Raw genomic sequence first — 138,924 nt, 5'->3', positions numbered from 1 at the left:
GCTGAGGGTGCAGCTGTTGTACTCAGACCGAACGTTCTCAGTTTTTGCATTGATGTAACTTATTTTTCTTTTACTCATAATATAAAGTAATTTCTATCTGTAATTTTCACCATATTTCTTTACCTCTCTTCTTGAGAATAATGATTTTAAGGGGCTAGAGAGATGGCTCAACCTACAAAACCTGACAACCTGAGTTCAATCCCCAGGACCCTGGTCATGAAAGTGCAGAACTGACTCCTGAAAGTTGTCCTAGGACCTTCACAAGCTCATTCCAGCACATGCACACATGATAAATTAACAAACTATTTTATTTACTTATTTGTTTTTTGAGACAAGATCTAACTGTTTAGTCCTGACTGGCCCGGAACTTGTTCTGTAGACCAGACTGTCCTCAAACTCAGAGATTCACCTGCTTCTACCTCCCAAGTGTTAGAATTAAAGCTGTGCACCACCATGTCTGGCTAATAAAACATTTTAGAGAATAATAATTTTAAGCTGGGCCGTGGTAGTGCACATCTTTAATCCCAGAATTCGGGGGACAGAGGCAGGCAGATTTTTGTAAGTTCAAGACCAGCCTGGTCTACAGAGTGGGTTCCAGGAGAGCACTGAGAACCAGAGCAGCACACATAACCCTGCTGTGACAAAAGACAGACTATGGAAGACTAGAAATGATTTTAGGACAGGTATGCTGACACACACCTTCAATCTCAGGACTCTGTGAAGCAGAGGCAGACGGGTGTCTTTGTGTTCCAAAATAGCCATGGTGATATGTAACTTAATTTTTAAAAGCGTATTATTAATGATGCTTCTTTTTTTTTCTTTTTTTTGGAGCTGGGGACCAAACCCAGGGCCTTGAGCTTGCTAGGCAAGCGCTCTACAGCTGAGCTAAATCCCCAACCCCATGATGGTTCTTTTTTTTTTTTTGGTTCTTTTTTTTCAGAGCTGGGGACAGAACCCAGGGGCCATGATGCCATGATGGTTCTTTTTTATTGGATATTTTATATTTACATTTCAAATGTTATCCCCTTCCCCCTACCCAACCACCCACCCCTTCCTGCCTCCCTGCCCTGAAATGCAAATCAAAACAACCCTGAGATTCCACCTCACACCAGTCAGAATGGCTAAGATCAAAAACTCAGGTGACAGCAGATTCTGGCGAAGATGTGGAGAAAGAGGAACACTCCTCCATTGTTGGTGGGGTTGCAAGCTGGTACAACCACCAAAAAGTGTTCAGCTATGTAAGCAAGCCAAGCTCTGCCCCCTCTTTTTATACTCCCTCCAAACATCACGTGTCCTCTATGGGTCTTGCCTCACTGTGTGTCCTGCCTCCATATGTGAGTCTGCCTCAGTTGACATCACTGTCAATCAATCAGAGTCTATGGAAGCAGCAAAAAACTGCAGCACACCACAAAAAGGGGTTATTTTGGTGTGTTTCTCTCTATGGAGTCCAGACAAATGGAGCTCAACTGTACAATGTAAGACAGACCAATACATGTATGTCATTAATGAGGAATCCTTCATCACGTGTTCTTTCACGTGCTTGCTTTAGCAGAACCTCCTTTCACCTATGTGCCTGCTTCAGCTCAACACTGCTTCACATGTTTGCCCCAACAAAACACCATCCAACCAACTTTCCAAAGAGCCCTTAAGTTTCCACTTCAGCTGTATAGTGAGACACTGACTTTAAAAAAAGGAAAACATTACAAGGGACAAAAACTCAGATGGAAAGGGAGGGCAAGTCATGTAACATGTATGCGTGAACATGTATGCGTAAACATGTATGAAACTGTACCTTTATCTTCAGTTTGTTTGTTAGTTCATTTATATTTTTGAGACAGAATTTCATTTATCTCAGAGGCTGAGTGTTTTGCCTGCTTGTATGTTTGCATGTTATATGCATGCATAAGAGGCCAGAAGAGGGCCCAAGATCACCTGGAATTGGAGTTACAGATGTTATGAACCACCATGTGTAGGCTGGGAATTGAACCTGAATCCTCTGGAAGTGGTTAAGCCATCTTTCCAGCCCTAACTTTGACCTCTTGATCCTTTTACCCCCACCTTCCAAGTGCTGGAGTTACAGATGTGTGCTGGGGTTACAGATGTATGCTGGGGTTACAGATGTATGCTGGGGTTACAAATGTGTGCTGGGGTTACAGATGTATGCTGGGGTTATAGATGTATGCTGGGGTTACAGATGTATGCTGGGGTTACAGACGTATGCTGGGGTTAAAAATGTGTGCTGGGGTTACAAATGTGTGCTGGGGTTACAGATGTGTGCTGGGGTTACAGACGTATGCTGGGGTTACAAATGTGTGCTGGGGTTACAGATGTGTGCTGGGGTTACAGATGTACGCCATCATGCCCAGATCTTCGTCTTTAGTGTTCGGCTAGATAGCGTGTATCAGGCATGTCTTAGCAAGGGTTCCTATTGTTATGACAAAACATCATGACCAAAAAGCAAGTTGGAGAGGAAAGGGTTTATTGGGGTCACACTTCCACATTGTATTCAATCAATGAAGGAAACCAGGACAGGAATCCAAACATCAGGAACCCTGAGGCAGGAGCTGATGCAGAGGCCATGGAAGAGTGCTGCTAACTGGTTTGATCCCCATAGCTTTCTAGCTTGCTTTCTTATAGAACTTAGAGCCACCAACTCAGGGATGGTACTAACCATCATGGACTGGGCCCTCCCTCATTGATCACTGATTAAGAAAATGCCTTACAATGAAATCTCATGGAGGCATTTTCTCAACTGAGGTCCCCCTCTTTTCAGGCAACTCTAGTTTTTATGTCAAGTTGATATAAGACTAGCCAGCACAAAGCAAGAGACAGAAATATATTATTAATACAAAGTTTAACTCTAAGAATGAGAGACTATCAATGGAAATTACATGGAGGAAGAAAGGACAGAGGGAAGAAGAAGGTGATAGATAGAAATACTTTAATTTCATCATTACTTTCAGAAGGAGTTAACAGGTTGGAGAAGAAATAGTGAGTTAAGACAAACCAGAAGCTGGAGGCTGGGGAGAAGGCTCAGTGGTTAAGGGCATTGGTTACTCTACTGGTTGCCCTGTGTTTAGTTCACAGCTCCCATACAGCAGCTCATAACTCCAGTTCCAGAGGACCCAGCGCTGTTTTCTGACCAGGCAAGTATGTGGTGCACAGACATACGTGCAGGCAAACATATGCACACATAAAATAAAAATAAATTTAAAAGTTTAAAAGATAGTTACCAGATGTGACGGTATACATCTATAATCCCAGCACTTGGAGGCTGAGACGGAAGATCAGGCATTTAAGGCTATCTTTGACCACACATTGAAATCAAGGAGGCTCAATTACATGACACCCTGTCGTAAAGGTTTTAAGGGTGTTGAAGAGATGACTCAGTGGTTAAGAGCGTGTGCTACTCTGCTCCTGCAGAGCACCCTGAGCTCACTGTCCAGCACCTATATGGATGTTCACAAAGCCCCTGCAACCCTAGCTCTAGAGGATCTGATACCCTCTCTGGCCTCCAAGTGTGGCCACTCCCACTTGTGATGCACCCACAGACAAACAGGCACCCACACATAAGCAATATTGAAGGGACTGAACTAGCCAGAGTCAGGCTGACCCCTTGACAGGCTGCAAACTGGTAGTTTGGGAGACTAGGCCTAAGTTTCTGTTTTCTAGAACTGGAAATGTCCAAAACGAGTCAATTCCTCACGGGCAGCCAATCAGAAGCTATCAGGAGCTGCCCCACCACCTACCCTGTATAGTTAATCAGCAAAAGCCCCCAAAGTCTTCCAGAGCTTTAACCAATCACAAAGGCACCCATACTCCTAGAGATAGAGCCAACGAGTCAAGGGAAAGAAAGTCACCCACTCCTATCCCAACAGGCTTGACACTGACCCTGAAAAGTCCACACCTCTGCCTTCCATCATGATGGATGGTAACCCCCTGCATGCTCGCTCTCTACAGACTAAACGCCCTTTGCTGTTGCATACTGTCTGAGACTGGGGTATCATTCTTCGAGAATCACGGACCCTTACCACGTTCCTCCTTAAGTCCTACCTGCTGTGTTCTACAGACACACCTAAAGCAAGTGTGTACTTCTGCCTGCATCCCGAGCTTCAATTCCTACTGTTTTACTTCTCATTGTCAACATCTACAGCATGTACGTTTCACTCTATAGCCTCCCATTCTATGACATTTCTTTCTTTCTTTTTCTTTTTCTTTTTTTTTTGCAAGTAACGCTTCTAAATATCATTTGTGGTTCCTGTTTTGATCCTCTGCTTGGATCTATAATTAGCATGTTTTTAAAGCAAGTCTTCAACTTGAACAGCAAAAACCACTACAATGATAACAGAACACCCCGTCTTAACTTTGCTTCAGCTCCTATGTGCTAACTGTGCCCAGACACTTCAAATTATCTCATTTAGCCCTCAAAACAACCCTATGTCTTCAAACGCCTATTATCCTTATTTTATAGTTCCTTATTCCTTAAACACAGTAATTTTTGCTTTCTTCTAGCTTCTACATCTAAAATTGTATATTCCCTCTGCACCCAGCATTAAATTGTACCCTCAAGACTGTTACACTAAAGATGACTGTTTAAACTTAGCACAAACCAAAGACCCCACCACCCTGAGAGGACAGTGGGAGTTAAAAAATAATAGCCACATTTTGTTCCACCATGCTCCAGAGTCCCCCAGAGTGCACCCTGAAAATCTAACTTTGAGAATTTCTCATTACTTCTCCATGAAAGGAGAGGTTGAGAAGGAAGTTTGTCTCAGGGAACAGGGTATTTCTTTACTTGGACAGAAAGTATAAACAAAAGAAAGACCACACCATGATCTGTAAGCACTCAAGGCCATATAAGAAACAAGATGGTTTATCAGAAATTATAATTCTGAAGAGAAAAAAATGGAATGAATATTACTCTTGAAATTATTGGCTCAGGCTAGGGATGTGGCTCAGTGGGTAGAAGGCTTGCCCAATATGCAAAGTCCTGAGTTAGATCCCACTACCAAGTAAACAGACTGTGTAGTACACACCCATCTCTCTCTCTCTCTCTCTCTCTCTCTTTTTCTTTTTTCTTTTTTTCGGAGCTGGGGACCGAACCCAGGGCCTTGCGCTTGCTAGGCAAGTGCTCTACCACTGAGCTAAATCCCCAACCCCTACACACCCATCTCTAAGACCAGTGCTTGGGAGTTCAAAGCAGGAAGATCAGAAATTCAAGGTCACAATTGGATACATAGGGAGTTCACTGCTAAGCTGGGATACATAAGACCTTATTTCAAAGGGGTGGGGTTGGGCAGTAATATGGCTCACTGGGTAAAGGCTCTTGCTGCCAAACCTAATAACCTGAGTTTGATCCTAAGTCATGTGGTAGGAGAGAACCAACTCTTGTAGGTCGTCCTCTGACTTTATTGGTAGTTTGGATCATCCACAAGTCTTGAAGTCAGTGATATTCTCCCAGCTGAGGTCTTGATGATGAAAAGACCAAATTTACATGTGGGTGAGCACAGCCATAATCACGTGTGTATTTCCGTGTTGCTTCTAGCATAATCAATGATTGAGTAATTACCTTCCACTTTTCCTTTCCATTACAGCACTAGTTATGGTAAAGTTCCCGATCTCACCATTGTCAGTGGGTATGTAGGTGGTAGTTAAATTTATCGTTTGTTCATTCCATAGCGTGGGGAGCACTAGAATTATGATAGACTAGAGGAGGAACAGGCATCACCCAGAAATGGCGGTCTCTAAGGGCAGCTAATGATTCTGATGGTGAGAAAGCATCTGGTCAGGTGGTGAAGAACAGCTGATTCAGGAGACCCAAGCCTTCAATTCAAATCTAGGCCCTCCCATGTTAACCTGAATATCCTTGGGAGGGTTGAAGGAGACGGCACTAACTTAGGCTTTCAATTTTTCTGGGTCTGCCATTATGTGCCCAAGAAAAACAACTGGAGAGGTGCCCACTAGTCGTGTATTCATGCTCCAGTGAATGGACCCACATCCATGCACGTAGAGACAACATTAATTTGAACACAGTAGGATATTAAAAGAGGACATGAGGTTGAAAAGGAGACATGGGGGAGGGAGAGATAAGGGTGGAGTTGGAGGAGGAAATTTTGGTGTTATGGCCATGATATATTATATTCATATGACAGCCTCAAAAATGATGTTTTAAAGAAAAGAAAGGAGCTGGAGAGAAGGCTCTGTGGTTAAGAGCACTTCTTGATACCACAGAGGGCCCAGAATCAGTTCCCACCACCCACATGGGAGCTCGCAATCACCAGTAAATCTAGGGATCTGGTACCCTTTTCTTGGCAGCATGGACATAAGGCATGTATGTCATGCACAGACACATTTGGAGGCAACACCCATACACATTAAAAACAAACAAAAAAATACTTCAAGGGCTGTGGTGTAGCATCCTTGCCTAGCATGCAGGAAGTCTGAGTTCTATTACCTACAACACCACAGAAATAGGCATGGTAATACACACCTGTAATCCCAGCATGGGATAGGCGGAGGCAGGAGGATATGGAGTTCAAAGTCATCCTTGGCTGCAGAGCAAGTTCAAGGCTTGTCTAATGTACAAGAGAAATATAGACAGACAGACAGACAGACAGACAGACAGACAGACACACACAGGCAAAGAGAGAGTGATAGAGAAAGTTTACTTAAAGGTCTATTTTCCATCCCAAGTACTGAGACTGATTTATCATTGACTCCCACGAGGAGGTCAAGAGTTCAGAGCACATATTGAATATGCTATCGTTCTGCCTCGATATCCAGGGGTATCCTTGAATTACTAACCCCCTTCATGGAGACAAATGAATACCAAGCACCCCTAGCCTCTGAGCATGCTATCCACCCAAGAACTCTCAAGTGGGAGACTCCCATCTTTATACAGAATTTATGCCTTTGACCTGCTTTCTCCCCACAAGCCTTAACTAAATACATGGCAGGAGTACAGCTGTGGGTTCTCTGGAACCTTTGGTACATTGTCCATCAGGTAGGAGATTGGGTCAGGGGTGCTGTGGAACTAAAGAGCCCCAGCCTCCAACCCTACTGGTCAGCTATCACTCATCAGCCTCAGGTATGAATTTACTGTTCATGAAACACAGCAAAGTTAGCATGTGAAATGAGGAAAAGGAGAGGTACAATCCAACGGGATCCCCGCGGCAGCACAGAATGACGAATGCCTTGGATGGTGGCCTTGGCATTAACAGGGTCCATGTTGTATTTCAGAGCTGGTGTTCTCAGCTGATTGGGTCTGTTTTCGTTCTGTTTTAAAAAGTGACAGTGGGGGTGGAGGTGGTAAGGGAACAATCAAACAGACTAAAAAAGAAGCCGTTTGATTCCCGCTTGCGCAGCGGCTGGAACCCCCTCCAGTGGTAAGGCATCCTATCTCAAGGAAGAGAAATGCATTTTGTTACTTGACAATAAACTGGATCTGCTGTTAGTAGGCATCTCTCCCCACACCCCAGGCACCTCCTGGGATAGGGAGAAGCTGATCAACACTGATGGGGAAACATTTAGGAACTTTCATAAATTCGTGTTTCCTATGCAGAACGTCGGCAATCCGGAGATGTAATGACGATAGCAGAATCTGAGTTTAGGAATTCCTTTGAAAGCGAGCCAGGCTTGTCAGTGCCGCTCAGAGCATATGGCTCAGGCAGGGATGATATTAAGAGCCCAGGGAGGCACAGCTCAATCACTCCGTTGTTGTGCCCCTCCTTGCTTCTTTGCTACCTCATCAGATGCTCTCCAGGCCATCGACAGGAAGTCTGTAAATGCCAAGGAGAAGAGGACCTGGTGTGTTATAATAGCTGGCAACACTAATTTATCCCCTCTCTCCCTCTCCTTTGAAAACAAACATCTTGGCAAGGTACCTGAGACTCTGGAATGGGCCGCCAAAACTCAGCAGGATTCCAGATGGCTAAGATTCCGGCCCCTGATGTCTCCCCTCCCTCCTCTCTGAGATATTTTCATTTCTGTTCTCGTTGGAGATAAATATTTTTATGTGAACCAGCCTCAATAGAGGTCATTATCGAGAAACCTGAGGATGAAGTTGCTCAACTGTAGATACCAGTGAATTTCTGCCACACCAGCCTCCTGCTCCTCTCTCTCTCTCTCTCTCTCTCTCTCTCTCTCTCTCTGCATCCTCCTCCCTCCTGCTCTCCCGCAGAGGTGTCCTGTGCAGACCTGACCTACTAATGCTCTCTCTTTCTCCCCCCATGTATTTGGCTGCTCCCAAAGAGGTGCTGAAGCATCATCAGGGCGACCTATGAGTACCTACCATCTCCCCAAACCCTTCTCTGGGCTCTGGAGCACCATATTGTCTTCTGTCACACAGACCCTGCAAGGACACTTGATATAAGCGCTGGCTCTGCCTCTTAAGAGCTCTGTGACCTTGGACAAGCTAATTAACCTTTCTAAGCCTCAGTCCCTCAAAACTCAGTTCCCTCAGTTCCTGTGTGAAAGCTAAGCTCCAACAGTCATCTTTGTCTCTTAGCTGCTTTTCTGTTACTGTGATAAAACACCCAGAAGATAAAGCACTGTGATAAAATACTACAAGAAGCTAAAGGGATGGGGGGTTCTCTGGCTCCCAGTTACCCAGCACAGTCCATGGTGACAGGGGGATTATGACAGCTTGCACTGTTTCAGGCAGCTGGTCATGAAGTGCCCACAACCAGGAAGCAGAGAAGACGAACGCTGGCGCTCAGCTCACTGTCTTCTTTTTACACAGTCCAGGGTCCTAACCCGGAACAAGGTGCCGAATTAAGATAATCCCTCACAAGCAAGCCCAGGGGCTCAGGTCTTGTGATTCTAGATCTCATCGAGTTGACGGCTGGGACTAATCTTCAGAGTAGGCTTCCTTTGAGAACAGCACAGATTAACACATGCTTGTGTTCAGTGTGGCGCCTCTGTGTGGTAGGTGTCCTGTCAGCACTGGAGGCAGGGGCTCTACCTTCATTCGGTTGCTGTGACAAAACATCCTGAGGAAAAGCAGTTTAGGGGCGAAAGAGTTGATTTGGGTCACAGCTTCAGGTTACAGGCCATCGCTGCGGGGAAGTCAAGCCGGGAACTTAAAGAATCACATCCACTGTGGAGGGACGTGGGTACTTGCCTGTTTACTCTCTCTAGCCCAGCTTCCTCTACTCTTATACAGCCTAAGGTCCAGCCATGAAGTGGTGCCATCTACGCGAAAGGCATAGCTTCCTACCTATCAACAATCAAGACAACTCCCCCCAGCCCTTAATTTCATCAAAGGTCAATTTCCCATCTGGAAAACACATAGAAATAATTACCTCTTAAGAGATAGTTTCAGGTCATACCTAGAGATGGGTCAGAGGTTAAGGGCACTTGCTGCTGTTTTAAAGGATCCAGGTTCAATTCCCAGCACCTACAGCTCCAGTTCCAGCGGATCCAATGCCCACTTCTGGCCTTCTCCGGCATCAGGCGCATATGTAGAACACAGACAAATACATTTGCAAAAATACTTTATACCAATAAAATAAACAAGTGAAAAGAGATTTTTAGGGAGCCAGCAAGATGGCAGTAAGTATGTAAGGGTGCTTTGCCACCTGAATTCCATCCCAAGACTACATGGCAAAAGGATAGAACCAACTTCCATAAGCTGTCCTTTGACCTCCACACTTGTGCCATGGTGTGTGCATACACATAGATAGATAGATAGATAGATAGATAGATAGATAGATAGATAGATAGATAGATAGATAGATGGGATTTTTAGGAATTGATAGTTGAAGAAAAAACAGAGAGATGGCAAGTTCTTGAGTAGTGGAGATAATTCAGTTCCTAAAGACCTTGTCATATGCCTCAGTCATTGTTATATATATGGCTGTGAAGAGATACCGTGACCCTGTCAACTCTTACAAAAGAAAGAATTTAATTGGGGCTTGTTTATAGTTTCAAAGGTTTGGTCCATTATCACGACAGGGAGCATGGTGGCAGGCAGGTAGGCATAGTGCTGAAGAGTTAATGGCTTCATCTTGATCCGGAGGCAGAGAGAGAGAGAGAGACATCGGGTGGGGGCTGTGTCTGGTGGTCTTTTGAAACCTCAAAACCCTCAGTGACACACTACCTCCAGCCAGGCCACACCTCCTAATAATTATAATCTTTTTAAATAGTGCCACTTCCTGGTGACTAAGCATTCAAGTCTTTGAGCCCACAGGACCCTTCTTAGTCAAACCACTGCACCATGCAAGCATGAGGACCTGAGTTCAATACTCAGAACGCGTCGGAAAAAGCTAGGAGTAATGCTGCACATCTGTAACACCAAACTGGGAACGTGGATGCAAGCAGATGCCAGGGGCTCCCTGCCCAGCCAGCTTAGCTTAACTGCAGGCTCCAGGCCTGGGAGAGACTGTCTCAATAAACAAGGTGGATGCTATCTTAATAGGAATCACTCCTGAGGTCATCTCTGTCCTCCACAGGCACAGACACATGCAAGTGTATACGCCTCCCCAGAGAGAGAGACAGAGAAAGAGAGAGACATAGAGACATAGAGACAGAGATAGGGAGACAGAGACAGAGTGACAGAGACAGAGAGAGGGAGAGACAGAGCAACAGAGACAGAGAGAGGGAGAGGCAGAAACAGAGACAGACAGAGACAGAGAGACAGAGCAACAGAGACAGAGAGAGGGAGAGGCAGAGACAGAGTCAAGTTCTGACTTGAAAATGTATGCAAGGGATAGGGGATTTAGCTCAGTGGTAGAGCGCTTGCCTAGCAAGCGCAAGGCCCTGGGTTCGGTCCCCAGCTCCGAGAAAAAAAGAAAAAAAAAAAGAGCTAATCTTTTTCTCAAAGCTGGGCACACTGATGCACAGTACCTGAAAGGCAGAGGCAGATGAATCTCTGGGCATTCAAGGACAACTAGGTCTACACGACAAGTTCCAGGACAGCTAGGGCTACATGGAGAGACACTTTCTCTCATAATATCAGAAATAAAGAAATAAATGAATAATAAAAATTTTAAAATGGAGAATCGCTTTGAGGAAGACACTTGACCTTGGCCTCAGACTTCCTACAAACACCTACATGACTCATGCACATGTACCTGCACACACATGCACACAACACACACACACACACACACACACACACACACACACACACACACACGAACTAAAACAGTGGAGTGAGTAAACAGAAATAAATCATTACCACATTGCTGATAAAATTGGTGTATAGCAACCGGTTCGGTCTGGAAGCTACTGGCTAGTATAAAACAGAAGCCTGTCCCCGCCCACGGCATACATATGTCATCGACTACAGAACTTTTGAGGATATTGTAGGACCATGGCCACAGAAGTCTCTGAAATGAACTCACTTGTTAACTAAACCCAAAGTCAGGCCTCATCTTCAAACTGAGAGTTTGTTCTTTTATTTCCTATCCAAAATAATTGCTGTGTATACTTAATGTAGTCTACTTCCAGCAGTAATCTATGACAGGAGAATATTGGGAGTTAGGGACAGAGAGATGGTTCAGTGGTTGAGAGCACTGGCTGCTGTTTCAGAGGACCTAAACTCGATTCCCAGCATCCACACAGTAGCTCCCCACCATCGATAACTCCAGTTCCAGGGGACCCAATGCACTCTTCTGGCCTCCAAGGGCACCAAGCATATGGTACACATACATGCAGGCAAAACACACATACTCCTAAAATTAAAAAAAAATTTAAAAAATTACTTCCTAACAACTTTCACAAATATTCAGAGGCATGCTTGGTGGCAGAGTGTGCCCCTAGCACTGTGAGAAATGCTGGGTCCCATCCTTACAGCTGCAAAGAGCGAAGTAAAACCCAAACCAGAACTGTTATCAGCTGCAGTCACTGAGTACCCAAAAGGCCTCATAAATCTACTCCTATTTAAATAAAAGTTTGTGTCCTTTGACCATCACTGGCCAAAACAACACCACACCTCAGATGCCGGTAACTATCGTTCTAGTCTCAGCCTCAATGTATGAGACTTTTAAGATTCTGTGTATAATCAGATAATGCATTATTTGTATGCTCAATTTATTTCACAGAACACAATATCCAGGTTTTTCCAATCTATCAGAAATGATAGATTTCTTTCTTTTTTAAAGCTAAATAATATTCCATATTTATGTGCGTGCCTCTGTGTATGTATATACCGGTGTGTTGTCTGTGTGTTTGTGTGTGCCTGTGTGTGTGTCTGTGTGTGTGTGCTTGTGTGTGTCTGTGTGTACCTGTGTGCTTGTGTGTGTGTGTGTCTGTGTGCCTGTGTGTGCTTGTGTGTGTCTGTGTGCCTGTATGTGTCTGTGTGTGCCTGTGTGATTGTGTGTGCCTGTGTGTGTGTCTGTGTGTGTGTGCCTGTGTGTCTGTGTGTGCCTGTGTGTGTGTGTGTCTGTATGTGCACCGTGATTTCCTTGCTCATTCACCTTTTGGTAGATGTTTCAGTTGACTCCTTATCTTGGCTATTAATAACGGTGCTGCAGTGAGCACAGTGGGAAGTGCACACATCCCTTCAGGATCCTGACTTCATTTCTTTTGGAGATAGTCTTAGTAATGAGACTGCCAGATCATATGGTGGTTCTATTTTTAATTTTTTGAGGAACATCCTTACTTGTTTCCATAATGGCTGAGCTAATTTACATTCCCATTAACAGCACAGCTCACTTTTTCAAGAGTCCCAAGATGTAAAAGGACATCTAAGAAAGGACAGCACTGGCCCCACAGATACCCAGAGAGAGCAGTTACTGTCATTCTCTAAACTCCCCAAGAGACACTGGGGAGCAGGAGACCAACCTAGAAAGATGGAGACTGTCCTCTATGTCCTGGCCTCACTGGGATGCTCGTTGTGCAACTATCCACAAACCATGTAAGTCCCAAGAGCCTTCGAATCAATCAAGGGAAATTTCCCACTTAATTTGAGGGTCTTCTATTGGAAAATCTACTTACATTTAACCCTTTTACTTCAATTCTCTGTCTTAGTCCATGTTCTCTGCCAGAGAAAATGGAGTGAAATTTTTGTGCCAGTGTTGTCATGAGAGGAGCCAGCCCCAAGGAGGCAAGAACAGGAGAAAGCCGAGAGTGAAGCAAGGAAGGGAGAATCCAAGTCAAGGGGACCCGGCTGTGCAGACGCTTGCTCTGAGTTGAGGGATTCCCAGAGGGTATCCCCTCCAGTCTCCCGAAGTTCTAAAAGGAAGTTGGTTAAGGCTCAACCAGGCATGGTGAGTACAGGACTTCAATCCGCCAGGAGGCAGAAGCAGGTCTCCTCTCTGAGTTCAAGGTCATCCTAGTCTACATAGTGAGTTCCAGGCCAACCAGGGCTACAGAGTGAGACCCACATCTAAAAGAAAAAAAACAAACAAACAAACACCACTAACAACCAAGCGAGAGCTGAGCAGGTAAAGGTACTAACCGCCCCCTAACCTCCAAGTTTGATCCTTACATGGGAGGATCCCTAATAGAAGGAGCTCCTGTAAGTTGCTCACTTATATGTCTGCTCACACCAAGACAAGGGCTTCCCTTTCTCCCTGAGAGGTTTTTGAGCAGTCATGTGAACCGTAGAGAGAAGCAAAACAGCCAAAGTCAGAGAGGAATGTCCAGTCTCCATGTGCAGGAAGGAGTGTTGAAATGATACCTTATCTGGTGGTGTAGGAGATGCAGAAACTCATGGGAAATTGTAATAGTATACACACACACACACACACAGACACACACACAGACACACACACAGACACACACATACACATACACACACATAGACACATATACACACACAGACACACACACAGACACACACACACACAGACACACACACATACACACAGGCATACACACACAGACACACACACACACAGACACACACACAGACACACACACACATACACACAGGCATACACACACAGACACACACACAGACACACACACACAGACACACACACACAGACACACATACACACAGGCACACACACACACAGACACACAGACACACACAGGCACACACACACAGACACACAGACACACACACATACACACACACACATACACACAGGCACACATACACACACACAGACACACACACACAGACACACACACATACAGACAGACACACACACAGAGACACACACACACAGACACACACATACACACAGGCACACACACACAGACACACACACACATACACACAGGCACACACACAGACACACACACACATACACACACACACACACACACAAAACTAACTCAGGCATTCCCTCTCTCCTCCTAGTATCTGTGATCCTTCCACAGAGAATTCCACCCACCTGTGAGAGTATGGGAACTAACTTCTATAAGTTGTCTTTGTTTTTGTTTTTCAAGGCAGGGTTTCTCTGTGTAGTCCTGGTTGCCCTGAAATATGCTCTGTAAACCAGGCTGACCTCAAACTCAGAGATCTGCCTGCATCTGCCTCCTGAATGCTGGGTTCGAAGGCATGCACTGTAAGTTGTCTTTTGAGTGCCGCACTTGTGAACCTACACACACACTAAAGAAATGTAATAAAATAGTTTTTTAAAAAAACTCAGAAAGAAAAAAACTCATAAGCCTAAGAAAATCCCCCAAAACTGACCAGGTACAAAAGCCTCCTCACTCCCCAAGGTTAAGGGAGCAGTACGTTGGGGAAGCAGTAAGGACTGCTAAGGATGAGACCAGCCGAGCTGCCTGGAGGACACTTAGATCAGCTGAGCAGCACAGCAGAGGCCTTTGGTGATGTGGCTAGTGCAAGGGACCCCTCTCCCTCACTCCTGTAAGTAACCCAGATAAACTCATCGGTTTACCAAGTTGAACTTCGGTGACTTTATTACTTCAGTCTGTCATTAGTTCCTATGTGGCATGAGAAGATGTTTGTACATGTCTTCCTACTGTCACACAACAGCCCATAGCCAGGCAGGCATCACCCACAATCACTTCTGATTACTCCTGCATATGAAGTGTCTTCCAGGTAAGCAATATGGAGCTCTCTACCCCAGCAAGGTCCTTTAGAGAAGAGGCAGGGAGCTGGAAACCCACATCCTAGTAAGTTCCTCGGGGGGTTGACAGTCAAGTTCATGCAGCACTCTGGAGAAGAGTGAGTGCCCTTCATCACTGAGCCCTCTCTCTACCCCGGCCCCAGAAACAGTCTATCTTACCAGCCAGGGGAGGAATGGCCATTTTTGTGTGGGTTCTGGGGATCAAATGCAGGTCCTCATGCTCGCAAGGCAAGTGTTCCATCAACAGAGCCATCTCCCCAGCCCTTGTCGGGCTCACAGGTCAGTGGAATTCTCTGTGGAAGAGAGAGGGGATGCCCGAGTCTCTTGGGAGGAAGGCTACTACAGTTTCCCATGAGTTTCTACATCTTCTTCACGCTTGGCTGGGAGTTACCTTCCTGCCCGGGGAGACGACATTTTTGACTGGCTTCGGCTGGTTTCATTCTCTCTGCTGCACTCATGATTGGTTGAAAAGGGAAGACCTTGTCTTGGTGTGAGCAGATGTTACTGAAAAGGCTCATAACTTATGCCAGATCTTTTGTAAGGCTGATGGACTTGTTAAAATTTCAAGGATGTGGAGAGTTTGGGATATTACAAGCCTGGAACCAAATCATTTCTGACTTTCTTTGGTACTTTTAATAACCATTTATTGGCCCCCTATATGTGGCCTAATATTCTGTGGTCATTAGGTGAATCCTTTAAAAGGTACAAATAGAACCTCAGCTTCCGTCATCAGATTCCGTCAAATCTCCCTCTACCTTAGCCTGTCTATCTGAGTCCCTACCAACATTTCTCAAAAGTGCCTTGATTTATGACTTTCTCTGTTTGCTACTATGAAAAAAAATCACCAAATTGTTACTCTGTTGGATAATGGAATTTGGGGTCACCCTAGTCTGTTCATGGACCAATAGCACCGATATTTGTCTCTAGAATAAACTACGTCTTTCTCCCTTTGAGGTGAGAGTTTTGTTTTTGCATTGATGTTGGCAAGGTGGGACTTAAGAGGGATACAATTAGGAGTGTGAGGGACAGCAGGAAGGCAGAGATACCAAACCAAGGATAGTGGGTAGTAGCTGGAAACATGAGTGAATAAACTTCAAGCAAACGTAAGCAGTCCGGTTACACTGAGCGCCCAATTCATTCCTGTCAAAGATAGAAAAATAGACACGAGAGACTTAGAGACATTTAGAGAAACAAAGAAAACAACAAAGTAATAAAGCTTGAAATCCGATGAGCTACGTCAGTTAGGATTTTCCTGATGGGTCTGGAGAGCCAGACAACTCAGAGGTTAAGCACACTTCCTGTTCTAGCAGACTAGCAGAAGACCCAAGTTTATAGTTCAGCACTCACCATTAGGCTGCCTGTAACTCCAGCTGTATAGGATCTGACAACCTCTTCTAGCCTTCACTAGCACTGCACTCACATAACACACAGGAAGCATACACTCAAGGATGGATGAAAACCAGAGAGAGAGAGAGAGACAGAGAGAGACAGAGACAGAGAGAGACAGAGAGACAGAGAGAGACAGAGAGACAGAGAGAGACAGAGAGACAGAGAGACACACACACAGAGAGAGGCAGAGAGAGAAAACTTCACCACTTCAATGGGAAATAGGAGGGACAGATCCCCCGTAACCACAGTTACCCACACTTATAAGCCATTTGATGTAGGTGCTGGCAATCGAATGCCTGTCCTCTAGAAGATCAAAGTGTTCTATGCTCTAACTACTGAGCCGTGTCTGCAGCTCCTCAGTCATTTCTTACAAAGCCTAGGACCACTTAGAAACAAACTCAGTGCTGGGAAGGGTGGCTAACAGCAGCCTGTGTCTCTCCAACCAGCAACCTCTAAATTGTTAGACTAGAAGGAAAACTCAGGAGCCATTACGCCCCTCGGCAGAACCTCAGGAGAAAACACTGACCAGCCCTGAAAAGGAGGCGCTGTCCTGACAGAGGCGCTGGGCTGGCTCCAGTTCTTTTAGCCTAAGAGTCCTGTCTTGGTGGAATTTCCAGAATGTGTAGAAGGAAGTTATATCCAAATTGGTGGATGATGGCTTCAAGATGAATAATATCTCAGCTATATTTGAACTCTTCTTAAACATAGAAAAAAAAAACTGCTACAAGAAATAGCATTTAATCCGAGCGCTCCTCTCTGCCAAGTGAGGCCATTTAAGGATCTGCTAAATGTTAAACCCGCTGAGCTGACTTGCCCTATTGGTACAGAACAAAGCAGACAGGAGGGAGACACCACAGAACAGGCCTGACTGGAACACAGGAAAATCATCTTAAGTGAGGGGCTGTGTTGGGTGAGACTTGGACCACATTAAGGTTACATGTGGGTTACTACCCGAAGACTTGTTCGTTGAGTTATTTGCTTGGTAGAGCTTATTGCATAATTAAAGTTAATTAAATGAGGGGTTGGGGATTTAGCTCAGTGGTAGAGTGCTTGCCTAGCAAGCGCAAGGCCCTGGGTTCGGTCCTCAGCTCCGAAAGAAAAAAAAAAAACAAAAACAAAAAAACAAACAAAAAAGTTAATTAAATGAAAGTTCTCTTTGAGGGTGAGATATGGAGTGGAAAACCAGGAAATCTTGTGCATCTTCACATTACTTTTCGATGGGATGTCCATTTTTTTTAAATTCACTGTGTGTGTCTGTGTCCACGGATGTGTCACCATGTCAGAAGACATCTTCTCTCCTCCTACCACGTGGGTTCTTCGAATTGAAACGAGGTCATCAGGCTTGACAACCAAGTACATTCACCCACTGAGTCATCTCACCAGCCCATATTTTTGGCTTTTTTTTTTAGATAGAGTATCATGTAGCCCAGGCTGGCCTTGAACTTGCTGTGCAGACAAGAATAACCCTGAATTTCTAATCCTCCTGGATCCACATGCCAAGTCTGGCATTTTAGATGTGTACCAGCATGCTCAACAAAATTGGATATTTTTCAATTTAGAGGGTTGAGGATTTGGCCCAGTGGTAGAATGCTTGCCTAGCAAGCGCAAGGCCCTGGGTTCGGTTCCCAGCTCCGAATTAAAAAAAAAAAAAGGGAAAGGAATAAGGAATTCAATTTAGAAAATATTAGCTACCCAGAAAGAAACACGCTTCTCCAAATCTGGTGTGTTTCAGATGCGTAAAGTAAACGGCACTCTCCTCCAAGCCTCAAAAGGGGCATCCGAAAGCTTGGGGTGGATACCTCCTCAGTGGTGAGCTGTTGTTGTAAGAGGAAGCGCCTAGGAGTGGAGACATACAATATATACTTGTATAAAAACACAAAATAAATAATTTCTTTTTTTAAAGAAGAGGACACTCTTTGGCTTCATCTTCTTCCCATTCTAGTCCATTTGGTAAAAACTATCCCTTCAAGGGGGCGGAGAGACGGTCTTGTGGTTAAGAGCGCTGGCTGCTCTTCCAGAAGACCTGGTTTGATTCCCAGCATCCACATAGCAGCTCACAGTGGTCTGTGACTCTGGTTCTAGGGGATCCAAAGCCTTCCCCCTGGCCCTCACTGGCCCTCTACGCTTATGGTGCACAGTCAGTCAGTCATGCAGGCGGAACACTCATGCACATAAAATAAAAACAAAGGTTCCAAAAATTCTTTAAAATATCTTCAAAAGGGCTGGAGAGATGGCTCAGCGGTTAAGAGCACTGACTGCTCTTCCAGAGGTCCTGAGTTCAATTCCCAGCAACCACATGGTGGCTCACAACCATCTGTAATGAGATCTGATGCCCTCTTCTGGTGTGTCTGAAGAGAGTGACAGTGTACTCATATACATTAAATAAATAAATAAATAAATAAATAAATAAATAAATAAATCTTTTAAAAAAATCTTCAAAAGTGCTTCTATGGCATGGGGTCATGTAGTGAGCAGGGTGAGGTGAACAGGTCCTGATTCTGGAATTCCTACGGACTTGTAACTTATAAATGAGGAGGAGAGGCTGCATTCAGACCACCCTGAAAGCGCCAGATCCTGTTTGATCTCTGAGGTCAATCATGGCCATCCCTGATTAGTATATGAATGGAAGAAATGGCTAGGAAAAGCTGAGAACCTGAGGGATGACTCAGGATGGCCTGGAACTCCCAGTAACACTCTCCTGTTGTGATACATCAATGCCGGAATTAGAGACATTATCCACCTTGCCCATGTGTCTGTGTGCATTCACATGAGGGTGTATATACAAAGAGTCATTTTGTTTGTAATCATGTGTGTGCACATGCGTGTGTGGGTATGTAAAAGTCTGTAGATGTGCCTTCTCCCCTGGATCTGGAGTTGCAGGCTGTTTTGATCCTCTCTTTGTGGGTGCTGGGAACCCAACTCAGGTCCTCTGCACGAGTAGTGTAGTGTGTCCTCTTAACTTTTGAGCCATTTCTCCAGCACAAGGGAATACATCTGTGTGTCTGTGTGCATATGTGCATGTGTGCATGTGTGCCTGTGTGCGTGTGTGCGTGTGTGCATGTGGAGGTCAGAGGACAGCTTCAGGTGTCACTCTTCCGGTTTGTTCCATTTTATTTTTTGTGACAGGGACTCTTACTGACCATACAGACTAAGCTGGCTGGCCCTCGAGCCCCAGGGGTGCTCTTGTCTCCACCTCCCCATCAGTGGGATCACACCCAACATTTTTATGTGAGTTCTGAAGATGAAACTCAGGTCCTCACTTTGCTGGCTGATACATCTTGCCAACCGTGAGTTTTAATACATAAATTTCAAAAAGGTAACCTTTACCTTATAGAGCCCAAGCAGTCCATTCCAGATAACAGTCTTTTGTTGAAGGAAGTCAGGACAGGAACTCAAAAATCAGGGAAGGAACCTGGAGGCAGGAGCCGATGCAGAAGCCATGGAGGGCACTGCTTACTGGTTTGTTCCCCATGGATTTCTCAGCCTGCTTTCTTGGAGCACCTAGCACCACCAGCCCAGGGATGGCACCATGTACAAAGGACTAGACCATCCCTCACCAGTCACTGACTCAGTCACTAACTAAGAAAATGCCTTGCAGGTTTGCTGTTGTAGGTGCCACTGTTGGTGGGCTGTTTCCTGGAAGTGTAAACCTGATTAACCTTTCCTCCCCAACTTGCTTTTGGTCATGGTGTTTCATCATAGCAATAGGGACCCTAACTAAGACATTGGGGATTTAGCTCAGTGGTAGAGCGCTTGCCTAGGAAGTGCAAGGCCCTGGGTTCGGTCCCCAGCTCCGGAAAAAAAAAAAGAACCAAAAAAAAAAAAAAAAAAAAGACAATGCTCAGGACTTCTTTGGCTCTACAAGGTAACCAGATCTTATAGAGGCATTTTCTTGATTGAGGCTCCTCTTAGAAGACCCCAACCCGTGTCAAGTTGACATAAAACTATCCAGCACAAGCAAGAAGAACAGAGATTGACTTGAAGACATCACACTTGCTGATTTCAAATAGATCACAAAACAGGGATCGACAGACACCTCTCCCAGTCAAGTGCCTGCCACACAAGCATGAGGGCTTGAATTTAGATCCCCAGAACCTGCACAAAAAGCCAGGCATGGTTTGTAACCCCTGGACAGGGAAAATGGATTCCTGGGGCTCTCTGACCAAACAGTCAGGCCAAATAGTGAGCAAATGGTTCACTGAGAGACCCTGTCTAGAAAGATAATGAGGAAAATGTCTTGGTTAGGGTTTTACTGCTGCAAACAGACATCATGGCCAAGGCATCTCTTATAAAGACAACATTTAATTGGGGCTACTAACAGGTTCAGAGATTCAGTCCACTATCATCAAGGTGGGAGCATGGTACAGGATGAGCTGAGAGTTCTACATCTTGTTCTGAAGGCAAACAGAAGACTGACTTCCAGGTAGCTAGGACTAGGGTATTAAAGCCCATGCCTATAGTGACACACAAACTCCAACAGGGCCACACCTCCCAACAGTGCTACTCCCTGGGCCAAGCATATTCAAACCATCACAGAGACTAATTGAGGGAGACAATTCTGTGGACTTCTGACCTGCACATGTATGCACTTTGCACATACTCATACCCTTGTACACACATGTACATATACACATACACTATGCATTCTCACACACAGTAATAAAAAGCAGCAAGGTATTAGCATAAAAACAGACAAGTGGACTGACAGAACAGAATAGAGAGCCCACAGACAAACCTCTCACACATCTCAGGCCAACTGAACTCCAACCTGAATATCAAAAGAGACACACTGAAGAAAAGTAATTTGTTCAGTAGCTGCCATTGGGGAACAGACCCATGCAGTAAAGGATGCAACTGGACCCTTAGTTTACAATAGTACAAAAATACAAAACCCAACTCCAAAAAATGGGAAGCTTACTTTAAGACCTGAAACCTTCAACCACTAGAAGTCAGTGTACATGAAAGGCTTCTTGTCATAGGTGTGGGTGACAGTTTTGATAGGGGAACACATCAATGAGGACAGCACCCAGCCCGGGGATGTAAGGCACTAACGGGGCACTTGAGAGGTCCTGGGTTCAATCCCCAGCATTGCAAAGGAAGAAGGAAGAAAGAAAATGGGAATGAGGGTAACAGAACAGAAAGGCACCCTTTGATGAAAAGATGACTTCAGGTCATATATATAACAAAGGATTAAGCCCCAAAATATATTAGAAACTAAAAATTTCAGTAACAACAACAACAATAAAACTCACTGGGAACTGGAAAGTATGACCCTCAGATCCCTCCCCTATAAATGTTGACTATAAAATCATCTGCCTCCCGGGTACCTCCCAGTGAACTGAAAGGAAGTTTTAAAAGGGGGGGGGGGCAGTCTTCTGTAGCTGGTGTCCCTCAAATTAAAACATTCCCTGTAGGGGTTGGTGATTTAGCTCAGTGGTAGAGCGCTTGCCTAGCAAGTGCAAAACCCTGGATTCGGTCCCCAGCTCCGAAAAAAAAAAAACAAAAACAAAAAAAACATTCCCTGTAAGGTTCAAGAGGTGAGCAGAATTTACAAAGTCTCAGAAAGCTCCTGAAATTTACAAGATTCAAAGATCTGGTGTCATGTCCACACACACACACACACACACACACACACACACACACACACCCAGAACCCCCTCCCAATTACACCAGTAGTCACAACTGTTGAGACACCAGCTGCTGCCTGCAAGTTCTGTAGGGAGCTCCAGTGGTGAGCGCTGCTGGGAGGACGGGCTTCTCCATGGCACAGCTGCCTCCAAGTGACATCTCCTACCTCCTGCCACTCTTCGAACCCCTCATACTTACTGGAGCATGAGTTGAGTTTACATCTTGATCCACAATCACAGGCTAGCCTTCAAGTCCTCAAAGCTCACCCCAGTGACACACCTCTCCCAACCAAGCAATGCCTCCTAATTCTTCTCAAATAGCTCCATCAAGTGGGAGACAGGGCGTAGCTTGGACAGCCTCTGCTTAAATCACTGTTCATAACGCTTGTTCTCCAATAACTTGAATGCAGCTCTCCATTACCACTGATTCTTTCTCTTCTCCCCACTCCTTTTAAGGCCAGATACGGCAAACTGTATTGATAGCATTTGAGAGAGTATGGCTCCCTTCTGCCCATACAACATCAGTGGATGCAGAGATGCTGCTCTGGGCAACAGCATGGCAATCACACCACAGTTTCCCAGAGAGGCCATCCACAGTCTTCTGGGTGATGGCATGGACTGTGGTCATGAGTCCCTCAGCAATGACAAAATTGTCATGGATGACATTAACCAGGGGGTTAAGCAGTTGGTGGGCAGGAGGCATGGCTGACAATCTCGAGTTGTCATAGGTATCGTGGTTCATGCCCATTACAAACGTACATCACCAGAAGAGGCAGAGGAGGTAACAATCCTTTTGACTCCATCCTGCAAGTGGGCCCTGCCTTCTCCAAGGTGGTGAAGTTACTAGCAGACTCCAAAGCAGACTCAGCACCAGCACCGCCCCATCTGATGTTGATGGGATCTTATTCTTGGAAGATGGAGATCCCATTGATGACAAGCTTCCTACTCTCGGTTTTCACTGTGGATCAGGAGAATGTGAGCTTCTGAAGCTAAAGCCTGTTAATCAGTCTTCTTGTCGCTCTAACAGAACACCTGACACAAGTAAATTAAAGAAGGAAAGGCTTACTGTGGTTCACGGTTTGAAGGAACACAATCCATTATGGTGGAGAAGGCATGAGGGCAGGTGGGTAGTTGTGTTGCAAACACAGAGAAGATTCAGAGGGAGTGAGCTAGCTCAGCAGGCAAGCTGCTGTGGTACAAGCCTGGCAACTGAACTCAGTCCCCAGAACCCACATAAAACAGAGGACAGAGTTGATTCCACAGATTTGTCCTCTGATCTTTGCACACACGTGCCATGGCATGTGCATGTGCACACACATGCACAGACACACAGTCACACAGACACATACACACACACAGACACACACAGAGACACACACATAGTCACACAGACACACACACACACACAGTCACACAGACACACACACAGACACATACACACATACAGACACACACACAGAGACCCACATATAGACACACACACACAGTCACACACACACAGACACACACACACAGTCACACAGACACACACACACAGTTACACAGACACACAGACACACACACAGACACATACACACATACAGACACACACACAGAGACCCACATATAGACACACATACGCACAGACACACACACAGTCACACACACACACAGACACACAGACACACACACACAGACACACAGACAGACACACACACAGAGAGATACAGACACACACACACAGACACACACACAGACACATAGACATATACACAGACACACACACAGAGACATACACACACAGAGACACACACACAAACACACACGGACACACACAGACACACACACGCACACAGAGACACACACAGACACACACACAGAGAGATACAGACACACACACAGAGACACACACACAGACATACACACACAGACACATACACACACAGATACAGACACACACACAGAGACACACACGGACACACACACAGACATACACACACAGACACACACGGACACACACGGACACACACACACATAGACACACACACACAGACACACACACACAGTCACACAGACACACACACAGACACACGCACACACAGTCACACAGACACACACACACACACACACACACACACGAATAGAATGATTTAAAACAGACAGATGGGAGGAGGAAGGAATGAGGACGGAGACATGAAGGTGGAAGGGTAGCAGGCATAAATGGACTCTTCCCGTGTGTAAATGGTTCAAGAATATGCAAGACAAAGAGGACTGAAACAAGCTTCCATGTTTAAGAACACTTGCTGGGGGCTGGAGAGATGCTCAGGGGTTAAGAGCACTGACTGCTCTTCCAGAGGTCCTGAGTTCAATTCCCAGCAACCACATGGTGGCTCACAACCATCTGTAATGGGATCTGATGCCCTCTTCTGGTGCATCTGAAGACAGCGCAGTGCACTCATACACATAAAATAAATAATTCTAAAAAAATACCAAAGACAAAACACTCGCTGCTCTTGCAGAACACCCAAATTCCCTTACCAGGTTCACATGGCAGAGCACATGGCCGGTAACTGCAGCTCCTGGGGATCATGCGCTCTCTGCTGGCCCCCTCGGACACTGGCACCCATGTGCAAAAATCTACACACACCACATAATTTAAAATAAGTACTTTTTAATGTGCAAAACTAATCTTTAGTGATAGAACTGAGGAAAGGGGTGTCTGATGGCTAGAAAGGGGACAGAGGTGTTTCATGTCTTGATTTTGGAGAAAAGTCAACAGATACCCAAAGGATTTGCTTACTGCCCTGTGTGTGAAGTATAACTCCATAAATAAACAGTGAGTGGGTGGGAAGATCCTCCTGCTGCTGCTGCTGCTGCTGGTCCTCCACCTGAGAAAGTACCCAGCCCACTGTGGAAAGAACCCAGGAACTCTGACCCCTCTGCCCAAGTGAAGCTAATCGGACCCACGTGTCCCTTATAAGATGGTTTCTGAGCTGGTGTGCAGCTCAGGGATAGAGCACCCAGCACCTGAGGACCTGGGTGGGGGGGATACTAGAGGGTGGGGCTGCCAACAGGCGGTACAAGGGTGGGTGGGGTCCTCAGAACTGAACTTTGTCTTTGCTGACTTCCCTTTAGAACATCCTCCTTACTATAGTCACACTGATCTTTCTAAATTTAAAACTGTCACCAGCAGTGCGTGATGGCACACACCTTCAATCCCAGTACTTGGGAGCCTGACATAGGCAGATCTCTGTTGAGTTTGTAACCAGCCTGGTCTACATAGTGAGTTTCAGGCCACCTGAGTCTATATAAGACCCTATCTCAAAACAAAACAAACAAACAAACAAATCCCCCCCCAAAAAAAAAACAAAATACCTGTCGTACCTATATAGCTTGACCTTTCCTGATGCCTCTGATTACTTAAGTGAGTGGTAAGGTCCAGACACCTTTGCAAGTTTTTAAAACTATCCTTCACGGGGGCTGGGCAAAGGAGCTTGCTGACAACTGATGGTGAGTTCAATCCCCAGGACCCACAAGGTAGAAAAAAAAGAACTGATTCCTCCACCTGTCCTCTGAGCTCCGCACTGGTGCACATGGTGTGCCGTGCACATGCAATAATGCAGGTAATAAAAATCATTTTTTTTCTTTTCTTTTTTTCGGAGCTGGGGACCGAACCCAGGGGCTTGCGCTTGCTAGGCAAGCGCTCTACCACTGAGCTAAATCCCCAACCCCATAAAAATCATTTTTAAGTTAAAGGTCCTCCCTGGTCCTAAGCATGTGCAGCTCTGTAGCTAAACCTGGCTTCTCCACAGCTAAACCCAGCTTCTCCTTTCTGGCCCTTCCGCGACTTCTTTTCCAGCCGCCGAGGACTTTCTCCAGTGCCTTGAATTTCATTTCTTTGTTCTTTGTCTCTGACTTTGTATACACTGTAGCTTTTGCCTCCCAAACATCCACCCTCTCAAACTTTCTCAGTTCCTTGGGTCACTTCTACCAACCTTCTGAGAGCAATTCCAGTAGCAGTACCCAGGGGATTCATCCTAGAGAACTCTGACTGGATAACTACTTTTTGCCTCCCTCCCCCTAGGCTCTCAAACCATCCTGTTCCACTACTGTCATGGGCATCACACATTTATGCAATAAGTCAGTGACCAGGCTGAAATTTAATCAGTAAATATTTAGATGGACAGATCGATGGATGGAGGAGAGGAAACTGCAAGATGGTGGCACACACCTATGTCCCTCAATCAGGAGGCAGAGGTGGCTGCATCTCTGTGAATTTAAGGCCAGCTTGATCTACATTTTTTAGTTCCTTGCAGTCTAGGGATACAAGATGAGACCCTGCCTCAACAACAAAGGAGGTGCCAGAAAACACAGAACACAAGGCTATCACTGTTTCTTTCTTCTTTTAAGAGCTATATTTTTTATATATGAGTGTTTTATCTGCATGAATGTAGGTTCAGTGCTCATGAAGCCTGAAGAGGTGGATGGACATCTTGGCGTTAAAGGGGGTTGTGGAGTCCTGGGAACTGAACTCCTGACCTCTTGAAAGAACAAGTGCTCTTAACTGCTCCCCAGCCCCAACCCCCTTTCTTAGCTGAATATATTGTCTCACCTTGCCAAATCTTTTCTTTCCTTCTTTCCCTTCCTATAGCAAGCTCTGACCCTGGACTAGTTCTTTTGTTCACTCTAACTCCTTTTGTTGTTGCTGTTTTGCTTTTTGTTTTTGCTTTGCCTTGCTTTTGTGGTCATTGTTTTGAGCTAGTGTCTCACTTAACCAAGGCTGGGCTGGAATTCCCAATGTAGCCAAGGCAGGCCGGGAACTAATCTTCCTGCTTCACCTCCTATGTGCTGAAATTACAGGTATGGACCACCTCATCTGGGGTGTGTGGTGCAGGAGATGAAACCCAGGGCTTTGTGCCTATCAAGAAAGCACTCTCAGACCTGGCTACATTATGTCCCCGGCTATGTTTTGATTTGTACACAGGGTCGGTCCACTCACTATGAAGTTCTGACTGAGCTGGCTGAGTCTTGAGTGCTAGGATCAGACTTCTGTCACCATGCCTAGCCATAATTCTAACTCTTTCCAACTGTGAGTGTAGGTAGGATTTCATCGGTAAGGAAGCACAGAAAAGGTTAGCCGAATGTTCAAGGTCAGAGAGCAGGCGAGTGGTAGAACAGGGTTAATTCACTTCCCGTGACTCCCAGCTTGACGTCTTTACTCCTTCACTGGTGTCTCTGTCTCCCTGCAGAGCATGGATCCCTAACGAACATAGGGATCACTGGTTCAGCCTTTGCAGGAGCTGGCGTTTGAAGTCCTATTGGAGTTCTTTCTTCTCACTAGCTATCCTGTTCCAGAAACCCATTGCAGAGCATTGAGCAAACGGGCCTTGTTCTCAGCCCCTGCTTGCTGCTGCCTGGGAGGTGACCACAGGCCCTCTTCTTGGGCCTTGACTAACAGAAGTCCCTGCTGGTGCACGGCATGAATATGTGGAACCCACTGGTTGCCAAGCCAAATGCAGCTCCGGATTATTCTAGGAAACAAATAAGTTGTTTTGCTCTGGATTGCAGGAATTTCTAATTGGGGATTTTTATTTTGGGCATCGCTCCTTGGAGCTGGCAGACAGATGGAGGAGGTGACTTGCTCCAGGGCATGTTAAGCAGAGGGAACTACTGATTTGCCCTGGGGTAGGAGAAGGTGCCAGGGCCTGTGGTGGCCCAGCTCTTGCCTTCACTGGCTGAGGCCGAGGCCTCTTGGAAGGCTTCCTGGTTCACAGTGGTACCCTCTTCTCTTAGAATGGTCCTGAAAACAAGTGCAAGCCATTAATGATGCTGTTAGCTGTGTGCTCCCCTGCCCAGCAGCCAGAACACTGCCTTAGGAAACAGGGCAGGCCTTCCCTGCCTGGTACTCACTCCCTGCCTGGGACTCCCTGCCTGGGACTCAGAAGGAGCCTTCCTTTACCTCAGCAGTAGAGGGTAGCATAGGAATCTGCTAATGGCCAAGTTTCCAGTCACCAGCAAGCGCATAAGAAGACGCGAGAACACTCCAGAAACTCTTCACTTCCTGACTCAGCTATAGCCCAGACTCCCTCATTTTGTTATTTTGTTAATCAAATATGAAGTTGATGAGTTATCTGTTCAAGGTCATGCAATGATCAAATGGCAGACCAGGGCTGAGCCCACTATCTCTGACTCCTAGTCTTTGCTCCTTCCTTGGGTCATCCTTGAATTTCCTAAATGTAGGCACCCCCTTTAGCTGATGAATTCCTCCCACACCACCACCCCAAACTCACTCGGGTTGTATTTCTGTCCTTGACAACTAGAAGCCTAGCTTGGTGGTAGACAGGATTCAGGGATGCAGGCAGAATACCCAGACTCAAGAGTCATGGACTCATCTGTCCAGGTGTGTCTTACAGTCATGTTGGGTCCTAATTTAATAACCAATCTATTTCAGAGAGGAAAACTAGAAAAGCTGAGTCAGCCAGCAAAGTGCTTTCCTGCAAGCTTGAGATTCTCAGAGTTCACATGGAAAGTCTGGATTTTGTGGCATTCGATTGTAATTCCACTGCTGGGGGTCTGGGGAGGGAGGTACAAAGTTCAAGGTCATCCTCAACTATCTACTAAATACAAGGCTAGCTCGGACCACCTGACACCTTAGCTCAGACATTTAGAAAGAAAAAGAAGATGAAGGAGAAGAGAGGTGAAGGATAAAAAGACGAGCTCAAGTCAGACGAGAGGAATCAGGTCTGGAGAGATGGCTCAGTGGTTACAGGCACTGACTGCTCTTCCAGAGGGCCTGGGTTCAGCACCCACATGGCAGCTCTTGACACTCTGACACAGACACACATGCAGACAAAACATGGATACAACGTGATAGAAGGAGAGAGGAAGCAGGAGGATATCAGAAGTGACTGGAGTAGGATGTAGTGAGCTTGACCCGAGCGTCTCAGTTCTGTTCTAGAATTCCAGACCCGCCAGTCCACTCCAGCAGCCTCCTTTTTTCCTGTTTACCCCATGAACTGAAAAATCAGTGTTCTTAACATTACCATCAGCTAACATATCCAGGGCTTGCAGGATAGCTTTGTGGGTAACAGTGCCTGGTACTAAACCTGACAACCAGAGTTCAAGCCCCAGAGAGCCCAGATTTGATTCCCAGCATCCACATGGCAGCTCACACATCTGTAAGTTGTCTTACAGATGTCCAGATCTGGGGAGCCCGACACCTTCTTCTATGTGAGACCCTCAGGAGACCACGGGCTCCCCAAGTGTCCAAATTTCATTTCTGTTGCTGGGATAAAATATCTAGTAAAAAAAAAGAACAAACAAGGAAGAAAACGTTAATTTTAGCTCACTACTTGAGGTTTCAATCCATCAAGGGAAGTCACGGCATCGCACTCATCTATGCAATGAACAATTATATTGCAGTGAGTCAATGGTCTGGTTTGAGGTCTTCGCTTCTGTGACACCATCAATATTGGATCCTCACTGGGACTCTGGGCTGTCCTGTTGTTGCCCTGTGTCATGGAGATCCTGCAGTTTTGGATGGTGGGACTGGCCGTTTTACACATCCCAACAGTTCGCAGATGATACAGATTTTGGGGTGGGCCAACTCAGAGCCCTGAGTCTGAGCCTGGGTGACAGCTCAACTGGTCAGTGTGCTGGCTCTCCCTGACCCACACCAGCAGGGGGAGCTCTTCAGCACTGCTCCAGCTAGGCCACCCAGTGCCTCCATCGGCAGAAGACAGGGTTTAGTTCTCCTGCTCTCGTGTCCTTGGGGACAGCTCATCCACAGCCACACCTCCAGAGCCAGCTCCACTGTGCTGCCCCATCAAGGCAAGGGGCCCAATCCCCCAAGTACTGCAGCCTTCAAGGGTCAGCCTTCTGCTCTCAGAGCCTTGGGCATGGCTTCCCTGTGCCTTTGTCATCAGGGTCAGTTCCACTGCATTGCACAGACATCCATGCAGGCACAGCACCCATACACATAGCAAAAAAATAAATAAATAAATACATCCTTAAAAATAAAATAAGCTGACAGGTGGTGGTGGCACATACCTTTAGTCCCAGCCCTCAGGAAGTAGAGGCAGGCAGATCTCTGTGAGTTCAAGGCCAGCCTGGTCTATAGAGTGAGTTCAAGAATAGCCAGAGTTACAGAGAGAAATCCTATCTTAAAAAACCACATAATAAAATAATGATATAATGTTGATGTTGATGTTGATGATGATGATGATGATGACGACGATGACGATAAGCGGTGGAAGGTAATGCCTTTAATTCCAGCAGAACTGGGGACAGAGGCTAGCTGATTGCTGTAAATTTGAGGCCAGCCTGGTCTATCGGCCTGATAGTGAGTTCCAGGCAGTCATGGCTGTGTAGAAAGACCCTGTATCCCAATAAATAAATAAAATTAAATAAAAATAAAACATACAAGAAATCCAAATCCACTGTTGGCCTCAAAGGAGGACCATGCTTAGAAACAAAGAGGCTGACTCCAAATCCTCTGATCCATCTATAATTCATCTGAGCCATACCTCTCCAGTGATTATCCACCCCTCAGCTCTATCCAATATTTACTTTGAAAGAAAAAGATGTTGTGAGACTTTTCTTAGAGTCATAAACCAAGTTCTTTCCAAGTCCAGTTTGGGTTTTAATTATAAGAATATGGGAAACTCGAAGGCAGCTAAACCACTAAGAAGTCTGAACACTGTCAACTGCCTCTTATACAATCTTTGGGGAAGGAAAGATCTCATAAGGATCTTAGTATTGTAGTTAGCTTTAATTTCCAACTTCCCTCAATCTAGAATTACATGGAAAAAGTCTACATAAGGGATTGTCTTCATTAAACTGGCCTTTGGGAGTTTGTTTTGATTATATTAGCTGATTAGTCCACTGTGGGTGGCACCATTCCCTAGGCATGGGGTCTCAGACTGTGTAAGAATAGAGAAAGCCAGATAAGCATGAGGGTTGGGCGAGGTGCATAGGTTCATTGATTTTTCTCTCTGCTCTTGACTCTGCATGTGACTAGCTGGTTCAAGTTCCTACTGTCTGTGACTTCCTTGCTGTGGTGGACTGTAACCTAGAATTTTGAGCTAAAATAAATCTTTTCTCCCCTAACTTATTTTTGTCAGGATATTTTATCACATCAACAGAAATGGAAGGAGGACATTTTGGAGGAACTCTGGTCTCTTGAGGGCCTCGTGTCGGTTACCACTGCTGTTATGCTTCAGCATGGCCACCATGGGGTCCAACCTGGAGGAAACAGTTGCACTAGAGAAGGGTACAGAGTGGAAGTCAAGAGAAAAGCTAACCTCCCTCACAGTGGGAGAGTAGCTTCTAGGAAGCCATCTTGTTCTCCTCTCCACATTGCCCATCAGCCAAAACAGAGGAAAGTATGGAGGGTACAGAACCAACCCCCATTCCAATCTAGTCCTTAGCCCAGCCACTGTAGAAAGCCTCACCTTCAGAGTCCACCATGCTGTAAAAGGATGCTTCCACTCATGTCCCTGGGATGGGAAAAGAAGGCACGCCAAGGGCCTGTGCAAGGATGCCCATCCCTACTGAAAATGTTTACAATGCATCTGGGAGAGCATTGGCCAGCTTGCCAGGTGGCTCCCCTCTGCTTGACCTAGAAACCGAAGTCTTTTTTTTTTTCCCAAGGAAGGCTTGGCAGTATTTATAATGTTAAATGTTGCTACCTTTGACCCAGCCACCTCTAATCTTAGAAATCTAGGGAAGCTAACGACTTCATGCCTCAGATCACTCACCTGTAAAATAAAGGTAATAATAATACCGGTGAGCTTGTAGAAGTACGTGATGTTGTGTGTGAGATCTCAATGCCCAGCAAATGGTGCCCATAGTAAGTGGTACCTAAACTAACATGTTAATACTCCACCATAAGGAATGGAGAGATGTGTCAGGATTTGAGGGCAATAGTTGTTCTTTCAGAAGACCTGTGTTCAATTCCCAGCACCCACATGGCAGCTCATAACTGTGTAACTCCAAGTTCTGGGGGGTCTGACACTCTCAGACATACATATATACAGGCAAAACACCGATGCACATAAAATAAGTAAATAAGTAAATCTTTTTAAAAATACCCCACCAAGGGGTTGGGGATTTAGCTCAGTGGTAGAGCACTTGCCTAGCAAGCGCAAGGCCCTGGGTTTGGTCCCCAGCTCCGAAAAAAAGAAAAAAAAATACCCCACCAATACTCCAAATATAAACAAAAGACTTGAAGCAGTTGGATTCCTTTTTATCAATTTTTCAGATAGGGTCTCAACTATGTAGCTCAGGATATCCTTGAACTTATGATCCTCCTGCCTTTGCCTCCTGCGTGCTAGGTAGACAACCGTGTTCCACTGTGGCTGGCTCCTGTTTTTAGCTTTTGTTCTTAGATAATTCTTTTTAATCATGTGACGTGTGTGTCTGCGTGTGGGTTTGTGCACACAAGTGCAGGTATCAGAGGGGTCCTAAAGAGGGCATCAGATCCCTGGAGCTGGAGTTGCAGGTGGTTGTGGGCCATCCTGTGTGGGTGCTGAGAACCAAACTTGGGTCCTCTGCAAGGGCAAATTTGCTATGAATTATGGAGCCATCCCGCCGGCCCTTTTGAATGTTTTGCCTTCATACATGTATGTGCACCATAGGAATACCTGCTGGATGCCCTCAAACTGCAGTTGCATGGTTTATAAGAGACCACGAGGGTACCAGGAATTGAACCTGGATCTTCTGCAAGAGCCAAATAGTGCTCTTAAATACTGAGTCACATCTCTAACCCCAGTTCTACTTTGTTTGGCACAAGGTCTCACTGGGTAGCCCAGGCTGGCCTTCAATTCATTATGACATGTTGGCTATGTAGCCCATATTGGTCATGAACTGCTGGTCCTACCTCCTCTACTTCCCAAGTGCTGGGACTAATTCAAACATAAGCCACTGTGCCCAATGATTTTCTTTTCTTTTTTCTCATTAGGTACCATACAGAATGCCCAGATTTTCCTTTACAATCAGTAAACTTTGGGATTTAAAACGTACAGATGATGCTGAGAACGTCACTCGGTAGTTAAGAGTGCTTGCTTATACGCACAAAGCCCTGGGTTTGATCTCCAGCCATGTATAAACCAGGCACGATGGTGCGTGCCTGTAATCCCTGCTCTTTGGAAACAAGAGTAGGAGAATTAGGAGTTCAAGGTTATCCTCTGCTACACAGCAAATCCAAGGCTGGTCTTGGATGTGCGAGACCACCTCAAAAAACAGCTACAATATCAAAAGCAGGGTGTGTACATGACAGAAGAGGTGCTTGTCCAACATATCATGAGGGTCTGGATTTCAGCCCCATCATGAGATCGAGAAAAAGAAAGAGAAGGGGGAAGGGAGAAGGAAGAATGAAAGGAAGAAAAAAATAAAACGACTGCCTATTTTGCAGAAGAGAGAAGGAACAGAGGACCCTGGCAGGGGTCCCTTGCTCCATGACCAGATGATTAGGTTCCTGCCCTAGTGCTCATGGAAACCTCGGGGCTCTGCATGAGTTGAGGGGAGGCTGGGCACACTGTGGACACTCCTTCATTCCCTGCTGAAGTTTCATTGGCCTTTGGAATTGTCAATCTGGTAGCCCCATCCTGCTTCTATTTGTTTTAAAGTAAATCCTTCAGGAATTGGAAAAGGGAAGAGACAGACAAAGGAGGGAAGAAAGAACAGAAGAGGGACGAAGCAGAAAGAAAAGAGAGGAACAAGCTAGGGATACAGTGTCCCTGCATCCCCGTGGCCCCAGGAAGTGGGGCAGGGAGCTGCTCTTCAGAGCTGTCAGGAGTCACCATGGCGACCGAGCACTGGTCTCTTCATGATTAATACTCCCAGGCAGCTGTCTTCTCGGAGTCTTTTAAAATACACACAGTATTATTTGAACACAATGATATTTAGAGCAGAAAGATCAAGGTGGGGTGTGGGGAAAGAGCGGTCCTGTTAGCTGAGCTGTGGCAGGGGGCTGGGTTTCTTCTCTTCTCAGAGAAGAAAGTAGGCTGCCTTCCCTGCCATCCCCTCCTGGCTCTGCTTGCTCTCTGGATGCTGTGCTTCCCCTGCCAGGTACTGCAGCATCACCATCTGAACGGCCCTCACAGCGCCTGGCATCAGGCTGTGTTCAGTGAACACTTGGTGAATGAAATCATTCATCCATCCATCCATCCATCCATTCATTCACTCATTCATTTGGCCCCATTTTGTTCGATTATCTAAAAATAAACTCCACCTTGCCTCTACCATAGAAATATGAAATATCCTTTTCCTCTCCTCAAGGACACACACACACACACACACACACACACACACACACACACACACACACCTTACTGCCCCCACGATCAGATCAGGTTCTATAACAGGCATCTGTATGAGCCCCTGTGGTCTTGTCCATGGTGGTCCTGACAGTCTTTCAGGGATCAGTGATGGCTAAGTTGTGTTCCCTACTTGAAAAGCTAGAAGATCTACCACCCACAAATATGTTCTGTGAATCATTCTGTAAACAATGTTTTCTTAAACTTGTAGAGCAGACTAGCCTGAACTCACCACTCTGCCCCCACCAAAGAACAGAAGTTGCCCTGGCTACTTCACACATCTCCAGTGTTTCATCCTTGATCCCTGAAAACAGGAATCTGCAGCTCCTTACTCCAAAGAGGTAGGAAAATGATACAATGTTTGCAAAGTCTAGGCAGAGAGTTTTTCCCTTTTGAGCATACATGTTTTTCTACCTGAGGTGTAACCACCAGAGCCTGGCTTCCTTATCTTCTATCCCTCCCCAGAGATCTTTATTTCCTTTGAACCCAGAGTGTCAAAAAGTTCAGAGGGAAGGCAGGGGAGATGGTGTGTTTGGTAAAGTACTTGCTCCACAAACATGACGTCAGAAACAAAAACAAAACAAAACCCAGTCAGGTGTGGCCGCGCTTGCCTGTAGTCCTAGATCAGGTCCTCAGCTTGGGGCTCAGCTTGGGGCTCAGCTTGGGGCTCAGCTTGTCCTTCAGAACCCATGGACCCTGAGGTCAGTGAACAATCCTGCCTCAAAAGATGGCAGGGCCGTGTTAGCTAGGTTTCTACTGCTGCGATAAACACCAAGATCGACAGGAACTTGGAAAGGAACGCGTTTATTTCAGCTTACAGTTGTATTCTGTCATGAAGAGAAGTCAGGGCAGGAACTCACTGCAGGAAGCTAGGGACGGAAACCTTAGCAGAACCCTGGAGGACTACTGCTTGCTGGATTGTTTCCCAGTGGCTTGCTAAGCCTGCTTTCTTATACAACCCAGGATCTAGAGCAGCAGAGCCAAGAGTGAACTGGCCCTTCCCCCACACCAGCCACTAATCAAGAAAATACCTGATGGTTTTTTCTCAGTTGAGGTTCCCTTTCCTCAGATGGCCCTACCTTGTGTCAAGTTGACAGAAAATTAGTCAACCGGAGAGTGATTGAAGATGGGGGTTGGGGATTTAGTTCAGTGGTAGAGCACTTGCCTACCAAGCACAAGGTCCTGGGTTCAGTCCTCAGCTGGGGGGGAGAGGGGCAGTAATTGAAGACACTTGACATTGGCCTCTGACCTCCATATGAACGTGCATGCACAAAGTTGGAGGAAAAGGGAGCCACAGTAGAAGGCAAATACTCAAGTTTCCCATCTAGTCCCTCCTTGTTCACAGGGAAACAAATACGGATAAATGCTTTATCCTCCAGGAGTATCCATTTTGTGTGAATGTGTCTCCTGATGTAAGCACACAGAGTGACAACCACACCCACCCACCCCACATGCACGCACACGCACACACATACACACACACTACCGCCACTACCATGTCCTGTCCTGGTGTGCCAGGCCCAATTCAGACCTCGGTCTTCCTGTCTCCTAATCTCTCCTCCTTTCCAGCCCAGCCCCAGGTCTGGCCTCTAGCAAGAGCAAATTGAGGTGACTTGGATGCTTGTCCCAGCACAGACCTAGCCCAACAGCTCTTGGCAGAGAGTGGTAGTGGCCTGGCACCCCACACAGGACTACGGGACTTATCCATGACTAAGAGGGAGGAGGAGGCTTCGGCTGAGGAAAGAACAGCAGAAGGAATCAGCAGCCTGGGGCTGGCCAATCTGGCCCGACGGGCCACCCGAGGAGCCCTGGACACCTGCCCAGCCAAGCTCCTCTCTTCCCCTCCCCTTAGGCCACAAGATGCCAGGATATATGTGAGACACGTGTGCCCTTCCTGTCTGGTGTGGGCTCACCTGGCCTAGGCAATGCCTTTGGATTCGAGTCAAGCTCTGGGTCCGAAACAGAGCAGAAGAAAAAATTTCTGTGCATGTGTGTGCACTCCTTACAAACAGGTTTCTTTGTAGACAGGGTTTTATGTAGCTCAAGTCTGGCCTTGGACTTCTAACCGCCCTCCCCCACTTCTCCCTCCACAGTGCTGGGATTACAAAGGTGAAGCACCACACCTGGTTTACATAGGGATGTGTGTGCACCTACCACTGAGCCGCAGCAACATCCCTGCTTCTGTATTTTCAAAATGGACACATGAGAGCTAATGACATAGAATTCGAACCGTGACCATCACGGGACCACATCTGTGCATGGTTGCAAAGAATCTTTCACCCAGCTTGTAGACTTGGGAAGATGCATGGAAGTCTATCAGTGTATCCTGCAGATGTGTGATGGAGTTGATTCTGTTAGCACTTGGAAAGTCACGGTGGGTGGAGTGGCGGCTAAGGATGGGAGTGGACCTCCCCAGTGGAAGCTGAACTCGACCGCCTGGGCCCAGAGAGGAGCCTAGGGGATGAACGCTGAGACGATGCTCAGTGTTCTGCCACACCGAGTTTATGCAGCAGAGAACGGGACACAGACTATTGACAAAGCATAAAGGGAGGGGATTCTCGGAGATACACTGGCAGCCTCTCTGAAGCCCTTGCCCCACGAGGAATTTATCTCCATTTCGGGGAGAGTGGAAATGAGGTGGCGGACCTCAGACCTGCTACCCTGCCCTCCAGTGCTCAGAGTCCCTGAAATTGAAGCTCTTTACTTTTCAATATTGTTTCAGGCTGGAGAGGTGGCCCAGCAGTTAAGAGAACTCACTGCTCTTGCAGAGGACCCAGGTCCTGTTCCCAGCCCACACTGGGCTACTCATAACCACCTATAACTCTAGTTCCATGGGGGGATCCAGCATGTCTTGGCTCTGTGGGCATCTACACTCGCATGCACATATCCACACAGAGACATAAAATTTACAATAATAAAAATAAATCTAGGGGTTGGGGATTTAGCTCAGCGGTAGAGAGCTTGCCTAGCAAGCGCAAGGCCCTGGGTTCGGTCCCCAGCTCCAAAAAAAAAGAACCAAAAAAAAAAAAAATCTAAAATGCTATTTCAGGCTGCCATAATGGCCTTTAATCCCAGAAGCATCCGGTCCCCTGCAGGTGGCAGAACAGGGACTGCCACTTCTTTGGAGGACAATTTGTCAGCTGTCTGTCAAAACTTGAATATCCTGTAGCTTAGACTTACATGTGTGAGAATTTATCCCGGATGAGTTCATATTCATAGTTAAGGACAGCAACACCAACATTTTTTTAAAAAGCAGAACGTTGTGTTCGTAAATAGGAACCAATCCGAGGCTAATTCAGGGTCTTCCTGAGAACTATTCAGCCTTAGAAAGTAACAAACTAGGTCTCTGTCTTCAGACACGATGCAATCTTTCAGCTAAAGTAAAAAGAAAATTTCCAGAACAGTTTGATGTATGGACAAAAATATTTTCCCAAAAACTACTTAAGAAATGTCAACATGGCTACCTCAAGAAAAAAAAATGAGAAACCTTTAATTTTCAGAATGTACTTTCAGCTTGGCATGGTGACACCCACCTTTACTCTCAGGGCTCAGGAGGCAGAGACAGAGGCTGGTGGATCTCTATAAGTACAGGGCCATCCTGGTCTACACTGTGAGTTCCAGGTCATCCAGAACTCCATGTGAGACCATGTCTCAAAAAAGAAAGGAATGCTCTTGTATACTAGTTGATTCCATCCACCTCCATTATCAAATCTTTCATTATGACGATTTTTTGTTTTTCCAAAGCACAGAGTAAAATGTTAAAACAGGAACACACACACACACACCCCTAAATAAAGGTGATCTTTAAGGACCTGTTTATCTCAGACCCCCTCACATCTAGCCTTTTCTGTGGATGGTTTCAAACTCAGATCCTCATGCAAGTCAATCCTGCTTGCACCTCATGTGCTCTTAACCACTTCAGGGTTCCTAAGTGTGCCGGGGACTTCATGTTATCTGGTTATGTCTCTCCTTAGCAAGCGCACAGGTGAAGAAACTGGTGTTAGGTGGAAACGAACGTTTTAAATGGGAAACAGAGGACTCGAACTAGTGATTCTACGGACTGGAGGGCGCCGCGCATCCCGGGCTCTCACATGGCCCTCAGCCCCTGCGGGGCGCACCCGTGGCCCGACGCGCACGAGGCTCCACGCTCTGGGGACTCGCGCGCACGTAGCGGCGCGAGCCCGGCGGCGGCAGCGACGTCACAGGCCGAGCTTTCCTTTTCGGGAGTCCCCGGCATACATCCTGTGTCCATGTTTGGTCATTTACGTCACGGCGCCAGGGCCGGGGCCTCCCGAAATGGCAGTAGCCCGGGGAGTCGGAAGCCCGGAGCCAGCGCCGCCGCAGCTATATAAGTGGGGGAACTGTAGGTTGGGGGAGCCCGGTTGCACTTTGGAGAAACCAGGAGCCGCCGCCCGAGGCAGGTGCGGGCGAGCCAGGGCGCCGCGGCCCCCCAACCCTCGTCCCCGAGCCAAGCGCCGGGAGCCTGGAGCTGGGGCGCCCGGATTCCCTGCCAGCCACGCGCGCCCCAGCCCAGCGAGGCCCCGGGCGCCCCGCCGCCACCACGCCATGCTCCACCTGAGCGACTTCTCCGGCCCCGACGCGCTCCTCTCCAAGCCCACCGAAGGCTGCGCCCACACCAGCCCCGAGCTGCCCCGGCTGCCTGCTAGGGACGCTCCCTCGGCCGCCGCGTATCCTGGAGGTAAGGAGCGGGGCTAGGAGCTCGAAGAAGCCGAATGCGACGAGGGGTGATGGGAGAGGCGTGCGGGGGTGGGGTGGGGGTCCCCAAGCGCGCGGTACCATTCCCACTAAGGCCACAGGCGTCTGTGTGGGAGCCCGTGCGTATGCGCGCCCTGGGGCGTCCGTGGGGGTCCCTGCGCTGCAGGATCCGAAGTGCACGAGGCGCTCTGCGGGTGGCTTGCGCCAGGAGGGCTCGGGTGGAGGGACTCGCGGCTGCAGGCTCCGAGGCACGCCCTTGGATGTGTGCGGGGCTGATGCGTGGTCCCTCCTTTGGCAGGCGACTTCTTGAGCTGGGCTCTGAGCACCTGCGGCGCCGGGGGGGACTTAACAGACTCCTGCTTCCTGGAGGGCCCTGCACCCACGCCCCCTTCGGGCCTCAGCTACAGCGGCAGCTTCTTCATCCAGGCGGTTCCCGAACACCCGCACGACCCGGAGGCCCTCTTCAACCTCATGTCTGGCATCTTGGGCTTGGCACCCTTCCCTAGCCCCGAGGCGGCAGCGTCTCGGTCCCCCCTGGATGTCCCTTTCCCCGCGGGCCCCGATGCCTTGCTGCCGGACCTTTACTCCCCGGATCTGAGTTCGGCCGCCTTCCCGGAGGCGTTTTGGGAGGCCGCGCCTTCGGCGGGCGCTCCCTCGCAGTGCCTGTTCGAGCCCCAGCTCTCCCCGCCCGACGTCAAGCCCGGGCTGAGGGCGCCTCCCGCTTCGCCAGCGCTGGACGCTGCTGCTTCGGCCTTCAAAGGGCCCTACGCCCCCTGGGAGCTGCTGTCGGCCGGGGCTCCGGGGAACTGTGGGTCGCAGGGAAGCTTCCAGACCACCCCGGAGGCACGCTTTTCCGCCGTGGGGACCAAGGTCGAGGACCTGCTGTCCATCAGCTGCCCCGCCGAGCTGCCCGGTCCGGCTAGCAGACTCTACCCGCCAGGGGCCTACGATGCCTTCTCGCTGGCCCCAGGTGACTTAGGGGAGGGGACCGAGGGCCTCCCGGCGCTGCTGACCCCTCCGGGCGGGGAGGGAGGGAGCGGCGGCGAAGGCGGAGAGTTCCTGGCCGTCCCTCAGGCGCAGCTGTCCCCGCTGGGCCTGCGCGGCGCCGCCACGGCAGACTTCTCCAAAGCCCTGGTGGCCGACCTCCCGGGGGGCAGCGGAGTGGCGGCGCCTTCATCCCCCGCCACCTCCTTCCCCGCGGCCAAAGCCCGGCGCAAGGGACGCCGGGGCGGCAAGTGCAGCGCGCGCTGCTTCTGCCCGCGGCCGCACGTCAAGGCCTTCGCCTGCCCCGTGGAGAGCTGCGTGCGGAGCTTCGCGCGCTCCGACGAGCTCAACCGCCACCTGCGCATCCACACGGGCCACAAGCCCTTCCAGTGCCGCATCTGCCTGCGCAACTTCAGCCGCAGCGACCACCTCACCACGCACGTGCGCACCCACACCGGCGAGAAGCCCTTCGCCTGCGACGTGTGCGGCCGCCGCTTCGCGCGCAGCGACGAGAAGAAGCGACACAGCAAGGTGCACCTCAAGCAGAAGGCGCGCGCCGAGGAGCGCCTCAAGGGCCTGGGCTTCTACTCGCTGGGCCTCTCTTTCGCCGCGCTGTAGCCGGAGCTGGCTCCGTAGGTCGGCGCCGCCGGCGCTCGGCGCACGCGACACGGTCCTGCCGCTCCCTCGTCCCTGCTGCCTTCCCTGCCTCTTCCACGCACGTCCGGGGCCACCCGCAGCCCAGCTCCAGTTCCCCCGAAGCGCCCGCCGCTCACGCCCTTCAGCACGGGCTCCGCGGACAGCGCCCGCTGTTTTCGGAGCCGCCTTCCTCTAGCCACCCGCTCTGGGGACTGTCCTCTCGGTCCACCCACAGAGCAGGCGATACCTTAGGACTGAAGAGAGTTTTTGTAACTGGCGTACGCCCCACGCCTTCCTCTTTATCCCTTCCCAGAGTCAAGCTGGGGATGTACCGAGCCGGTCTCTCAAGAACTTTGTACAGCAAGTCCAGCAAGCCTTTGGATGTGATGTCTTTGCTTTGGGGTTATTTCCTTTTTGTTGTCGTTCATTTTTTGTAAAGCAGACGCTACTCTCAAGCATTTGACAAAACTGTTTATTTTTGCAATTAAAATTATTGTGCTAAAAGTTTACCGAATCTGCCTTGTAAAAACTCCTAATCCTGAACCCCTAACTTCTGTCCCGGGACAGTATATGCCAGGAAGCAGAAAATACCCACATTGGTGAGATACATTACTCTGATATATTACTGACAAGCACTCCTACGGGACACTGTGACACACACACATTAGGCATTTCATAAATACAAGAGAATGAATTAATATGCACCTTTACAGCTGATTGAAGAATTAGCAATGTTTCTGGAACCAAAAGTGGAAGGCAAAGAAAGGTAGTAATGGCGTGATGTCCTCTAGGCCTCAGTTCTCTAGTACTATTTTCAAAATCAGTCAGTGTAAGTTGCTTACTGTGTGATCCAACTGGAAACACCAGGGTCAGTTAGTTATCCCTAACTCGAAAGGCTTGCTTTCCAGCCCCGGAATGGGAGGAAGGAGGAGCCTTTGGAAACGGCTTCCCAAACAGGAAAGATGTGGCACTAGAGGGCGCCCTGGGCGGCAGAGGCCGCTGCGTTTTAGTGAATGTGATTATTCTGTTAGTATTTGCTACCACAGATACATCTGTTCAAGAATCACATGGGTTCAGAGATGAAAAAAAAAAATCACATGGGTTCAACTAGACCAGGCCTGAGGTTGTGAAGAAAAAGCTAGAGGCTCTCAGAAGAGCCTTCTCCAGGAGAATACAGTCCTTTTATTAAACAGCCTTTTATGGCACAGTCAAAACCCTTTCCAAAACTTTACTTCCAGGTTAAGCTTTTATGGTTTGGGGTGCAGGCAGGCACAGGAAAGCATGATCCTGTAACAAGGAAGGTGGGACATCCTTTTTATCCTCTTGTTTTGCTCCTCAAAGTCTTCCGCCTTTTATAAGGCCTACCTTTGCCCCTGAATGACAGCTCTATGCTAAAGCAAGGGTAGGCCAACTCAGCTGTCCTCTCAGGAAGGGAGGGGGAGGGGGAAAGAGGGAGGGGGAAGGGGGAGGGGAAAGTGTTTAAAGGTCAAATTTATGTAATGTTCTTCAGGAGCCATCTACTTGGGGTTTCAGTCGTTTTTATCTCTGTATGTGTGTACATGTATATGTGTGTGTGTATTGCAAGTGCATACCTTTGCAGAGGCCAAAGGAGAATGTCAGATGACTTCGCCACACTTCACCATATGCTTTTTCACTTAATTACTTTGGATGCATAACTGTTTGCCTGGATGTATGCATGTGTATTTGGTGCCTATGGAAGTCAGAAGAGAGCGTCAGATCCCCTGGAACTAGAGTTCCAGATTGTTATGAGACACTGAGTGGGTCATAGGAATCAAACCTCAGTCCCCTTCAAGAGTAACAAGTGTTCTTAAGCAACCACCAGGACATCTCCCCAAATCCCTCCCACTGTAGTTTTTCTTTCTCTTTCTTTCTTTCTGATCTGGTCTCTCAAAACCTAAAGGTCAGGGTTTTGGGTAGACTATTTAGCCAGTAAATTTCCTAGATGCACTTGTCTCCACCCCTCCACCCTGGGCTTACAGGCATCCCCATGTTATCATTGGCCATGATCGACTTTTACTGTGTGTACTGATAATTAAAATTCACACTATCCAGCTAGCATAGCAAATGAGCTTAGCCATTGGTCATTTCCCAGCCATCTATCTTGTTTAGTTATTTTGTTTTGCTGAAGAAATGTAGTTTTCTTAAAGGAAAAGGGGGGGGATCCTCAGAGTAGGAGATACTCTAAGAGAGAAATGCTCTCCCTTGACTTTTGAGATAAGGTCTCTCACTGATCTGGTCTGACTGTCCTACTAGTGAAGCCCAGGGACCCTTCTGTTTCTGACTCCCCAGCTCGGTTATCATACTCTGCCCAGATTTTCTTTTTTATCATAGGTTCTGGGGCTGGAAATTAAGTCATGCTGGCAAGGCAAGCACTTTACCAACAGATCGCTGTCCAGCCCCCAGCTGCTTTTGAACCAGGAAAGACCACAGACAGATGATGCCCTGGGTTGGTGTTCCTGCTTTCTCAGCCCCTACTCTCCTTTGTGCTTGCCCTTCAGTAACCTGAGATTAAAACATTCCACCCTGTAGGGAGTTTAAACCGGGAGGTGAACAACAAAAAGCTTCAAGACCTCCTTGAAACTAACCAGATTCACTAGGCTTCTCCCTTCCAGAGTAAGTGGAGCCCAGTTGCACACTCAAACTAGGTGAGTCGCCAAGAGAACTGAGAAGGGGAAAGTCTGCAGAAGACTCAGGTGCCTGAGACCAGTCAAGTTTCCAGCTGAAGCGCCTGGGAAAAGTGCCTGGAAAAGACACCCTCCAACCTGCTGAGCCGCCTGCAGGCTGTGTGCAGTGCACGTCACGTTTCCCAGCTTTTACAAGATGTGTCACCCGTGCTGCAGTGGGCCGTGGCGATGCAGCTGCCTTTGAGTCATTTCTGCTCCTGTGAGTAACCTCAATAAAACTCATTGGTTCACCAAGTTGGATTTTGGTGTCTGTACTTTGGTCTGTCATGAGTTCACATCCAGGGATGAGTAGATGAATGTATTTTGTCTCCGAAGGAGATGTCACTCAAATGCAACCCCAACAGCTGATGGGAGACAAAATGACTGAGTCCCAGACCTGTAGCCTTTTCTCTCCCTAGTTATTAAGTGCATGAGGACTTATGTATAATAAACTAGTTGTGACAAACTGATGCTGTCTCTTCCAAAAGAATTGCTATTTCAGAAGTACGGCCTGCAGGGGCAATATTTAACCCTTTGGAGCTCAAATAATGATTGTCAGGTAAGTGGTAGATTCAGGAGACCTGAGATAAAAGGGGAACCTCATTATCTTACTAACTATACCTTCATTCACAGGCATGGACCTCAGACTTCATTTCTGTGCAGAGTTGGACAAGGAAAAGCATAAAGGCCCAGCTCCTCCTCCTTCTCTTCCTCTTCTTCTACTTCTTAACTTTTTATTGGTTCTTCGTGAGTTTCACATCATGCACCCCAGTCCCACACATCTCCCCATCTCCTTGTATCCACCCTCTGCCTTGTATCACCCTCCAAATAAAAAACACACAGCAAACAAAAAATAAACAAAGCATAGAAAAAAGCCTCTCATCATGGAAGCAGTGGTGTATCACAGTGTGTCCCATGGCGTCTCCCTCTGTCCACACGTAATCTCTTGCAAATGTTTATTGCAATGAGTCATCATCCTGGTTCGAGGTTTCTGGCTTCTGTGTCATGAAGGTCCTGCAGCTTAGAATCAGCAGGACAGAAAAGGCCCACATTTTAAGCAGTGCCAAACCATACCACTAAACAAAAGGAGGTCATATAGACAGGCTGTCGTTGGTGGCTGGTCTCTGAACCAGAAGGTCCTTGCCCGGTCCTGCTGGGTTCCATCACCGTGGTCATCTCTGTCCTTCCCCACATTGTCCTCATACCCTACTATTAAGTTTAGCTTGTAGTAATTCTGGTGAGTGGCCAAGAAGTCCTTTTTGTCCCCATGTAGTGGAGATTCCCCAAGGGCTTTGAAGGAAGAGAATGTTAGGCCAGAGATGGAGAAAATTAAAGTCAACCAGAAAACCTAAATCAAACTCAAAAAAGCATCAAGGGATGTCAGTTCATTTTCATTTTGACTTGATTTTTATTGTTTTAGGGTTTATTGTTTTAATTTTTATTATTTATTTTGCTTTTTAAAATAATTTATTTTTACTCTATGTGCATTGGTATCTTATCTGCATGAACCCCCAGAGCTGGAGTTAAGGACAGTTGTGAGCTGTCACGTGGATGCTGGGAATTGAACCCGGGCCCTTTGGAAGAGCAGCCAGTGCCTCTAACTACTGAGTAGTCGGGCATTCTTTGGCATCTTGTGCATTTTCCTTTGTGATCCATTGTTTTATGAGTTACTGCTTTTAGCTTCTAAAGTCATCTGGCATTGGGGACTGACTTGGGCAGCAGGGCCCTGTGGTCCAGATTGAGGATATCTTCCCTCTTCCCCTCACCTGGCACGCTAAGAGTATGAGCCAGTGAAGTCCTTGTTGTGCTGAGTGGAGTCATGTAGCCCAGGCCCTCCTCAAGCTCACTCAGCCTCCACAGTGCTGTTACAGACATGCCACACCACACCCAGCTGAATCTGTTGACAATTCCTTTGTTTGGAGCTCCTGTTCCACATAGGTATAAATAGTTATAACTTTTCAGAGGCAGTCTCTCCTTCTCCAAAGGGCTTACAGGTTACTTGACTTCCTCCCCAAGCCTTCCAGGGGCTGCACTCAACATTTTTCATAATTTTGTGCTGACATTTTTTTCTCTGTCTAAATTCCATTCCCTTCATAAAATTTTGCATGTATCTGTCTGTCCGTCTATGTATCTATTTATGTATATATGCATGTATGTATGTATCTACCTATGTATGTATGTGTGTATGTATCTATCTATCATCTATCTATCATCTATCATCTATCTATCTTCTATCATCTATCTATCTATCATCTATCTGGCACTGCTATCTATCTATCATCTATCATCTATCATCTATCATCTATCTATCATCTATCTATCATCTATCTATCATCTATCTATCATCTATCATCCTATCTATCATCTATCATCTATCTATCATCTATCTATCATCTATCTATCTATCTATCATCTATCTATCTATCATCTATCATCTATCTATCATCTATCTATCATCTATCTATCTATCATCTATCTATCTATCATCTATCTATCTATCATCTATCTATCATCTATCTATCTATCATCTATCTGGCACTGTGGGCCCAAGCCAATACCTCTTGCATGCTATGCATGCCCTCTACCCACTGAGCTACATCCTCAAGCCCAGAAATAAGAAGTTTGATGAGATAAGCTCTGGAAGCCTTGGACAAAGCAGCCTAGAACATTTGCTCTGTCTTTTCCTTTCACCCCAAGCAACCCCTGTTCGTTTGAAATAAGGCCAGTATAACCAGTTTAAACTGCCCAACTATTTCCTGTCTCATATATCCTTCCATCACATAGTGCTAATAGAAACTCTGTAGAACACCATTCGTGACATAATAGTGGTTTAACCCAAATTGACCAGGACTTCTAGCCTTGTACCAAAATACTTATACCTGGGCCAGGGAGATGGCTGTGGAGGTCAAAGTGCCCACAGCCACACAAAGCCTGATGACTTGAGTTTATTGCCCTAAACTCACTAAAAAACCAGACGTGACAGGAACCTGTAATCCCAGCATGCCTCTCATAAGGTAGGAGGTAGAGACAAGAAAAGCATAGAATCACATGGACGTTCACAGCCAGCTAGCATGAAGTGTGGAAGGCACCTGCAGATAGATCAAGAAAGACTCTGCCTTAACAAAACGAAAGAAAAGTTGCCCTCTAACTTCCACACACAAACCATGGGACACATGAGCCCATATTTATATATATGTATGCACACCAAAGAAATATTTTTAAAACGCATACACTTGGGGCATGGTGGCACCTTCCTGTAACCTTGAGACTCAGAAGGCAAAGTGAATCTCTATGAGTTTGAGGCCAGCCTGGCCTACATGGTGAGAATTCCAGGACAGCCAGATTAGGGCTGTATGGAGAGCTCTTGTCTAATACATAAAGACTGGGGAGGTGGCTCAGCAGCTAAGAGCACTTGTTACTGGATTGGACGTGAGTTCAGTTCCTAGAACAGCAGCCCATAACCATCCATAAGCCCAGCTCCACCTCATGTTCCACTCTGGCCACTGTAGCGCGCGCGCGCGCACACACACACACACACAACTAAAATCTTAAAAAGAAACACACGTATACTGCACAGATAAAACCTCCCACGTCCAATGTAAATTTGTCTTCCAGCCACCTCCATCTCTTTATCCTCTCCCTTAGCAGAACATTCCCACCTTTGAGCTCCCTTTAGGGTGGAAACCTCCTCTGACCCATATGTGTGACCTCCACCTCAGCAAGACAGCATAGTTCACTTAAGGATTTAATCACTGTTCTGACTAGCTCACAAGAGCAGGAAGAGAGAAGGAAGGCATCCAGAGAGCATGGCGCAGGGAGAAGAGGAGAGATGAGAAAAGGCAGGATGGCAGCCCTGACACAACAGGGGGATCCTGAGAACAGGACTATACCTCTGACTGGCTGGGACCTGCCTGATTCTTAATTCATGTTTCCCTGCGTAGCCTTGAGAGCCCTAGATGTGTTTGTCACCGAGCACTCTCTCTTTGGGTTTCTCTGGACCACATGGAGTGGAATTTACATTTTTAGAACAGTGGTTCCCATAACAACCAAGCAGGAACTGTTGTCTGTGAAATATAGCATGGTCACACATGCGCATATGCAGTCATGCATATGCACATACATATGTGTGTGGGAATATGTGCGTGTACCTATGTACATAAGCACACACACTGTCACATATACATCCATATGCATACACAACCATGAACACATGCACTCACAAATACACACATGCACCTATACAGACCTGCATAGCCATTCAAATGCACGTATACACGTACACAGCACACTCCATGCCTTAAATTGTTTTCATGTAAGCACAACACGCACAGAGTAAAGGCAATATCACAACAAAGGTCAAGATGATAAAGAGACACTTTTGGCTAGCTACAGAAACAGGTGGATTTATCAAGTTTGCATTTTGACAGGCTCAGGCCGGGAACTCTATTGCAACAAAGAAGCAGTGTGCAGACGCTGTGTTTTGCTCATAGGATGGATTGAGTACCTGGCCTTCAAATTGTGGTCTTGCTGTTCGCTGAACTTTGAACTTTAGCTTCTCCAATGCAGAAGTGTGTGTATTTTCTCACTTTTGTGACAAAAAAAAAAAAATCTTGACACAACCAATTTAAGGCAGGAAGGGCTTACTTCGGCTCACTGTTTGATGGGATGCAGTCCAGCATGGCCAGGAAGGCATGGCAGTAGGAGTGATTGGCAGCTAGTCACAGTGTCTCCAGTCAGGAAGCCGACGGCAGGAGCAGTGCCCGACATACCTTTGTTTTCAGTGTGGAACCTCAGTGCATAGGACAGTGCTGCCCACGCGGGTGAGCCTTCTCATTTAAACCTCTCTCTAACCCCTTTTCAGACACACCTCAGGTGATTGCAAACCCCCTGGAGCTCACAGAGAGGATGAACCATCACAGAGAGGTAGTAATAGCTTCTGCTTTGTTACTCTATTGGAAAGTGAGTAATGTGTATTAAAGCGCCATTGGGATGCCTGCTGCTTAATTGACAGGGACTTATATCTTAGAAGTGTCCCTTCTTAATCTAAGAAGACTTCCTGGAGGTGGAAAGGTTCAGGGATTCAGGAAGAAAAAGAGGGAATACTTCATTGGCTTGGCCACTGTACACTCCCCAATTCTTGTTAGATGTACCATTTCCCTCTAGACCAGTCGATAGATTCCTTACCCACACTCCATTTCCCTGTGGCTTCTGCCTCTCATGTGTGGGATGGGGTCAATGGAAGCCTCCCAAAGCCTCCAGCGGAGTACTAGAACTATGCTGGATTTCTGCTCTGCTGCAGGCCCCAGGGTACAAACCAGCAGAGGCGATGGAGCCCAGGCACCACTGTGTGGTCGAAGTATCATCTCCCTTTTCCTCGTTCAAGGCCTAGTTCAGCTCTAGCCTTGCTTGGGAACACCAACCGGCTGTTTTGTTTTATTTTCCCAGTTCAACTCCAGCCCTGCGAACTTCCTCTATTGCAGGGCAGCCAGGCTGTGCCTATCTCCGCAGATAAGTAGGCCTGAAGTCAGGGGTGAGGGGTCTTCTAGGTGCTTCCGACTCAGGAATTCCGGGGCTAGCCTATGGAAGCAATGGGTTTATCTGGAGCAAATCAATGTCCGGTCCCCGCTCCTTTCCATTTGTAGGACCTACGTGCAATATTAGGTCCGGAAACATGACACAATGTGGTCCAATGCAGCCAAGTGTTCCCTAAGACAACACGTCTGACCTGAAGTCACTGAGCACAAGACCTGTACTTGGGCTTGCTGCCCAAGAGGACGCTGAACTGTGGTATATGCCATAGTGCCCATGCCAGCCTCATTTTGGTCTCCAGAACCATCCATCCCAAGATCTGCTCCTCTCTGGGTGCAGGCCAAGTCCTAGGGGTGGGTTAGGGTGGACAGGCCCTGATTAAAGGTGGGCAGCAGAGGACACAACTGGAAGCTCCAAGGCACAGGAATGCCTTGGTGGTGGTGCCTGGTATGGGGAAGGTTGCACTCCCACCCCAGTAGTACCCATCCTCCACCCAAGCCACCAGCTTCTGCGGAAAACGTGGGGACCAGGCGCAGCCGCTTCTGGCTGCAACTGCCGCTCCCCTCTTGCTGGAAAGCCCGCCCCGGAGGAGGGGCCGGCTCCGCCCCACCTCCGGGCCGCCTCCCTCCCTGTCTCCTAGCTGCGCCCCGGCCGAGCGCCCCCTCCTATCTCCCCCTTCTCCGCCCTGCGTACCCCGCCCGTGATCGCATCGTGAGCCCCTCCCGCTGCGCCGGGCTGGGGGATTCGGCCGCCCCCGCCCCAACCGGGAGGCGGCGGCGGCCACCCAAGGCTGCAGTGGGGACCAAGATCTAAGGCCCAGCGGCGGCCCTGCGTCTGGACCGGGCACGCGGGGGTCTGTGCCTCTGCGCCCCCAGCCCAGGGCCACGGTGCCTGGCCTCACCACAGGCTGGAAGAGGTAAAGGCAAGTCTGGAGCGTGCTGCGGGACTGGTCCTGGAGAGGCTAGGCAGGGAAGACCTCAGCCGCTGCCCCCTCCTCCCCTGCCTTCTTCCCTGTTGCCTTCCTGAGGCCGCGAGGCCGCTAGAACTGGGAGGGATTCTGGGCAGGCCAGGCTTCCAGGCAGCCGAGGTGTTAATTTAAGGAATTAAAATCAGAACGGGTTTGAGACCAGGCTTCCCCTCCCCCCTCCCGCCTGTCGCTGCCTGAGCCTTGTTGGGGGGCGGGGGCGGGCTCCAGAAAAAACCCACTGGGACTCTGGACCTTAGAGAGGGAGAAGGGGGAGTGCCCTGAAAGCCCAGTCCTCTTCACCTGCTGGTGATGGAATGGGGGAGGGTCTTGGTAGGCCTGGCTGGGCACCTGTGCGGGTTGTAGGTGCGTGCCGGTGTGCACGTGTGATCGTCTGGAGGTGTTCATATATGTGCACACATGTTTCTGCCTCCCCACGCCCCAGTGCCTTTGCGGGTGACTGTGCCCACAGTGTCTCTGGAGGTGTGGGCTCCACTCCATCGCCTTGCATGTGTGTGTGATGCTGTGCCTGTGTACACTGCCTACAGTCTGCCTAGGGAAGAGTGAGGCCTGCCCCCTCCCTCTGGTTTAGCCTGCGGTGAGGGGCTCAGATGGCTTTCCGGGTGTGGGATCCAGGTGCTGGAGCCTGTGTGTGTGTGTGACCTTGGGAGGCGTGTGCATGTTTTTAGGACCACGAGAGGGGGTGCTTAGAACAGAAAGGCAGTGTGGGGGGTGGCCGGGAAGCAGAAGATTGGCTGCAGTGGCTCCTGTGGGTTTTTCAGGCTGGGTGACTATTCTGTAGGCACACAGTTTGGGGTTCCATAGCTGCAGGGTTCGGGCCCAAGCTTCCTGGAAGATTGGGCAGGGGGGTTAGACAGACAGGGCATTTCTTTATTCTCCACCCACTGGGGCATAATGGGGGTATAATGTGGACACCTCCAGTTACCTCTTCATCCTCAGAATGCCTCCACCTGCTGGTGGAGGCCTCTGGTAAACACCTAGTTTAGAGCTTCTAAATCCATCCACCACCACCCAAACCTTACCCGCTCTGTTGTCCGATTTCTGCCTCCTGTGCTTCTTTCCTGCAAGTGGATTTTTCATTGGAAAGAGGGAAGTGCTCCTGGGCCCTGAAGGCCAAGTGGGAGGGAGAGAAGATAACAGTGGGTAGGTCAAGCAGGAAGTTGGGAGCCAGATAGGGAAATCACAAAAAACAAACTCTGCTAGCTTCTCAGTTTGCCTGATCTGAGTTTAACTGGTAGGACAGGGGACAGAGATCTGTGACATATTCATTCCTACACTGAGGAGTACCTAGCTTTTAGGGAGAGTAAAGAGGTGGTGGAGGTTGTAAAAATGTAGTAGTTACCTGGCCTCTGAGCTCCCTAGACTTTCTTCTGATAGTGCTTTGTATGGTCAATCAATATCCCCTTAGTGCCACTATGGGCCCTTTATCCAATGAATACTTCAGGATTGGTACAGGCGCTCCACTCTCAGCTAGAAGGAAGGTAGCATAGAATAAGAGTTGGTCAGGGTGTTGGAAGTCTTATGTTCAAATCCCAGTTTGTAAAGGGTTTTTTTTTATTTACTACTATATAACCAACACCCACAGAAACTTTGGATGGAGGTTGTTTGTTTGCTTGCTTATTTCAGTGCTGGGAATTGAACTCAGGACCTTGCACCTACTAGGCATATGATCTACCACTGGCCTTAAACTTTCGGTCTTTCTGTCTCCCAATTTGCTAGGACTTCAGGCATGTATCAACCACTAGCAATGACACTGTTTCTCATGGTCTGTGAGTTGCCTGTGACTGTGGCTATGGGAATCTGTGAATATCTCTTGGAATCACATAGTGATCCTCAAGGTGGCCTTTCAGCGCCCCCCCCCCCCCGGGGCCTCCTTTCAACAGTAACCTCAGGTAATCCTTCCTACACAACCCAGCCTCTGGGTCCCAAGGCTCCCTAAGGGGAATTGTTCCAAGATGACAAGTCCTGATGTACAACTACTTAGTGGCTTCTGCTTGCATGAAGCTTGCTGATACCCATCTGGCCGAGCTCTGAGTCAGTGTGGGAGGCACAGAAGGCACACAAGGGCAAGACTAGAAAGCTTGATTCCTCAGCAGCAATTTGTTACAGGTCTTTATCGGCCGTGGGCAGGTGATCTGACCGATCCAAGCCTTGCCCTCCTCATTCCAGCACTGAAGCCTTCCACCTCTTTGAGAGCACTGTTGTGAACGTGGTGATGGACCAGAAATAATTAGGAAACAGTTGTCGGTCCACTTGACTCTGTCATCTTGTGCTGGACACATGACATAGAATAAAGCAGGTGATCATGAAGCCTCAGAGGCCAACTAGAGCAAACCATGGGGATAAGAAGACACAGGGAATTCTGACCTCTTAGTAAGTGACCAGGGAGGTACAGTGGCCACCCCAGCCCAGCCAAACTAGTGAATCCCAGGTTCAGTCAGAGACCCTGTTTGCTAAAGAACAAGGTGAAGAACAAGTAAAGAAAGCATCTAACACATTCACATGCACACACACATGAACACACACACACACATAGACACACACCAGACAAGTAAAATAATTTCTGAAGAATGGTCTCTTACTCCTCCTCCTTTGAGACAGGTTCTTATGTCGCCCAGGCTGGTCTCAAACTTGCTGTGAAGCCAAGGATGGGCTTGAACTTTAGATCCTCCTGCCTCTACCTCCTGAATGCTTGGATAGTACCAGCAACCTAACTGAGTTATATTCCCACCCCATCTGCTCGGGGGTGAAGTATACCTGCAATCCTTGCCTTCAAGGGTGGCTGAATCTGTTCCGCCCTCAGCTTTGCCAGCACCAGCTTTTGTCTCTTCTCCCTTTCCACACAAACCGCCATTGAGCCTCATCAGGGTTTTGCTCCATTGGGAAGCACTGGGCCCTTTCACATCTTCAAATATAGGCTCAGACTGGTATCCCTTCTTGGGACTTTATTCTCCAGCTAGTAAGGCTGCTGCATGAGGACCTCTGATAAATCAAGCCTTCTCGTCTCCACCTTCCCAGTTCTGGGATTGTAAATGTACACTGAACCTTTTGTGTGAGGATCTGAATTCAGTTTGCATGCTCCTGCAGAAAGCACCTTTCCACAGCCCGTGTTTTAGATCATATGTGACATGCACGACTGGGTTAATACTTGCAAAAAGCTTCAGAAGTCATGAGGATTGCAGGATAGGTGAATTTAAGTCTAAATAAACAAGGATAGAAGTCCAACGGGCAACAGTGACTACCGGAAAAGCAAGAAGTCGACCACATTGGACAAAAGCGAGTGGTGTTGCTGTCCATGGTGCTGAACTGGTAACAAGGCTGTTGGTTAAGTTGGGAATTGTAAGAGTGTGTACAATGGTATTAACAGTTTAGAACTACCCACTTAAAGATTTTGGCTGCCAATATTGAAATAATCCGTTTGAGTCTATTTATTTGTTTGTTTTTCTTTGAGATGGTGTTTCTCTGTGTAACCCTGCCTGTCTTCAACTCACTCGAGATCAGGTTGGCCTTGAACTCACAGAGATCCCAGATCCACCTGCCTGTGCCTCCTGAGTGCTGTGATTAAAGGCATGCACAGCCACTGCCCGGGGAACTCATTTCATCCTTTACTGATTTTTTTTTAATTCACCTCAAGCTTTAAAAAAGAGGAGAGAAGGGAGAGGGAAGGGGGAAGGAGGAAGGAAGGGATCTTCAGCGCAGTTTCAAGCTCAAGGCATTATCTGTATCTCTGACCCATGGAAGTAGGTTATCTCTAAGATGTTCATCCTCTCCTATCTTAAAAATTTCGCCCACATTGCCTCCTTCCCAGCACAGGGAACTCATGTCTACCCGTGCCTTGCCTTATACACACCTCAGCCCACAGCACCCAGACTCACTAAAGCAGCCCTCTTAGCAGTCCCCAATGGGTCTTCCTCAGTTCCAGTCCTACATGAACTTGCCCACTCCTTCCAGATTCCATCCACTCTTTCCTAAGTTTCCTGCCAAACTCCTGTTTCTGCTGTTGGTTCTTGAGATTCTTTGGCTCTTCTCTGTCCTCCATCTTTTGAAGGTTCCATCTTCCTCTCTACCCCCTTCTCTTCTCTCTCTGTGTTCCCACCCTGGGTTTGCTTGCCCAGTATCATTTTATTTTAAAGCATAAGTTTGGGGCTGGACAGATCACTAAGCGTTAAGAGTGCTTGTTGCTCTTGCAGAGGGACCCAGGTAGGGTTCCTTAACCACAGGGCAGCTCACAACCATCTGTAACTCCAGTTCCAAGGATCTGATTCTCTTCTGGCCTCCAAGGATACAGCACACACATGATGAACTGACACATATTCAGGCAAAACAGTCATACACACAAAATAGAAATAAATAAGCCTAATTTTTTTAAATGCTTACATTTTAAAAAATGGTGTAGCTTGGGCTGGAGAGATGGCTCAGCGGTTAAGAGCACCCGACTACTCTTCCAGAGGTCCTGAGTTCAATTCCCAGCAACCACATGGTGGTTCACAACCATCTGTAAAGAGATCCGATGCCCTTTTCTGGTGTATCTGAAGACAGCTACAGTGTACTTATATACAATAAATGAATGAATCTTTAAAAAAAAAATGGTGTAGCTTGAGCTGGCTTTGAACTTGCTACGTAGTTATGAATGACTTTAAACTTTTGCTCCTCCTGCCTCTGCCTTGGAACTTCTGGGGTTCTAAGCGTTATCTGGCCAGTAATGCATTTACTTTCTTGAAATTGCACTCACTTGCTTTGTGTATGGGTGTATAGAATTGGATGTACACACAGACAACTTGGGAGAGTCCATTTTCTCTTTCCACCATGTGGACTCCAGTGCCACTCAGGAATGTGGCAAGTGCCTTTACCCACTGAGCCACCTTACTATTCCCAATAATGTATTTTTGGCTGCAGACTGCAAAGTAGGTACGAGTAGCTTCATTCCTGCTTTGTATTGCTGTTGTCATTACCATCATCATCATCATCATCATCATCATCATCATCATCATTTTAAGTGTATGCATATTTTATTGCATGTCTGTGTGTATGTGTGCATCATGTATGTGCCTGGTTCCTGTGGAGGCTCAAAGTATCCTCTGGAACCAAAGTGACAGGTGGTTGTAAGCATCCATGTGGGTGCTGGGAATCAAACTCAGCTCCTGGAAGAGCAACAAGTGCTCTTAACAACCGAGCCATCCCTCCACCCCCCATTTGTTTGTTTGCTTTTGCTCCTTCTTCCAAGACAGGGTCTCACTCTGCAGTCCTAGCTGGCTTGGACCTTGTAAACCAGGCTGACTTTAAACTCAGAGAGGTCCACCTGCCTCTATCTCCCAAATGCTGGGATTAATGGCATGTACCACCACATCCAACTCTTTGAATGGTGTGGATGTCAGGGTTTGCATTTGCCTTCTTGTCATAGAGACCATCAGAGCACCTGAAGCCACAGGGAAGTGTGGGCGGGAGCTGCCTGAAGTGGGTACTGGGGGTTGAGCTTAGGTCCTCTGCAAGAGCAGTGTGTGTTCTTAACCACAGAGGCTTTGTTCATCTCCCATGCTCTTTCCGACCATATCATCTTCTACCCATATTTGTCTGTGCGACCAGTATATCCTGAGCACTGTGCCTGTGTGGTATGTGTGACTTTGAGCAGCACTCAGTAAGTGTACGGAGAATGAACTCATGTTTAACTACAGCTTAGGTAAGAAGTAAAGGCTTTGGTTGATTAGAGGAGAAGAGGCTTTTATTATACGTGACAGAAATCCAATCTCATTTACTTTTAATTACATCATTTGTGTGTGTGCATGCATGTATACATGTGCTATGGCCTAGAATAGAGAGGTCAAAGGACAACTGAAAAGTCAGTTCCCTCCTTCGACCTGTGGGTCCTGGGGTTTGAACTCAGGTTCAGGCTTGGTGACCCATCCCAATTTTATTTTAACCAATAAAAGATCTTTTTTAAATTTTAAATTTATTTTATTTATTTTATGTATGTAAGTACAATGTCCCTCTCTTCAGACACACATCATATCTCATTACAGATGCTTGTGAGCCACCATGTGGTTGCTGGGAATTGAACTCAGGACCTCTGGAAGAGCAGTCAGTGCTCTTAACCTCTGAGCCATCTCTCCAGCCCCCAATAAAAGATCTTGAGACCTCTGTAACTATGAAGAGAGGAGATGAAGGGGTGTTGGGCATACCTGCATGCAGGGTCTCAGAGAAGTGGGGTGACTCCTCAGCTCCTGGCTCTGCCTCCTTGGGTATTGGCACGTTTTCCCCTCTGTGCATGGACTGTGTGGCGGGTCAGTCTGTGCACTGACATCCCTGTTCTCTTCTAGAGTTCAGTGGAGACTGCACAAGGTCTCAGAAAGCTTCATCCTAGCATGTGATCTCCAAAGGAAAAGAGGACTTCCCTCCCCATCCCCCGCAAATCTAATGAAGGGAACCTCTGACTCAGTTTAAGAATTGTACCCATCCTGGGTCAGTCGTCATGACCAGGGAAACGTGGCCAGATCCTTTGTCCACTTCCTGGGGCTTAGTAGGCCTGCCAGTAGCACATGGAGTAGAAAGGGTAGCTCGCCAAAGAAAGGCTGGTTGCTGCGTGATCAAAAGGTGAAGTTGACAATAATGTCCCCTGCAGGACTCACCAGGGTCCACATGGCAGTGCAAGCCATAGAGTAAGATTCCCTATGCTTCTGGCAGGAATAACAGGTAAGATTGTGACAGGACACACTCAGCTCGGGAGGATTTAAGTCTTGTTCGGAGTGGTGAGATGGACCTGAAAGGCTAAACATAGTAAATAAATAATAAATGGAAAAAGTTACTCCAGTGAGTTCAGCCTGTAGAATCCTAGCCAGAGAAAACTGAAAACTGGGCGTAGAAAGAAAGGATCGCGGGTTGGGGATTTAGCTCAGCGGTAGAACGCTTGCCTAGAGCGCAAGGCCCTGGGTTCGGTCCCCAGCTCCAAAAAAAAAAAAAAGAAAAGAAAAGAAAAAAAGAAAGAAAGAAAGGATCGCTGAGATGGGTATTCTGGATTAGAGCCCCTCCCCCCCACCCCTGCCATGCTCAGATACAGCCAGGAATCTAAGTGGATGATGAAACTGCGTCCTTTTCATCTTTTCTCATCCTACTCTCTACCCTCCATCATCCTCCCACATTCTTGTGTGTGTGTGTGTGTGTGTGTGAATGTTCGCATGTGTAGCACTCATACTCGTGTGAGTGTGCCAACGTGTGATGGTTGGCGGTTGATGTTAAGAGTCATCCCTCTTGGGGCTGGGGATTTAGCTCAGTGGTAGAGCGCTTGCCTAGAGCGCAAGGCCCTGGGTTCGGTCCCCAGCTCCGGAAAAAAGAAAAAAGGAAAAAAAAAAAAAAAGAGTCATCCCTCTGGATCTTCCACCTTAGTCGTCGAGGCAGAGTCTATCAGACGAACCTGGAGCGCTCTGATATGCCTGGTCTTGTAGTCCAACTTGTTCTGTGGGTCCCCTGTATCTTTTTTTTTTCTGATGCTGGAACGACAGGCGGGCTGCCATGCCCACCAGCGGATGTGGGTTTCTGGGGTTCTGAACTCTGGTCCTCATACTTGCCCAACTAGCACTGAACCACTGAGCCACCTTCTCAAGCCCCACCAACTTCTGGGTTGCCTTCAGGGAAAGCTTCATGCTCACGTGGAGGTGTGCAAGTCTAGACAAGAGTATTCCCAAGAACAATTCATAGTCATGCCTCAGGTACAGTAGACAGCAGGCAGCTGCAGGATGTGTTGGGGTAAAGAGCTTCTGGGAGATCAGTAGCCTCTCTTCCCATCTGCTTTGGTGTTTATCCACAGACCTGCCGCAGGCCTGTTTCTCCCTCTCCTTGATTTCCTGGAGCCTGGCTAGTAGGGTGCCATGAAAGCTAAAAAAGTGTTCTTCAAATGTGGGAAGGGACAGGGAGAGAGTTGGAAGCACACATAGGACACTAGTGCAGACAGGTACTCACTCAGGTCAGAGCAGCCCTGCTCCCCACCAGCTGTGTATGTGAACTGGGGATCTCCAGGCCCACTGTTGTGTGACAGGAACACTACACACTTGTCCACTCACCCCAGATACAGAGCCAGCAACAGATCAAAGTACGGATATCGCCAAAGGCCACCTTGGCAAACCAATGAGTTTTATGGGGCTAACTTAGAAGAATATGGATGAGAGGCGACTTACAGAAGCAGAAAGGACTCAGAGTCAGCTGCATTACCAAGGTCCCCCTCAGCCTGGGTGACAGCTCACAAAGGCTGGGAAATGGGAGCTCACTGCACAGCCTGCAGGAAGCACAACAGGTTGGAGGGCGGCCTTCCCAAGAGCCCCAGCTGGTCTAGACTGCTTATTTTTGCTTCTTCCATGCAGCTGGTCAGCACAGCTCCTCTGAGGATGATTCAGCTGTCTTCATTGTTTACTCTTGGGAGAGAGGGGCCTACTGAGTCTGCTCAGTTTCAGGGACTTGGAACAATTTTGAGTTGTTTACCTTCTAGTCTAATGCCCCCTCAGGATAAAATGTTTCAATCTCAGAGGAAGCTGTTCCACAAGTCTGGCCTCCTCAGTCTTGCCTTTTGTAACGCGTCTATTTGGGTGTTCTGTTCCTTTTCTTTTCTTCTTTTCTTTCCTTTTGCTTTTGGTTTTTCCAGATAGAGTTTGTCTGTGGAACAGCTCAGGCTGTCCTGAAACTCACTCTAGACCAAGGTGGCCTCAATCTCGTAGAGATCCACTTGCCTCTGCCTCCTGAGTGCTGGGATTTAAGGCATGTGGCACTGTGCCCGGCTCAAGCTCTTCTATTTCTTCCTGAGTCAGTTTGATGTTTTATATTTTCCTAGAAAAGCACTCAGCTCATTCAGATTTTCAAGATTTTGGGCCAAGAGTTGTACCTAGTAGTATTTTCATAATTGAAAAAAAAAATCTATCTGCATGCCAGTAAGTCCCTCATCTCAGGGTTGCATATATGTTCTTGTTCTCTCTCTCTCTCTCTCTCTCTCTCTCTCTCTCTCTCTCTCTCTCTCCCTCCCTCCCTCCCTCCCTCCCTCCCTCTCTCTCTCTCTCTCTCTCTCTCTCTCTCTCTCCCTCTCTCCCTCCATTCCCCTTCCCCTCCCTCTCCATATATATATTTAGTGTTTTCTAGAAAGTCATTTTTAAAATTTATTTCCTCTGGCTGTTTTTAGAATTTAGTATACCTAAAGGACGGTGACCTTGGCACACTGAGTATTTAGTGACCTTAGCCTTTTTTGTGTGGTGTTGGGAGTTGAATCTAGGGTTTGTGTAGGCAAGACATGTGCTTCACCAACTGAGCTGTTCTTCAAAGTTAATTACCAAATATTTGTTTAAAATGAAGGAAGTTAAGTTGGGTGTGGCGTAGAAGGCCTGTAATCTTACCACCTCAGAAATGGAGGCAGAGAAGTCAGGAATTGAAGGCCAGCCTTAGCTACATGAGACCCCACTTAGAGAGAAAAGGGGGAGCTGCAGAGACGGCACATCAGTTGGGAGTGCTTGCTGGCAACCCATAACTCCAGCTCCAGGGGCTCTCTCCTGGTCTCCTCAGGCACCTGCGCTCTCATACCCACACAGACACAAACACATGTTAAAATGATGTAAATATTTTATTTATTTACATTCTTAAGAAGGGAGACAAGAAAAAGGTCCTCTTGACGGTTCTAAATGTGGGGAAAGAAATCTAACTGTGGATCCAAATGTGAAGAGGGCCACACAGTCCGTCATACGTGCACGTTTCCCAGTTGTCATCAGCCGTGGTAGCAGGGTTATTTACTTAAAACACTTATTCTTAAAATATCCTGGGGGCTAGCAAGATGGTTCAGAAATAAAGAGCACTAACTGTTCTTCCAGAGGACCTGGGTTTTATTGCCAGCACCCACATGATGACCCACATCTGGTTCCAGTTCACATCTGGTTCCAGTTCTAGATCTAACACCCTTTTCTGGCCTCTGTAGGCACCAGGCCCACAGGTCTTTCAGAGATATAAATGCAGACAAAATACTCATACACACAGAGTCGATTTAAAAATACTCTGGAAAAAAAATAAAGTCTTAAGCACTAAAGAACACGTGTAGTTGGTAACAGCCTTTGGGTGGGAACAGACTTCCTCAGCATAGCAACAAAATCAGAAATCATTAAAGTTTTACTGAGGTGTACTTTTAACATATCAATAAAAATATAAAGTAAAAGCCAATCAACATACTTGAGAATATATTTGCAGTACATAAGGGACAAGAGATCGATATTATAAAGGCCTTTGCAGATCAGTAAGGAAATTGGAATATTCCATGTGAAAATGAGCAAAATTGGGTTGGGCATAGCAGCTTGTGCCTGTAATCCCAGCATTTGTAAGGCTGACAAAGAGGACTATGGGTAGTTCGAGACCAGCTATGGGGTATATGGTGAGATGCAGGTCAGCTTGGGCTATATGGTGAGACCCTGTCTCACAAAACTAGATCTGGTGAGACGGCTCAGTAGATCACAGCATTTGCTCCTGCTAGCCCTAACAATCTGAGTCCAGTCCCAGGACCCATATGGTAGAAGGTAAGAACTGTCTCCCACAAACTATCCTCTGACCTCCATGTGTACTGTGGCCGTTGTGCATCTCTCCTAGTATGTACACACACACACACACACACACACACACACACACACACACACACACACACAGTAGTTTAACACTCCCACCCCATATTCAAATAGCATAGTATATAGTCAAATCACTAAGAGACCAAGATGGCTAAAAAATGGTGGGGAAGTGTCCAAATAGGGCAATCAAAGAAACTCAGGTGAAGAAACCAGGTCTGTTTTCACTTTCAAGTTTCTAAGAGCACACAGAGACCAGACAGGAGACTGGAATCTGGCAGTGGTAGGCAGGCAGTGGGGAGGCTACGAAAGGAGTCTTGAACAGAAATCCTGTACTGAAAGACAGGTCTGGAGTGGGGCATGAAGGCAAATCCCTGCACTCCAGACAGTGGCCACAGGAAGAGCACAAGTGGCAGGCCAGCTCAGCCTGGGCTGTAGAATGAGACCATGTGGTAACAAAAAAAAAAAAAAAAAAAAGTAATTTAAAAGGAGGGCATATAGTTATGTAGGATAAAAGAGAGTTGTGAGACTGAAGGCCAGCCGGGTTGTGAGGAGGCCTTGGCCTGAAAGAGCACAAAGCACTCGAAACAGAAAAAACAAGATAGCTATAGTATATCTGGGAGGAGGGTGGCAACATTGAAGAAAACCAGGCTGCTGGGAGTGAGTGGGAGTTTGGAATCTGTTTTGACACCGTGGGTCGCTGAGTTCATCTAGAGTCTCTTTGCTAGAGACTGGCAACATGTTCAAGTGAGTCATTTGGAAAATTAGAAAAACAAAAGCTGGAGAGATGGCTTAGGGGGTTAAAGCCCTTTCCATGAAAGCCTGAGAAATCTGGGTTTCATCCCAGAACCCCTATCAAAGCTGGATGGCATTGTACACGTCTGTAATCCCAGCATTCCTTGGAGATGGAGGCAGGAGAGCTGTCCAGAAGCTCTCAGACCAGCTAGCCTGACTTCTACAGCCACTAAAACAGGGACCAAACCTTTCTTTTAGATAAGGTGGAAGGTGGGGAGATGGCTTAGTGCTTGTCCCACATAAGTTTGGATCCCCCATATAAATGCCAAGTGGCCATGATGACCAGCCTGTGACTCTAGCCCCAGAAGGCAGAGATAGGGAATTCCCCAGAGCAGCAGGCTGGTTGGCAGGACTAGGTATAATCAGTGAACTCTGGGTTTGATTAAGAAACCCTGCCTCCGTGAATAAGGTAGGAGGGTGAATAAGGTAGGAGGGTGATCAAGGATAGTCTCATTATTAGCTTAGGGTCTCTATGTGCACACAAAATAGAAAAAGAAATTGGAAAGGCAGGGACCAACTCCTGAAAGTTGTCCTCTGACATCCACAACATGCTGTGGCAGATGGGTGCCTACAGTCACACACACACACCTCAGCACATGGGAGCCTGCAAAAGTTGTATACATCATGTTGCCAACAAAAATCTATGTGTTGAGTAAAAAGTTTTGGGCAGATTTGGGTGTCACTGTTTAAGTGACATCGGAAGCCCCAGGCTCCTGTCTTGCTAGTTACACAGAGGTCCCGGGGTACCTGTGTTAACCAGGAGTGGGAGACTTGTTCATTTCTTTCCAGACGCTCCTTCCTTGGAGCCAGGGCTGCGGTTAGCTCCGCCCACTCAGAGTTGACCCGAAACAGTTCTCCAAGAGAAAACTGGGTGTGTTAACAAAGAAGTAAAGATGGCTAGCAGTACTGTAGGACACTTTTAATAGACACGTGGGTTTCCACTCAACTGGTTAGTAATGTAGGATGTTCTCCCAGTTCAGCCAGTGCAGCCAGCCTTCACAAACTTATGGTTGCCCTGTGTCCAGAAGAAGCAAAGTCAATCACACTCTCGTCCCCAGAACACAGCCAGTCCAAGTAGAACATTGTGCTGTGTTTGATTAAATAGTAATCTAGTCTTTAAGGTCTTTTAGTCTGGGACCAGAATCGAATGATGGAGGGAAAACTGTATAGCTGGGGTGGGGGTTGGGTACTGGGAGTGGGGGTGGGGCGCTGGGAGTGGGTGGGGCGCTGGGGGGGGGGGGTGGAGTACCCAGCCGAAGAGGGATAGGAAGGAAAAACACCTAGTCTACAGCCCACAGCCTTGACTGTAGCAAGGACTTTGACCTCCCCAGCTAAAGCTAATGCTACAGTCTCCATTCTTGGTACTCTGAGGCTCCTTATGAGGGGACGAAAGGGAGCCTCTGTTTGGGTTACAGGAGGCACAATCTTAGGGGTAACATTTTCTAGGCTTTTCTAGAAGTGTACTGGTCTTGATTTTCAAGAGGGCTTCCTATCTCCTTGCCTTCTTTATCCCCAGAGTGTTTATACAAAGCCAGAGACTTCATTGAAAGTTTTAATTCAAGAATCGATTCCACGATGGTGGTGGGGATAAGGAATCGAGTTATCTCTTAGCAACAGGCCCCCTGTGTAGCCCGCTTGGGAGAAGGGCTCTAGCCAGGGCTCCCTGCCATGGGGCGATGCAGGACCCCAAGCTCTTTGGTCTCTTCCTACTCAAGCTGAACTCCCCCTCACCCAGACTGCTTATAATGGCTGTTTCCATGGAGAGGACACAGGAGGGCCAGAGAAGTTGAGAGCAGGCTGGTCCCAGACTGCCCTCCCGCTGAGCTTCCTGCCTCCTCTCTTTTTTGCTTGAGTTCACTTTGGTTTAAAGCTAAGGACCGGCTCTTCATTATCTCGGTTATATTAGATTACTGGCTCCCGGCTGAAGGGCCCTCTCCAGGAAAGCGATTTTTCCCTCTGCCTTCAGGTTGACTGAAATAGGTCTTGTTGGACTTTACTGAGAAAGCCATAGCAAAGACCACAACCCCTAACAGCATTCTAACACTTAACAGCCTTTGTGGGGACATGGCCTCAGCTCCAGGGGCTGATTTGCTGCTGTGACGGGGTTCACGTATTTATTTATTTTGAAGCCCTCATTAGGTAGACCAAGCTGACCTCCAGCTCACAAACCTCTGCCTGCCTCTGCTTCCTGAGTGCTGGGAGCACCACCAATTTTTCACTAGGGAGTGCAGGCAAGTGGGGCGGCTTTGTCTTAGTATCTTAATGTTCCCCGCCTTAATCTCTCTTCTTGTTTTTTGTTTGTTTTTTTTCCTTGTGCATGGAGGGGGACGAGAAGGCATGCAAGACAGAGTTTCTTTGTGTAGCCCTGGCTGTCCTGGCACTCAACTCTGTAGACCAGGCTGGCCTTGAACTTAGAGAAAGTTCCCAGTGTTGGGATCAAAGGCGTACACCACCACTACCTGGCTGATCTGGCTTGAATGCCATTTTTCAACAGCTTGGTCAAGAGCAGTCTTCATAACAAAAACAACTCGGGGAGAAGGGGTTTATTTTAGCTCAGAGTTCACCGTGCCGTACATCATGGCAGGGATGTCCAGGATACAGGAGCTTACAGCAGCTGTTTGCATTGCAGGGTCAGGAAACAGCACTGACGTGAGCTGCTGCTGGCTTCTTCATCCATGTATACAGTCTAGGGTCCTGGTCAGAGACTGACACGACCCCAAGTGGGCAGTTTTCCCACCTCGACAACCGAAATCAAAATTCCCCAGTGGCCCATCTCCCAGATGATTCTGTGAACCTGACAGTTAACACTAACACCACAGGGCGAGGGAGATGTCTGTGAGGTAAAGGTGCATGGCAGGTACAGAGCGTTACCACCAAGCCCGACAACCCAGGTTTCCTTGTGGTGAGAGGAAAGAACTGACTCTCACAGCCTGACCTCTGACCTCCACACATGGGCCATGGCATGATCACCCCACACAAAATGGACTAAATGTAAAGGGAGAAAAAGCCACTAACTACCATAGGGCCTACCTACTATTTGGAAAAGGAATCTGCCTCTAATTTCTCAGCTGTTTTCCCCTAGTACAAGGAATGCAGAGCCACTGTAAGCAAAGCAGGGGAATTGATTATTTGCCCTAGTCCACATGGATGGACTGAGAAAGTGGGAAAGGCAGACTCCCCACGATCCAAGCAGAGTGCTGATCTGAGGTGGAGGCTAAGTGCTGGGTGGTCATGGGATGTCGCTACATCTGTGTAGAAATGGCAGAAGGCAGGAGAAGTCTGGAAACCATCAGGAGGTAGAGGTGGAGCTGAGAGAAGCTTCAAGGTGTGAGTCACTGGGGACAGAGAGAGGCTGTGGGGCTACCACACAGAGGCTGGAATCCATTAAGCACAGAAAAGTCACAAAACTCAGAGGAAAATCTCCATCTTAGTTGGGGTTTTATTGCCGTGAAGCAACACCATGACCACTGCAACTCTTTTAGAGAGTTTGGCTTACAGTTTCAGAGGTTTAGTGCATTATCATCAATGGTGGGAAACATGGCAGGTTATGTCCTAATGGTGCCATCCGTAAGGCCATGAGTCTATGGGGAACGTTCCTATTCAAACCACCACATCCGCCCTGGGCAATATCACGGCAGCCTCGATGGAAAAGTTGAGCATCAACAGACAAAGTGGACAAAGATCTTGATGACAACTGCATTGTCCTCAGAGAGAGCATGAAGCCTGAACTCAGGGAGTTAAGAAAGGAAGTCTGTGAGAATGGAGTGGTGAAGTCAGAAGATGGGGAGGTGTGAGAAGCCGCAGGCAGGCGGGAGGATGGGTGGCTTGCTGTCAGGAATGGTAGGAAAGGAAAGATAATGGGGCCCTTGGAGGGAGCGGCAGGAGCATTCCCTGAAAGCCAACTTATCCAAGTTTGAGGAAGGGACATCAGTGCCTGGAATGGTGGCATGGAACAGTGCCACCCACAGCGTCATATCTGGGTAAGCATCTTGGTCTCTGCAACTTAGTTCTAGCATCCAGCCTACATGTCGGATGTGGTCTTCATAAGATGGAAATTAAGTGTCTGTTTGAGGACCTTGGATGTCACATACATGAGCTAGGGCGCATGGAATAAACACCCCGGGGTCATGTACATGTCTTGATGATTTTTATCTACATAGGCACACACAAACACAGCCCTGATCAAGCTACAGGACCTCCTCAGTAGCACACAGGGTTCCTTCCCACGAAGCCCTCAGGGAGAGCCTCTTACTCTGACTTATGCTTGGTCTTGCTTTCCAGCTCTGGAATCCTGCAGTGTATTCGGTTTGGCTTCTCTCCTGTAAGTAAATCTAAGCAGATCCGTCTTTTGCTATGGATACTGGTTCACTGCTCACTACAGAGAAGCAGTACGTTATGAATAGACCAAAATCGATCCATTCTGTTTTCTTGCTTGGGATCTTAATTCTGTAACATTTGGCAATTCACCTGCCTTTGCCTACTAAGTGCTGGGATTAAAGGCATATGCCACCACGCCTGGGTCCCACTCTGCTGTTGAAGAGTGCCTGGACAGTTTTTTTTCTAGGTTGGGAATCCTTACAATTATAATTATTTCTTTAAGCCAGGCACGGTGGCTCTTGCCTATAATCTTAGCACTTGAGAGGCTAAGGAAAGTGAATCCCTGAAAATTCAAGACCTGCCTGGGCTGCATCGTGAATTCCAGGCCAGCAAGTCTCGGGATTAAAACCACATCGAAAACAAAACATTTGGCAGCATCTTATGTAGATCAGGCTAGCCATGCCTCTTCGTGTAGCTGAGGATAATCCTGAATGTCTCATCCTCTTGGTTTCCCTTCCCAAGTGCTGGGATGATAAGCACCTGCCCCACTGGCAAACAAACATTCCCTACATTTTTAAAAATTTACTTTATTTCTTGTGTATGAATGCCTGCATCTGTATATGTGTGTCGTGTGCTTGCCCAGACGTGTGTCAGGGACGACTGAAAAAGGAAATGGACCCCTGGAACAGGAATTAGAATGGTTGGGAATCATTTGTGTGCATCTGGGAACCAAACCCAGGTACCTTGCAAGAGCAACAACTGCTTTTTAACTGTCTTCTCCAGCCTTCCAAAACAAATATTAATGAAAATGAAACCCAACCACCAAGACCTAGTAATCTTAGCACTTGAAAGGCAGGAGGCCAGTGGCTCTTGGCCACCTCTGGCTCTGCCGTCCTGGGCATATTGGTTTCCCGCTGGATGGGGTAGAGGGTTGCTGGAGCAGGGAGTAGCAAGTGGGAGCAATGCTAGCAAGATGTTGAGCTTCATTTTCTCTCTTCTAGCCTCCGGGGCCCTGGCTGTTGGTGTACCCAGTCTTTTTGATCTCACAGGCCGGGCCCACCCGCGGCCCCCCATGAGCGCGCCCGGCTGACCCTGGAGGCGGCCGCGGTGGAGCCGGCGCGCCCCGAGGGCGGCTGGGCCATGGCCTCGCTGGACCTACCGTACCGCTGCCCGCGCTGCGGGGAGCATAAGCGCTTCCGGAGCCTGTCGTCATTGCGCGCGCACCTGGAATACAGCCACACCTACGAGACGCTCTACATCCTCTCCAAGACCAACAGCATCTGCGACGGCGCGGCCGCCGCTGCAGCTGCAGCTGCCGCAGCCTCTGGCTTCCCTCTGGCGCCTGAGCCCGCGGCCCTGCTGGCTGTCCCCGGGGCCCGGCGCGAGGTCTTCGAGAGCACGTCCTTCCAGGGCAAGGAGCAGGCAGCGGGGCCAGCGCCCGCGGGGCCGCACCTGCTGCACCATCATCACCACCACGCGCCACTGGCGCATTTCCCCGGTGACCTGGTGCCCGCCAGCCTGCCCTGCGAGGAGCTGGCCGAGCCGGGGCTCGTGCCCGCTGCGCGCTATGCGCTACGCGAAATCGAAATCCCACTCGGCGAGCTCTTCGCGCGCAAGTCCGTGGCATCCTCGGCCTGCTCGACGCCGCCACCCGGACCTGGCCCTGGTCCTTGTTCCGGGCCTACCTCTGCATCGCCGGCGTCGCCATCACCTGCGGACGTCGCCTACGAAGAGGGCTTGGCACGCCTCAAGATCCGCGCCCTGGAGAAGCTGGAGGTGGACCGGAGACTAGAGCGGCTGAGCGAGGAGGTGGAGCAGAAGATCGCGGGCCAGGTGGGTCGGCTACAGGCTGAACTGGAGCGCAAGGCAGCAGAGTTGGAGACTGCACGACAGGAGAGCGCGCGCCTGGGGCGTGAGAAGGAGGAACTGGAGGAGCGCGCGTCTGAGCTCTCGCGCCAAGTGGACGTGAGCGTGGAACTGCTGGCTTCGCTCAAGCAGGACCTGGTGCATAAGGAACAGGAGCTGAGCCGCAAGCAGCAGTGAGTAGGCCCTGGAAGTCCAGCGGGTGGGTGTTCGTATGTGTCACACACTTATCCACACACGTGTTTGGGGTGTCTCCATGTGGCCAGGCTTTAGAATGTAAGTTCTAAGATGAGTCTGTGATGGTAATGTCACTGAGTTCAAGGGTGTCGTGGTGATGATTTGGGACCTCCGACTGTGTGTTATTGGGACCTTGTGCCCATCCTTGAAAGTCTTTCTTCACCTTTGCTATCCAGGCCAGGCAGCGCTTGCATTTTGGTACTAGATCTTTCGGTTAGCCTACTAAAAGAAATGACCTAGTTCTCCATGTCTTGTACTTCATAGAGCATGCAGACACAACTGTATCCCTTCTTTAAAAACGGAAGAGGTACCGTGCGCCTGCTTCCTCTTGTCCTGCTACCTCTGTACTCTTGCATTCTTGAAGGCCTTCCTTGCATTTCTAGTTCTTTCTTGAACCTACCCACTGGGGTCAGGTTGCCACCTCCACCACCAGCCACTATGTCATCGGTAAACTTACTGTTCATCCTCCTGGATCCATCTACAGCATCCTGACACAGACCCCCCCCCCCCAGCCTCACCCCGTAGCCCAGGCTACCTCTGATCTGGTGATCCTCCTGCCTCAGCCTCAGGAGTACTGGTATTACTGCCATGCATCACCACACTTAGCTTTCCTCTGTCTTTACCCCCTTTCAGCCATCTTTTCAGGCTTCCCTTTTGCTTCTCTTAGTCTCAAACGGAACCTTAGGAATGCATAGAGTCAGACATTGTGCTTGTCCCCATTGTCCCCCCCCCCTTTTTTTTTTAAAGAGGAAAGGGTTTATTTTTATTTATAATTTATACTCCTCCATCCATCATAAAAAGAAGTCAGAGTAGGAACTCAAGGCAAGAACTGGAACAGAGACCAGGGAGGAGCATTTACGCAACGGTTTGTTCTCCGCGGTTGCTCAGTTTGCTTCTTTATACACAGCCCAGCACCACGGACCTTGGGACAGCACCATCCATGATTTCCTTTTTGGTTGTTGTTTAGTCATGTTTTCCCCGTATTTCAGATGGTGCCTAGCACCCGGATGAAGTGTTGAATGGGTCCATGAGCAGCTGAATGCATGTGGGGATACACACACTTGGGTAACAGTGTGCTGTGTTTGTATGTCCCCCTTGGATGCTGGGAGGTGGTACCTGGTGATGCTGTAGGCGTTCTTTATGCCTGTGTAGATGGGACTCCCTTCATTTTGACGCTTCTGGAGCACATGTGAGTTTGAGCAGGTTGGGGGGCTGAGCCTCCGTGGTCCTTGATATACTTCAGAGCATGAGTTGCCCGAGGATGAATATGATTGCATACATAGGAACATGTTGGGGGCTGTGTGTTGGGTCAAGTTAGGATATATGTTCACTGCTGTGAGGTTTTTAACGTGGCTGGGCATGGCCCTTGGTGAGGAGGCAGTGTATTGAGGCCACAGGGAACTGAGAACTTCTGCTTTTTGTTTATGGGGCTCTGTGTGTAGGAATGAGCCTTCCTGTGACTGTGTCAGGGAAGACCCGCTGTGCTTAGTAACTTTGCTTGTGGCCTTGACATGTTTAGAGTGCTGCCACTTTGTTCCCTAGGTCTCATGGTGACGGAGAGAGCCAATTCCTTCATGTTGCCCTCCAGCCTCTGCACGGCATTGGAGCCCAGACTTGCTTATGTTTTTGCTTGAGTTTTATCTTTGCTATTTTATGTGTAAACAAGTATCATGTGTGCATACATTACCTCTGGTGCCCACGGAGGTGGGAAGAGGGTGTCAGATCCCCTGCAGAGGGGGTTACAGGCCGTTGTGAGCCAGGATGTGGGTGCTGGGAACCAAATTCAGGACTTCTGCACTCTGAGTAACAAGTGGCTGAGTGGTCTCTCTAGACACATGTAATAAAGATTTGTATTTTGAAAGCAACTTGAGGGGTTGGGGATTTAGCTCAGTGGTAGAGCGCTTGCCTAGCAAACGCAAGACCCTGGGTTCAGCTCCGAAAAAAAAAAAAAAAAGAAAGCAACTTGAAGGAGGAAAGGTGTGTTTTAGCTTGTGGTTTGGGGAAAGACCTTATTGTTGTAGGGATGGTGTAGTCCTAAGAGTGTGAGGTCACATCAAGTCAGCCAGGAAACAGAGGGGAGGCGGCTGCTCAGCCTGCTTCAACTTTTTGTTTAGCCTGGGACCCCAGCCCATGGAATGGCGCCACCCAAATTTAGGGTGGATCTTCCCCTCTCGGTTAGCACCATCCAGAAACTTCCTCATAGATTTGTCCAGAGGTTCATCTTGTATGTGATTCTAGATTCTGTCAGGTTGACAATTTTGATATGGAGGTCCTGAACTGTGTGCCTTGTGTGTCTGCCTGTTTGTGTTTGTGTGTATCTGTGTGTGTGTGTGTGTGTGTGTGTGTGTGTGTGTGTGTGTGTGTGTGTTGGGGGGTTGGGAGGGGATGTGGTGGGCCTTATCCATGGGATCATGAGCAAACACTTTAGGCCACTGTGTTAGTTCTCTCCTACTGGCCACTTTCCTCCAATGGGAGGTTTGAGGGCAGTCAGGTCAGGGGCCTGGGGTAAGAGACTGCTCCCCGCCCAGGGAGGTGGTGCAGATCGACCAGTTCCTGAAAGAGACGGCAGCCCGGGAGGCCAGTGCCAAGCTGCGGCTGCAACAGTTCATTGAGGAGCTCCTGGAGCGTGCAGACAGGGCTGAGCGCCAGTTGCAGGTCATCAGCAGCAGCTGTGGCAGCACTCCCAGTGCCAGCCTGGGCAGAGGAGGTGGGGGCAGTGCCTCGGGGCCTGGGCTGAGAGGCCCAGGCAGAATGGTGAGTGTGTGCCTGCCCTGACTTCTCACATGCTCATGTGTGCCCCCCCCACCGCCTTCCCATGCACCACTCCAACTCACCCCCTCTGCCTATACCCCTAGAAGCAACTCCAGGTCTAAAGTGGGAGGGAGGTGCACTCTTGGCAGGGCAGCAGAGCTGGCTCTGAGGCTGTGGCAAGGCAACTTCAGTCGCCTCAGCCTTCAGAAGCCCTTCTGCACATTTCAGATGAGAGCCTAGGAGTCACGAGCGGGGCCCTGGGATGCTGGGTGGGTGGCTTGGGAGGGAATTTGGGAGTCTGCCTGTCTGGGCTGCCTGTCTGTCCATTCATCCATCTTTCCCAACTGTTTTCTTCTCTCTCCTTTCTTCTCTCCGTCTCCCTCTCTCTCCTACAATTGCCTTCTTCTCTGGCCTCCTCTACCCATCCTTTCTTTCCCTTCCACTCTGGGGGCTGCAGCGAGAACACCATGCAGGCCCAGCTGTGCCAAGCACATATGCTGTATCACGGCATGGCTCCTCTCCCAGCACAGGGTAAGCCTTGGGTTTGGCCCACCCCAAACAGCCTACCCTCACCCTGGAAGGTCTGCTGGCCCATCAGAGGCTTGTCTCCTGGGCCCACCCCCCTGTTGTCACCAGTCTGGCTTTCCATGCTGAGGGAACTTTTGGAAAGCAAGACAGTGGGCTACCCTTGGCTGGTGGTAAGGATATCGTGGGGAGCTGGGACAGCCTGGTATCCCTCAGTCTTCAGTATGCACTCCCCCACCCACCCCAGGGCCTCCAGCCGTGTGCCAGCTGCATCCCAGAGCTCAGGCTGCTATGACAGTGACAGTCTGGAGCTACCCCGACAAGAGGAAGGGCCCTCGGAGGACAGTGGCCCTGGGGGCTTGGGTTCACGGGCCCAGGCAACCAACGGTGGTTCAGAGCGGTCCCAGCCCCCTCGTAGTTCAGGTCTACGAAGACAGGCCATCCAGAACTGGCAGCGCCGACCGCGCCGTCATAGCACAGAAGGGGAGGAAGGTGACGTCTCAGATGTGGGCTCCCGAACTACTGAGTCAGAGGCTGAAGGACCCTCTGATGTCCCACGCCCTGGACCTGCTGTGGCTGGACCCTTGAACAGCTGCCGGCTCTCGGGTAAGTCCTGAGAGAGGGGGTAGACAGCCCAGCTTCTCGTAGGAGACACAGGGTGGAGGTGGTGACCCTCTGCTCCTACGCCTCGCTTCCTCTTGCTTACTTCAAGCTTATGTGACAAGACAGCAAGGAACAAGGGTTTATGTGATGGGGCAGGCCTGCAGTGACCTAAAGACGCCCCGTTTAAGGAGTCTGTGTACATGGTAGGCTCCATCACGGGTAGGGAGAGAAGCTGAGCATTTACTCTAGGCTCTCAAGCACCTGGCAGGGAGCAGGGGTTTGAGGGAGTAGCTCTGTACTTAGGTGGATGGCTTAGGGGGTTAGAGTCAGGGTGACTCTTAAATAGAAAGTTTGGGGCTTTGGGTGGAGGTGCGTGTGTGTGTGTGTGTGTGTGTGTGTGTGTGTGTGTGTGTGTGTTTCAGTTAGTGCAGTGCTTGTCTAGATCCATGCGGCCCTGGCTTTAGGTGATGCACACCTGTAATCCTAGTATTTGGGCAGCAAATGCAGGAGAATCTGCAATTCAAGGCCATCCTGGGCTTGAGTTCAAGGCCAGGCTAGAACTCGTGAGACAACTTCGTTTTCCAATTAGTAAAATTTGGGGTACTGCAAAGAAAGGGGATGCAGAGACGCTGTCTTCCCAGGGAGTCAGTCCTCAGTGGGGTGGGAGGCCTCATACTCACCCCTGCGGCTCCTCACCCACAACCCTGACTGGTCTTTTATGCTCCTCCCTTTGGCCCTGGTGTTCTGCAGCCCGCCCTGAAGGAGGCAGCGGGCGAGGCCGACGGATGGAGAGAGGCAGCCCCTCACGCTCCAATGAGGTCATCAGCCCAGAAATCCTCAAGATGCGTGCTGCCCTCTTCTGTATCTTCACCTACCTGGATACCCGGACACTGCTACATGCTGCAGAGGTCTGCCGGGACTGGCGCTTTGTGGCGCGCCATCCCGCTGTCTGGACGAGAGTGCTGCTCGAGAACGCTCGAGTCTGTTCCAAGGTGCCTGCCCCTGCCCTCCTGGGAGCCCTACTTTGCTCAGCAGAACTGGCCCAAGACTAGTTTTTGTAACCCTTACAGCCCTGGTTCCCCAGGATGCTCTCATGGTGCCTCCTCAGGGCTAACCCATCACCAGCCAGTCAAGTTCAGACCTCTGCTCATATCACTTGGTCTTTCTCAGTTCCTGGCGATGTTGGCTCAGTGGTGCACCCAGGCTCACTCATTAACATTACAGAACCTGAAGCCCCGGCAGCGGGGAAAGAAGGAAAGCAAGGAGGAGTATGCCCGCAGCACCCGGTGAGGCCTGCAGTCGGTGGGTCGGTGGGTGGGTAGCCCGAGAGCTCAGTGGGGGTAAAATGACCACCAGCAATTCCCTGACCTTGGTCATCCCCAGGGGCTGCCTTGAAGCAGGGCTGGAGTCCCTGCTGAAGGCCGCTGGTGGGAACCTGCTGATCCTGCGGATCTCCCACTGCCCCAACATCCTCACTGACCGGTCACTCTGGCTGGCCAGCTGCTACTGCCGTGCCCTGCAGGCTGTCACCTACAGGTGGGTCCTCTCTTGCGGAAGCACAGCTCACCCCTTGTGTGCCTCAGGCTGGCTCCAAAGATCCTTAGGTACCACGTGGTCTTGCCTCTTAGTAGGACCAGTGGCTACTTGAGCTTCGACTTTTCCACAGGAGTGCCACGGACCCTGTCGGCCATGAGGTGATCTGGGCCCTGGGCGCAGGCTGCAGAGACATTGTCTCCCTCCAGGTGGCTCCACTTCACCCCTGGTAAGCCTAGGCCAGGGGGTGGGTAAGGAGAGAACAGCAGTGGGCCCGCCTGGTCTGGGGCTGAGGACCGAGCTGGTTTGCTGTTGCTAATTAGGAGCTGTGACAGAGAACCTGGAGTCTCCTCTGGCTTGCTGGCAGTGCCACTTAAAAATTCATTACATATTTTGTCAAGGGACTTGGGTATGTGCCTTTCCACCATGTGGGTCTCTGAGATTAAATTTATGTCATTAGACTTGGTGGTAAGTGCCTTTACCCACTGAGCCATCCTAACAGCCTGGCATTGCCACTCAGCCCTGTGATTCACAGCGTTGATGATGAGAGCTGTCACTACTGGCTCAGTGGCATCCTGTCCACAGAGACTGAAGTCCGTGATACACGTTCAGTCAGCACTGCCCTGACACAGTATAGGCAGGTCAGAGAAGTCAGTAACAACAAAGAAGCTGGGGAGGACATCATACGCCCGTCGTCTGAGCTACTCCAGAGCTCAGATCGTGAGTTCGAGACCTCTGTGAGCAACTTCTCGAGATTCCATCTCAAATCAAGAATAAGTCTGTTGTCGTTGGAGAGCCCAGGGTGTGAATCGTCCCTTGCTCTCCTTGGGACTTCCTCACGTTACCAGGCCTGTGTGCTGCCCCTTACCCTCCCAGTGTTCTCCCCAACGTGCCAGCTCCTCCACACTGTCACTGTTGGAGTCTGTCATTGTGGTCCCTGCTTGGCTCCCAGTGTCCCCCATCCCGAGCCTTGATAGCACCTCTTCTGTAGTGATTTCTGCTTCAAGCTCCTCTGCAAGGGTTGGTTCTCGAGGCAGAGTCTCCGCTGTCATTTCTGTGTCCTTGCTGCCGTGGGTGGGTCAGAGGACGGAGATACTGATGCCTGAGTGGATGTTGAGGGATGAGTAGTAGTAGGGATGCCTGGAGTGCGTAGGGCAGGCAAGCCGACAATGATAGGGGAAGGCAAGTGGGACAAAGCCATGAAGGCCTTGGTAAAAGACGGCAGAGCTACAGGTTGCGTTGCACACACACCTCTACTTACTTCAACACTTGGGGAGCAGAGGGAGGCGGCTCTCTGAGTTCGAGGCCAGCCTAGTCTACATAGTGAGTGCAATATCAACCAGAGCTACACAGAAAAACCCTGTCTCGGGGTCAGGGGGTAGAAACAGACCCTGTCCAGGGTTGGGGGTTGGGGGAGATGTAGACCTGTGTATCTTATCTAGAAAGTATGAGGTGGCTATTGGGAAGATTGTCAGTTTTAAGAAAGGTATTGAACCAGACACGGTGGTACACACCGGTCATCTCAGCTCTTGGGGAGTTGAAGCAAGAGGGTCCCTCAGCTTCACGAGTTTGAAGTCACTCAGGCTAGGCTGCATGAGATACTTCTTAAAACAAAATCTAAACAACAATAAAAATCTAATAAAGTTATCAAAAACTGAGGTCTGTGACCTCAGCACTTGAAGCAGGAGGATTTCTGCTAGTTCAAGGCTAGGTGGCAGTGGCAAATACAGGTCTGGTGCTAAGTCTGTTGGCGAACCCAGGGTGTGAATCGTCCCGTGCTCTTGAGGGTGGAGCTTTGTGTCTTCATTGTCACCCTGCATTCCACAGCCTGGCTCCTCTTGACTGTAACACACACTTGATAAGAACTTGGTGCCAATGAGGATTTGGTCACCAGGTACAGGGTGAATGGAGACCGGGGTGGGCTCTGAAATCTGAAGGTGCCAGATGTAGCAAGAGAGGAGAGGACAGAGTCAGAGATGAGAGATTTTCTGACTCGAAAAGCCAGCTGTTGTTGGCAAGGCGCGTGCCTGAGGCATGAAAAACATCCTCCTCTAGGCTGTCACACTTGGGAGTGCAATGCCTCCCTGACCACTTTCCACTCTCCATTCTTCAGCCAGCAGCCCACCCGGTTCAGCAACCGTTGCCTGCAGATGATTGGACGCTGTTGGCCCCACCTCCGGGCCCTGGGCGTAGGTGGTGCCGGCTGTGGGGTACAGGGCCTGGCATCACTTGGTGAGTCTTCCCTTGGGGTCGGAGTGTGTAGGTAAGAAGCGGGCGGGGGCTGGGGATTTAGCTCAGTGGTAGAGCGCTTACCTAGGAAGCGCAAGGCCCTGGGTTCGGTCCACAGCTCCGAAAAAAAGAACCAAAAAAAAAAAAAAAAAAAAAAAAAGAAGCGGGCGAAGGTGAGATACGCCTGTGAAATCTTACGAGCATTAGGGGCTGCAGTCTGGGTGCTGGGCAGGGGGATGGGGGTCAGGGAGTTTGTCACCAGGCCTATCTTCTTCCTCTCCTAGCAAGAAACTGTATGCGGCTGCAGGTCCTGGAACTGGACCACGTGTCAGAGATTACCCAGGAGGTGGCGGCAGAGGTCTGCCGGGAAGGCCTGAAAGGACTGGAGATGCTGGTGCTCACAGCCACCCCTGTCACCCCTAAGGCCCTGCTACATTTTAACAGTGAGCAATGGGGGTTTGGGGCTGCAGGGCATGGCTACAGCCTATCCTCTGACAGTTTGCAGCACTGAGTGAACTCTTCCTGGGGGGATGCAGACAGAGATACCTGCCTCTCCCAGAAGGGGCATCTGTGCTGTACCAAGTAGTGCTTCCAGAATCCAGCTTGCTGAACTGTGGTGTTGACTGGGTTTACTTACAGAATAGGTGTGAGGATTACTTACAGTGTGGCTCACCCCAAAGAAGCCATTCCAACAAAAAGTCTCGGCACAGATGACAGCCTCCTCATAGCTGTATGGGCGGAGTGCTCTTCTTACTCTGGTACCTCCAAAGACCACACGCAGCTGGAGCAAAATTGCACACACCTAGGGGGAGGCAGGGGGCAGGGACTGGGTGATAGCCTAGGTGAGGGTCTCTGACCTGGTGACCCTGAAGATTCTCCAATTCAGAAAAATCAATAAGACCAATCTTGGGGGTGGGGGTGGGGGTCTCTTGGGATAGTCCTAGCTTCTCCAATGAGATGGTGATGGTTGCTACAGAGTCTTGTACAAGCAGGCAGTGTAACTGTTTCCTATTGCTCTAACCAGTGCAGGAGCAGACAGAGTTTTTGCCTGGGCTCGTTTAGTGCCTCTGAAGTACTGCAGGCCTGGCAGCATTCAGTGTCAACTGTTGAGTTGCATAGGGTGTCTATTGTCCTGTCCCCAAGGGCTGTGTGTATGGTGCCACTAAGTTTGTCCGTGAGCCTCCCACTGAGGTAGAGACAGAGCAGACAGGCAGAGAGCAGCAAGAGATAGTACTCTTCTACACACGATTCTGCTTCCTGAATTCTGCAGTCTCATATTTCAACGTTTTAGGTGGTAGATTAAAATATATGTGAGTCCTCAGGGATATTTCTTGGAGATAAGGACTTCGCTCTGGCCCTTTCTGCTGCTTACGCCATTCCAGCTGCTCCGTCACATCTCTGCCTTCACTGTGGACCACCACTCAGAACCCAGTGGTCTCTGGGAGGTTGCCACAGTTTTCCCCCAGTACTGGAGCTCAATCCAGCTGCTTTAAGTGCTATGCTCCCAGTCTCTACCCCACCCCCACCCCATCCCCACCTTTATGAGACAGGGTTTTTCTGTTTAGCCCTGATTATGCTGGGACTTAGATCAGGCTGGCCTCAGACTCTCGGGGACCCATCTGCCTCTGCCTCCTCTCCCCATGCAGGGAGTAAAGGCCATGCCCCACCATGCCTGGCTTTTTTGCATTTTTACTTTGAGACAGTCTTACTAAGCTGTCCCTGCAGACCTTGACTTCTTGAGTAGCTGAGGTGACAGCCCTGGGCCATCACACCTGTTTCCTTAACCTTATTACCTCCTGGACCTTCCTGTTACCTTCGCCTCATGTCTACCTAAATGGCCACCCAGAGCTCACTACCCAGTCCCCCAAATCATGTTGTCCAGGCCCCTCCCAGCTCCTGACCTCATTCTGCCTCTCCCTGACATCATGGCTGCTAGTTATTGAAACCTTTGCTTCATTGTCTGATTGCCTCCCACTCAACACTCAGCCTCAGTTCAACAGCTCTGCCCCTCAGGTCATTTCCAAGTGCCCAGGCCATGGCACAGCTGTCCCCTCTGCCGGGAAGTTGCTAGGGCAGTGAGCAGCTTGCTGTCACACACTTGTCCTCTCAGGATATCTTTACCTGTCTTTTTTTTTTTTTCCCCGGAGCTGGGGACCGAACCCAGGGCCTTGCGCTTCCTAGGTAAGCGCTCTACCACTGAGCTAAATCCCCAGCCCCAAAATTTTTTTTTTTTTGGTTCTTTTTTTCCGGAGCTGGGGACCGAACCCAGGGCCTTGTGCTTCCTAGGCAAGCGCTCTACCACTGAGCTAAATCCCCAACCCCTATCTTTACCTGTCTTAAGACGTTTCTTTATGAGCTGCAGCCAGCACAGGCCTGGTCCTCTTGTTCCTGTACTGGCACAGGTGTGCTTCTCACTGGGGCTCTGGTTTCATACATGAGAGGAAAAGATGCAGCTCACTCACTGCCCTTGCCAAGCACTATCTGCCCTACTTGCTTCCCAGGCATCTGCCGGAACCTCAAATCCATTGTGGTGCAGATTGGGATTGCAGATTACTTCAAAGAGCCCAGCAGTCCCGAGGCCCAGAAGCTGTTTGAGGATATGGTGACAAAACTCCAGGTGAGATGTGGCTTTTAAGGCCACATAAGACACCCTCCCCCCTTGACTGGGGCTGGTGAGGGTGGTAGTAGTTTACCTTCCCAACCTAAGGAGAGCTAATTTAGGGTCCTTTCCTACAGGCCCTGAGACGGAGGCCTGGCTTCTCGAAGATTCTGCACATCAAGGTAGAAGGTGGCTGCTAACCCGGGTGAGGGGCGGCAGGGCACCTGCCAGCCCCACACCAAGTGCTCTTTGGACCTCTGGAGGGGCCCTGGCTTGGACTAGACCTTTGGAGGCTTAGTGTTTCCCCAGGTTCCAGACAGTGGTTGAATATCCTGTCCAGTTGGGACAGCAGAGTGACAGGTGACCCAGAGCACTGCCTGCCCAGGACAGGGGCTGAAAAGAAGCTGCCCTGAGACACCTCCCCCCTCACATTCCCAGCTGAAACAGCCTCTGGCACAGCCAGCAAGGAGCTGAGCCGACACACCAGCAGCTGGTTGTCACTGCTCAGAGGATCTGCAGTAGCCACCCAGCAGCTCCTCAGCTGCTCAGGCAGGTCTCCTTCCTGAGGCCATCTCCTGGTCAGGAGCCTGTCAAGCCACAGGCCAGAAGGGGCTTAAGGCAGCTCAGACATGACAAGGAGGACTCTTCTCCCCTTTCCCTGACCAAGCCCTCTGTAAGGCACTCCCTTTGGACAGAGAGACTTTCTTCCAGGTCCACATTCTCCTGTGATAATCCAGGCAAGTCTAGGAATCCAAGTACAAGGTTAGCTGAAGTTGGGGCAGGGCCATAGGGTTGAATTTCAAAAGGTTAAAAAAAAAAAAAAAAAAAAGGTCTAGAACACACCAGGACGAGACCTGCACCTCCCAAGCAGGCAGAGGACTGGCCAGTTGGAGGAGGCTACTCCTAAGACAGAGTTCTTGTCATCACACTCCAGAGCTAAGCTCAAAGTAGTCTATACCGCTCCTTGCTGAGGGATCAGAGAGCTGGGGTCCCACCAAAGCCCTACAGTGAGAAGGGACCCAGGCATTTTGGCAGGATTCCCAAGCCTTTCAGGTCCCTAGGCCATTGGGAGGGGGGACTCTGGGTTACCTGCTGTGCTGGAGTTTGGGGGAGGGGGAGTGGCGTTACCTAACAGAGGAATCACTTCCACAGCCCGTCTTCCTGAGTCTTTACAGTCCTGGGCTGAAACTATAGTAGGAGAATACTTGTGGTATGGTGTCGCTGGCCCTTGCATCATACCCAGGAAGTCTGGTCACCAAACCCCACAGACTGAGCATCCCCTAACTGAATTCCTCTGCTCGGAACTTGCAGTGGCCAAGACACAGGTCTTGGCCACCCTCATTTGGGCAGATCTTTCAAATGCCTGGTTTGTCATCCACATTTTAGGGTTTTCTTTGCTCCTTTATAAGGTGGGATCCTCTTGCCAGTTTTCTCCAGCTGTGCACAACCTGGACTGGGCACAAACACATCTGTAGGTTGTTGCCAAACAAGTCCCTTCCACTGCTGCACAGCCTCCAGCTGGATGCTCCCTGACCCTATAGCTCTGTCCCAGTTTGTCATCATCGCTGAGCTGTGTGGCTTGTTCTGTACCTGCTCCTTACAGACTGAAATGCCAAGGCTGTCGTGCTGGGTACTCCACGCCTCGTCCTGCATGTAACCTTGGCTGTGCGGTATCTATGCCCCTACCTCTCACAGCTGCCTCCGGTTGCTCCCACCTCCCCAGCCTTGTCCCCAGGAGTCACAGGCAACAGCACAACTTTCCTCCTTCAGTGGCCCAGAAAGGGGGTGGAGGTGCGCTTGGGCCCCAGCTGCCTTTAGTAGGTCAGGTGTTTGCCAGCTGCATCCATGTAGCTCCTGCTTCCTGTGACTCTCAAGACTGAGGTGCTGCCCTTTCTGTCTCTTGGATAAAGCACAAAGTAATGTTGTTGGCCAAGCCTGCCCCAAGGGGGTTCCGATTCACAACCCCAGGATTTGGACATCTCCCTGGGTAGGGGAGGCACCTGCTGTTGGGGGAAGTAGATCAGGGTGCACAGCCATCAGGGCAAGAAGCTAGCTAGCCCCGGGCATTCTGATCCACGGAGAGGGAATCCTACCCCTAAGAGGTCCCACCCGTGTTCTTGTTCTGAGTAAAGGTGAGTAAAGTGTAAGTTTTAACCTAAGCCTTTACCAACCTAAGTGACAGGTCACTGTGTCCTGCCTGGCTGAGTCTTGGGCATCATAGTCTTCAGGCATGCTGAGAGCCAGCAGCTCTGACACCAAGTTGTGGACCCTTTGCCTTCTCCGAAGGGGGGCAATCCCTGCCTCTGGATGCTGTGCTCATTTACATCTTTAGCAGTCACAGAGCCTGTTGGGCATGGGGTGAGCCCCTGGCTTCCTTAGAAGCACCCCAGCCTTTCATCAGCTACTCAAAGTCCCCTGCATCTCATACTTACTGAGGCACAGGAAGCCCGAGTGGGCATGCCCTGCTCCAGAAAGCAGCTCTGGGTCAGCAGAGAAGGCTCACAGAGGGCAACCACTTGCTATCTCTCACACTCCCATCCCCTGCCAAACAGCCTGGCGCATCTAAGTTGTGGCATGGTTTGGCTTGAGTACTTAATGCTTATGCAGGCTGCTTTCCCCCAGTTATGGCAAAAAGGTATGCGCCCTGCCCAGACACCCAGCTTTCCACCCATGGAGAGTACCCTAAAATTAGGCTTTTCTTTTTTTAAACCCCATTGACAACTGAGGCTAAGTCAGCCTCAGGAATTGCATCAGAAACTTACCAGGCCTTCTTCCCAAGGCCTGCTTTGCTCTGTCACCAGCCCTGATCTTGAATCCAGAACACAGGCAATAAGCTGTCAACTCCAGTGTGTAAGGCACAATGTTGAAGGACAATTTCCCAGAGTTGACAGCTGGTGCCAAAGACAGTTCCCGGTGAACTTGGAGAGGTGAGACCTCAGTGGGACATGGTCCAGTGCCCGGTGGAGTTAAGAACTGATGGGGTCTACCCTAGTCACCAGCCTGAGGACCTGACAGTTTCCTGCCCTTGGTGGCCATGCTTTTTCATCCAGCCTTGGCTCAGGCCAGCATCTCTCTGTATATATTACTGTGTATATTCACTCCTGGACAAGTGAGCTCAGCTGTAGTCCTTGCCTGAGGACAAGGCTTAAGGGTGGGTGAAGAGCAGACCATTAGGCTTTCCTTAACTTTTTGGGACCTTAGTCCTTAGACTGCCCGACAATCAAGCAGGCACCCCACCAGGAGGCCAGCTCTGGGCCTCTGTGGTTATTACAGCCCTGGGGAGGCTTGACCTGGAATTCCCAAGGCTTTACTCGGCCCTGGCAGGGATCTCAGGCAGGGACCTGAGGTGGCTCAAGAGGGCACAGCTAGCCCTTAGGCCCTGACTCCCTGCACAGCCAGGCTGCAACCTGCCCTCATGCACACTAGGCAGAGGGGTGGACAGGAACTTTTGATTTTAGTTTTGTTTCTAAAGTGGTGCCTGTACCTCCAGCCCCCAGGGGGCCCTCCCTGGCCCCACTTACCTGCCCCACCAGGCATTGCCATTCCAGCACTTTGCTCCATGTCGCCCAGATGCCCTTTGCAGAATGTATCCGAGCGTATGTATTTAAAAGGACTCGTGGGCGTCAGAATTTATGGTTCTGTATCCAATAAAAGATGGTGAACTGAAAAGATGGTGTGCGGCCGAAGGAAATCGGTGGCATGTAGCTGAATTTGTGAGACCCTTTGCTGACCCTTTGCTTCTGAAGTCTAACGTAGCTCAGGCTGGTTTCAAAGTCAATACTGAAGACCCCTTCAGCTTCTGCTCTAGCTGTCTGGTGCTAGGGAGTACATGTGTGTATCATACAGTCTGTGTGAGGGTGGGGATTGAGCTCAGGATTTTGTGCATGCTGGGTGAGCACCCTAACAGACATCCTCAGGCCTCCTTACAGCTCTTCTGCAACTAAGGACACTGAGACAGGAGGAAGGCAGACGTGTTTAATTACTCGCGTACTGAGGGTCTGGGTTAAGCTGCTGTACCAGTAGTCCTCGGGAGCCAGATGCTTCCAGTTGGCCACAAATCCTATCCTGCCTCAGGGCCATCTAACCATGAGTGCAGGGCTCATGAGGTTCTCTATCACTTCACAGAAGTTCCTTCAGTTATTCAGAATGACCCCTCCAACTCTTAATAACTCTATCTTGGGGCAGCCAGAAGGGAGGAGCTGATTAAATCCTGCCAGTCTTCTGTGCTGACAGCTAACTGCCCCTGGTCAGAAGAAAGCAGGAGCTGGGATGGTGGCTTATTCAGGAGACAAAGCAGGTCAAGGCCAGCTTGGGCAATTTAGTGAAACCCGAAGAACACAAAGACTGATGAACCCAAAGTAAAATATAGGGCTGAAATGTAGTTAAGTGGCAAGTGGCTGCCTAGCAGACCTCTGAGGCCCTGGCTTCAATCCACAGAATCAGTTTAAACAAAAAGGGATGCTCAGGATGACTGAACAATAGCTGTTTTCTTACAAGGCCCAGAAAGCTTGAGAGGTTTAAAATACTGCAAGAGGAACACACCTGAACTCCAAGGACGTGAAGTGTGGCAAAGCAGACAGAATGCACTCCAAGTATGTTCACAATACTGCCGTGTGCAGTACCTGAAGACTGATACTGCCACTACTCGGCCACTTCTCACAGGCACTGCACTGAGGCTTTTAGACAAGGGCCATAGCAGAACAAGCAGCAGGCCAACACAGTTCTTTATTTCTATTTCCAAGTACACATAACTCAAATTCTAAGGCAGGAAGATGTTTATGGAAAAAAAAAAAAACTCTGACCAAGTAACCTTAATTTTTATTTAAATAACCTCCAGTGAGAGCACAGTTAAGACTAACCATTTTTCTCACCCCCCAATACACCTCACAAGGAGGTATGCGGACTGCCTCTCAATGGAAGCGGCCCTGGCCTCTGCCCCGGCCAGCTGCTGGAGCTGGAGCATCCACAGTGGAGCGGGGGTTCTTGATAGTCTCATCCACAGACACAATCAGGCACGCAGCCTCAGAAGCTGCTGTCAGAGCGTTGATGCGCACCATGGCTGGCTCCCACACAAATGCCTGGAAGTTGTCAGCAATGTCCTCGTTGTTGATGTCCACCCCATACCACATGCCCCCCTGAAAGAGAGGAGAGGTGTCAAGGCACATTTCTTCTCGCACCTCCAAAGGACTCCAGGAACCTGACTTAACAGCACTTTCTCAAGGCAAACAGCACAGGATATGCAGTGCACCTCCCCTACTTGACCTCCTTCCATTGGGCATGCTGACCACAAGTACCTAGGCCCTGCCAGGAAGCTGCTGTCTCCAGGCCTGGCACTATGGCAGGAGGCAGTTGCCCACTGTACCTGTAGTGGCTACTTCTGGTAGGCACAGCACATACCTAATAGCCTGCCTCACCCACCCAATCCCTGAATCCCAGAAGCATAACTACCTGTGCATGTCGAGCCCGCAGTTTGTTGAGGATGTTTGTGGCATCAAAGCCAGCGTTGTCACACAGCTGTCGTGGAATAATCTCCAGGGCCTTGGCATATGCCCCGATCAACAGCTGCTGTTTCCCTGGAATGGTCCTTGAGTAGTCCCGCAGGTATTTGGAAAGCTCCATCTCAATGGCTCCACCACCAGCCACCACAGAGTCGTTCTACAGAAACCAAACATCTCAATGCTGTGGCCTAGCCCAAGGCTACAAAGCAAATCTTCCAGCCCAGAAAATTGAATATTGACTTTTCTGTCCCCTTTCTCAAGCCCCAGGAACCATCAAGCACATCCCAGCTTCAACCCTAGGTATTTTAAGGTCACTGTCAAGGTGGGCCATAGCTTGGGGGTGGTAACTTCAGGAGGACAACTAAATAGATCAGCCCAGTTTGTTTCCTATGTGAGGCTGAAGTCTTTTAATGATATTGATGGCAAATGAAGACCTACTCTCTAGTTTACAGGAGGAAATCAAAGGCCAACATGCCACCAAGGAAAGGCAGGTTAGATGAAATCCAATCTTATCAGCTCCAGGATTAGGTGATGGTAAAGGTAAGACTGTCATCCCAGTACCTTGATGGCCCTCCTCACAATCATGATGGCATCATGTAGGGACCTCTCTGTCTCCTCCATAAACTGCTCAGCACCACCACGGAGAATGATCGTACATGTCTTGGCCTTAGGGCAGCCAGTGAAGAAATTGTACCTATGTCCAGGAAACAATGGTGCTCACATGAATTGCCGCCATCCTGCCAGCTGATCGCCCTGCCAAACCTTCCCAAGAGAGAGAAGTTCTTATTCACTTAGGCTGTTGATTCTAACTTTGAAAGGTAGTTTTTCAGGCAGGTCTGTGTGTATCACTGGAGCATCAAAGCTTGTGGAATCAGAGCCAAGATCCAACCAGAACTTCTCCCCTTCTGTAATTATCCCCCACATCCCAACAGTAGTACCTTGAAAAATGAACAGTACAAGCTATATGCCACACCCAAAACACGGCCAAAGAAGGGTTTGGAAAGATCCAAGCAGTTCATGGGAACTGAAACCAAGAGCTCACCTCTCTCCTCCAATTTGGGTCTCTTCAAACACCTGGCAGCGGCCCAGCACATCTGGAATCAGAGCATTCACACTGGTCTGGATTGAGCCTCCACAAGCCTAAGGAGCAAGGAAAAGATCAACGAGGCCAATTGGCCTCTCGAAGCCCACTCAATAAACCAGTTCCCAAGCTGAATCTGCTGCAGAACCTTGGAGTCCTCTGCATAGGATAGCCCACCTTCACCTTGACCTCTAGATAATTCCTACTACCCCTCAAAAAGATAACAATCAAAACAGAACACACAAAGGCCAAAGGAGACAGGGACCTGATGTCAGTGCTCTGGGTCCAGCAACTCTACTCAGTTCTTTAGACTACAGGCTCAAACCAAGAGGGCAAGCCCTGGCTGGAAGCCATACGCATTGAGTTTAACCTGCTGACCACAGTGCTAGTGGCTGTGCACCACCCACTTCCTGACTTGACTTGGTTGGGGAATTCAAAGGAGTTTCTATTACTGGGCATATGGACACTGGGTTAGAGCATTTCTCGACAGAGTTAACATAGGGACAACTCGCTAGTCTACATTACATCCATTACATCAGGGACAGAGGAAACAGTTCAGGACCATGATGGATAAGCAGCAGCCCGCCCATGAAGTTACCATCATCGTCCTCTTCAGATCCTCCTCAGGTACACGGCCAGCACAGAACATGTCCCTATCAGCAAAGTACTGGGTGGCCACATCCCCAATAGGGAGTTTAGACAAGATGACTTTGGCTCCAGACTGATGAATCTTCTCTAACTTGTCATAGAGAATGTTCCACTCGGCATCAACAATTGCCTGGTAATCCTGGAGACCCCACCCCCAAAGATGAGGGTGGTTAGAATGGAGGTGGATATGACAGGCTAACCCAACCCCCTCCCTCTAAGGAAAACACACCAATTTATCACAACATAGGAAGTAAAAGTACTCAAGAAAGGAGCTTTGCCACAATTTGTGGTACTGCTGAGGTGTGGAGACTAGTTTAACCTCTTCTGAAAGCTGTGCCTAGGATTTCCCAATAAGACCTCTCCTATCACAAAAGCCATTCTGGGCTGGGAGACACTGCTACCTAGAGGCAGCCTTGGGAACCACAATCCTTGAGACTAAAATCTAAAACAGAGAAGACCTGTCTGACCAAGGAAAGCCACAAGTTAGTATAAGCTTGTCATCCCAGACACTCAGGACTGAGATAGGAAAACCACAGATTAAGGCCAGCCTGAGCAACTTAAGATGTCATCCCAAAATAAACATTTTAAAAAGGCCTAGCAAGCACACACCTTTATTCTCAGCATTCAGGAGGCAGAGGCAGGCAGATCTCTGTGAGGCTAGCATAGCAAGTTCCAGGAAAGACAGAGCTACATAGTGAGACCCTGTCTCAAGAGGGAGGGGGCACCTTGTTTCAGAAAAACAAGTTAAAAAGGGGTCAGGGACTGGGGGTATAGCTCAGTGGCAGAGCCCTACCAGATGTCTGAGTTCTAGGTTCAATTTCCATTACCAAGGAGAAAAGAAAACGAAACAAAAATTCAGGTGTTGTAGGGTCCACCCCAAAGAGGCAAGAGCAGTCACTCAGTAACTTTTCACATTCAAATTACCCCAGGTGGAAGTCATTTAAGGAGAACAAAGAGAAAAGCAAGTGTCCACAGGAACCTGAGAAACAAAGCTTAGCCACTTAGAGACCCATCCCTCACCAGAAAGCAACCCCCCTCCCCACCCCTGCAGGGGAGCCTACCTCCACTGTGTGGACCCTGATTTCAGCATTATCTTTCTCTGCTTTCAGTTCAAGCTCAACATTTAAGAGGGCAATCTTGGGGTTCTTATACTTCTTGGGCTGCATTTCAAACCCAGCATAAGAGAACGTCTTCTTGAACGCAACACCAGCCACTAGTCGAGACTCCTGGTTAAAGCAGACAGATCAATGGTTTGGTTACAGCCAGAAATCCATCAGTCCACGAACCCAAAAGAATGAACCTCACTTAAGCATTCCTGTGATAGTCTTATCATCACCATCACAAATTCATCTTCCTTTTGCTAAGTGACACAGAATACATTTTACTTGCCCCTTTATAGTGTTATCAATTTGTAGAGATGTGCATGGTACAGGGTATCTGGGCTGTCCCCTACAGCTGGCCTCTGAAGTAGCAGACAGAGGGCAACTACCTACAAAGCAGTGCCAACAAAGGAACAGGTAGGCAGGAGAAAGTCAGACACAGTAGAAGAGAGAGGTAGTCCAAAGAAGTGGAAATAAAACAGTAGGTGTGTACATGCACACATTGTTGTCTTGTAGACTCAGGGAATGAAAAATTCTTTGAATTGCTGGAACACAAAATAGAGGGCAGGGACCAGAGAGTGACAGTACAGAAGAAAAAGGGGGGAAGGTACCAGTGGCCAGTGTAGAAGGATCTTCTGGGCCCTGAAAGCTTTGGTCTAGGTGTTCGAGATGCACCGAGCCATCTCTCAGCTCTCTATACATGAACCTAAAGCTGAGCAGTCTGCTAGGTCGCTGGCCAGGAGGCTCTGGGGATCTTCTGTATGGGTGTCGGGATACTAAGATTCCTATGCCTGCATGCATTGAGCCATCTCATCTCATCAGTCTCTCTAGGTATTTTTCAAAGGGTCAAGCCTATAAACCCAGCATTCAAGAAGCAGAGACTGGAAAATCATTACGTCTGAGGCCAGTTTGAAATAGGAGCAAGACAAAACTAGACTTTTTCTTGAATTTAATGAAATGCTGAGCACTCTGGGGAAAATTCAAGTTTGCCAGTTAAAACTATTAGTTCTAAGGCCTGGGCACCCTGCATCGTTAGAGCACCTGTGTGGCACATGTACAATCTCGTTCACTCTCCTCCACCCAGAAGACAGGAGTTTTCCTATACAAATGGCTCCCACTATAAGAAGCCTTAAGAGTACAGCAGGCCAGCAATGAAAACTAATGTCACAGAATGTTTCTAGATAGTTGTTAAAGGTGAATCACAGCTATGCCATCCAATACAGCGGGCACCAACCACGTTATTTAAATAAGAGAAATTTCAATTTCAATTTTGGCTTGTTGCATTAGCTGTTATTTTCAGTGCTTACACATGGAAAGGCTTTTGTCCCAGATAGCATAGGATGTACTGGACATTATCAAGGGAATACAAATGCTCACATGGACCAATTGCTTCAATAGTGCTATATGCACAAAACCATAGTACAGAATACCGCAGCATGCATTAGAAACAACCCCTGGCATTAAAATTAAACACACACGCTCGCACTGTGTATGCAAATTTTAAGTTACACTATGTAGCCTGTTAACAGTGGCTACATAAGGGATAGAAGTGGTTATGTGACAATTAACTCTAAGCTCTCTTTACAGTTGGGTCCACTTTCCCATCCTGATGATAAGCAAACAGATCCAAAGAACACAGGCAGCATGGGTAGAGTGGTCCCACCTACTTTCCTGCCTTAGCTGCATTCTCCCTTTACCCATACGCACTGTGAACCCTGCTCCCACATGAAGCTGTCTGTTGTCTAGGGAGAGCATAACAGGCTCACCTCCAGGGCTCCACCCTGCACCTTCTTGATGCCAATCATTTTAAGCTGCAGCAACTCGTCAAGCATCATCACAGCATCAACCACCATCTTGGCAAAGAAGACCTTCTGCTGGGAGATCAGCTTGGAGCTCAGGGCAGTCATTGCACACTTCTCTAGCATCTTCCTCTGTTCTCTGCAACACAGGGAAGAATTGGCATTGAGCCTCTTACCTGATTGTAGTACAGTGTGGGAGTCATGCACACAGTAAGCAGACAATTCACACTTGACACAAGCAGTATCAACCCGTCATTTAAATAAAATCTACACACATCACCCCATTATTCTTCCTTTAACCAAAATTTACCGCCCACCCCTCCACCTTTCACCTTCTCTATTGTTAGGCTGTATCATCAGTGACAGAGAGCAGGATAGTCATGTCCGCCCCATCCCGGTTCTTGACAACAGTCCACACCCTCTTTCATGTTAGCACCAAGGGTCTGTGGATCCAAAGCCCCTGCCTGTACATCCAGAGTCGTAGCAGGCTTACTCGGCCACCACACCCCTTTGGCCTCAAGTATCAAGGCTCTGACACAGCCCACTGGAAACTTACACTTTATCTTGCTTCTTCACGGTCACAGCTATCTCTTTGATTTTATTAACAGCCTGCCAAAAACACAAGGTGAATGAGGCTCACAGTAAACACAGAATGGTAAAGTTGATCCAACCACTGCTAAGAACCTAAGCCCATCTCCTGGGCCTGTAGCTGCTTAAGAAAATGTAAAGGTCCACTGCTGGGGAAACTCTCAGGGTTCTGAAGAATCATCAGGCACTTCTAGAACTTGGCTCTGGACTGCCAAATAAGGACCCAGAGCAATGCTCTGGGGGGATGCAATGCATCCGGGGGATGGCTGGGAATGCCTATACACTGTGTCTCCTCCATTCCCCAGGAAAGGCATTATCCTCTGTAACAGAAACGTTCAGGTCCCTAGGTGTAGATCACGTGAGCTGACTGGTGTAGCCATACCAACTGGGTGGCTGTGCGGAAGGCTCTGATGATGATCTGAGGGTGTAAACCTTCCTCCACGTAGGGCTTCACCTGCTTCAGAAACTCCGCAGCCAGCAGGGTCACTGAGGTGGTGCCATCACCAACCTGGAAGAAGATGGCAAGAATACATGCGTGTTTTCTGGTACTCAGGGAGTGAAGCACTGAAAATCACTTTTAGGCAACCTACCAATTTAAAATGGACATTGTTTAATTGGTTGTAAAGCTCTTTCTTCAGAAACCCACAAATTTTACAACAAATGGAAAGATGAAAGCACCCAGGGAATCAACCTTTCTCAGGTAGCCTTGAGCACAAGATTAACTGTCCAGACAGCAAGCACCATTTTCCAAAGGGCCCAGGGACAATCACTCTCAGGATACAAACTTAGGGTTACTGTCGCTTCAATGAAACACCATGACCAAAGAAACTTTCGGGTGGGGAGGGGGAGCCTTTAATTGGCTTATAATTCCACATCACAGTACATCATCAAAGGAAGTCAGGACAAGAACGTAAGCAGGGCAGGGACCTGGAAGGAGCTGATGCAGAAACCAGAGGAGTGCTGCTTATGGGCTTGTTCCCCATGGCTTACTCAGCTTGCTTTCTTATAGAACCCGGGACATCAGCCCAGAGATGGCCCTACCCACATCAATCACTAAGAAAAGGCCCGCTTCAGCCTGATCTTATCGAGGCATTTTCTCAATTAAAGCTTCTCTCCAAAGACTCTAGTTTGTGTCAAGTGACATAAAACTAGTCATTGTATTTTATATAGTGTACAGAATTAGTAAGAAACAGTTTCACGTTCATATAACTATGCAGTACCAAGAAGAAAGATTAATTTTAAAAAGCTGGGTGGTAGTTATGCCCACCTTTGATCCCAGCACTTGGGAGGCAGGGGCAGGCAGAACTCTGTAAATACAAGGCCAGCCTGGTCTACATAGCCCACTTTAGGATAGCTGAACTACAGAAGGACTGGACCCTACCCCCCACCCTCTAAAAAATTTGTAACTATTTTTATGAGTATGGAACAAGTATAATGATAAGTTTAGACCTAAATAAAAACAAAAACAAAAACAAAAACTTCAGTGAGAAGAAGAGAGAGGCAGCAAAGTAATAAGCACGTGTTCTGGCCTCCACTTAAGTTTCTGTGTCTGACTTTCTTACCTCAGCGTCTTGGGATTTGGCAATATCCACTAAAGTCTTTGCTGCAGGATGGACAACATCAAGGAGTTTCAGAATTGTGGCCCCATCATTAGAAATTGTTGCTTTGCCTTAGAGAAAAAGACAGTAACATTTAAAGCCCCTCTTTCTTTCTTGAAGATTTATATATAAATACTCTGTTGCTGTCGCTGTCTCAGACATACCAGAATAGGACATCAGATCCCATTACAGATGGTTGTGAGCCACCATGTGGTTGCTGGGAATTGAACTCAGGACCTCTGGAAGAACAGCCAGTGCTCTTAACTGCTGAGCCATCTCTCCAGGCCCTCCCCTCTTTCTTAATTCTGTTACTGGACCTGGACTCCATATATACTTTTTCCTCGGGATTAGGTTTTAAGTAACATGGGCTCTTGGCTTTCTTTTGAATACAGGTTAACTAAACACAGAGAAATGTTTTAAATAGCCAAGCATGGTGTTACACAACAGTAATCCTGGCACCCAGGAGGCTAAACAAGAACATCTTCAGTTTAAGGCTAGCCCAGGCTATACTATCTCAAGAGTAACCAGTTAAGATATTTGGAATACAGCTGACATCCTAGTATCTCTGACAGACACAGGTGCTAGAACTGACCTCGGTCACGTGAGAGAGCAGCAAGCTTTCCTAACACTGCGCATCTACCTCTCTCTAGCCCATCTGTTCTATTCATATCTCTGGGCCACTTCACTAGAAGGCAACAGACTCCTGAGCAGGTTCTCCCACAGATCCAATAAGGGTTCTGCATTTAAGGCCCTGCATACAAAGTAAGTCCCCGTACAAAGCCCTGAGGAACCATGAAGACTTACCTCGGCCATCCACAATAAGTTTGTCCATGCCACGGGGACCCAGGGTGGTTCTTACAGCCTCAGCAATCACTTGGCAGGCACTGATGTTACTCACAAGCTGAGGGATGCCTTGGGAGCTATCAGTACCCTCTTTCAACAGGATAACAGGTGTGGGCTGGAGAAGAGAGAGCAATTGACTACTTTTAATTATCTGCTACTTGAGACTCAGGACAGTGGGTGGGGAAGATGCTCCCAATACCACCATGGCTGAGTTATCCACACTCTTAAAGCGCATTCCCCTGCTACCCAGACTGATTCCCCCAACCGCGACAAATTCTGAGATGCTGCAGTAATGAAGCCTAAACAATACACCATTATTTCTCCCATGTGACCCTTTCAACTTCTGACAGTTTGTCTTGTGCTTCACAACCAGGTTATAACACACAGCACAAAGTAAACAGGCCCTGCTTTGCACTTCCACCCCCTATAAAACAGCCACTGGTTTGTGTTAGAGAAGCAGAGGGGAACTGGTATGGAAACCAAGACACTGTCCTAGAAATGCCTAGGAAGGCAGCTTTACCAGAGACCTCAGAGACCTCAACACCAAAAAAGCATGTCTGTCTTACCTTCCAAAGTGACATACTGACTCCATACAGCAATGCTGTCACCTCTCATACCCACTCCAAAATGCCTTCATGTGACTCCATCCTAGTCACACCTCAGAAAAGTCTTTGTGTCTCTCAGGACTGACTTGGAAGAGACCTCACCCCTGCAGGGGTTTTCTCTGCACTGCCACTCTAGAAACTACCAGACAGTAGAAAGTTGCCTGCTGAAAGGCCTGCTTGGAGACTGCACTGGCTAGTCCTCTGTCAACCTAAAGCAAGCCAGGTCATCAAGGAAGAGGAACAGCAACTGAGAAAATGCCACCAAAGTGGCCTCTGGACACAAATGAGAGAGTTTCTTGATTAATGACTGATGTTGGAGGGCCCAGCCCACTGGGGATGGTACCAGGTGATCCTGCATTGTTTAAGAAAGGAGACTGAGGGGGCTGGAGAGATAGCTCAGTGGTTAAGAACACTGGCTGCTCTTCCAGGTCAAGGGTTCAGTTCTCAGCAACCACATGGGGGCTTCACAACCATCTGTTTATCTCTATGGGATCTAATCCCCTCTTTTGATGCAAAGACAGACATGCATATAATCAGTAAACCATTAAAAAGGGGGGGGGTGCTGAATGAGGTTGTGGTGTTACAAGCCTTTAATCCCAATACTCAAGAGGCAGAGACATGTGGTCTACAGATTGAGTTTCAGAACAGAGAAACCCTGTCTCCAAGAACAAAAACAAACAAACAAACAAGGAAGGAAGGAAGGAAAGAAGGAAAGAAGGTAGGTAGGCAAGGCAGTCGGCAGTCTTTCTCCACGCTGTTTCAGTTCCTGTAATGTACACTGCCCACCCTTCTTGGTAGACTCTAAGCAGGAAGAATAAACCCTGCTCTTTCCAAGTTGCTTTAGTCATGGAGGTGGTTTGAATGAGAGTGACCCCCATGGGCTGACATGTTTGAATGCTTCGTCCTCAGTTAGGGAAACTGTTTAGAAAGAGTTAGGAGGTGTGTGTCGCTGGCTTTAAGGTTTCAGAAGTTCACACTAAGCCCAGTGTCTGTACATCTGTCTCTGCCTGTTGCCTGTGGATCCAGATGTAGCTCTCAGCTACTTCCCCAGTACCATGCCTGCCTGCCATCCCTCACCATGATGAGAATGAACTAACCCTCTAACAAGCCCCCAATTATCTGTTTTCTTCTACAAGTTACTCTGGTCATTATGTCTTTTCACAGAAACAGAACATAACGAAGACAATCCCAGTGTTTAATCATAGTAACAGAAACTTAACCAGGATAGATAGGTTATCTTTCCTCCAGTGTTCAGGAACTAGCAGACAGCAGCTAGCAAACCAGAGCTCCCTATATATGTAAACCAAGCCTTCAGGGATGAATGGTCAGCTTCTCAGTATTGGACTATCTCTGCAGGACAATTGTAGATGCTAACTGCATATTACAGCACTCCACACTAGCAAGGGCAAAACCTCTCAGCAGAGCTGCAAATGGGCACTAAGATCCCAGCACCAATAAGGAAAGCCAAGGAATCATGAAAGCGTCACAAAAGATTATGCCTTTGTACATAGGCAGCAGACACCCCAGGGGCCTAGAAGTTTCCAGGCAAAAGATTATATGTTTATCAACTGGCTCAGGGTAGTGCTTAAGATGGGAAACTGAAGCAAAAGAAAAGAGGGGGCACTGGTTAAAAAAATATCCCACAGAAGATGGTGAGCAGCATGGTGGACTTGAGCAAACAACATAGTGAACAATAATATCGAGGAGTGCATACACTTTCTATCATGAGCTATGGAAAGTTACTGTACTAAAACATGCTCAGACTGAGTGCTCCAAGTCCACTACAGTCATTGTCATGAGGCAGTGGTAGCTGCCTTTGCTTAGAATTATACAGAACAGACCCTGCTCCAGTTGCAAGTCCCCAGTACATCTATGGTCAGTCAACTTACTCTACCTCCCTTGATGTCTATACTAATTTGTTGCACACTGCAGCCTGAGACCCCACTGTCAGAGAGTTAGGGGCTTAGAGAGAGCTGCCCACATTTCTGCAATCATGTAGATTGCCTGCTGGATGTGTCTTTGTGTGAGCAGTATGTGGTCTGGACACAGTACTAAGGCTTTTGAAGTGGGAAGGGCAGGGGCAGAAACTTGGAGCTTTCACTGTACAGAGAACTCACTTTTCATGGCACCCCATTTCCATGGGTGCCATGAAAACATGGCTCTCTAAGTACCTTGCTAAGTGCAGACTGCCTTTGCTTTTCTTTCTCTTGTTGTTGAATCCTTCTGTGGGTCTGTTATGCCTCCTTTTAACCCTAGTGGATGTTAGAGCTGGAAATGACCTTGGTGAGTCTCTGCTCCCAGCTTTCTTTTTTAAAGGCTAGGCTAGATCTACAGAACTGGACTACATTTTTCTTTTTGGTGAAATAAATGACCTTTCATCTTAAAATAAAAATGTGTAATTGTTGAGGAAACATAGAATACTATTCAACTTTTTGTTAGATTATTTCATAAACATTTTTTGAACCAACTGCTTATCTGTCAGGATTCTCTGGAGCAGCACATCTCACTGCATTGCATTCCAGACCCACTGATGCAGGGGCTGAACTTCAGAAATAGTACAAGTGGATTTACACACACTCTAAAGCTTGAAAACACTATACAGGTCATACAGCAAAACCAAAAGGCCCACAACTGAATTTAGGCTGGTAAATAGTGTACATTCACCAGAATTCAGACAAGGTATGAGCATGGTTTCAGCACAATTACTGACAGTAATAAGGGATCCAGTATGGCACAGTTGTGGGCAAAAAGACATTAACTACTTGTAGTTGGGGAGACAGCTCAGCAATTAAAAGCACTGGCTGCTCTTCTCAGAGACTAGGGTTTGAATCCCAGTACCCAGCTCACAACCACCTATAACTCCTCCAGGCTCCATAGGCACCCAAATACACAATGATGCAGACCCACAGGCAGATAAACATCTAATACAACTGAAATAAAACTTAAACAAGACGTTAGCAGTCCAATGAGATAAACATTAAAACACACTTAGTACCACACATATCATATCCTAACTTGGTTAGCGAACCATTGTCCTTTACTGAGTGAAAAATTACCAGGGTGCTAGCCTCAAATTGTACACAGAAGTCACAGTATCTAAAAGATATAAGCCAATAAAGACCTATTTGTTTTTTCAAAGAAAAATGACCAGTTGTAGGCAAACAGGCTTCCAAATCAAAGAAATATTAAAAGTCTGTATCAAGAGTGAAATGTAAAAATAGATTTGAAGCTGGAGGAAACAACTCAGCAATAAACAGGGCTTCCTGCTCTCCCTGAGGACAAAGTCTGGTTCGGAATACTGCAACTATCTGTAAAACTCTATCTCCAAGATTGAATTCACTGCCTTTTCTGGCCTTCACATGTCCACATGAATACATGCATACATACGTATATGCACACATGCATACACACTAAAAAGCTAAAGAGACAAAAGGTTTGCATATGTTGAAGAGCATGCTTCAGTGTACTAAGACAGCTTATATATAAAAGGAGAATTAAAAAAAGATTAGGCTGTAAGGTCTTGGAGACTATTAGCAGAGGCAAAGGGAAGACAAGGAAGGGGGTATATATATGCTTCCTAGGTCCAGTTAAGAACACTAGACAGGGGTTGGGGATTTGGCTCAGTGGTAGAGCGCTTGCCTAGCAAGCACAAGGCCCTGGGTTCGGTCCCCAGCTGCGGGGGGGGGGGGGGGGGGGGGGAAGAACCCCTACTTTGGGGTTGGGGATTTAGCTCAGTGGTAGAGCGCTTGCCTAGGAAGCGCAAGGCCCTCGGTTCGGTCCCCAGCTCCGAAAAAAAGAACCAAAAAAAAAAAAAAAAACAAACAAACAAACAAACAAAAAAAAAACACTCGACAATCCCCATTCTATACGTTATTACTTGTTACAGCAAATTTACCACAAAATAAAACAAAACTAGCATACAAGGAAAGAATGCTGGTCAGGAAACTCCCCTACATCCTGGTCAGGCATGAACTGAAGAGTAAACACTTTCCTTTTCCCAGAGTATCCATGGTCTCGGGACAAGAAATGGCTTCTCTATATTCTCAGTATTCTTGGGGGCACTATAGAAGACCTGATGATTGGTTCCATCTAGAAGGAACATGCTTCCCCAATGGTTCCATAGCCTCATGGTCCTTCTGAATCATTCCTTAGGATGGTCAAGAGCAGTGGTTCTCAACCTGTGTGTTATGACACTTTTAGAGTCAAATGACCTCTTCACGGGTTTTGCTTAACTAAGAACATCATTACAACTCTCAACAATGGAAAATTACAGTTATGAAGTAATAATGAAATAATTTTATGAGGGGTTGGGGATTTGGCTCAGTGGTAGAGCGCTTGCCTAGCAACCACAAGGCCCTGGGTTCGGTCCCCAGCTCCGAAAAAAAAAAAAAAAAAAAGAAAAAAAAAAAAAGAAAAAGAAATAATTTTATGGTTGGGGGTCACCACAACACAGGGAACTATATTAAAGGGTTGAGCATTAGCAAGGTTGGGAACCATTGGTCTGGAGGTGGAGGCAGGAGGACTGCTGTGATTTCAAGGCTAGCCACAGGGGGAAAGGCTGACAACAGTACAGTAAGCCAGGCTATGGTAAACAAGGCAGGTCCCCTTCTGCCGCTCTCTGGCGACAGTACTGCCTACTGCCTACTGCCCACCATCCCTTATTTTCCATCTCACTCTTCTAGTCCCTTCACTACAAGGGACCCATAAAAGGCTCTAGTGCTTCATCTTAATCTTCCTTTCAATTTTCCTTAGAATTGCTTATTAAGGGACTAGAAGAACATCTTACAAGAAAGAACACTGGCTGCTCTTCTGACTGGCATTCCTTCCACTCATCCACACAGATGTGGTTCACATGTGTAACTCTAGTTCCAGAAATCTGACACCTTGTGGCCTCCATGGGCATTACATGTACACAGTAACCAGGCATTCATGTAGTCCCAACACTCACATACACTAAATAAAATAAAAGCCAAATCATTTGTTAAACAATTAGTCAGAGGAGGCCCTGAAAATGGCTCAGAGGTAGAGGTGCTGGATGCACAAGCCTAATCACCAGAACACATAAAAAGGCAGTCGTCGTGATAGATACCTGTAATTCCAGCACTCCTACAGCAAGACGGGAGGAAACAAGAATCACCAGGAAGCTCATAGGCCTGGAGTATGCAGTACAGCACCAGAAACAAGAGCTCCTCCTGTTCTTCAACAAGGCTGAAGGTAAGAAACATCCCTGGACAACCATCTGACCTCGCTGAGGCCAGTGCGGTGGCATGCACAGGGCATACACTATAAGCAAGCAAGCAAGGCAAAGCAAGCTAGAGTGGAGCACAGTAGTGCACACCTGTAATTCTAGGTACCAAGAAAGCTGGAGAAGAATTATCTTAAGTTCAACATCACTCCAGATATCTTACTTAGTTTCATTTTGTCCCTGTGATAAAATACCCTGACCAGGAAAAGCAAAATAAAAACAAAAAATAAAAATGAGAAGAGCCCAGGGAGTGGCACTGTTAGAAGGTGTGGCCTTGTTGGAGAAAGTGTGTCACTCCAGCTTGGAGACCCTCCTCCTAGCTGCTTGAGGATGCTCAGGTTGTTCCTGGCTTCCTTCAGGTAAATATGTAGAACTCAGCTCCTCCTGCACCATGCCTGCCTGGATGCTGCCATGCTCCCGCCTTGATGATAATGGACTGAACCTGTAAGCCAGCCCCAATTAAATGTTGTCCCTTATGAAACTTACATTGGTCATGGTGTCTGTTCACAGCAATAAAACCCTAACTAAGACACTGAGGGAGCTGGTCACATCATCTGCAGCCAAGATCAGAGGGAAATGAAAGTATGCATGCTGTTCCCTCGCTAGTCCTCAGCTAGCTTTCTCCTCTCAGACAGTCCAGCCTCAGGAACTGTGTCACCCATAATGACTGGGTCTTCCCACATCAACTAAAGCAACCCAGTTAATTCCCACCAGGACCAACCTAATCTAGACAATCCCTCACTGGGACTTCCTTCCCAGGTCATTCTAGGTTGTATCGGGTTAATAAAACAATCCCCACAGTGGGCTGCATAGTGACTTCTAAACAAGCCTTGAGTTACAAAGAGCAAGCCTGCTCATAGCTAAGTAGTAGACGAAAACAAGGCCTTAGATTCAATACCTAGTCCCTGGAAAAATTAAAAACAAAGCCACCACCGTTAACATTAGACTTGACATTCTATAGAACAAGACCAGCACTCTATGAATGAATGCATACAAAGTAATGCTAAAAAGGGAAAGACATGTCCTGCTATAGATGTACCAAAGCCAGAAAATTGGGATTTCAGGGGACTTAACTTTCCATTACAAAAGGCTTCTAGACCACCTAATTAATACCAGCCTGTTGATAGAATGGTGAAGATTTATATTTTAAGAAAGGATACTCAGAAGGCCATCAAGTCAACTGCACAGAACAAGAACCCTCAATTCAGGTTAAACCCAGATGTGGTGGTCTGGGGCTCTTTGATAAAAGGTTTGCCACTTCTTTGGCAAATGCTGGGCCGATGGTCACATCAGCAGCAATGATGAATATGTTACTGCGGTACATAAGAGTCTTGAATTTACTCCTCAGCGCTGGTCTTTGCCAACCAAATCAATTTCAAGAATAAGTAACTCTGAAAAGGACAGTGTTAGGGGTCAGGGAGCTTCTGTAGGGGTTCCTTCTGAGTAGGAGCTGTAATAGCAAAGCTTTAATTTGGCAGCAAAGAGAGCGCCTTACAGGTTATCAAGTCTGTCTGGAATCTATGGAGATAAGAAGCTGCAAAGGCAAAGGATTGACACTTTTTGCAAAATTAATTAATGAGTGCACTGATGCCAATTAGGAAGTTGACACCCTCACTAACAACTCGGGTTTATCGCAAGGAACAGGGAAAGTATTGGAGCTCTGTCAGGGATTAAGGGGTGATGAAGGAGGACAACTACAGGCCGACCTTTAAGAGACTCTCTTGCCTAAGGTACTCAGGTGGTGCTGTGTAGTTCAACTGCCCTTTTCCAGAACCGAGAGCGGCCTGTACACTCAGGAAAATTAAAAATGCCCCTTGCTGAACGACCGAGAGAATGAACAGTTTCCAAGAGGAATGAAGGACTCTGTCTTTGTGCACGTGGGGACGTAAGCGACCACAGTGCCAGGCAGGGCTTCACTCGGCCCAACCTAAAGATCCTCACGCTGCCTCCGTGAGCCCTAGAAGCTCGCGCCTTCACTTCCGCTCCTCCCAGAGCGATGTAACCCGGCCCTATGGTAGAGGTACATAGCTCAACACGCACTCGGTTCTGAAAACCCAAGCCTCCATTACGGGGAAGGGACTGAATAACGGGCTCGTGGTCCCAAAGCATTATGAGACCCATGGTTTCCAGGCCCAGCGGCATCGCGAGCCTCATTCGGCTCTCGCCAACCACTGCAGCTCTGGGTTGAGGCCACCCCTAGGCAGGGGGTCGGGACGAGCCGCTGTACACGGTCCGCAAGGCAGACAAGGGCCCCAGGGTCGTGGATGGCAGCGGATGCGCGGGGAGCCACTCACCATCATCTTGGAAGCGGTTTCAGGTACCCGCAACTCGTCTGTTCTCCGCCTAGGGGCCGCCCACCCAAGCCCACAATGCTCCGCGCCGGAGAAGTCCCCAGAAGCTTCTGGCGAGACGTTAGCCCGGGAGAGGAAGAGAACGGACCACTTCCGCCACTCTATGGTTAGCTAAGAGGTGGCCGGCTAGAAGCGTCGGAGGCCCAGGGACGCTCTAGGAACTCGAGTTAGCTTTGGCGGGGTCATCGAGTTTCGTTGTGCTTTTGGTCTGGGAGGGTGCAGTAAGGTCCCACCTTCAGCCCGCGTACCCAGGCACCATGGTAGACGTGCAATGAAATGTCAACACTGAACACCGGCTGTGAGAAGCACCTTAGGTGAGTGATCTCACTGCAACCACACGGCCCCGGGGCCTCGGAGCTCTGTGCGTTTCATAGGTAGCCTGGGAAGTTGAGAACAGTGTCCCGGGTCACAGGTGCGCAGCCCGCTCGGGCGCGGGAAACTTTATCAGAGCGGCTTCTAGCTCTGTGGCGCCTCTTGTCGGCTGAGGCGCCGCCTTGCCGGGGCCTGCCTCTGACTGGAAGGAGATCCGTGAATCCCGCGCGTCCCCCGCAAGCCGCCCACCCCAGGATCGGGGAGGTGCGTCTAAAATGAGGAGTGCGGGGGCGGGGCTGCGAACTGCAGTTGCTATTAAGAGTTTTGGCAAATCAGCTCCGGGTTCCACTTCTCCTGGCCAATAGGAAGTGGCCTAAGGCGCAGAGGCGGAAAGTGCGGCCACACGAACAGACGTGGAGGCCAATCAGCCGCCGGCCTCCGTTCCGCGCTCCAACCGGCGCGGAGAGCGGGCCTCGGGGAGGCCGTGGCAGCTGTCAGGCTAAAGTCCGGCGAGAGATCGCGGCGGGACGGCGGCGGCGGGACCGGCCCTGGAGATGAGCCGTGGTGCCGCGGGCTGGTGCTGTCTCGTGCTTTGGCTGCCCACGTGCGTCGCGGCCCACGGTGAGCGGCGACGGACGGGCGGGGCGGGCATCCAGCATGCACGCTGCTCGGGCCGGGGGCCACGGGTCACCTTGGGGACCCTGTGAGTTTGGGCCGTACAAATCCAGGGGCCAGGCGGCTATAGCGGGTGGATGCTGGTTCCTGGGTCTGTGACTAGGCACAACCTGACAACCCTCCCTCCCCGTCGAAGCAAGATCCTTCAGATTTCCTCCCACTGAGGGCGATCCTGGTGACAGCTAGAGATCCAGAACAGAGAACGAGAGTGTTCATATAGGCAGGAACACACACATGGGCTCACACGTACAGGCACCCACTTACACAACTCGAACATAAATGTACACACCTACGCGTTAAGTGAACATATGCATATAATCGAAGCTTATTAGATAAGCACATCAAATGCCAGACAAGTGTGTGCTTGTGAAAAGGGTTGCCTATGTTAATCCAGAAGGTTTCCTGGGGGGTGCATCCATCTGATGAGGTGTACCTACACTCAGGACAAAAACTGCAAGTCCCCTTAGCTCTCTCTGAGCTGTGATTTGGAACATAGAAACAGCTATAGCCAGGAACAGTTCTGGCCACAGCACACACAGTGATAGCATGGTAATTGGATTGACAACAGACCTGAACTTTCATCTATCAACATTCACTTGCCATTCTGGGTTTAAGGAATCCAGGGACTCAAACCCCAGGAAAACATTTAACTTCAATGCTGAGAAAAGTTCCTATATCCTAGCAAAGCTCTGGTTGTTGTGGTCGTTCTCTTGTTCAGGACAACAGAGCTCGGCAGAGTTCTTTGTTCAGTAGCCCTTACTGAGCAGCCACTGTACCTTAGGCAGTAGGGAGGCATCGCCGTGTAAAGCCACATACTTAGAATCATTGCTCTAATGAAAGAATCAGATATGGAATGTTAGGGGTCCACCATAATTACAGAGGAAGTATTAGCTGGAAGAAAGTATATTTTGAATGGGTGTAGGAAGGGACAAGGCAGCATCTTTCTGAGAAATGACAGGTAAACGTTTAGGAAGACCCAAAAAAGATAAAGACACTGGAAAGCCAGTACAACTTGAACATGAGAAAGAGGAGATAAGATTGGAGTGGGTGGGTATAGGAGTCAAGTCAGACAGGGCTTTCTACACCTCAGCCAACAGTTGTAGCATACACTTTAGTCAGTGAAGGGGACACTGCTCTTGCAGTGGGGTGGGTGGCAGGTGGACTTTAAGGAGCAAGAACAGGCAGAAAGCTGGAGAGACGCTCAGCAGTTAGGAATACTAGTTGTTCTTCCAGAGGGTCCAGCTCACAACTGTCTGTCCCTCCAGTTCTGGGGAGTTGATATCCTCTTCTAGACTCTGCATGTACCAGACACACACATTGTACATAAACATGCATGCAGCCAAAGCATACATATACATAAAATAAAATTTAAATTAAAAATACAAAAAGAGGGGCTGGAGAGATGGCTCAGTGGTTAAGAACACTGATTGCTTTTCCAGAGGTCCTGAGTTCAATTCCCACAACCACATGGTTGCTCACAACCATCTGTAATGGGAACTGATGCCCTCTTCTGGTGTGTCTGAAGACAGCTATAGTGTCTTATATACGTAAAATAAATAAATTAAAAAAAAAGATTGACTAATTTTAAAAAATTACAAAAAGAATGAAGGCAGATGAGAAGCTGAGGCAGGAGGATTGCTTGAGCCCAAAATGTTGAAAATTAGCCTGGGCCACATAGCAAAACCCCATCTGAAAAAGAAGACATGGAAACAAGACAAGTTAAGGTGGAACAGTGGGGACAAGAGATGACAGTGACTAATCTAGGAGATGTTAGTGAGACCAGAGCCAACTTCTAAGTTAGGGCTTCTTCAGAGAAGGGGTGAATGTTAACCCAAGAGCTCTGGGTCTTTGTGGCTCACTTACTGTGGCAGGAGCAGCAGCAAACACAAATCTGCATCCAGTCTGCCCTTTCCTGAAGAAACCAGATCTCCAGCTGGGCACTGCGATGTTTGGGGTGGAGTCAGGAGGAAGGATTCAAGGCCCATCAAGGAAACAACTAGTACAAAGCCAGCCTGGGCAGTATGAGGCAGGCCATTTTAAAAAAGATCCCTGGGTACGACGCACGCACCTTTAATTCCAGCACCAAGGGTGTGTGTGGGTGGGTGGGGTGGTATCAAAGACAAGTGGAGTTCTGAGTCTGAGGCCAGTCAGGGCTACACAGTGAGACTCTGGTTTTTTTTTTTTTTTTTTTTTAAGTTAAAATTAAAAATAAAGTCACGCTCCCTGAGGATCAAATCAGCTGATGCCACAGTCTGGACCCAGACCATAGCCCACCCAGTTGAAGACATAGAGAAAACCGTAATCCAAACCTGAATCCGCCTGCTCGAGAGGCCTTCACCTACACTCTTTTCCTTAGGCTTACGCATCCATGACTACTTGTACTTCCAAGTGCTGAGTCCTGGGGACATTCGGTACATCTTCACTGCCACACCTGCCAAGGACTTTGGTGGCATATTTGTAAGTTCAAAGATGCTCAGATCTCTGACCTTCAGTCACCTCCCTGCCATCATTTAGCCATGGTGGCACCCATAAAAGTGGCATCATCCCACTTTTATGCTGGGACAGGGCAAGAAGTAGAATCCAGTCGTGCCCTCCAGGAGCTGCTGCATATATACAAACCAGGGAGGGACTGCCTTTATTGGTGGAAACTACCTGAAAAACCAAGGGTGCCAGCGTCCTGTCAGTTCTATCTACTTCCCTCTGTCCCTGGGTTATAACCAATTGCCCTGTCACAGAAAGGCAGGTCGAGTAATCAGACTGGACTTTGTGAAAATCAGATTAAAGTGCTTAGGTGCTCAGCCTCAGAGAAACACTGCGTTTTCTTCCTTTGCTCCTTATGAAGCACCAGTCAGATGGGATTGTTAGTCCATTCCAGAAAGTGTTTTCCTACATTCTTATTTGTCCAAATGTCTGAACATTTTTCAGCACACACGGTATGAACAGATTCACCTCGTCCCTGCTGAACCTCCAGAGGCCTGCGGGGAACTCAGCAACGGCTTCTTCATCCAGGACCAGATCGCTCTGGTGGAAAGGGGGTAAGGAGTGGGCAGGCATGGGAAAGGCAGATTCCGCACAGCTCTTGGTACTTTGAAATGTTGACTTTAAGAATGGTCTGCTTTCAGCTGTGTACCGAGTGACCCTCAGTACAGTTTTCTATGGTCCTTCCATCCTCCCCGAGAGGATGTGAGGGAGGGCAGCTAGCACCTGCCTTTCCTTTGGTCTCATCACCTCTTCCAGGGGCTGCTCCTTCCTCTCTAAGACCAGGGTGGTACAGGAGCATGGTGGGCGGGCTGTGATCATCTCGGACAATGCCGTTGACAATGACAGCTTCTATGTGGAGATGATCCAGGATAGTACCCAACGCACAGCTGATATTCCTGCCCTCTTCCTGCTCGGCCGAGATGGGTGAGGACTCTGCTTCAGGCTGGCAACACTACACTGGGTATCGTGACTTGGTGGGGGTCAAACACCAGTGCCCTCTCACAGGCCCTGTCCTGAATATCCCAGTCAGAGGGCAAAAACGTTCTGAGGTTCTGGAACTCCCAGAATAACTGGGGCAGAGGGCCGTGTTAGGTGCTGAGAAAGTGACCATCGCTACTGCTCTTCATGCCCTCCCAGCTACATGATCCGACGCTCTCTGGAACAGCATGGGCTACCATGGGCTATCATCTCTATCCCAGTCAATGTCACCAGCATTCCTACCTTTGAGCTGCTGCAACCTCCATGGACTTTCTGGTAGAAAAGCTGACCCCAGGTTCCAGCGACAAGTGACTCTCGGGAAGAGGAAACCCAAGATTCTGCTATATGGAGTTTGGAGATAGATACTGAGGACAAGTGGAGCCAGGGAGAGGACAAGGAGCCCATATTCCTGACTGTCCCTTCCCTAGGGCCTACAAGGACATCTCATGCTTCAAGGGGCTTCTGGCTAGAATTTGGAAAAAGTGCTGAAGGCAGGTGGCCCTGACACATAACGCCTGTTCCAGCTTCCAGAAGCCAGGCCTTGTCACAGGGAGCCTTGTAGCTGTTGCTGAAGTGGCTTAAAGAAGTGGTCTTTGGGGACTAATAAATTAGCACCTACTTTCAGCAATAAAGCCAAATAAAGCTCATCAGATTTGTGCCTGTGTCCTAACTAAGAATGCATGGGTGCGGGAGGAGCTCATTTATTTAGTCCCATATTCTGCTGATTTTAGGGGAAGCTCAAATACAACCTTGGCTTCTCAAGACCCATTAGGATGAGCACATCAGATGCCAGTTGTAGTCCAGCCCTCCGGAGGAAGACTCTTAGGGCCTAAAGTCAGTAATTGAAACCAAACCTCTGAGACTCTTGTTCTGACTTTAGGGACATTTACACCAGCGTGGTGACAGTATGAGCACTGCTGAGGAAGTGGGAGCATTCTACTGCCACCCAGTGGCCTAACTTGTGCCTTTGCATCCCCCTCCTTGACTACTGCAGGCCCAGAGTGGCCCACCCAGCCCACGCCCCACAAGGCACTGTTAGAGGCAGATCACCACTCACATTTTATTGAGACCAGAGGGAAAGGGGTGCTGGCTGTTGTGAAGGAGTGTGCCCAATAGGTAAGGGGACCAGTCAGGCATGCTCCATCTGGCTCTACCTTGAAAAGGGCCTGAGGCATAGGCACTGGTCCTCCCTGGAAGCTCCTAGCAGAGCTATGTGCGGGCCTCTCTGAACAAACAGGGAGTGGTTGCTGTAATTCCCACAGTGCCCACCCAAGAGTGAGATGGTCATCTGTGGCGAGGAGGCAACAAAGCCCTGGCTCCTCTTCAAGTGTCCTGCCCAGCCTGTCAGGTTTCTGGAAGACTGGTGCTCCTCTTTGGAGATTGTAAAGGACCCTTGCTGGACCACTGCAGCTGGTCTCAGGCAAGACTGGGTATCCTAAATTATGGAGCAGTCTGTCATCTGCCATATTGTTAGTCTGAGAAAGGATGGTGGTCTCTGTCCTGATAAAGACAGGCATCGTCCACACATTATGGAGCTAGCCCCTTGCCTGAGCCTCAGAGGCAGAACACAGGCATAGCAATTCTGGAGTTTGGCCAACAGGTTAATCTCCACCTCCCCACTGTCCAGTGGGAACAGCCCAGCGCCCCTGGCAGAGTCTTTTGCAGTGTTGTTCTAAGGCCTACTCCCTTGTTCCTGCCTGTTGCTGGCAAGTGGCGGGCCATTACTTCAGCAGCAGCTGTGGTAAGTGAGCAGTAAGGAAGAGAGAGGTAAGGCTTCATATCACCTCTTTCTGGCAAGGAAACCAATCTGCTCTCAAGATTGGCCATTTTGTTGCCACCCTCAAATTAATAGCCTGTCAACAGGCGCCAAGCCTCTGGTGGATGCATGAGTTGAGTATGGGCTGAGGGGCCCAGAGGAAGAACACTATGAGGCCTGAGACTTGATTCAGTCTCACAGCTACACTGGAGCATGGCAGGGGAGGCCAGTTCTGGAAGGCTTGGTGATGGCACAGGGCCGATGCAGCTCAGCAGCAGTGCTCAGGGCATGAGGTCTGGTGAGGGGGCTCAGGTCCAGCCTTTATCCTACCCTCCAGCAGAATGCTAGAAGGGAGAAAGCAGGCAGTGGGTGCAAGGGGGAGGGGATGGTCCTTCCATCCACATTTGTGGAGGACAGGCCCCCTTTCCAGCAGGGTCTGGGCAGGGCCCCTTCCAGGCAAGGTGACGTCAGACATCAGTCATCTCATCCCCTAGTTCTGCATCTTCTGGCTCTCCTTCCTCCTCATCTTCCTCTTCCTCCTCTTCTGAGGTCACGTTAGGGTCATCAGCCTCTGCCAGGCATTTGGGACAGGAACAGACGAACAAGTAGTTCTCCCTTCAAAGTAGAGGGGTGACAAGTCAGATAGTTGCTGGGGCAGAAGAGCTCAGAGCCCAACCATGTCCCCATTTGGCACCTGAGGATCTTGTGGCGGCTATGGCGGCTGCGCTCCCGCTGACAGCAGTCTAAGTAGCTGATACAGATTTCCTGTAGGGTAGAGGAGGATCTGATTGCCTATGCCCTCCACCAGAAAGGAAGAGCTTCCCCAACAACTGCCTTATTCTCTATTGTTGACCACTGTTCCCTGCCTGAGAGCTAGGCCTCCAGTGTCTTTCAGCACTGTTCCATCCCATCCTCCAAGCTGGCAAGCCTCCCATCCAGGTCTAAGACAACAGACCTGGATGGAGGTTGCTTCAAGCCCTGGGGAAAACCTGCTAGTAGCCAAGGTCTGTAGATGGGATCAGAGTTTAATCTTGGTTAACCTGTTAACTTGTGTAGGAGAAACTGTCAGGCTATGGTCACCAACCAGCACTGCCAATCCACACTAGCTCCTGTGGCCCAAGCCACAAAGAAATCAGAAAGGTAGCTGGGGTTAGGGACTGGGCACATAGCTCCACCTCAATCTGAGACTCTCTGAGGTAGCTTAATTGCTGGGAGGGGTTAGAGCACACTTATGGCCAAAAGGCTCAGGCCTGTGGTGACTCATCACCAGCCCAACAAAGGGCTCCAGCTAGTTCCTGCTGCTTCGGAAGGAGAAGCTGCAAGCCCTCTGCCCACCCTGCTGCCCAGCCCTCTCACCTCGCCTGGCTCAATATCCTCCAGGGCAGTGACGTGTAAAAGGAAGTTGTTTTCTGGGAAGGAGGTCTCCGCATTGGGGACACAGCTGTGGTTGCCTAGGTCACAATAGACAGGTAACAAGTAAAGAGTGTGTATAACCCAAGACCTTGCACATGCTAAGCAAGCATTCCATAACTGGTCTACACTCAGCCCCTAGTTTTGAATCTGGGTCTTGCTATGTACCTCAGGCTATCCTTAAACTTGTGACACTTGCCTCTGACTCCTAAGTGCATCATGATACCCACCATAAGAATCAGCTTTTTTTTTTTTTTTTTGGTTCTTTTTTTCGGAGCTGGGGACCGAACCCAGGGCCTTGCGAACCCAGGGCCTTGCGCTTCCTAGGTAAGCGCTCTACCACTGAGCTAAATCCCCAGCTTTAAAGAATCAGCTTTAAAACTGGTAATTCTACAGGCAGGTAGATGGCTCAGCAGATACTTCAAGCCCGACAGCCTGAGTAATCCCTACAACTGACTCAGTAGAAAGAACTGACTCTGACCTCCACGTGCACACCACAGCCTATGTGTGTAAATAAATAAATGTTAAAAACAAAACAGTCACGCATGGTGACACTGGCCTTTAATCAGTACTCAGGAGGTGGTGCAAGGGGATCTACATAGCAAGTTTTAGGCCCTGCAGGCTACATAGTGAGACCTTGTCTCAAAAAAATACACACACACACATATACCAAACTAATATTCTCTTTTTTTTTTTTCTTTTTTCTTTTTTTTTCGGAGCTGGGGACCGAACCCAGGGCCTTGCGCTTGCTAGGCAAGCGCCATACCACTGAGCTAAATCCCCAACCCCCCAAACTAATATTCTCAAGCCAAGCATAGTTGTTCACACAAGTAATCTCTACTCCTTGAGCCTGATAAGATTTGCTATGAGTTTGAGTTCCAACTGGACCACACAGTGAGTTCCAGTCTAGTCAGGACTCAAGACCCTTGTCTCAAAACAAAACAAAACATGCTGGGCATGGTATAATAGTGTCAGCATTTAGGAAGGGGAGCCAGGGATCAGGAGTCCAAAAGTCATCCTTGGCTACACAGCAAGTTCAAGGTCAACCTGGACTACAGGAGATCCTGTTTCAAAACTATTTGTTTATTTACTTAGATGTGCATTGGTGTTTTGCCTGCATGTATGTTTGTGTGAAGGTGTCAGATCTTGGGAGTTATAGCCACTTGTGAGTTGCCATGTGGGGAACCAAACCCGTGTCTTCTGGAAGAGAACCAATGCTCTCAACTACTGAGCCATCTCTCCAGCTCCTATGTCTCTTAAAAAAAAAAAAAAAAAGCCTTAATTCAACAAAGCTGTGGGTTATTTTTATTATGGTTGAACACTGCAGGGAAGGGCAGGTCTAAGGCCCCATTTCCTTTCTCCCTACCCAGTGTTCTTTCCTGAAGACCACAGTGGGAGTACAGTGTGCCTTGTGTCACTATGGGTTGCACACACACCCCAGACTGACCATTGTTCTCATATGTCCCATTACCTCATTGAGGGAGGCATGGGCTCTGAGGACTCGCCTACAACAAACCATTTATTTCTGTCTGTGGACGTGGATCCCTGACCACACAACCTGGGAGAAGTTAGTAGTGGGAAAAGCAGGAAGTGGAAGGCTGGGATCTAGAAAAGTCTTGATTGGAGGTGGCCTTGGCCTTCCCAGAAGGTGCTAAGGACTTCCAGCCCAACCCCCTCCCCCAAGATCCTACAAGCCTCAGGCTCTTAAGTGATTCCTGACCACACTCCATAGGGCAGTGGTGGTGCAATGCCTATGCTTCCCCCCCTTTGCAAGAAGGAGGACTCTGTGCCTCCCCTGTAGGTGGATGTGGCCCACTGCAAACATCTATTAAACACAGGCAGGAGGCTGGGCATCCTGGAAACACCACAAAAAAGTGAAGGAGTGAACCAGAAAGAAATAAAGAAAGGAAGGGGGTTGGGGATTTAGCTCAGTGGTAGAGCGCTTGCCTAGGAAGCGCAAGGCCCTGGGTTTGGTCCCCAGCTGGGGGGGGGGGGGGGGAAGGAAGGAAGGGGGAAAGGGGAAAGGGGGGAAGGGAAGGGAAGGAAGGAGAGGAAGGAAGAAACTGATAAAGCGATAATTTCCAAGAAAATCTCCAAAGACAGACAGACCTAACCCCACTTCTAGACTTGCCCTGGTCAGCCTAGAAGGCGCAAACTGGGAAAGATGGCCTGGTAGGAAAGAAGCATGTAGGCCCATTCCTCCCCAGTCCAAGACTCACAGCAGCTTTGAAGCACGAAGAGGCCGGATCCCTCACAGTTAAGGAACTCTCCGGTTGCTGTAAGAAAGTAATGTGCAGATACACTAGAAAAGGAAATTAAACTCACGAGAATAGACATCAGCTCTACTCTCCTGCCAATCCTCCAAATTAGATAGCTAGGCTCTACCATTTTACCTAAATTTGCTTCCCAAGAAGCCTTGTTCTTCGGTCTATACCACTACCTATTTATCTGGCACTCTCCCTTCCCCCACCATGGAGCCTCTGAATGGGTCTCAGGACCACTTCTCCCCTCCAAGTCCTGTGGACAGATCTGAGGCTTCCCATGGGCACATAGAGATTCCCTATCCCTTATAAGCTTAGAGCTCCTGGCAAGAACATGTCCACTATCTAACTAGGAAAGCTCTAAGGGTAGGGGAAGCCACAGTCCCATCTCACCAACCTGCCTCGATGTCCTTGTACAACTGGTCAATGAAGGTGTCTAGCTGTTCCCGTTCCTGAGGCTTCAGCTCCAGTGCATCACAGGCATGTACCCACTGACTGAGGGAACTAAGCAGCCATGGATGGAAACAACCCAGGTCACAGAGCTCTCCATGTCTAGGCACATTAAGCCCAGGCAGAAGAGTTTCCTCTGCCTCACTCCTCCCATCCAGGTAATGGCAACACCCAATCCCACCATCTTGAGGGAATCTGTGACTACCTTCCTCCATTAATCTTCTATCTGAACCCCTGAATTAGGGGATTACCTAATAGGTCTAGAACATTCTCTCCTAACCTGGTTCCAATCCCTTGACCGTTGGTCCCAACAAGGGCAAAGAGAGACCGGAATCCATCTGGTGTGAACCACTGTAGGGAGAGAAAGGTGAGTCTAATGCTGCTTTTCCTAATCCGACCACACTAAGAGTTGTCCTCACTTCAACTCCAGGCCTAGAGCACCAGGAAAAAAGGCCTTGTGGGCCTTCCCACACTTACCTGACTGAGGGTCTCCTCATAAAGGGCCTCTGTGAAGAGCCTACGCAGAAGTTCCAGCTGGCCCTGGTTTAGGGGAAACAGAGGGACACTGCAGCCCTGGATGGAAACTTCCCCTTAGCACCAGGTAAGTGGGAAAATCAGGTACTAGAAGGGAAAGGACCAACTGTGTGGCCTGGGCTTTCCCGGGGGAAAGTACTTATCTCTAAAGTCTGCAGGCTCCAAGTGAAGGTGCACACTCCAACCTTTTAGCTGTTTCCAGTACTTACTCTAGCCAGGCTGAGGCAGTGTGGCTGAGAACACCTCTCCTCACCCTCCCTTAGAGTGTCCCTGAGACTTGCTTGGCCTCTGACCAGCTTGGCTTCCCCCCTCTTTCTTCTAGATCCAGTACAGCAACACTTACCCTGAGGGATACATCTTTCCCACAGCTGCATTCCTACCCTCTACATCCCTCCCTCGAGCATTCTCTACCTCCGGCAGCCTCCCCACTTGGGCAGTTCCAAAGGAAGGCTGAGGTCCTTAGTGTCTCATTCTGACCACATGAATTTCACATAACTCTGATCTGTGAACCCCCAGCCCTCCACTCTCCAGAAAACCTGATGTACCTGCTTCTGCCTTCCTCAGAGTCTTGCCTTCCCATGGAATGATGAGCACTGGGGTACTTCCAATTTTAGGTCTATCTTAGGTCACAAAGGTAAATGGCACTAGGAAGGCACATTCTCTGAAGGGACTTTTAGGACCAGGTTTTAACCCCCACTGTAGCCGAGAAGAGACCAAAGGTGGAGTTTGTCCTCTACAGGTAGCCATACAACTCCAGGCTACTTGAGGGGTGGGGGGAAAGGGGTCATGGGAGGAAACGAACCTTGAATTTGTCCCCCAGGAGTTTGTGGACAATTTCCTCCTCCTCATTGGCTGTCTTGCTGCAGAAATGGGAGAAGAGCCTGACCCAGTGGTCCTTGTCCTTGGCCTGCACAGCAAATATACGTGTCCATGTGGAACAGAGAGATTATGAGTCTCAAGTCCCTTCCCTCAGGATATGACCACCACCCAAGAGTTTGGGCCCAGGTCTCCTTCCCCACTCTGCCCACACATTTCCTAGCTGGGACAGGGCTTGCCAACTCAAAACACCCTGAAAACAGAAGGGCACGAGGAGAAGAGTGAAGACAGAGGGTCCACAAGACCGCTCACTCTGTGTGAGAGACACTATCCTGGGATAGTGACACCTATTGATCAAATTCAGGAAATGCTGCTACATAAGACAGAAATCTCACAGAAAACCAAGGCAGGCAAAACCAGGGCCATAGCCTGGTTTCTGGTTAGCATGCTCTGGAGGTTCTGCAGAGCAGGCAGCTGTCCTTCAGGAAACCCAGAAGCTAGAGCATCCAAGCGAGGTCAGGTAGCTGAGTGAGACCCAGGACTGACTAGGGCCAGCTTCTCTGCTCACCTGCTTCACTGTGGCTACCATCCGGGCCATCAGCATTATACTCGCAGTCTCAGGAGGATAGTGAACACTCCTAGGGAAGGAGAAAAACGTGTGACCTAGGAGTTCCCCCTCTAAGGGCAGAGCCAGGCAGGGCCAGTATGAAGGCTACAGGGACACTTCCTGCCTTCCATCAGTTATCAAAGGCTGGACTTAGGCAATCCCTTAGGGTCTGGTGGACTCTGGAGTGTGCAAAGTACTGACAATGGTAGGGTGGCTGTTTACATTCAAGGCTGAAACTGTGCCTTCTGTTTAAGCCTAACAAGAGAGAACACGACTTATGGATATAACTCACCAGAGCTCCCCACAGCTGCTGAGCTGAGGCGGGAATGGAGGGAAGGGTAAGGAGAGGAAGACTTACCTCCATGCCTCCTGCAGCTTATTGAGGGGGTGCCGGGGGTCATCCTGGGATGGGCCTGGGCACAGGATCTGGTGGTACTGCTCTGCAGCTGCCAGCCGACACTCTGCACTGCAGTACGTCACCTGTTAGGTGGAGTGGAGGCTAGCACACAGGACCTGGGGCCCTCTCCTCATCTAACTGCATTCTTTCCATAACAGCCCTGGAGCAAGAGCTCAGTGAAGATAAATAGAGTGTTCTAGGAGCATGCACCTACCCTAAGTTTGTTATACTACATGAAGGGAAGAGAGCTTTTCAGCTGCCTACAAACTCCCAAGAAAAAAGTATGTCCCACTGTGATGGTTTGATAAGAATGGCCCTCACAGACTCATGTGTTTGAATGCTTGGCCATAGGGAGAGGCACTATTAGGAGGTGTGGCCATGTTAGAAGAAGTGTGTCACTTTTGGGGGTGGGCTTTGAGGTCATATATGCTCAAGCAACGCCCAGTGTGGGACAGTCTCCTGCTGCTTGTAGACCAAGATGTAGACCTCTCAGCTCCTCCAGTGCCATGTCTGCCTACACACTACCATGCTTCCTGCCATGATAATGGACTAAATCTATCAAACTGTAATCCAGCGCCAATTAAACGTTTCGTTTAAAAGAGTTGTGTGGTCATGGTGCCTCTTCACAGCAATGGAAACCCTAAGGCCCACCATAACCATTCTGAACAATGGACACGGGCAGCAAAGCAGCCGAACTGTTACTGGGTCCTTTCACAATCACACACTACACTGTGAGCCTTGAGGACAGACTAGTTCAGTTCAGACTCTGGCTCACCAGTAAAGACTTAACTAAAGCCTCCTTGGCCTGCCTCCTTTCCTGTGCGTTCCCCAGGGGTGCTCACCTGGCAGCGGGGGCAGTTCTGGTGGAGGTCCTTGCGCACACTGCATAGCTCTGGGTGTGGTAGAACCTGGCCTGGTTTCCCAGTCAGCCTCTGGGCATTCTCCTCTGCCTTCTCCAGTGCCCGAAGACAGTGGTCACAGGCTGCAGGGAAGCAAGACACAGTAAGTCCCTCTTTCAAGAAAGTCTAGCTACTGATCCCACTGCTTCCCCTTCAGACTCAGTCTGTAGGGTTTCCTGCCTCAGACTGGTGCTGCTTTCTGTTTCTCTCTAGCTTAAGAAAAATAGGAAAAAGCTGGCAAAGTTAAGGGCATCTCGCTCTGGCACCTAACTGTCTGCACTGAGCATGGGTTATGCACAATGTTTCAGTCGGGATGTCTAAGGTACACAGCTCTTCAGCATGATGTCCAATAGAGAGTTGTTCCCAAGAAGCATTTTGGAGGCACCTCCCGTCGCAGCTACACAGCCCCAAACACAAAGGTAGCCAGAGATGTGGTTCTCAGGTCCTATTCTCCAAGGAAAGACAGCATTTCCTTCCAACACCCAGAAGGTCAGCCAGGAGATGTGTGAGGCTCTGTTCCATGCACAAAATGGACATTTCAGGAGCTGCCTGAAGTAGGCAAGATGTACTCACCCCGGTACCGATAAAGTGCATTCCAGAGAAACTGTGAAGCTACTAGCGGTCTTTCGATGAAGATGGTCTCTCCCTTCCGAATCAGCTGTGTGGCAAACAGTCCCTTTCCCTAACAGGGCAAAGAACAGACAGGGTAAGACATTGCTCCAAACCTGCTGGAGCCTGGGCTACCTAAGACATTGTTTAAAAGAAAACAGGCTTGAAGGATGGGTCAGTAGTTAAGTGTGTTTGTTTTATAATCATGAGGACCAGAATTTGGATCCCAATACCCATATAATAATCCAGATGTCTCTACAAATGCCTGAAACCCCAGGTCCAAAGAGGGCAGAAACAGGAAGATCACTGGGGCCTGCTAGCTTTCAGTGAAGCTAAGCCATGAGCCCCAGATTCAGGAAGAGACCCTACCTCAGGGGAATAGGTGGAGTGTAATGAAGAGGAAACCCAATGCCCTCTACTAGCCTATGTTCACATACACAGGTATGCATATCTACATACACAGAGGGCATGCACGTGCACGCGCGCGCGCGCACACACACACACGCACGCACGCACGCACGCACGCACGCACGCACACGATATAACTAAGAACAGGGCTAAAGAGAATTTAGGATGTTTACTGCTCTTCTACAAGACACACTGTTTCTCAGCATTGACAACAGGCAGCTTACACACACTTCTTTTTTTTTTTTCCTTTTCTTTTTTTCGGAGCTGGGGACCGAACCCAGGGCCTGAGCTAAATCCCCAACCCCAGCTTACACACACTTCTAACTACAGTTCTAGGTGACCCAAAGCCCCCAAACCACTGGCACCAAACCCATGTGGGACAAAGACAAATCTCCAAGAGCTCACGGGAGGCTGCCATCTGCTCCTCTCTCAGCCCACAATACCTGGCCAAGGAGGGAGCTACCTCAGCAGCCATCGGAACACCCAGACAATCTAGAATGGCCAGGGCAAAGCCACGGTTCCTAGTGACGCTGGGGCCTCCTACACCAGCAGTGACTACTAGGATGGCACTATCCTCAATTCCCCATGAGACCTTGTGCTGCTGTTCAGGGTTTCAGAGACATCCTATATCCCAACAGAAAGCAGCCTAGTTTGGGGGAGAACTGACCTCTTTCTTGCAGTGTTCAAAGGATGCATAAAGCACTGAACTAGTCCTAGAACCAGCTCCTGACATCTCCTGGGAACCTCCTAGCCAACTGTTTCCCATTGGAGAAGTGGGTATTGAAATAATTCTGCCAGGCAGTTTCCAAGGTGTGGTAATATAGTGCAAGTGAGCACCCTTGTGAACTCTACCTCTTCACCACCCAGTATTTAAAAGGCCCCCTTTTTCTTTTAAAGATTTATTATATATGAGTATATGCCCAGACCTGCTAAATCAGAATGTGCACTCGTGTGTGTGTGTGTGTGTGTGTGTGTGTGTGTGTGTGTGTGTGTGATATGCATGCACGAGTGTGGGTGCTGTGGAGCAATCAGATGACAACCTTTAGCAATCCGCTCTCTTTTTCCACTATGGGATCCAGGCAATAAGCTCAAGCTGTCAGGCTTGTATGGCAAGCATTTTTCCCTCATGAGCCATCTCCCAGGACAGAAATTTGCATTTTAAGAAGATACCAGTGATCCCTTCGCACACTAAAGATTAAGAAGCCTAGCCTGGGGCTGGAGAGATGGCTCAGTGGTTAAGAGCACTGACTGCCCAGAGGTCATGAATTCAATTCCCAGCAACCACATGATGGCTCACAACCATCTGTAATAGGATCCAATGCCCTCTTCCAATGTGTCTGAAGACAGCAACAGTGTACTCATATACATGAAATAAATAAATAAATCTTTAAAAAAAAAAAAAGAAGCCTACCCTGAGCTAGGCAGTGGTGATTCTAGCACTAGGGAGGTAAAGGCAGGCAGATCTCTGAGTTCAAGGCCTGCCTAGGGTCTACAGAGCATAATCCAGGAAACTGTCTCAAAAATAAATAAATGCATACACAAATAAATCAATAACAATAACAATAAAACAGAACAAACCTAGCCTGGCAGACAAGAGCCTAGGCAGCTAATGGTTCTGCTGACACTGCTTTAGCAAATGCTTCCAAAAAAGAGCTGCCATCAGAGTGGCAGAGAAAATGCCCCATCACTGCTGTTACCACAGCAGCTTCCCATTTCCCTTCAGCAGGCACTGGGTGCAGATGGGCCTTTGCCACCTCAGCCTATACATAACCCAGAAAGCTTCTTTCCTTTCTGGACAGTGTCTCCCTACATAACCCAGTCTGTCTCTGAACTTACAATAGCTCTTCCTGGGCAGGGATAACAGGTGTGTGCCACTATCCAGCTCTAGAAGTGTGCGTCCAGGCTGACTTCAAATGTGTTTCGTCCTCTAGAATACAGAAGTAAGCAGACCTCTGAGGTTGAGGCTAAGTTCCAGGACAGCTCAGGCTACACAGAGAAACCCTGGGAGTGGAGGTGGGTATGGGACAGGGAGGAGAACTATAGAGTTCCCCTCCCTTAGGTCCTGGAAGACCAAATGCAGAAAAGATTTAGGCACTAAAGCAGAGAGCCAGAGGAATGGTGGTTGGTGTCAGAAACTCCAGCATCTAGGAGGAAGGAAAGTCAGGAGTTCTAGCCCCCTCAGAAACAACATTCTACTCATTCCTCAAATATACAAAAGTATGAAAAATAAAGAAAATGTCCCCAATGCATAAGATCAAGAAGCATGCAAGGTTAGGCACTGTGGCTCATACCTGTTTCTCAGAATCCAGGAAGCTAAGACAAGAGGACTACCTTAAGTTCAAGGCTAACCCGAGCTACATAATGCAGTGGTTCTCAATCTTCCTAATGCCGTGAGCTTAATACAGTTCCTTACGTTGTGGGGACCCAGCCATAAAATTATTTTTTTTCTTTTCTTTTTTTCAGAGCTGGGGACCGAACCCAGGGCCTTGCACTTGCTAGGCAAGCGCTCTACCACTGAGCTAAATTCCCAACCCCCATAAAATTATTTTTGTTGCTACTGCTTAACTGTAATTTTGCTACTGTTATATTGCAAAGTAAGTATCTGGGTTTTCCCATGGTCTTAGGTGACCCCTGTGAAAAGGTCATTCAACCCCCAAAAGGTCACAACCCACAGGTTGAGAACTGCTGATATAATGGCTTCTACATCAGGAGGACAAGAGAAGGGTGAGATCAAGGAAGGGAAGACAAACTTTAAGAGAGAATTATACAACTCTTAGCCCAGACAGTACAGTCAACAGTCTTTACAAGGCCATCCGATAGCTCAGTGGGTGAAATGCTCTGTGCGTCAAGTCTGACAACCTGCGCTCCATCTTCAGATCTCACACTGAAAACAAGAGAACCAGCTACTGAGCATTATCTTCTGAGCTCTACATGTATGATGTGGCACATACGCATCCATGTCCAGAGACACACACATATCATACACACAAGTAAACAATACTTTAAAGTGCTTGAGGTTCCATTAAATAACTGTTTGGACAAATACAATTATCAAAATGATTTTAAAGGAAGCAAGCCCAAATTAGTGCACAATGCTAGGCTTTATCCGGTGTACAGCAGTATACCATTCCAATTGGCACCGACTAGACCTCGTTAGGTTTCATTCTCCACTGATTGGTCCCTGGCATAACAGTTCACCGAGATCTAAAAGTCATTCCTCCTAACATCCACAGAAGCAGAAGTCCCCTCTCATCATGCTTTAGGAGATAGTTCTCTAAAACATTCAAAGGATAAGGGATTCTCATTTCACTCTAAGCAGACATGAGTGTTCTACGGTAACCCCAGGAAGACAGCACAAAAGGAAAGAAACTTACAAATCAATCACAACAGATGACTGCAGCTGCCAGAGCCCTCCATAAGCTATGAGTCCACAGGAAGGTGGTTCTCCCCAGCAGAATAGTAGGGATAGGCAGAGGATGTGACCAGCTAGAGTTTGTTTTTGTTTTTTGTTTTTTTTAAAGATTTATTTATTTATTTTATGTATATGAATACACCGAGCTGTCCACAGACACACCAGAAGAGGGCGTCAGATCCCATTACAGATGGTTGTGAGCCACCATGTGGTTGCTGGGAATTGAACTCAGGACCTCTGGAAGAGCAGTTAGTGCTCTTAACCACTGAGCCATCTCTCCAGCCCTGGAGTTTGTTTTTTAGACATGATTTTACTCTGTTCCCCAGGCTGGCCTGGAACTCACAAGAGTCCCCTTGCCTCAGTCTTCTGAGTTGCTGGAATACAGGCCAGGGCCACAAAGCCTAGGCACTAGCTGGGGTCTTAAGAGAAGTCTAGGAAAGAACTGGGCAAGGAGACTGGTGGAGTGAAAAAATGAGACCAAGTTAGGGGAGGATTACAAAAGGGTGATGTAAGATGAAAGGATTTCTGATCTGAGATACTTCAAACTGTGGGACCCGAGAAGGACCTGCTCTGGGTGGTAATGGGGATGTGAGCAGCTAAGGACACTAAGGAAACAGGAAGCTGACTTCCCACCCACAGATGACAGGAGCACTCCCTCCCAACGCCTATGGAACACAAAGACAAGAGAACTTAGGATAGAAACCTAGGCAGGTACAGAGATGCAAATGATCTCAGAGCTAACATCTTGGCCCAAGGACTTGCACATTATTATTGTTCGACCTGACTTTTACCCTGAGGAATGCAAATGAAGACAAAACCATACCATTCTGCACATATCAACTGGCAAAGGCATAGAGGGAAAAACAGTGCTGGAGAGAAACAAAGTTTGTCTGCACTGAAATCCCAGCAGCAAGACCTTTGCTCTCAGGACAGACAAGATATGGAGCCATAAATAGGGCTGGAGAGATGGCTCAGTGGTTAAGAGCCCTGGTTACTCTTCCAGAGGTCCTGAGTTCAAGTCCCAGCAACCACATGGTGGCTCAGAGCCATCTATAATGAGATCTGATGCCCTCTTCTGATGTGTCTGAAGACAGCTACAGTGTACTCATATATAATAAATCTTAAAAAAAAAAAAAAAAGCTATAAATAAGGATTTGGTTGAATGAAGTGTGCCCCCCACCCTAAAATTCTATCGGCCAACTCTTTAACCAAGTAGAAATGGGATCACTGATACTAAAGATGTACTGAAAACATGTATTAAAAGAAACTGTGGGGGTGGGGAGGATGGGTGGGTGTGGTGTTTCAGTCACAAGGCCGGTAACCCAACACAAGGTGAGTTCAAGTCCAGCCTCGAGTACAATTTGCAGTGATTTTTATCTTTACTTATGTGCATTTTCTACTCTACAGGGAATAAAACACGATTAATAGAGCCAAGCATACTGGCACAAGTCTTTAATCTCAACACTAGTGAAGCAGGGCCAGCCTGGTTTACATAGTGAGTTCCAGGGCAGTCAGAGTTACATAATGAGACCCTGTCTCAAAACAAAAACAAAACAAAAAACACAACAGCAGCAACAAAAAGAACCACAATACAAATCATGAAATCATGTCATTCTCTTGCTTAAAATCCTTCAGGATGAGTGCTCGGTGTGTAGATTCTGGTCCATGTCTCCACCCATACCTTAGTCAGAAGGGTCGCTGGGGGCCCAGGATGCTTTATACCTCAGTTCCCTCGGCTAAGTACTCCCCACCCACTATCTCCAGAATAGTAGCTAAGCCCCAGCCTAGCCAAGGATGGCTTTAATCTGGCCCAGGATATCCCTCAACCCCAGGACCTCCCAGAGCCTCAACTCCACCCAGGACACCGGCAGCACGGCCACCCGTGAACCGGGTTACTCCAGGAAGAGTGCGCATGCAGGGTCCCAGGCTGGAATTTCCCCGCGCGATATTGCCACGAGTCATGCCACGAGGACTGACCCTGCACCCCGGGCCCAAGCAGGAACCAGACCAGCGCCGAGGGGCCCGGACTCCAGAATGGCTCTCCGGGAGGGGTCCAACCCGGCCTCACCTTGGCGCTGCTCACAAAACGGACTTCCACGGAGCCCCGGGCACCGCCCGCCACGCCCACGCAGAAGGAGAACACGTCGCACATGGAGGCCGCCATCTTGGGCACGCCTCCGCCTTCTGACCCTTGACCCCTTCCTGGGATGCCCCGCCCACCGAGTCGCCAAGCGCTCACTTCCCCACCTTTCCCCGCCCCGGGACGTGGCAAGCAACACCGACAACTTGCTCTGCAGTGATTCAAGGCTTTTGGTGTCTTGGTTGCTTAATTGGGTGGAACCCGGGTGATTGTGTGCTTGGACTTCTGGTAGTCTGTGTCTGACTCGGTGTCCTATGTCGGAGTCCATGAATGACGGCTGATGGAGTAGCTCAGGGGAAACCCCTAGCCTTTCCCAGCTGTGTTCTTAATTGTCCATAGTTGCTTCTTTTCATGCTGTCTGGTTTTTGAGACAGGTCTATGTATGCTAGGCTGGCCAAGAGTTTGCAGCCATCTTCCTGCTTAAGAAGCCCCTCACCATACCAACGCTGAACAAAGAAAGCCGTTTTTAGACCCGGAGAAGGCTGACTTAATTATTTTTGCTCTGACCCTCATCCTGAAAAGCAGTTTGGTTGCTGGGCTCACTCGGCTTAAAATTTTCCCCTCCCTCAGTGGCAACGTTTCTATGTTTGGGAGAGGTTTGCTTTGAACACATAAGGGCAGAACTTTGAGCCCCAACAAGGCTTAAAAACAGCATGATGGGGGTTGGGGATTTTTAGCTCAGTGGTGGAGCGCTTGCCTAGCAAACGCAAGGCCCTGGGTTCGGTCCCCAGCTCCGAAAAAAAAAAAAAGATTAAAAAAAAAAAAAAAAAAAACAGCATGATGATTAAGCCTATAACCTCTGCATTCAGGAGAGGGCAGTGAGGGCCAGAAGTTCAAAGTCATCCTCAACTACATAGTGATCATAAGGCTAGCCTAGAATATGTGAAACCTGCCTGACAGAGAAATGTAGGGGTGCGTTTGCAGTTAACACTTGTTGCTCTGAGGACCCAGGTTTGGTTCCCAACACTTGTTTACTTGTTTACAGCTATCTGTATGAAACTCCAGTTCCAGGAGCTCTGATGCCCCCTCTTCCAACCTCCTCAGGCACCAGGCAGATACATAAATACATGAAGGCAAAACAATCATATGCATAAATTTAAACAAAAAATATTAGTGGTAGAGCGCTTACCTAGGAAGCGCAAGGCCCTGGGTTCGGTCCCCAGCTCCGAAAAAAAGAACCAAAAAAAAAAAAAAAATTAAGTTATTTAAAAAGAACCAAAAAAAAAAAAAATTAAGTTATTTCCTTTTTTTTTTTTTTTTTCTTTTTTTTTTTTTCTTTTCCGGAGCTGGGGACCGAACCCAGGGCCTTGCGCTTCCTAGGCAAGCGCTCTACCACTGAGCTAAATCCCCAACCCTGTTATTTCCTTTTTCTACAAATATTAGCTGGGTTGGAGCAGTGCCTCAGAGAGTAGTTGGGGACTTTCTTGACTTGGCAGAGTGGGTTATGGAATAGTCATAAGTGGACCTCACACATGAGGACCCCTTAAGTAGACACAGAAATGAATGTACATAAGGCTGGGAGAGGGCAGATCTTACTGTTTCTGCAGCGGAGCCTGACTACCACACTTTTTGTTGTTCTGTGCCCCAGTTGACTATTCCTTGACAAGGAACCTGTGTCTGCTATGGTTTCATAGTGACTTTTGAGGATTAAATAACCTAGTAATTGCTTAGTGATTTTTTTTTTGTCCTGTAATTTTTTGTTCAGACAAGGTCTCAGTCTCCTCAGTCAGTCTCCCCCCCACCCCCATCTCTCTCGGTGGGGTGGTGTTTGAGACAGGATTTCTCTGTGTATCCTCGGCTGTCCTGGAACTCACTCTGAAGACCAGGCTATCCTCAAACTCGATAGAGAGAAATTCCTGCGGGCCTAATGCCACCGCCCAGCTGAGACAAGCTCTCACTGTGTAGACCAGGCTAGATCTCTGGATCTACCTACCTCTGCCTCATAGTTTTTGGGTTTTTTTTTTTTTTTTTTTTTTTTTGGTTCTTTTTTTTTCGGAGCTGGGGACCGAACCCAGGGCCTTGCGCTTCCTAGGTAAGCGCTCTACCACTGAGCTAAATCCCCAGCCCCTTGTTTTTGGTTTTTTTTGTTTTGTTTTGTTTTGTTTTGTTTTTTTAAGTGAGACAATTGGGCCTGTGTTTGCCACACAAGCATGAGGACCTGAGTCTGATCCCCAATGCCCACGTAACAAGCTATCATCCTAGGGTTGAGGTGGTAGAGACAGGGTGACACTTTGGGCTCCCCAGCCAATTAGCCTAGTCAAATGGGCTAGCTCTATGTTCAACAGGAGAACCTGACTCGAAAAAAGTGAAGAGCAATTAAGGCACTGTGTGGACCTCTGGCATCTGATGAACACGAATGGGTGTGCACACATACATACACAATGGACCAGTTGTTCCTGAAGGAGACAGCTGATTCCTTTGGTGAATAGGACTTCTGACCCTAGCATTCAGAAGGATTTCCCCAAGGATATGAACAATGAAATTTTCAGGGTCCCCCCTTTTGTTGTCTTTGTACATTTTTACATTTTCTAATTTTTTTTTTTTTACCTGTGTGAATGTTTGCCTGCATGTGCCTGGTGTCTGCATAAGTCAGAAAAGGACTTTGGGTCATCTGAACCAGAGTTATGGATGGCTCTGAGCCACCACATAGGGACTAGGAATCAAACCAAGGTCCTCTGCAAGACCAACAAGTGCTTTTAACTGCTGAGCCATTTCTCCAGTTTTTATACGTGTCTTTTTCTTCTTATAGTTATTCTGTGAGTGTGTCTGTGTGTGGGTGGGTGTGTGCACTGGGAGAGACGACTCTCTCTGTCCATCACATGTAGATTCCAGGGATCACATTCAGATCTTCAGTTTGGCAGCAAGAGTCTTTGCCTGTTGAGCCTTTTCCCAGCCCTTGACTTTGAGACAGCATCTGGCCTGTTTACTCTAAGGCTTGCCTCGAACTCACTATGGTAGCTCTGGCTGACTCCATCCTTCTGCCTTAGCCTCCCTGATGCTAAGTCTACAGGTGTGTACTGCCTTGTCCAGCTCCAAAAGATGGCTTTCTTGAGGATTCCCTCAAACCTGCCTCTTAATGTCTACAAGTCCACTGGTTTGTTTGTTTTGGGGTTTTTTTTGTTTGTTTGTTTAGTTTTAGGGGGAGGGGTTTTTTTTTTTTAAGTGTTTCATGACAGGACTTCTCTGTTGACCAGGCTAGCCCCTGCCTCCACGGTGATGGAGTTGAAGCACCGCCGTACCTGGCTACATCCACTGTCCTGGATGCCAATACTTCCCAGGCTCATCTGCCGCCACCCACCTTCCTTCTCTTTCCCCAGAAAACTGGGCCTTGAGAACGACCTAACTGGGAAGACCAGCCCTTCCTTTCCCCCATCACCTCACCTCAGCCCAGGAACTCGGATGAGCTGTCTTCAGTACAGAAAGCAGCCCTTAACTGTTGGAAATGATTTCACAAGAATAAGCTCTCAGGAGGCTTCCTGGCAAGAAACTCAGCAGGCTCAGAGGGTCATTCAGGGAGGAAGAGCTGTATTGTCGATACTGGGTGAAAAATGACAAAATTAGGTCAAGATAAATTCAGGGGGAGGGGAGGGGAGGGGCTTCAGAGAAAAAGTAGCTTGTTGCTCCAAGGAACCAATCACCATAAACCTGAGTTCACTATAACATGAGCTCCTATTGAAAGTGGTATCAGACAAGACAAGAAAACTTTGGGCAAAGCATGTTGGCTCTCATCCATTACCTCAGCACTAGAGAGGCTGAGACAGGAGAATTGCTGTAATCCCAGCGTGCGTGGGAAGTAGATGATCCTCAGATACAGGGAAGAGTGACAAGAGGAAAAGGAAAAGGCTTGAAATGCAGGAAACTTTGAAGTGAGCTAAGAAATCTCCTTCCCTCCAGACTCTGGGGAGAGTCTTCCACACCCTGATGCTGACTCAAGGAGTCCTCTTCTCCATAGCCAGTCAGGAAAGAGCTGGTGACTCCATCCTCAGGGCAGAGCCTCCATCCCATAAACCTCACGAGCTGGTACTCGGTAAGGGCTTTACAGACCTTAACTCACCCTGGGAGAGATGAGTTATCAATACACCTCTATCCACAAGAAGTAAAACCTGGCTAAGGACACAGATCAATCCATTGCTCTGCTTCCGGCGCTCCCATTTGATCAAGTACATTTGGTGTCCTTTGACCTTATGGAGGCTTTTCACTGAGATGTTGGGCAGGAGGACCAGCAGGTACCACAGGAAGGATAGCTCACATGGCATGATTAGACCTCTTGCTTGGTCCTTAACTGCCAACTCCTGCCTCAGCGTCTTCATTCCGGACGTTGCCCTCTGAGCTGTTGGAGGGCTCCTCCATGGCATCAGGGGGAGGTGACTTCAGTTTTTGCTGCTTTTGATACTTTACCCTGCGATTCTGGAACCAGATCCTTACCTGTAATTGGAGGCAATGAACAGGCATTAGAATTTGGCCAGCAGGCCCCTTTACCCATCACTGTCACTCCTCCCAAGTGCCATTCCTAAATTCTCAGTCACCGAGCATCCATCCCTGTCTGTACTTTTGTTGTTATTTTTCGATCCAGTCTCATATCACCCAGGCTAGCCTCAAACTCACTATGTAGCTCAAGATATTCTTGAACCCCTGGTCCCCCTGCCTCCACTGTACTGGGGTTTCAGGTGTGCCACTGTACCCATTTTATGTGGTACTGGAAACCGAATGCAGGACTTCAAGCATTTGAGGCAATCATATACTGAGCTATGTCTCTAGCCCCCAGTGAGTACTTATGACTACAATATGCTGGTGCTATACTCAAGGATGGTGACAGTGATGGCCGTGAGCAGAGAGGCATGGCCCCTGTCCTCTACAGCTCACCATCCAGTGGGAGAAGGCCCAGTGTAAATAAGGAGATATAATAGATACAAGAGGAGTCATGGGTTGGGGATTTAGCTCAGTGGTAGAGCGCTTGCTTAGCTCTGGGGACCCTGGGTTCGGTCCCCAGCTCCGAGAAAAGAAAAAAAAGAAAAAAAAAAAAAAGAAAGAAAAGCAGCGTTCAAGAACCATGGGGCTGGGGTTGGGGATTTAGCTCAGTGGTAGAGCGCTTGCCTAGCATGCACAAGGCCCTGAGTTCGGTCCCCAGCTCCGAAAAAAAGAAAAAACAAACAAAGAACCATGGGGCTGGAGAGATGGCTCAGTGGTTAAGAGCACCGACTGCTCTTCCCGAGGTCCTGAGTTCAAACCCCAGCAACCACATGGTGGCTCACAACCATCTGTAATGAGATCTGATGCCCTCTTCTGGTGTGTCTGAAGGCAGCTACAGTGTACTCACATACATAAAATAAAATCTTTAAAAAAAAAAAAAAAAAAAAAGAGGAGTCACAAACAGAGGCATGGGTTGGGGGAGCTCTGGTGAGGTCCATCCTAGTAGCTGATGGGGTAGAGCAGGAGGACAGCCTATAGAATGGCTTTCAGTTAACACCAAACTCAAGGTAAGGACCAGAAAGAGGGGTATGGCTGCAAGGGAGAAAGGGCAGGAAAGGCAGAGGTCAGCAAGGGCCATGACGCCCAAGACCCTGTATGGACACAAGGCAGGAAAGCTCATTTCGAGGCTTGCAAATGGGGTGAGACATAATCCTGAAGTAACAATGAAGGCAGAGGCGAGAAGACAGGTGGGAGGCTGGTGCAGTAACATGCAGCAGGGGGCGCTAGGGATGTAAGGATGTAAAGCAGGGGCAGTGGGAAAACTGATGACGTCATTTTTAGTAGCCCCATGGGCGGTATGACCGTGGACGAGGAGAGGAACAAATAGAGGGGAGAAAATCAATTAAGAATTAAGGTTTGGGGGCTGGAGAGATGGCTCAGAGGTTAAGAGCACTGACTGTTCTTCCAGAGGTCCTGAGTTCAAATCCCAGCAACCACATGGTGGCTCACAACCATCCGTAATGAGATCTGATGCCCTCTTCTGGTGTGTCTGAAGACAGTTACAGTGTACTTATAATAAATAAATAAATAAATAAATAAATAAATAAATAAATAAAAAAGAATTGAGGTTTGGGGGGCTGGAGAGATGGCTCAGTGGCTAAGAGCACTAAGTACTCTTCCAGAGGTCCTGAGTTCAATTCCCAGCAACCACATGGTGGCTCACAACCATCTGTAATGGGATCCGATGTCCTCTTCTGGTGTGTCTGAAGACAGCTACAGTGTACTCATATACATACAATAAATAAATCTAACGACCAGAGTTCAGATGCCCAGAAATTCACTTAAATGCCAAGTGGCCTGTGTGTAACTCCGGCCTCAGCAGGCAGAGACAGGATTCCCTGAGCAAGTTGGTCCAGTGAGACTAGCTATGCTGGCTAGCTAGCTCTGGGTGTGACTGAGACCCTGCCTCAGTGAACAAAGTGGAAATGGTGGAGGTGGTGGTGGTGGTGTGTGTGTGTGTGTGTGTAATGTATATGTATTATAATTTATTTTTATTTTATGTACATTGGTGTTCTGCCTGCATGTATGTCTATGTGAGGATGTCAGAGCCCCTGGAACTGGAATTACAGACAGTTGTGAGCTGCTATGTGGGTGCTGGGAATTGAACCTGGATCCTTGGAAGAACCACCAGTGTGGTTAAGAGCTGATCCATCTCTTTAGCCCCCCCCCCAAAGAATAATTATTGACATCAACCTCAGGCCCCCACACATACGCACACGTGTGTGCCTGCACACACGCCAAAACATACATACACATATATGCCAACCACACACACAATAAACAAAAAGGAGGAAGCACTAGAGGAACCTTTGGTTATGTTTATAATGTGACTCCTGAGAGGAATATTACATAGGAAATGTGTTTAAAAAAAATAGGGTCTCTCTCCCCATCATCCTAGCCCAGAGGGAAAAGGTCATGTTTTCTTCCCATCCCTTACTATCAGGTGTCACCTACACAGTGTGAGCCTCAGGTCCCTGCTCTCACCTGGTTCTCTGTCAAGTGCAGCCTGGCAGCCAACTGGGCTCTCTCCTTCCCCACCAGGTTGTGCTGCTTTGCAAATACCTTCTCCAACTCTCCCAGCTGCTGCTCGCTAAACATTGTGCGAACCCTCTTTTGGTGTCTCTCGGTATTGTGGTCCTGAAGGTTCACAGTGGGTGCCCGTTTCAGAGGGCCTAGACAGGAAGGTAGCTCTGACCCTAGAGAACAACCAAGAGCAGAAGTCAACCAGCAGCCACCTGCCCACACACGGTAAGAGAGAAAAAACCTCACAGGCTCTTCCCCTGGGCCAAGCAATATAGGATAGCCTGGAAGAGGTGGAGTAGAAATAACCCCAGAAGAACTAGGGAGAGGATTCAGCCAGTAAATGGTGCACAATTGGGGACCTAATTCTGATTCCCAGCACCAAATTGTTGTTGTTGTTTGTTTGTTTTGAAAAGGCCTTTGAGGGGGCTGGAGAGATGGCTCAGTGGTAAAGAGCACTGACTGCTCTTCCAGAGGTCCGGAGTTCAATTCCCAGCAACCACATAGTGGCTCACAACCATCTGTAATGGGATCTGATGTCCTCTTCTGGTGTGTCTGAAGAGAGCAACAGTGTACTCATATATACATACATACATACTTACATACATACATACATACAGCTTTGAGGAAGCAGACAGGAGGAGCCTTGGGGAGGTGTTTGACCAGCCAATCTAGAAAACTGGAGAGCTCCAGGTTAGGTGAGAGGCCCTATCTCAATATTGAGATGGAAAAGAGCTAAAGAGTTGGCTTGGCAATTAAGAGTAACTAATTGCTCTTCTTCCAGAGGACCTGGTGTTGGTTCCCAGAGACCTTGCTTACAGCCACTTGTACTTAAGTGTAAATAGCTCTGGGGAATCTGAAAGGTATTAAAGACACCTGATGTTGACCTCTAGCATGCACATCCAGGTGCACTCGCCTGCACACATATGAATACAAATTAACCACACACACACACACACATGCACACACACGTACGAAATAGTCAGGGGGATGTGAAGGAACGCTGTGAAAAGCTGTCTTCTGGATTTGACATGATTATTAGAGCTATAAAATCACAGCAGTGATTACAGGCATCACCATCACCCCTGGCTAACTCTAGGAGTTCCCTTTGACACCATCTGCCACCACCTCCATATCGATACCTGTGAGTCTGAGGCCCTGTTGGCAGAAGAGGTGAGTCACATTCAATCCGGGCATGCAGGACATGGAGCACATCGGGTAGATGCCTACGCTCAGGTAGGTGGGCAGCCAAGTCCCCGTGGAGCACACCCAGGGCAGGACCTGGTACTGTGACACAGAGCCAAAGTTCAGACTGGTGCAGGTAGAGAGCGGCAGAGACGTGGCAGAGTGCTCACGAGTCTCGGGTCTCGCCAGGATGGCCTCAACAGAGAAGGAGGACTCCAGGCGTCCCCGAGCTAGGTGGTTCGGGACTACTGGGGAAACAGCCACCGGACAGGGTCCCAAGTCCCCGGGCTGGACCTGAGTGCCTGAGGAAGCAGGCTGGGGCACTGGGCTGGACATGGCAAGACCCTAAGGAAACCTACACGGGAGATGCGTAGGAGGACCTCCCAGGCTGTGCAAGGGCCTCAGTAGGAGAGAGAGAGAGAGACCACCTCACTAAAGAACAGGAGACCTGTGAATCAGGATCCCTAGGGCCAGCTGTTTGCAAGACTCTTAAACTTAGCGGGTGGGAGGAGGCGGAGCAAAGGACTGACTTAATCATTGCTGAGTGAGGCCACCGGTAGCTAGCTGCAGGTTGCTTCCCACCGGGGCGGGGATGGGAGGTGGAGAAGAGGCCTTGAAATTTACTCACTGTGGTGCCCTCTCCCACTCTCTTTTGTTTGAGAAGGTCTTACTGTGGAACTCTGGCTATCCTGGACCATGTAGATCAGGCTGGCCTTGAATTCAGAGATCCACCTGCTTCTGCCTGTGATTGCTGGGATTAAATGCATGCTCTGCCAAACCTCCCCCTCCTCCTCCATTCCCTTTTCAATCTGTAGTCCAGGCTGTCATCCAAGTCACAAATCATGGCAATTCTGCCACAGCCTCCTGAGTACTAGGATTATAGACATATGCCTCTGTGCTTGGCTTCGAAGTGGCTCTCTGCTGATGATGATCCTGGATGTAGGTTCTTTGACCCTGCTTGTGACATCTGTGATGCCAGTCTCCTCTGCTGGTGTGGGGAACAATGATCTCAGGAGGGTGGGGCAGTGCCCTGATGTCCTGAGTTTCCTAATCTTCACCTTCTTCCTCCTGCAGCTGGGACACCTGCTAAGTGAGGGTTCTACCTCTGAGCTTCTGGAAGAATCCTCTTAAAGCAGAGGCTTGGCTAGATCCACTTAGGGACTGGAATTCTAAAATATGTAAACATTGTATCCATAGTGAAAAATAGACGTCCTAGACTCCCTAAACTGCTGCTGTTACCACAAAAGCAGAAAAGATCTGCTTTGAGATCTTTTTTGGATTAGCCTTGCCCTCAACACAGGGTCTTTCTAGACAGGTCCTTCCTGCTGGCACTTATAATGCTAAAGGAGGAAGAGCTACAGTACAAGGCCAAACCTGCTTTACAAAGCAAAACTCTGTCAGAGAAAGAAAGAATAAACAAGGGGTCGTGATGGTACTCTCCAGTGATCCCAGCTAGACTTGGGAGGTGGGGGACAACAGGACCAGGAGGACAAGGTCATCGTCAGTTACACAATGAGTCTGAGGCCAGCCTGGACTACAAAAGACTTTGTCTCAAAGACTCAGAGGCCTGGAGAGATAGTTTAGAGTTAAAAGCTCTTGCTACTCTCACAGAGGACCTAGGTTAGAGTCCCAGCACCCGAAAGGGGGATCAGATTTAATCCCAGCCCTCTGGAGGCAGAAGCAGATGGATCTCTGAGTTTGAGGCTAGCCTGGTCTATACAGCGAGACTCTGTCTTTTAAAAAACAAAATTGAGGGTTGGGGATTTAGCTCAGTGGTAGAGCGCTTGCCTAGCAAGCGCAAGGCCCTGGGTTCGGTCCTCAGCTCCGGAAAAACAAAACAAACAAACAAATAAAAAAAAAAACAAAAAAAATTGAGGAGGGCCTGGGCAAACGGCACAGTGGGTAAAGTGCACGCTACGCAAACATTGAGGGCCTGAGTTCAAGTTCCCAGAATCTCATAAAGTCAGCAAGTATCTGCCATCCTCAGAGTTCCTAAGAGGTGACAGGAAACAAAGAGGATAAGGTCCCCAGGAGCTCCAGGGCCAGCTAGCTTTAGGGGCTGTGGGGGTAGGGTGGGGGAGAAGGAGACCCTGTTTCAGACAAGGCAGAAGGGAAAGACCGCAGCCAAGTTTGTCCTCTGACCTCCATACATGTACCATGACATTCGTAGGCAGGAGTTAGTTCTCCATGACAAAAGGTGAGAACAAAGACACTGTATAGAGTTCAACTAACACCAGGCTTGGGAGACACAAGCCAAGGTCAAGCGCCTATCTCGGGGCTGGGCATGGCGACACACACCTTTAATCCCATCACTTGGGAGGCAGAGGCAGGTGGGTTTCTGTGAGTTTGAGGAAGGCAGGCTCTTTCCTATATCCAGCACTCGGCATTATGTGTGTGTGGGACAGGCACTTGTGTCCCAACTTTGCAGGCCGCTACTAGTACTCCCTTTGCGTTTACCATCTGCGAACTGGAGAATAATGGGGGTTACCTTTATTTGAGGTGGGGCTTGAGCGAGGTAAAGCACATGGTGCTTTAGGACTGGTCTGGAGGGGGAGCCTTGAGAGTCCCCAATTCTCCGTCTTTCCTGGAATCCTGACTTCTCAAATCAATGCCTAGCACCAAAGCTGCACTGCCATGTTGCGGCTGGTTCTGTGTCACCCCACGGTCTTCGGCTATCTGGCACCACAACTGTGCCCTTCTGTCTCACCAAACAGAGGTAGAGGGAATCTTGCTCTCTCTTGAATACACACCTGCCCTCCGAGTTTGCCAAAAGCAAAGCAAATTGGGAGGGAAAGGGTTTATTTCTGCTAACAAGTTACCAAGGGAAGTCATGGCAGGAAGTGAAGCAGAAACCATGAGGGAGAGAGGAGAGAACACTGTTTATGCCGGGTATAGGAATGGTACCTCCCAGAGTAGGTCGGACCCTCCTATATCAATTTGCAATCAAGAACATTTCCTACAGACATGCCCAAAGGCCAATTGACCGAGGCAGTTCTTCAACTGAGGCGCCGTCTTCCCAGCTAACTCTAGTTTGTATCAAATTGATAATAAAAAGTAACCAATACGTCTGCTGTGACTCCCAAGGAATCCTGCAAGAGGCCTGGTGAGTGGAGGCCTAACCATGTGGCTCAGTGGCGGAGCATCTGGCTAGTATGCATGAAACTCTGGGCTCAGGACTCGGAACCTCATAAAACTGGGGGCTTGGTGGTTCATGCCTGCAACCCCAGCATAAAGGGAGGGAGAGGCAGCAGTTCAAGGTCATCCCTGGCTACGTACAAGTTTGAGGCCAGCCTGGACTACATGAGACCCTTTCGCAAAAGAGGAAAAGTGCAAGTCTGGAGAGAGCTCAGCAGTTGAGTGGTGTGAGGGTAGGGATATGATTTGTCCCACGGGAAATTGTTGACAATTTCCGGGCCTGCCTTTGTTTCTTGAAATGGATTTTTTTTTTTTTTTTTTTTTTGGAGACACAGACTCTAGTATCTGGGCTCAAACTTGCTAGTTAGTTAGCTGGAATGACCCTGGCCTCCTGCCCCACTTCTGAAGTGCTGAGAAGACAGGGTATGCCACCATTCCCAGTTTTGTTCAGTGCTGGAAACTGAACCTAGGATCTGGTCGGTGCTGACTAGCACTGTTCCTGCTACTTTCTGCCTCTGGTACTGGATGTTAACACCAGGGCCTCCTGTGTACGTGGCAAATGATCCACTATCTCTAGGCACTTCCAATTTTTTTGAAAATAATTTTCGCAACCACTAAAATATTTCAAACATCCCTTTGAGGAATTTCGCTGTTCATTGTAGCACATTTTATAACACTAAACCAGAAAAGACAGCTGGAGATGGAGTTCAGTGGTAAAACACTTGGCCTTGGGTTCGATCTGCACCACAGACAGAAACCTAGACAGTAACAAGTCCTGACATTAAACGCAGGCTCCCACATGTATGTGCACCCATACCTCACGTGTGCCTACATGCATGTAAACATGCATACACATGTGTAACACACACAAACATGAAAATGGGAAAAAGGAGAAACACTTGGAGGCAACTTAACAAATTTCCCGGATGCACGATGCTTAGAAGAATTCTGCTGCCCAGAATCATCTGAAGACATTCAGTTTTGCCGTTCATTCACCCTGGTGCATTCGGTTTTATTTTTCCCAGTCAACTGTGAAGCCCTCCCCTCAAAGTCCTCCCATTTGAGCTTTTATATTGGTGAGGGTGCAGAACACCACCATGAAGCCACATCACCAGTACTAATTAATTTTATTTTTTAAGATAGGATCTCACTGTGTAGGCCACGTTGGCCTCAAACTCATGGAGATTTTGTCTGCTTCTGCCTACTAGGTGTTGGATTTAAAGGAGTGTACCCCCACCATGCCCAGCCTTCTCTCTCGTTTTTTTGAGACCAGGTCTCACTCAGTTTTACAGACCTGGAGCTGACAATCCTCCTGCCTCAGCCACTCAAGTAGTTGCACTTACCAGCTTGCATCCAAGCCATGGCTATAACTTGTTCTTTGTAACGGCTGCATTAGACCCATGGTGTAGATAAACCACAGTTACTCAACTGTTCCTTTGCTGAAGAACATTCAGTAGCTTCCTACCTTCTGCCTCTACAAACAGAACAGGTAATAGACAACTATTTTTAATACTTAATGCACAACTGGTGATCTTATTTCTATATAAATTTTGAAAATAGGATGAATGGGCATAAATTTATATGAACTTATATTTTATGCCACATTGATCTCCAAAAGTCTTTACTAGTTCAGCCCTTGCTATATAGGTACGTAGCTACATAGCATATCCAGGGATCCAGCACAATGCCAAGGACTCAGCTGACCAAATGAACAATATGTATTTAAAGCATGGTGCGTGATGGTGCACATCTGTATTCCTAGCATCAGGAGGTAGGGGGAAGGATGATCAGGAGTTCAAGGCCGGCCTCAGTTACATAACAAGTTTGAGACAAACTCTGATTATATTAGAACCTGTCTCAGAACACACACACGCGCACACACACAAGCAGAGAGAGAGAGAGAGAGAGAACTCAGCTAGCATAGTACTTTCTTAGCATGCATAAAATTGTGGGTTCAATTCCCAGTGCTCCATAAAACTGGGACTGGGCATAGGGGCAGAGGCCTATAAACCTAGCATGGAGAAATGGAAGAGCAGGAAATCAAGTAGGTCAAGGTCATTTTCAACTGCAGAGCAAGTTCAAGGCCAAAATGGGCGATGTAAGCAACAAATACAGCCTGGCAAGATGGTCCAGTGGGTAAAAGTCCTCCCACCAAGACTGCCGACCTGAATTTAATGCCCCAGGGCCTACAGAATGGGAGAAGAGAACTGGCTTCTGGAAGTTGACCTCTGGCCTCTGCTCATGTACTGTGACCAGAACATGTTTGCACAGGAGAACACCTGCACGCATTGTGCACAGATAAATACAAATCAGTGTAAAACATTGACTTTAAAAGCAAAGTGGCCAGGCATGGTGGGGTGCAACTTTAATTCTAGGGTGTGGGAGGCAAAAGCAGGTGGTTATCTATGAGTTTGAGGCTAGCCTAGTCTACATACTGAATTCCAGGACAGCCAGGGTTATACAGGAAATACAAACAAACAAAACCAATAAAGAGGCTGGGTATAGTGGTGCACACCATCTTTAATCCCAACACTTGGCAGGCAGAGATAGGTAGGTCAATGGAACTTTAGAAATTCAAGACTGGCCTGGTCTAGGACATCTGTGGCAAGCAGCTAGACTCTATCTCAAACAAACAAACAAACAAACAAACAACAAGCATGTATATATATCAGTATATTGTATATAGGTGTTTTTCCTATATGTATGTTTGTATATCATATGCAGTTGTTCAAAGAAGCCAAAAGAGGGTACTAGATCTTCTGGAACTGGAGTTGTTAAGTTGACATGTGGGCATTGGGAAGCAAACACTGGTCCTTTGCAAAGGCAACAAGAGCTCTTGACCTCTGAGCCATCTCTCCAGCCCCCAAATTTATATATTTTTAATGGCCAGTACCATACACTTCTAACTTGAACACATGGGAAGTCGAAAGAAGCCAATGGTCAGTGTAAGCTACATAGGGAGACCTTATTCTGTTTCCAAACACAGTAACTACAGACTGGCTAAGATCTATTCAACTATCCTCACTCTAATTCCTCCTTCATCCCCTGCCCACTCTACTGAGGGGCTCCTTCTCCTCTCTGAACTCACTGAGCACTGAGAAATGGATGAGTATGTGACAGAAGTGGGAGTGACGTTAAGCATCAGTGTGCTCGGCTATCTCCCTTAAATCAAGAGCAGGCTTCCTCCACTGGATAGAGGGGTGCCCTCACTGTGATCTCAGAGCCATCGGGAAGCTGGGAGTTGGGGAAACAGTTACAGACCCCCTTGATGCCCTCTTTCTCAGCTCAGCCCACAGCCCACACACCATGGACTTCAGGTAGAGCAGAGCCTGCTGAGAGGGAGAGCCTGAAGGTCCCTTGGCGAATCCTCTCACATTTCCCCTGCCCAGGCTGCCGCAGCTCCAGCCCACACCTGCTCTCTCTCTGCCCCACCTCCCGTGCTGCACCTGACCAAGAGAAAAGAGCAAACACGGTTGTTTGTTCCTCCCTCTCTGGAATGCTCCCCTAGAGGAGGTGCTGTGTGTTGACACACAGGCACTTAGGCAGTTTCCAAGGGTTTCCTAACTTTTTCTTATGTATGTTGCTTTTAAGACCCTCTGAAGTCCTATGCTCTTTAATTAGAGTGAAGTTAACAAACATGTATTTGTTTGAGCTCTTTTCTGTGATTTGGGTTTTATGAGGAGTACAAAGAGCTATGGGGTACGTGTTGCCGTTTCTACCTTGGGAACTACCGGTATCATGGTGGGGTGGGAGATGAAATAGACACACCCATCTACAACTTGCTAATGCAGCTGCCAAGCCAGGGGATGAGTCTGCGGGAGTGTGGAAGGCAGAGAGATGAGGGACAACTCGTTTTTTACCAGCAGTATTTTTTTGTAGTGCTGGGGAATAAAACACAGGGCCTCATGCAGGCTAGACTAGCTCTCTGCCATTGAACTATATCCCAGTACACCTTTTACTTGGAGACAGGATCTTCCTAAAGTGTCCAGGCTGGCCCTAAGCTTATTCTATAGCCCAGACAGGCCTTGAGCTTTTGGTGTTTCTGCCTCAGTCTTCCAAGTAGCTGAGCCAATAGCCCGGTATCTCCAGAGGTGTGAGAAGGCTGCCTCTGTAGTTAAGCCCAAAGCAAGCAGGCCTACCAAAGTCCCTGAGTCCCGTTGAACTCTGTAGAAGGAAAAAGAGCTGGTCTGCACTGTGGTGACTTTAAGAATGAGTAAGATAAAGGAGGGTAGGTCAGAGAAGAGGGGCAAGGATGTAGCCTAGGCTGCCCTTGCCCTTGCTTATATAGTAGAGGATGACTTTGAAATCCTGAGCCTTCCCAAGTACTCGGCTTATAAACACATGCCACAATGCCAGGCTTGAGACAGTCTATGCTGTATCCACTTGGAAGTCCCTGGTGTTGGCAGCAAGGACCCCGAGGGAAGAAACTGCTCCAAAAGCATAGATTGTCCTAGGCTCTGCACATCCAGGTGGTCACTCTTAGGACAGCTCAAGGCAGGGACAGCGCCTCACTCAGCCTCTACCCACTGGCCACACCTACTGTGGAGCTCAGTGCAGATATGCTGGGCTTGAATTCTTTCTCCCCCTTTCCTCCAGCCAGTTTCTGAAAAAAGAGTAGACGGAGGAACGCCCCTAACCTGTTATCACTTCACACACTGCAAGGTTCTCAGGCATCCCTGTGACCCCGCCAGCCTCTGGTTGGAACTTTATTTTCATTTCACACGTGTAGAAAATAGACAAGTGTTGGGCCCTACCTCGGTGTTTCCCTTGCCCCTCCCTGAGCCTTTTAGCCTGCTATAGCAAGAAATTGTTTACACCCTGGCAGCTGCTCTTAGCCCCTGATTTGGGGCTGGGATTTTCCATGGCACCCTTCCTCCCCACCAAGCCTTCCAGCTTATTGTTGTTTAAGAAGTTGTTTATGCCCCTGATTGGGCCTGGAACTTTCCACCACACAGACTTTTCCTGTTTTTCTGTTTGGGGATTTCCACCTGCCTTGTTGTTTTCCACGGCTTTTGCTTCGGGTATATAAGGAGATCTCAGTAAAGCCTTGGTGGCACTTGCTGAAAACGGGTGGCCCGTATATGTGTTTTCTTTCAATCTCGCAGACCTACGCCCAATATTCACACGCTGGCGGCGCAGGCGCCAACAGACAAGTAAATGACTAACTTTATGACAGGATGTCATTTAGCCCAGACTTGCTTTGAACTCACTCTACGAGGATGACCTCAATCTTCTCTCCATCTCCATGTCCCAAGTGTGTACCACCGTGCCCAGTATATGCAGAGCTGAGGCTGAACCCAGGGCTCTTTGCATGCTAGGGAGCATTCGACTAACTGGTCTGCATTTCCAGCCCCATGACTTCCTTCATCATTAGTAATGTCTACGTTCAGTATGGATTCGTCCAACTCTAACTTCCAGAAGAGGTGCGGGGGATGGGGCTCCATTTTAGAACACTTGCTTCCTATTTAGAGAGCCTGGATTTGATTCCAGCATGAAAAGGGGACAGGGTATAGAGGCTCACACATGTAATCCCAACATTAGGAATGCCAAGGCAAGAGGAAGAGCACGAGGGCTGAAAAGATGACTCCGTGGGTAAAGGTACTTGCCCCTGAGTTAACTCTTCAAGGGCCAGCAGTGGAAGGAGACAGCTGACTCTCACAAGTAGACCTCTGACCACCACACTCTGAGCACCACCTGGCATCCATCTGCAGGACACACAACTGGCAGTATCTCTTTTCCTTTCCTTTAAGAATAGGCACATCTTGGGTAGTGGCATGACTCATATATGCCCATACATAAATACATATACTCACTACAAACAAATAAAATGTAATTAAATGTTAAAAATAAAGGCATAATGGTTCATGTCTTCAATCCCAGCACTCAGGAGGCAAATCTCTGTGAATTTGAGGCCAGCCTGGTCTCTGAAGCAAGTTCCAGTCCAGTTGGTGCTACACAGTAGGATCCTGTCTTCAACTAACCAACAACCTACCAGAAACAATAGTAACAACAACAGAAACAAAATACATTTTTTAAAAAGTCAGACTTGGGGGTTGGGGATTTAGCTCAGTGGTAGAGCGCTTGCCTAGGAAGCGCAAGGCCCTGGGTTCGGTCCCCAGCTCTGAAAAAAAGAAGCAAAAAAAAAAAAAAAAAAAAAAAAAAAAAAGTCAGACTTGGTAACACTTCTTAAACACAGGACTCAGGAGAAGAAAGCCTGGTTTAAACACACACACACACACACACACACACACACACACACACACGGGGAGAGAGAGAGAGAGAGAGAGAGAGAGAGAGAGAGAGAGAGAGAGATCGATCGATCGATCCAGGGGCTGGAGATGGCTCAGTGGTTAAGAGGGAGGATTGCTCTTGCAACAGGTGCATCAAATCAGATGGCTCTAAGTTATCCAATGCCCAGGCGTCCCCAAGATGTTCATATTTTTCTCAAGATAAAATCTTCAACAACAACAGACAAATAACAGCAACAAAACTAAAACTAAAGGTTGAACTTGAATTGAGCTGATTTCTCTGTACTCACAGCCCTTAGAGGGGAAGATAAACATTTTTTTGGAGATCATGAGATGGGAGAGAGTTGGGGTAGGGAGTAAACCTCCTTCATGGCTATGTTGGTTTTTGTGTTTGTTTTTTGAACAGGGTCCATGTAGCCCAGGCTGACCTCTAACTCTGAGCAATCCTCTTGCGTTGGCCTCTGAAGAGCTGGGATATCAGGTGTGTGCTACCAGACCTCCTAACTCTCCTTTCTTTCTTTCCAGATCTCACGATGGAGCCTGGGCTGGTCTGGGACTGCATGCAGACCAGGCAGGCTACTGTGGAACTCACAGTTCTGTCTGCCTCTGTCTCCCACATGACAGGACTGCAGGAATGTGTCACCATGCTCAGTTCTAATAGCTCTTTTTACAAAGTTCCTGCTGGGTGTGTCAGAGCCAGCCTTGAATTCCAGCACTTGAAGGCAGAGAGGCAGGGGCATCTGATCTCTGCGAGTTTCTGACCCTTCTCTGTCTTTTTGTTTGGTTTTGGTTGGTGGTTGTTTCAGTTTTTGGAGGCAGAGTTTCTCTGTGTAGCCCTGGCTGTCCTGGAACTCACCCTGTAGACCAGGCTGGCCTCAAACTCAGAGATCCATCAGCCTTTGCCTCCCCAGTGCTGGGATTAAAGGAATGTTCCTCCACTGCCCAGTCTATTCTCTGTTTACAAACAAACAAACAAACAACAAAACGAGTAAAAGTTTCCATCCAGGGCTGGAGGGATGGCTCAGAGGTTAAGAGCACTGACTGCTCTTCCAGAGGTCCTGAGTTCAAATCCCAGCACCCACGTGGTGGCTCCCAACCATCTGCAATGGAATCTGATGCCCTCTTCTGGTGTGTCTGAAGACAGCTACAGTGTACTCATATAAATAAAATACATCTTAAAAAAAAAAAAAGTTTCCATCCTATCCAGATGTGTTTGCTGTAAACCTGTAATCTCTGCTCTCCAGAGGTGGAGGCAGGAGAGTTGCTTCTAGTTCAAGACTGAACTGGGTTACACAATGAGACTTTTGCCACTGGTGCCTGCTCTGAAAGTGAAGAGCCCCAGTGAAATGACTTGAGTTGGTTAGGATGCTTTGTAAGCAGATGGAATCCAAGAGGAGAGAGCATGATTGAACCACCCAGGATGTGCCTATTCTCAAAGGAAAGACAGACACTGCCAGTTGTGTGTCCTGCAGATGGATGCCAGGTGGCCGCACCAGGGGACAAAGACAGATGTTGCTGACCTATGGACCAGCTCAGACCTCTCAACCCTTGAAACCTTCCAAGCTCTTCTACAAGTGGACTTTCCGGTTGATCCACTAAGCAAGCCTTTGACGCTGGCCCCAAGGCTGAGCCCAAGGGGAACAACCTGGGAGGGCTCTGGAGGGAGGGGTGAGGGGCATCCTGGGAAAGCTCATTTTGCAGGCCAGGTGCAGAGCCTGGGGGTCTCCTAGTGGGATGGACGCCTGGCTGGCTGTTTGCTCAGCCCGGACCTGAGAGTTCTGTGAGGAAGTCTGTGTCCTGACTAATTTGTTTGCTATTCACACTTGCACCAAGGGCTACCCCTTGGGGTGTCCTAGGAAGGGGTATAGATTCAGAGTCTCCAGAATCCAGAGGATAGCCTAGTATCCTAGTTCCTGGAGGGTTGAGTCTCCGAGAGGAGAAGATTGATTCCCTTGGGAAGCTATAAGAGATGAGAGGGACACAGCCTGCCCCCTCTTTTCCTGGAAGGA

The 138,924-nt window shown here is 48.5% G+C and overlaps 6 protein-coding genes across 9 annotated transcripts; 3 read left to right on the top strand and 3 right to left on the bottom strand.

Moving 5' to 3' along the window:
• Positions 1–38,676: 38,676 nt before the first annotated feature.
• On the top strand, positions 38,677–41,145 carry Egr4 (early growth response 4). The gene is given in 2 exon segments (NM_019137.2): positions 38,677–39,001; positions 39,317–41,145. Coding segments are annotated over 2 exon segments (1,437 nt in total). The 5' UTR covers positions 38,677–38,868; the 3' UTR covers positions 40,621–41,145.
• An 8,301-nt stretch (positions 41,146–49,446) lies between these two features.
• Positions 49,447–81,525, top strand: Fbxo41 (F-box protein 41). 2 transcript variants are annotated; one of them, NM_001107871.3, is given in 14 exon segments: positions 49,447–49,767; positions 65,360–65,520; positions 66,518–67,555; positions 70,145–70,370; positions 70,825–70,898; positions 71,140–71,498; positions 72,246–72,487; positions 72,666–72,781; positions 72,879–73,031; positions 73,162–73,257; positions 75,142–75,260; positions 75,542–75,700; positions 77,759–77,874; positions 77,994–81,525. In NM_001107871.3, coding segments are annotated over 12 exon segments (2,622 nt in total). In that variant the 5' UTR covers positions 49,447–49,767; positions 65,360–65,520; positions 66,518–66,656; the 3' UTR covers positions 78,057–81,525.
• A 1,038-nt stretch (positions 81,526–82,563) lies between these two features.
• On the bottom strand, positions 82,564–99,810 carry Cct7 (chaperonin containing TCP1 subunit 7). Its single transcript, NM_001106603.1, is given in 12 exon segments — positions 82,564–82,991; positions 83,305–83,511; positions 83,916–84,048; positions 84,397–84,494; positions 85,034–85,222; positions 86,145–86,309; positions 87,950–88,121; positions 88,539–88,591; positions 88,953–89,078; positions 90,133–90,239; positions 90,973–91,126; positions 99,156–99,810. Coding segments are annotated over 12 exon segments (1,635 nt in total). The 5' UTR covers positions 99,162–99,810; the 3' UTR covers positions 82,564–82,766.
• Positions 99,811–99,946: 136 nt separating this feature from the next.
• Pradc1 (protease-associated domain containing 1) lies at positions 99,947–104,315 on the top strand. 2 transcript variants are annotated; one of them, NM_001431907.1, is given in 5 exon segments: positions 99,947–100,145; positions 102,556–102,656; positions 103,125–103,234; positions 103,437–103,604; positions 103,818–104,315. In NM_001431907.1, coding segments are annotated over 5 exon segments (567 nt in total). In that variant the 5' UTR covers positions 99,947–100,078; the 3' UTR covers positions 103,939–104,315.
• A 389-nt stretch (positions 104,316–104,704) lies between these two features.
• On the bottom strand, positions 104,705–119,401 carry Smyd5 (SMYD family member 5). Of its 2 annotated transcripts, none has more exons than XM_087657514.1 (13): positions 115,642–115,732; positions 113,362–113,470; positions 112,732–112,871; positions 111,851–111,972; positions 111,454–111,523; positions 110,872–110,976; positions 110,013–110,075; positions 109,816–109,886; positions 109,483–109,589; positions 109,044–109,100; positions 106,771–106,865; positions 106,109–106,179; positions 104,705–106,029 (listed from the first exon to the last, which is right to left on the bottom strand). In XM_087657514.1, exons 5-13 carry the CDS (start codon positions 111,487–111,489, stop codon positions 105,882–105,884), a joined length of 753 nt encoding a protein of 250 aa, XP_087513640.1. In that variant the 5' UTR covers positions 111,490–111,523; positions 111,851–111,972; positions 112,732–112,871; positions 113,362–113,470; positions 115,642–115,732; the 3' UTR covers positions 104,705–105,881.
• A 4,234-nt stretch (positions 119,402–123,635) lies between these two features.
• Positions 123,636–127,868, bottom strand: Noto (notochord homeobox). The gene is made up of 3 exons (NM_001192014.1): positions 127,490–127,868; positions 126,312–126,523; positions 123,636–123,782 (listed from the first exon to the last, which is right to left on the bottom strand). Exons 1-3 carry the CDS (start codon positions 127,866–127,868, stop codon positions 123,636–123,638), a joined length of 738 nt encoding a protein of 245 aa, NP_001178943.1.
• Between the last annotated feature and the right edge of the window lie 11,056 nt (positions 127,869–138,924).

This window comes from Rattus norvegicus, chromosome 4 (genome assembly GCF_021556685.1).
Source record: "Rattus norvegicus strain SHRSP/BbbUtx chromosome 4, alternate assembly SHRSP_T2T, whole genome shotgun sequence".
NCBI classification, from domain to species: domain Eukaryota; kingdom Metazoa; phylum Chordata; class Mammalia; order Rodentia; family Muridae; genus Rattus; species Rattus norvegicus.
Note: the sequence above shows the minus strand (reverse complement) of the source record. Positions and strands in the feature narration are given on the sequence as shown.

Excerpts from the sequence above, each read along its gene's own strand:
- Smyd5 (XM_087657514.1), bottom strand. The coding sequence starts at position 111,489 with ATGCTGATGGCCCGGATGGTAGCCACAGTGAAGCAG. Across the intron at positions 110,076-110,871 it reads TCCTGGGGGACAAATTCAAG|GGCCAGCTGGAACTTCTGCG; the intron begins GTTCGTTTCCTC and ends CCCCTAAACCAG. Across the intron at positions 109,887-110,012 it reads ATGAGGAGACCCTCAGTCAG|TGGTTCACACCAGATGGATT; the intron begins GTAAGTGTGGGA and ends CTCTCCCTACAG.
- Fbxo41 (XM_087657515.1), top strand. The coding sequence starts at position 66,657 with ATGGCCTCGCTGGACCTACCGTACCGCTGCCCGCGCTGCGGGGAGCAT. Across the intron at positions 70,899-71,139 it reads GGCTCCTCTCCCAGCACAGG|GGCCTCCAGCCGTGTGCCAG; the intron begins GTAAGCCTTGGG and ends CACCCACCCCAG. Across the intron at positions 77,875-77,993 it reads ATATGGTGACAAAACTCCAG|GCCCTGAGACGGAGGCCTGG; the intron begins GTGAGATGTGGC and ends CCTTTCCTACAG.
- Pradc1 (XM_087659252.1), top strand. The coding sequence starts at position 100,079 with ATGAGCCGTGGTGCCGCGGGCTGGTGCTGTCTCGTGCTTTGGCTGCCC. Across the intron at positions 100,146-102,555 it reads CACGTGCGTCGCGGCCCACG|GCTTACGCATCCATGACTAC; the intron begins GTGAGCGGCGAC and ends TCTTTTCCTTAG. Across the intron at positions 102,657-103,124 it reads AGGACTTTGGTGGCATATTT|CACACACGGTATGAACAGAT; the intron begins GTAAGTTCAAAG and ends AACATTTTTCAG.
- Noto (NM_001192014.1), bottom strand. The coding sequence starts at position 127,868 with ATGTCCAGCCCAGTGCCCCAGCCTGCTTCCTCAGGCACTCAGGTCCAG. Across the intron at positions 126,524-127,489 it reads ACAGGGCCTCAGACTCACAG|GGTCAGAGCTACCTTCCTGT; the intron begins GTATCGATATGG and ends GTTGTTCTCTAG. Across the intron at positions 123,783-126,311 it reads TGCACTTGACAGAGAACCAG|GTAAGGATCTGGTTCCAGAA; the intron begins GTGAGAGCAGGG and ends CTCCAATTACAG.